Genomic DNA, 144,179 nt, shown 5'->3' with positions numbered 1-144,179 from the left:
TCTGGAGCTTTTATCTCCTGTGTTTGAAAAAGAGGAGGTAGGAGTTTTGTAAGATATGGTTTGTTTGTTGTGATTCTAATTATTTCCTTATTTTTTCTGCAAGCGAGTCAGAAATGTTATACTTTTGGTTCATCTCATAGATATGACATTATGATTGTAGAATGGATCATCAGCACTCAGTTGAGTTGATTTAGGGTTTCCATTAGATTCTTTGGAGTTGTACAACACTGAGGGGAGAAATGATAGGAAAGAAGTGTGTTAAGTGATGTGTCTGATATCCATGTGGGCATTATTCTTGATACCTTAAGTTTTTATCATACAGGGTTGTTTAACATGGTATCAAAGGTTTAGGCTAAGGGTTCAAATATTGGCATTCCCTCTTCTTGGTATTATGCCCAGTACTCTTCCTTGTCCTCTGGTTGTTGTTTGATGTGGTTATGTCCACATTTTACATTTCACGTGCGGTCCGGTTTACAAGTGAGGGGGAGTGTTAAGAGATACAGTTGGTATACATGAGAGTTCATTTCCTGATAGGTGAAACTTTTGTGGAAAATGGTCGTTCAACAGAGTTATTAGTTTGGAGGCATTGAGATGGTTTAACAAATTAGACACTGTCACATGCTTGTACCTTCTCTGTCCGAAGAGAATGCTATGTACAATTTAACTTGACTGTGCCATATAAATGGATGCGGATGAATTAGTCTGTTGCATATAGTTTGTTGACATAATAAGTTGAGTGTGTGTAACTCATGCATTACAAAAGAGGTGGAGGTTGTTGATGTCATAGGAAGTGAGCATCGGTCTGATGCTGTTGTGGTTTGTGATTCCTTCACTGCAGGTTCGCGCATATGCAGTTAGTGTGCTTGAAAGAGCCGATGATGAAGAGCTGCAGTGCTACTTGCTTCAGTTGGTGCAGGCTCTTCGCTTTGAACGATCCGATAAATCTCGCCTTTGCCAGTTTCTTGTGCAACGATGTATGCCTTCTTTTCCACTTTGGGAATCTGTAGATATTTCATTAAATCATTTTCTTGCTTATGATAGAAAACCTTTATGACAGCGTTGCGTAACATCGAGCTTGCCAGCTTTCTTCGGTGGTATGTTGCTGTGGAATTTTATGATCCTGCATTTGCCAAACGCTATTACTGTACTTATGAGATCTTGGAAGAGAATATGATGAAGGTTTGAGTTTTTCAAGGTTTCGTCTCTAGTATTTTGCTTTTCCTAGAGGGTTTTTGTGACATAAAATGTAAATAGTTGTGCTTGATATTGAGTGGAGGCTCCTTCTCTAGCTAAGTTCTATAAGATAATTGTGTGGCATTAGCCATTATAACAGCTATTGGCGTTTCCCTCCGATTGAGTTTCCCTCCGATATTTTCTCACTATTAACTAGGGAAATGAGTAATGCACTTCTCTTCATTTCGGATTGAGCATGTTTGCCTCCCCATTGTGTCTTCTTGTGAATGACTGACAAAAAGAGAAAGAAAAGAGAAAAGAAAGAAAATCTGTCCAAATTGTTTTATGCTTTTCTTCAGTGAGAAATTAGTGCAGTTTCATTGTACTTTTCTTGAGCTTCTTGTTAATGAAAGTTCTGGAAGGTTGGCTCTGTCTACTAGAGCTATTATCTGACGGTGTAGTGGCCACATGTATTTATTTACCTGATAACCTAAGCTGGAAAATGATCAAATCTGATTCTGAATATCAGTTGTTAAATTGTACAATGTGCAGTTGGCATCTGGCGTCAATGGAAATGACGATGGATTCAAACTTTGGCAAAGTTTGGTGCGTCAGACAGAGTTGACTGCTCAGTTGTGTTCCATAATGAGAGATGTTAGAAATGTACGTGGCAATACCCAGAAAAAAATTGAGAAGCTTAGACAGCTTCTTTCTGGTCTTTTAAGTGAACTTACATATTTTGAGGAGGTATCTCTTATTCTTCTTTCTATCTGCCTTTTAACTCCTTTTACCCTATGATGGAAACTTCAATGTGATTCAGATTCTTACTATTACATCTTCATACATTTGGTTTATGTTGTTTAGCCGATACGGTCACCACTCTCTCCTGGTATCCTCATCACCGGTATTGAGCCTTCAGAGTCATCAATATTCAAAAGTGCACTTCATCCTTTGCGTCTAACTTTTTGAACAGCTAGCGGTGGAAGTTGCAAGATCATATTCAAGAAGGGAGATGACATTCGACAAGATCAATTGGTAATCAAACCTCTCTTTGATGCATTGATAATTGTTTTCTAGAGCTTTCACTTTCGGACTTTGTGAAACTTTTTTCTTATAACGAAGCTTTACTTATTTATAAAGAATAAACCTTTGATTTTATGAGAAGCAAGAAGAAGCTCAAAATTATGACTTGCCTTAGGTATCAATAGACTCTTCATTTATCTCTCTTGCTTTGTGCATTGTAAGTCATCCTGGGGTTTGTATGAGCGTTCTTGGACTTCATTCTTCTAAGTCTAATTGATGTGCCAGTAAGAGAAGCGGTTGGACATGCACGACAAATATTTTTCTAATGCCACAATTTTCTGTTATCTGTAGGTTGTCCAAATGGTATCTCTCATGGATCGATTACTGAAGGCAGAAAATCTAGATCTGTGCTTGACTCCATATATGGTGCTTGCCACTGGACAAGATGAAGGCATGTTGGAATTTATACCATCTCGGTCTTTGGCACAGGTATCAAATTGTAATTACTACTCATCCCCCTTTACTCTAAAGTTGAGTTAGCTGGCTTCAGAAATGGGTAGGTTAGTTCTTATAAACAAGATGAAAGTGCCAATACATGTCCTCTAGCAAGTTCAGCCGCTATAATGGATTCATGATGAAATGGGTTGTTATGCACATAAAAAATCAAGGGCAAAGATCCAGACTTTTCAAATGATGTATCCCAGTTACTTGATTTTTTTAGAAGATGTATTTCAGTTGCCAGATTATCTTTCTTTAGCAAAATGCACTAGGGAAAATCAGAGTCAGTTAAAGTGTTGCTCCTCTTTTTACCCCAGTGATTTCATATTCAACATGGCAATGGCCATATTTTTGGTTTCTGGAGATAGTGTTAGTTGCTTTTTATATATGACAGTTAAAGAAAATTCTTTTATAAGCAATTCCAACATTTAATGCGCAAGCTGCTGTTAAATATTGCTCTTGGCATGTACTTTTTTATGAACTGTCGGACGTTTCTGTTGGCGTGCAGATTCTCTCGGAGCGTAGAAGCATCATAAGTTATCTTCAGAAGTTTCATCCTGATGAGCATGGACCATTTGGAATTACAGCTACATGTCTTGATACGTTTATTAAAAGCTGTGCTGGGTACTCTGTTATTACATATATACTTGGCATTGGAGACAGGTGATAGGAGAATGCAATTATTATGTGAAATCTTTATTTTTTGTTTTCCATTACTTGTGATATTGATGTGTTTTGTATTAAAATTTGTTGCTGTAGTGCTTTTCCTTTTCAAATGCCAAAGTAGCCATAGTGTTGGAGCTGGTGCTATTCTTTTAAATCATGCTATTTTTGACTGTATGATTTATGTGTATGTATTCTCTTCCCTGTTTCTTGTCAAGGACTTTACCTCATGAAAAATCTGATTTTGAGAAGAGTGAACTTGTGTGTTAGTCTTCTCCTGTGTAAATTCCTTTGTTTGGCGTGATATGTGATGCTAGATGATCCTGATAGGGTTTGTTCCAGTGGGAGAAGTTCCAATCCTTTTTCTTTTTGTGAATTATACTATCTACAATAAGATTATTGATTATGTCTAACAATAATTCCATTTATTAGAGCATGATGATTGAAGATTAGCAGACCTCCTTCCGAATACATACCACCATAAGTAGTTTGTCTAGCCACATCTCGTCCAACTCCACGTCTCATCCTTATTGCAGCCTTTGTCTCTGTGATAGCATTGTGCTTTCTGAGTTGATTTAGTTGTTTCCATTCTGAGTTGATTTAGTTGTTTTGTAACTATCAAACTCTTCTGATACTAATCTTTCTGGTCCTTAGACACCTGGACAACCTTCTTCTCAGGGAAGATGGACGTCTTTTCCACGTGGACTTTGGTTTTTTTCTTGGCCGAGATCCTAAGCCATTTCCACCCCCAATGAAACTCTGCAAAGAAATGGTAGAAGCTTTGGGTGGAACAGAAAGGTAGCTTACTATTTAATCTACTTTAATATCAGAGAATGTTGCCAATGTATGGATAGCATTTTCATTCTGTAAAAGTTACAAGAATACTTGGGGCAATATAGTTTATGTCCTGCATGAGGTAATAGGCAACATTTTTCTTCCACAGCCAGTACTATACGAGATTCAAGACATATTGTTGTGAAGCATACAACATTCTTTGGAAATCAAGTAACCTAATTTTGAACCTTTTCCATCTGATGGCGGGTTCCAACATCCCTGACATTGCTTCTGATCCTGAAAAAGGAATCCTTAAGGTGAGAATGATATTTTATGCATTAACTTTCTGTCTGGAGAGGAAGTTATGCTTTTGGTCATGACTGAGATTATCCGTCCTTGCTTACAGCTTCAGGAGAAGTTCAATTTGGACCTGGACGATGAAGCCTGCATACATTTCTTTCAGGGTCTTATCACAGATAGCGTTAATGCATTGTTCCCTCAAATGGTGGAAACTATTCATCGGTTGGCTCAGTATTGGCGATGATTCATAAATATATCTGGGGCTTCTGAAGATTCAGGTGACATGTGATTTCCCTTGTATTTCTGTTTAGATAAATATTCTGCAGGGGGGAAACACAGTATATCCTAGGTAAAAAATGGATCAATAAGCCCCTTCTAGCAGATGAATAATAGAGACAATAAAAAAAGATGAAAACATATTATTTGTGCTGGGATGTGATTGAGAATAGCCTTTTCCTTGTGGTCCCTCCTTGTATTGGAGTGCACAGTGAAGTTGCCTTTGACCAGAGCTGGTGCCTCGTTAGTGTCCAAGCCAAAAGTTGATGGGTATTTTAAGCATAAACATAATTTACACCAGTATCTGGGTTCCTGATCCCAAAAGATTCTTTAGACATATGCCAGTTTTTACCGGATCCGGGGTAAAAGTTTGATCTCTGTCAATCAAGCTCGATTGAGAGGAGTGGTCACATTCCACTGCTGTAGAAATCAAGTGTGCTCAAGGAAAGGGCCAGGGGAAAAATTCTTTTTGTCCCCTTTTGTAAGATATATGTATTTGTAACTAGGATCTTGTCTTCCCCTGGTTCTCTCTTCCGCTTCTTCCTGCTTGGATGCGCATGTCGTTTGCTTGGGAGCCCGTAAATGATTATTATCTGTACATATTTGTCATGCTTTGATGAAAGTAATCAAATCAAATTACTTTGCATTTATGTACCTGTATTGATGACAAATACCATCATAATACTTCTTGAGTTCCATTTGAATGTATATGTTGCACGTTCAAAAGAATCAGGTGCAGATCGTTTATTCTGCACCGGAGCATTCTATTGTTGTGGCATTTCCATTTTTTCCCATTTTGAGTTTGTCGCTAGCAAAAGATCGGAATACACACGCTGATTGAGTTGGCATATTTTCATTCTACCCTTGTTTACGTTTTCAAGCAGAGAGACATCATGGAAAGTTTGCAAAAGAAAGATATGTTCTCTACTTCTACCAATTAGCATAAGCAACCAAGACACTCGTACACAGCTGCTGTGGTTGGTTTGATTTGCAGATTGAAGATCACAGGTTCTCAATTCGTATCATGGTGGGGATGCTGGGGTATTGGTGACGGGCTTGCTAAGTGGCTGAGAATGTATTTTATATGATCACTACGCGATGTGATAGTGACATAATGTAACAAGTCAGAGAACATTACACGTGGCGTCAAGTAGGATGAGGTGCATCCCACTTATACAATGTGATTGCTCGGTTACATCTCGTGACGTAACCATCACATAAAATACATTTTCCCAGTTGGCATTACAAACAAAACTGCCAGTTTGTCGATGCTAAACACCTTTTTAGGGCTAGCAAAACAATGACACTCATATTCAATATAATGTATTTCCTTCATTTGTAAACATCTTTAAGCCTTCGAGAATGAGCTTTGTAATTACCATTGACAGTGAACGAGTGTTCCTCGAAAAATTAGATAAAGATTCAATCCCTCGATCCGGTTATGGGAAATTGTCAAGCGATAATTGCCTTAATCTACATTACCATAGCGAATGCTTTCTATATATATTGCCTTAATGGAAATTTACAGGACTTATGTAAATATTAAAAAAGAAAGATAAAATTTTACCTATTTATCAATGGACATCCACCAGCTTTTTTAATTATTTCAAAGTTGAATTTTACTACTAGTAAATGATAATGAGGAAAGTATAATGAGAAAATACACAATAATGATGTACTAAACTCTTCCGGCATTTAGCCCTAAAGTACGTAAGGCACAAGAATAAACAATAATTCAACTCTATATTTAGACCTGCTAATTAACGATTATTAATGCAATATGTTCTCCCTTTCAGAACTTACGGTGAAATTAAGTACCAGATGCCGTAACGGGCCCATTATTCAATTCTTGATAATGGCCCGAAGACTTCCCGTTTAAATTGCATTTCAACTTCTCAGTTGGGGAGCAGACTGCCAATCACTCACAAACATTAATCTAGGAAAGAAAATTTCAAAACAAGAAGTATGACAACTTTCACACAAGGGAGATCTTTAAATGATCTTATTAGAAATTTGACGGCGAATTTTACACATTACAATAAGATGAATTTATTGCAATTTCTTTTTTTCTTTGGGTCAAATTTATTGCAATTTCAATCTTATATGTTCGGGAATTTTATTTGGTATCAAGCTTATACAAGGAAAAAAAAAAAGAACAAAGATTTTGGAGGCTATTTTGGATGCTTGACACTATGTCTCATCTGTGATTTTAAAGATTGCTTACAATGACGTATCATGCATCCAGCACAGCCTGTTTGAATATCCTCCTCGCGGACCACTCTCAAGACCTATTTTTACCTCTACCGCAAAATTTCAAGGAACTAGAACATATGCCCCTACGCGCGCTATACGCATCTTATGAAGGAATCTGAATAGCTTTTGTTTTTGCAGTCAATGAGTTATTAGTGGCCCAAAGTCCAATGAAAAAAAGAAATAGTATAGAAAAGAAAAGAAAAGAATATAAAAATATCAAAAAGATACTAATATTATAAAAATTATCCACATTAGTGCCGGCTGTGCAACGTAGGACGGCTGGTGTTCACGTTAGCAATTTTTGATCAAAATTTAACGGATGGACTTAATTGGCAAAACGTAAAAAGGTCTATGACTCAATTGGTACAACTAAAATGTTTGGGATTTAATTGGCACACGCAATAGATTTATGAATTTTTTAATAATTCTCTTGATAGAAGTATTTTAGATTTTCTCACATATAATCCAAGGATGGAGTTGGGTAATTACACTGTAAGGATTTACGGGTGCAGTTCAGTTTTGAAATGTGGGTAATTGACTTCTTTCTCCTCACTATTCTTCTTTTTTCCTTTGGGCCAATTCTACTTCAAAGCTACACTCCATTAAGGGTGATCAGTTCTAGAGTGGACGGTTCTCACGCAGGAATCAAGAACCGCCTACTAAGGATCAGTTTCACAAAATGGGAACCGGGAATCACCCATCGATTCCATAGACCCACTTGGGAATCGGTCTACTTCATAACAAAGATGATGCGGTGATTTTTGAGAAGTGTCTTATGCCAAAAAGGTCGGCTAAATCAGCTCATCTTCTATACTTTGTAACATTAGCTTTAATACAATCCACCTCAACTTTGTCTTGTGTTTCCAGGATATGCTCAATATGATTGACAATATAAATCAAGGAGCAACAAAGCAACAATGAGGACTGACCCTAAACTGAAAGTCAAAGGAACTCCCAATCGACCAAACAAAGACAAGAAACAATGAGAAGTACTAGCAAGCATACATCAAGCAAAAAGAGGGAGGCGAGAGACTTGTGAGTGGCGTGAGACTTGTGAGTCTGAGTGGGACTGCGAGAGGGAGGTGAGGCCGATTGCGATGGAGGATTGGAGGCGAGGCTGTGATTGTGACGCCGCGATAGAGGGCTGGAGGTGAGACTGAGAGCTAAGTTGACTCGCTAAGAGGTGAGACGACCAATGGACCGAGAGGCGAGAGCGAGACGAGGCGAGAGAGTTGAGAGTGCTAGGCTTTCTTTCTTTTTTGAGAGAGATCGTGCATGAGATGGAGGATTGAGGTGAGGAGTTTGAGGACCGACGAGTAAAATAATTGAGTTGAGAGGATTAGGGTTTCTTTTTAATGAAAAGGCACGAAAGAGCTGAAATTAATATATATATATATATATATATATATGTGTGTGTGTGTGTGTGTGTGTGTGTGTGTGTGTGTGTGTGTGTGTGTGTGTGTGTGTGTGCTGGTTCGGTCCGGGTGGGTGGTTATACACCTGAAACCGTGAACTGGATTGATACTCATCAGTTCCGTTGGAATCGGGAACCGGACAGATCTCCATGAGAACCGCCCAAAATTGGCCGATTCGGTCCGATTCTAGGTAATCCAGGTGATATCCGATTCTTTTGCGTACCTCTACAATCCATTACACTATTAGAGTGCTATGTGCATGATGGTAAAATGACAATTTTTAAAAGTGAGACGAATTAGCATTGTGACTTACTACTAGTAGATATCATTAAAAAAAGGGGCAAGTGTGCCATAAGTCTTAAAGCTTGTCACAAAGTGTATTTGAGTCCTAAAACTTTCAAAAAGTGCAATCAAGTCCAAAAACTTGACAAATTGTTTCAATTGAGTCCTAAAGTTAACACCGTCAAATTTACTAACGGAAAACGGTGATGTGGTGCTTCTTAATCATTTCTCTCTCCTACATGGAAAATGGTTTAAGGAAAAATATCCACGTCTGCAAAACGACGTCATTTTGGACGTCTCTCTTTCCCCTTAGCGTCGTCTCCTCCTTCCTTCTCTAAATCGTATGCTCCGAATTCAACCTTTGCCGAAACATCTCCTCTTCTTCTTCTTCTTCTTTTTCTTCTTCATCCCAAATCGAAATCCTATGAACCCTAAGACCAAAGTCATCGTGGTCTTTCTCTCCCTCTAAACGAAATTAACATTCGATCTCCTTTTGAACCCTAAGCCCCAAATCAAGTTCAATGATCTCGAGTTCCCTCGCAATTTGGGTCTCCTCGCGAGTTGGAGTTCGACGCCCATCATTGTCCGGAGTTTAATTGCGATTTGGAGTTCGTAGAGTTTGAGTTCGAGTTCTCTTCTTTGTCGATCGAGTTTGTGCAAAGACCTGTCCCGTGGGAGTCTGGACGGCGGATCGAATGGCTTAGAAGACGGCGACGGTGACAGCGACTCCTCCTCGTGCATGTATTTCTTTTTGCATTATAGCATTTGGGTATCGAGCGGCGTGTGTTTCTATTCTAGTTCAGTTAGGGCCTGTTTCTATTCTAGTTCGGTTAGGGCCTGTGTGTTTGGAGCGATTCAATTTGCTTTGCGATTTGTGATGATGTGGACTCTATACAAGTAGAAATGAAGGGCTTAGCATCTCTGCCAACCATTTGAAAAAGGAAGTTTCAAAAATGAAAAGAGAAAGAGAGTGTTATCGAGTGTTGATTGTATTATTGTTGTCTTGTTTAGTTTATTTTATGCTCAAATGTAAAGTGAGTGATGGGAAGAAGTATCTCTGTCTACCATAGTTGTAAAGATCAGTAGAATATGTACTTGTATTGGGTAATTTTAAAGTATATTTGCATTGTAGGTTTACTGTAATTTTTGTTTGTATACAATCTATGGTGGAAATGGAATGTTGAAATTCATTGGTTGTGAGCACTTACAAGTTCTCTTAGTTAGTTGTGTATTCTCAATCTTGGTTTGCTTTGTCTTTTGTTAAGATATTTGGTTTGCTACAAAAATTTGCTGGTAAAATTTTGCTAGTCTGCTGCAATATCTGTTGTAAATGGTCAAATTAAGGAGTGGCAACAAGTTGTCAAGTGATCATTTCAGTGCCATAAGTTGTAAATAGCGATCGTATGAGTATCAAGCTTTTTTTTAAAGGAATCACTTAACTTCCAATCATGGTTTAAAAGTGATCACTTGTGCTGCACAAATTTTACAAAATGGGTAAGTTGGTTTCACTTTTTTTTTTTTTCACTTGTACTGCACCACAACATACTAAATGCATTATGCTCGGCCATCGATTCACTTGGCCATTCTCGTCCATGATCCTCAGGCATGTCCCCCATGGACGAGCACAATGCAAGCCATTAGACACACATATATGGAGGGGACAATGCAAGGACTTGCTGGTGCATCTTATGCACCATCAGTACTTGCTGGAGTGCACCAGCACACTTGACCACTAGAACAACTAGCACCACCAACACTACTCTTGGCCACCAAAACCACCAGCACCATTCTCGACCACTAACATCAACACCAGCACCAACATATTCAACTGGTGCAAGCGATGCACCGGCACATAGTTGGTGCACAAGATGCACCAATAAAGGTGCTGGTGTATCTTGTTGTTGCATAATAATAAGATGTACTAGCACCTAGAACTGCACCGGCATAGCGGGTGCATTTTGTGCTTGTAACAACACAGATGCACCAATGCACACAACTTTCCCTTGCAACAAAACATGAGCCTATCACTTCCAACAACAGCATCAGGCTCATCACAATCTTGCACTAAGCATACAACATAACAACCATTCACATCATTAGCCAAAACCAAGACAAAAAATGAGAACCGACAAAAATATCGTCGCCATCGACATTAAACTGATTCTTTATAAAAAACAAATCTCCCACTTTACTTCCTCAATCACTCAATATTTCCCTCCTACCTAACATGTTAAAACAAACCCAAATAAAAATAATGGCAGCAATTCCCATCAGTCATTATGCACAACATCTCCAGTTTCTATTCTTGTTGAACTTTTAACTTGATTCATAATCCTTACACTCTTTCTAGTTGGACGTGCAGGTTGTTAATCGGCCTTCCTGTCCCATATACCTTTTTTCTTTACAACAGCCATTTTCTTTCTAGCACGTGTCATGTGATGGGAGCTATCCGTAGGGTCATTGTTGGTACAAGGACCAGTTAATTCATATGGAACTGGTGCTTGGTTCTTTGTTGGTGGCTGTTTTGGAGCTATACCCTATGTCTTCTTCTTCGGAGCATTTTTTTTTTTGCACAACCCTTGACTTTTCAGTTGGGCCACCTTGAGAGATAAGCACCTCCGAACATCTCCCAGGCTACAACAACATAACCGTATTATCACCAATATGAAATACAAATACCATAACATAAATTAAATGCATGAGTACTACAAAACTTACATTTAAAATAGTTATTCTAATACGTTCGTTTGTGTAAAGGCCATAACCATATTGCCTTATTCTTTTCCTAAGAACCCTTCTTGTTCGTTGTGGTACATCACTTTCGATAACTTGTGAGGGAGCAACCTGTGCAGCCTCTGCAACCTATGCAGTTCGTCGTATTCTCACTTGAGAAAGACATAAAAAAAATTAAATTTAAGCCTATAAAATAACACAAAAAAAAAAGCACAAGCATGTACAACTTACTAGATATTTTCTTGTTTACTCAACAGTTAACTCAGTAGTTGTTGCTGTTATCCTACTTGCAGTAGTCCTTGCACCTGACCCCATAGCAGGGCCTTCAATTGGCCCTTCAACTGGCCCTGTACCTGATCCTACAGGAGGCCGTTCTGTTGCCCTTTCAACTGGCCCTATACCTAGCCCTATATGATGACCTTCTATTGGCCCTACATCAACCCTGTAACATCTTATTATTCTTGATGTTGCTTCTTTAAAGCACATCTTTTCTTATTGTGCCTTTCCTTATGGCAATAGGAGCACCTCGTCTTTACCCTAGTCCGATCATCCTCTAACTTGAGATCGCCCCCTCCTACATTCTTTGTCTCAATTTGCTACTTCTGATAGGCTGCGTCATGAATTGGTACGAAGCAAGGTATGTGCTTTTTTTGTACCAACCATCTAGGTAATCCTCTGGGTTTTGTCGCTTCATTTGGATGGCACAAATGACATAGGCATAAGGAATTTCAGTTAGATGCCAGGCTCGACATAAACACTTTCTCCTCTCTAGGTAGACGACATACTTATCACTATTGTTCATTATCTCATAGCCATCGTCTCCATTCCAAATTGAATGGCAGAAACTACTAGCAGCTAGGTTCTCATCCAATCTTTTCGCAATCCTAGGACGACATTCTCTAGTCCATTTTGCAGTCTCATTTCTTTGTCTATGCAGCTTAGTCATGACCATAACTCAAATGTCTTCAAGCATGTCAATGATTGGTTTGCACCTCGCTCTATTATTCTGCCATTCTGTGCTTCACTAAGGTTGTTGCCAATGATATCACATTTGAATTCTTCGCCAAAGAAGGCCTTAAACCAATGCTTAACTTCTGTTTGGAAGAGTGCTTTGAAACCTTCTTTTGTTAGCTGCAATAACCCATGTTTGACTAATCTAAAACCAACTATGTTGGTGTTCTATGCTAGCTGCCAAAATTGCTTCTACAGCTTATCTCCTTAGTAGTTCTTTGTCCAGTTTGCGTACATGTGTCTCGCACACATTCTATGCTCGGCATATGGCATCAACTCAGCCAATGCAAGAACAAGTCCCTGCAAAACTCAAACCAACAAATACAAGCAAGCAAAAATATGCGATTAATTAATATGAAAAGTTAATAATTGAGAATGTCATTATCTTTTGTTCATCGCTCATGAATGCCCAAACTCCCCGATTGTCAATCTCAAGGTTAGCCATTAAATTTTTTAGGAACCAGGACCAAGTGTCCTTATTCTTTATCTTGACAAAAACCCAAGCTATTGGAAACATTTGATTATTGGCATCTCTCCCAACAATAGCCAATAACTCTCCCTTACATTATCCATTCAAAAAACAACAATCCAATCCTACAACTCTTCTACAACCAGCCAAAAATTCCCGTTTGCATGCATCAAAGCATATATAAAATCTATCAAACTTAGGCCCACGGTCAGGTAATGGCTTATGAACAACCTCAACATATACTCGACTAGATGGGTTTTGAAGCATGCATTCGCAAACATAATCATAAATCTGGACATATTCTTCCTTGTATCGACCCATTAGTATTTTCATCACCATTTGGTTCGCTTTTTTGCACTAATTTCTCGACACATTAACCCCCACTTGCTCCTTCACTAACTGCTAAAACTAAGGACTCTTGATCTCAGGTATCGCCTTGATTGTATTAAAGAATTGTTTCGACAATCATGCACTTGTTACTATTTTATTGTCAAACATGAAGGAATAACTATGTTCCTCCTAGAAATACCTAATCTGGAATGACCCCTTCCTACTCAGCGCACCATAGATCTTCCACGGACAATTGGGTTATGAACACTTACCTCTCACAAATTCTTTTGTATTTTAAATAAATTCAATGTTCCTCTGTTCAACAATGAAGTTCTTCACAATAACTTCTTTAAATTATTTGGCATCATCAAATTTCATGCCTACAGATAAAATAGGTTTGGCAACAATAAGATCATAGCAAGAAAACTTACTTTTCCTTCTACGTACAAGTACATCATCATCCTCAAGCTCATTATTGGAACTAGCACTTTCATTACCTCCAGCACCTTTCTCTTTATTTACAGACTCGTATTCACGCGTTTCTTCAAATACTACAAATTTATTTCTCACAAATTTCCTCTGCTTTTGTCTTGACTGTACAAGTTCATCATTATCTTCATCACTTGGGAAATTCACATTTGCCAAAGCTTCATCATCTTCGTCACTCGATTAAGCAACTTCCCAATCTAGTCCAATCAATTCTTCATCAACTAATATAGACTCATCCCTCTTCTCCCTCACTTGCCTTTCCTGTTGCCGTTATCTAATGTAGATCTCCTCCCTCACTTGCCTTTCCTGTTACCGTTATCTAATGTAGACTCATCCCCAACTTGATTACTCGCTTGAATGTGATCTCCTACTTCTCCTATTTGAGTGCTCTAATCATTTTCATCATCTCCATCATCCTCATTATCACTATAATACTCAATGTACACCTTAAGTTCCCCTCTGTGAAGATAAGGGTAAATGATATCCTTATACCATTATCATCACTAAAGTATGTCAAACCATCTTTCAATTCCTTCTCAGGAACACAATAATGCAATTTTTGTACTTTGCATGGTAAAAAATGCACTCTATCCCTCACAAATTCAATATATGATGGCTTCCTAACATCGATGAAGATAGTACCTTCATTTCCACCAGCATATTCCCACTCCTCAGTGCCAATTACAAATTCTTTGCCATAGCAAACAATGATGGCTGTAAGATTCTCCCCCATGTTGACGCTGCACTCAAGGAAAAAAACATTAGCTTTTGGGACTACATAGTAGAAAGGACACCAACTTCACATGGAGGTCCCCACAATTGCACCAAATTGATTAAAGAATTGACTTCGTAGTTGTTGTTTTGCGAAACGAAACCGACAAAGTTGATTTAATTAATTCGGTCCCCACAATAGCACCGAATTGATTAAACAAATTGAGGTTCCCACAACAGAAGCGAATCTGTTCGCTAGTACCAAGAACTGAGTCATTTTCCTTCTCTAGTACCAAGAACCCTTTTCCCTCCGAGCAAAGCCCTAATTTTGTCCTCGTTGCCATAATTTTGCCGTCGAAGCCTCAAAAGAGAGAAGATGACAAACCTAAATGATTGACAGCAAGACGGTAAGACTGCGATAGCGAGCAAGCGATAGTGGGTGAGTGACCAAGCTTTGTTCATATACAATAACAGAAAACACCCACCTTTTGCAGCCTCGGCCGAACGAGTGAACAATCTAAGTCATGCACCTTCTACGATGTTGTTTTGGCCATAGGCTATATATGACGTTGTTTCGTTAAAACACAGTCCACGTCGGACGAAAAAATGACGTTGTTTTTCACGTCCACATGAACTGTGTTTTAAAATATATGCCATGTCACCTTTTTTTTTAATTATAAATGCCATATATTAATTTTGGCCGGAATTTCTCTCCATTGGTACTTTAGTGATCCGGCGAAAATTTTTGGCACTAAAGTTGTCACGCCCCGGACCCTAACGGGCTCACGACACCCCTCGAAGGTCGTATCGAACGCGACGTCCCAGGACGCATCGCCGACCCAAACGAAATACCCACATGAATACGCAAGTGGAAGCGAAATATAACAACCCAGACAATAGACAATGATAGAGGGATAATACTAGCATAAAATAATAATTTCATAGCAATGGAAAACAGTCACTTACAACATTCGGCAAGACAACCAGACATTAGGCTCCTAGGGTTAACATCCACCATTATCATAAAAAAATGGACAGGTGGTAAGGTAGACTAGCTGGTTACACAAAAGGGGCTCTACCAAAAGCTTCTAAGCCCAGTACCCAAACACTCATAAGGCGTCCAATCTGAATCAGACCCTGAAGACTCCGACTCCGTGTCAGAGTTGATCTCGATTGGCTCTTCCTCGTTACACGGCTCCTCCTCGGGCTCGAACTCCATGGGCTCTGGCACAGGCTCGGGCTCTTCTTCAGGTTCGGACTCCTCAAATTCCTCTTCGAGCTCGAGATCCGCAGGCGCTATAGGTTTTGGTACGGGCTCGGGTTCGGGACTAGGGTTCTCCGGGGAATCTTCGGGGTCCAGAATCTGACCATTAGGAGCATACACGTCCCCGGGCTCCCAATCCATGGCATCCTCTTTGCCGTGCTGCTGTCCCTCAAAACCCCGGATTGGGCCAACTAACTCCAACCCGTCACGATAAAACCAGGCCAAGTAAGTGTGACGCTGCAAGTCGTCTAGGCCTACGTCTACCCAGACCGTAGTGAGATGCCTAATATAAGTATGATGTGGACTTACTGGATACTCAGTCTCCTCATGCACCGTATGCATAGGGACCCCAAAACGCCGAGGTGGCGGCATGATCAAGGTCGAGATCAAGGATCTGAAATGGTTTACATTACAGCAATGAGAATAAATCTCAATAAGCAAACAACCTAAACCCCACCTAGGCCAATGCGTACCCAAACGAGTCTCAACATGCAATCTAGCAATCGACATAATAGAATTCTCATGCACACTTACCTCGCCTCAAATTACATGCCAACTCCGCGCATTAGTTAAATCACAATAATTCAATAATAACTCAAGAACATAAGATAAACACTCGAGCGCCATAACCACGTACATTCACCCAATTCAACCAAATACATTTCGCATGCGTGTTCAACCAACTAACCACGACCCACATCAACACGCCTCAGGTCTAGCCCTCCGATCAATCCGGGCTCAATCCCGCGTAACCACGCCTCAGGATATTTCTCTCGACCCGCGTAACCACGCCTCAGGTCATTTCTTGTCTTTCTAGCCACACCCGCATAACCACGCCTCAGGTTGGCAGCCCTCCGATCAATCCGGGCTTAGTCCCGCGTAACCACGCCTCAGGACATTTCTCTCGACCCGTGTAACCACGCCTCAAGTCATTTCTTCCCTTTCTAGCCACATCCGCATAACCACGCCTCAGGTTGGCAGCCCTCCGATCAATTCGGGCTTAATCCCGTGTAACCACGCCTCAGGACATTTCTCTCGACCCGCGTAACCACACCTCAGGTCATTTTTTGCCTTTCTAGCCACACCTGCGTAATCACGCCTCAGGTTGGCAGCCCTCCTATCAATCCGGGCTTAGTCCCGCGTAACCACCCCTCAGGACATTTCTCATGCACATACGCCACACACAATTCGCCAATACCAATTTAACACGTCATACTATTCAAATTCAAGTTATGCTCACCACATTAGCCCACCAACCCGACCTTCAAGTAGGCCACATTCAAGCACCTATTGTCACGCCCCGGACCCTAACGGGTTCGCGACACCCCTACGACGGTCGTATCGAACACGATGTCCCAGGATGCGTCGCCGACCCATACGAGATACCCACATGAGTACGCAAGCGAAAGCGAAATAAAACACCCCAGACAAAAAAATGACAAAGGGATAGTAATAGCACAAAACAATAATTTCATAACAATGGAAAACGGCAAAATGACACTATAAGTGCCATAACTTGTGTACGGCGCTCACTTTAGTGCCAAAAGTTTTCGCCGGCTCACTTAAGTGCCAAATTGGAGGAAAAACGATCACTTAAGTGCCAAAAGTTTTTTTTGGATCACTTCAGTGCTAAAATTTTTGAAAAACTATCACTTAAGTGCCATTCTTTGGCGAGCCATGTCAGCTTCAGAAATTAATAAAAAAAATGCCACGTCAGATTTCTGGCAAAAAATTATGTACGGCACTGGAGTTGGCACTAAAGTGATCATTTTTCAAAAATTTTAGCACTTAAGTGATCGCTTTTCAAAAATTTTAGCACTAAAGTGATAAAAAAAGATTTATGGTACCAAAGTGAGCGCCGTACACAAGTTATGGCACTTGTAGTGTTCTTTTGCCAACGGAAAACAGTCACTTACAACATTCGGCCAGACAATCAGACATTAGGCTCCTAGGGTTAACATCCACCATTATCATAAAAAAGGGACAGATGGAAGGGTAGGCTAGTTAGCTGCATAAAAAAGGGCTCTACCAAAAAGCTTCTAAGCCCAGCACCCAAACGCTCCTACGGTGCTCAATCTGAATCAGACCCTGAAGACTCCTACTCCGTGTCAGATTTGATCTCGATCAGCTCTTCCTCATTACTCGGCTCCTCCTCGAGCTCGGCCTCCATGGGCTCTGGCATAGGCTCAGGTTCTTCTTGAGGTTCGGACTCTTCAAATTCCTCTTCGAGCTCGGGATCCGCAGGTGCTACAGATTTTGGTACGGGCTTGGGTTCGGGACCAGGGTTCTTTGGGGGCTCTTCGGCGTCCAGAATCTCACCATCAGGAGCATACACGTCCCTTGGCTCCCAATCCACGGCATCCTCATTGCCGTACTGCTGTCTCTCAAAACCCCGGATTGGGCCAATTAACTCCAACCCGTCACGATAAAACCAGGCCAAGTAAGTGTGACGCTGTAAGTCCTCTAAGCCCACATCTACCCAGACTGTAGTGAAGTGCCTAATGTAAGTCTGATGTGGACCTACTGGATACTCGGTCTTCTCATGCACCATATGCATAGGGACCCCAAAACGCCGAGGTGGCGGCATGATCAAGGTTGGGGTCGGGGATCTAAAATGGTTTGTGCTACAGCAATGAGAATAAATTTCAATAAGCAGACAACCTAAACCCCACCTAGGCCAATGCATACCCAGACGAGTCCCAGCATGCAATCTAGCAATCGACATAATAGAATTCTCATGCACACTTACCTCGCCTCAAATCACCCGCCAACTTCGTGCATTAGTCAAATCACAATAATGCAATAATAGCTCAAGAACACAATATAAACACTCAAGCGTCATAACCACGTACGTTCACCCAATTTAACCCAAACACATTTCACATGCGTGTCCAACCAACTATCCACGACCCGCGTCAACAAGCCTCAGGTCCAGCCCTCCGATCAATCGGGGCTCAATCCCGCGTAACCACGCCTCAGGACATTTCTCTCGACCCACGTAACTACGCCTCAGGTCATTTCTTGCCTTTCTAGCCACACCCGCGTAACCACGCCTCAGGTTGGCAGCCCTCCGATCAATCCGGGCTCAGTTCCGTGTAACCATGCCTCGAGACATTTCTCTCGACCCGCGTAACCACGTCTCAGGTCATTTCTTGCCTTTCTAGCCACGCCCGCGTAATCATGCCTCAGGTTGGCAGCCCTCCAATCAATCCGGGCTCAGTCCCGCATAACCACGCCTTAGGACATTTCTCATGCACATACACCACAACACAATTTGCCAATTCAGAGACCATATTAAACAAATTAAAAGTTCAGGGAGCACATTGCATATTGATCAAAGATGATGGATTGTTTGTACCATTTTTCCAAAGGAATGATCATGATATGCATTCTTGTTCTTGGTTACTGAATCTAGTCTCTGGTCTTAGGACTGTTCATTTGTTGCAGCAACCAATTCACAGTTTAATCCTTACTTCAAGAAAAGATCCATATGATTGAAAAGATGCAGACATTTGCTAGAAAAGCAAGAGTGTTATATACATCTACTTGCTATTGTAATTTGATGCCAATTTATGTGTTCTCATTTTCTGATAGAGACATGCTTGTTCTGCGGATCGATGCGACGCCGAAGTCTACCACCTCTGGAAATTGAGCACCTTTATGGAAATGGCGAAAACGGACGCAAAGAGCACCGTGAATACTATCATCATGGCGGCGATCACGCCCAGGAAATCGTGTCGGAAACCGAAGTAATCTCTCACGTATTCTTCCACCGTGCCCCCAGTGTCGTCGAGCATGTTCTTTAAATCGCCGAACTGAGAGACCACCAATCCATATAAAGTCCAAGAAACCGGGCACGCCCAATAGTACCATCTCCACCAGATAGGTATCCTCTGGTAAATAGGAAGTCATGAGGATGTTCACAAATCAGGCATTCACTTGATGTTGAAAACAAAATCAGCAGAAACATTAAAATTGATGGGTTGCTGTAGAACTTACAGTCCTCGGCACAACGAACCCCGAAAAGAGGTTCCACATGGCGTAGAATGCAGAAGAGATGATGGAAGCGATGTGGTGGTTTGGGGTCATGCCCACGGCCATCATACCGTAGTATGTGATATACAACAATGTGAAGCACATAAAGAACAGATACCAGAAAAATTTTGCAATGGTCCATTCGAATCCAATCATTGCATAAACTATGACGCCATACGATATAGCTTGCACGAGAACATAAGGGACTTCAATCAGAACCTACGAAATACAAATTAATCACGTAAGCAGCTTTCCAATATTAATTTATGCATAACACTACTTAGAATAAGCCTACTTGTAATCATTTCGAAGCAATTTTACCTGTGCTAATGCATACGGCAGGGCCGAGTACATCCCTGCAGCTCGCTCTCTATAGAAAACCGTTCTCTCCACTGCTACAACTGGTTGCACAGAAGACGCATTTTGGATCCCAAGGAAGACAACAGCCGCATACATAGATCCCATCACATTCATCAAATCTTGACTCTGGGTCCTGCGAACCTAACTTTCAGGAACACAACTTCGAGAATGAATGAGGCAGATATTGACGTTCTAGGCAGAACTTACGTTTTAGAGCCGAGGTCCCAGAACATAGTCCCGAACATTAAGGCAATGAAGATGGTGAAGAGGAACCGAACAGCCGTATATGGCGGATTCCGCCAGTAAGACCAATGTTGCTTCCATAAGCAAGCCATCAATTGGGTGAAAGTTGACTGAGAATACTTAGTCGGGAAGTAGAGATCCTTAGAATTTGGAGGAGGTATGCTCAACTCTTCAATCAAACCCTTGTTTCTCCTGAAAATCACGAAAATGTGTTTTCCCACTGACATTGTACTGGTCAATAGCAAAACTAAAAGTTGGAACTCGATAGTAAACTCACCTGTACAAATCTGAGTTTTTGTATAAATCAGAAAAATCGATACCCAGAGCAAGTTCTTGTGCTGGGCTTGTAACTTCGAGCATCCAAGTTGCTGGATTATAGCCATCTTTGATTTTGCTAACTCCTTGGATTCCCTTCATTTTGAAGATACCTTGGTGATTCAAGTAGCAAAAAAAAAGTACGATCGAAGCCAGATTATGTAAGTGAATCAGTCTGTACCTCAAAATACTTTATCAGATGAGAAGAATGAAGACCCAGAGGACCGACATATATCTCCTGCCCCCCTCGTTTCATTAAGAAAAGCTGCAGAAGAAGTAAAAATGCAATAGCTTCTAAGTTTGAGTGCGCTGCAAACAGATTTTTCGTGTTTTGAATTAGCTCACATAACTCACCTCATCGAAAGCTTCAAATATATCAATGCTTGGTTGGTGAATTGTGCATACGACCGTTCTCCCCGTGTCCACTGTATTCCTAACTGTTCTCATGACAATAGCAGCAGCTCTTGCATCAAGCCCTGAGGTTGGTTCGTCCATGAAAATGATGGAGGGGTTTGCGACTAGTTCAACCGCAATGGTCAGCCTTTTGCGTTGCTCAATGGATAGACCATTCACACCAGGCAAACCGACCAAGGCCTGTCTCAGCGGATTTAGCTCCACAAGCTCCATGACTTCCTCGACAAACATCTACAACATTTTTTTCCATTAGAAATTATTTGAATTAGATTGATCCTCAACTAGACTGCATAAACAACTAAGCGGCAAGCACTTCCACAATTTGTTTTGAGTTGAGAAGGCAATCCTGGTAGAAATATATTGTGGTGGTAGATGCAAACCTTTCTGGTTTGGTCGTCCACGCCAGGAGGCAAACGCAGCCATGCCGAGTAAAGTAAGGATTCGTAGACAGTAACATGAGGTGAATGGATGTCGTTTTGTTCACAATATCCGGAAATTCGAGCAAATGTATCTTGATTCTTTGGATACCCAGAAATTGTTATGTTCCCCTTGATGTATCCTCCGGTTTTTCTTCCAGCCAACACATCCATCAGAGTAGTTTTACCAGCACCGCTGACGCCCATTAGAGCTGTAAGAACACCTGGCCTAAAAGCACCACTTGCACCTTTCAAGAGGACCAATTTATCCTCGAGAACACCTTGGTTCTTCATTTCCTGCCAAGATAAAACATTCAAGCTTTAACACTTATGATCTACTATGATAATATATCGAGACAGTACTATCTTCAGACATTTCATAGCTTAACACAGTTACCTGTGGCATATCAACTGAATAAGTTATTTCATCGAATGTAATTGAGTGCTGCTCAAATGGGAGCACCATTCCTCTTTTCCTATTGACGGCAACGGTTGTCTCAGGCCGTGTAGGTGAAGGCCCGGATGACCTCCCTACAAGACCCAATAGAATAGATAGGAAAAGAAGTAGCACGAGTCCTCGATGGACCAAAGCCTTTTGTTCACCCCCTTGAGGTCTTAACTACTGCTAAATGATAGAAAATGAAAAGAAACCAACTATCAAGACTTTATACCCGATTCATTTTTGAGACTAGAGCCTTGAGATTGCAACTGAATTGATCCTCCCCTTCTATTAACGTCCTCATTGCCCTCAGGATCATCTGATTTTACTGTCTGGGATTTGCCAAAGGCTGCATCATCACATGAAGCTCGAGTAGGTAAGCTCCTGTTGACAGAAACTTGAACAAGAAGAAAAGCAAAAGGCACTTACGGTTGAGAAGAGCAAGAGCCACTGAAAACCCAAAGTTGAAGAGGATGACAAACCCAAGCAATGCCCCAACTCCAATCCAATACCAGTATGCTTCAGTAAAGAACCCACGAGACTTCAAAACTTGAATTCCCAGTGGTTCGTTTGAACTTGAATTTGGGGGAATCTATTATAGGGAATAACACAAGAGGAATCAGTGAATCAGAGATTCATATCTATGAAAGGTCAAAATATTGTTATTAAGCAGTTACAAGACTTTACCTTATCCCAACTTGATCCCAAAAACTCGTTAACGACTATCGCATTTTGCCCATACATTAAAGGAGATATCCAGTAGCCCCAAATCCACCATTTCTTTACGTCCTCTACAATTCAAAGAAATCAGGATTAGGCCTACTTATGAAAAAGAGGCTACAAACAAAATAAAGAAAGAGGTGGAACTCTAGTATTCGTAATACCTCGGGAAAGAACAACTCCGCCCAATGCAAAGAGTGTGAGCAGCGCAAACGACCCGAATGTGTTGGCAACGATTAAGTTTCTCCCAAGTGCTGCGATCAATCGAAACAATCCAGAGGCCATCTGATTAACGGCCACAAGCAAAAGATACTGCTTGAGCAACCTGCAACACAATATAGACGATAGAATGTCTCAACTAGGACAACAAGATTAGAATTTCCATCTTACCACCAAAGAATAATCACAGTTCTTCTTACCTTCCAACATTTGGATCGTATCCAATGATGAAGTAGGTGATGAACACCCAAACTGCAACCTCCACAAATGTGATAGGGATCGTTAGAATCCAGGTTGGAAGAGCATATGCCCATGCTGGATAGAAGAGGAGGTCTCTTTGCTTGTAGAAAATCGGGAGCTTGGCTATGGTCATCGAAAGCTCCGCCATTCCATTGAACATGATCGTAGTCACGGTGAAGAACAAGGCACCAATGTAAATTCCTCCATCAGTTATGGTATCCCGATGCATCTTAGTCCGTAAGAATAGGGTCATCGAAATAAATGCCATAATTGTGAGCTAATAAAACAAGTCAATATCAGTTTAACTACCTCAGACAATTCATGGTTGAAGTGAACTGAAAGAGAATGAAGTTGGTATTTACCTGAGTGATCTTGAAGATGTAGACAAAGGAGTTCCTTTTCATAAGCAAGTACTCTCTTGAAATGCAAGCTTTCAGCAAATCCTTCATTCCAACACCAAATCTTTTGGTAGTCAAAGCGGCCGGGTGGTTCTTGCTCTTATCAAATGGAGTGGAAAGTTCATCCCCGAGTTTTCTTCCCACGTGAAATGACTGGAATGCCTCCACAAATTCCCGAACCGTTACAAAAGTGTAAGGCTCGTCTTTGCGTACCCAATACTGATGCTGATCTTTTCTTGACGTTACCTATTGAAAGGTAGAAAAGTACGTTATTGCAAGAGACTTCCTACAGAGAATATCTTTAAAATCCTAAAAGTTGCTGAGACAAAATTTTCATATTTTTACATACTTCCTGCAAGAAATCGGCAACACCCTTCCTTTCAGGGCATTTGAATCCCACAGATTCGAAGAAATCTAGGACGAGTTCACGTGGACCCTGGTAAACGATCTGACCATCAGATAGGAGAATGATGTCATCAAACAGATCGTAGGTCTCCGGAGCTGGCTGGAGGAGAGAGATAACAGCCGTTCCATCAAGAATGTGAATAAATTGTTTCAGGGAGTTGACGATTTGGTATGTCGTCGAGCTATCGAGCCCAGTAGATATCTCATCCATGAGCAATACCTCGGCTGGCCCAACCAGCATCTCACCTAGAAATTACAGGTCAGAGAATTGAAAATTTTCAGTTATTAAAAGTTTGATATGCTTCTAGTTCTAACCTGTGGTCACACGCTTCCGTTGTCCTCCAGAAATACCCCTCAACGTTTCATCTCCAACCATCGTATCAGCACATACTTCCAGCCCTAATATCTGTGGAGAAAACATGTGCATTAAAGTTCTGCTATTTGTCAAGTGCCTGCATGATTTTGGGGCCATTCTTGTCGAAGTTACCTCGAGGATATAATCAGTAACAACATTAGCCTCCTGACCTTCTGTTGCTGCTGCCTGTGGAATTAGACCCATTGCATTAGAAAAACCACACCCACGTTGGTCTAAGAATTCAAAAACATAGTAACTGCTTGCTGGAGTTCGACTTAAAATCATTACTTCCTCATCAGTTTCTTCTTATGGATTACTTATTTCATTTCCTTTCTTTTAATTGGAAAAACGAAAAACAACTCTAAGCTCTCCTTGTTTAATTACCTTCATGAAGATATCAATATCAGGATCTGGTTTTATATTTGCCGCTTTCTCTCTTCTCAACAACTCTGCCAACATATCTGCAGATGCCGCCAAAAGAATCAGCATTTCTTATTCGGAAAAAAAAAAATTGTCTAAGTCAAACTCAAATATGACATTATAAAGAAGTAAAAGTATCAATTCAAATTTGTTAACCGTATCGTGATCCAACACCCTGACATCTTGCAGAGAAGGCCAAAGTTTCTCTAACTGTCATTTCTCCTATGTGAAGATCGTGTTGACTTATGTAAGCCGCGGTTCTTTGGGGCACAAACTCATCCAAGCCATGTCCATTGTAAGTTACCCTTCCTGTTGTCTGAGGAACAATCTTCACTTTTTTAGTATTGTTGGATGATATTTTGATGTATCAAATAAAAGTTGAAAATCCAGAAAAGAAGGGATTAAATTAAATGAAAGGTGACTTGCATTAACCTTTAGTTCAGGATCAAGCTTGCCGGCCAAAGCTAACAAGAGTGTGGTCTTCCCTGAACTAGGCGGACCCAGAAGCAAAGTCATCCTGCAAAATGGTCCATCCAAATGAGAAAGAAACTTGCCAGAAAAGAAAAGTAAAGCTGATTTTTCACTGTTTCAATCGTGGACAAAGACGAATCCAGATTCAGTTCAGTTCGATTTGTTCTCATTGAAAGAAAGGAAATATATTAGTATCAAATTGAATTTGAATCGGTAATCCAATGGACACGCTAAAAACTTCTTTCCAACAAGAATGTGACAATTTCTAGTTGAGACCTTTGAATAACTACCCGACATGTAATGCTTTTATAGAACACAGCACCAAGCTCGGAGATGGAACCAAATCACACGTGGTGAAATAAAATTAAGTTCAGTTCAGTGCAATTTGGAGGCTTGAAGAACTGATTTTTGAGTTGGTTTTGATTTGCTCACCTGCCAGGTTTGATGATCCCACTGACACCTTGAAGGATAGTCAAGTGCTTCTTTCTACTAGGAAGTATGTGCAGAAAATTGAAGAAGCCCTTCAGGGGTAGAAAGAAACAAAAAGAAAAGTAAAGGTTAAACAAAGAAACAATCAGAACATCCAAGCAATTTACTGAATATCATTTCAGTCAGAAAATCAATATGATCCTAATTGCAAGCTACGGGACTCTTAGTATAGGGACTTGGATGTGTGGTTTATATTTTATTGGGTTCCCACGCCTCAATAGCCAGGTTTTGGATTGTGGTTCTCCTAAAGTCTATATCGATTGATACAAGAGCCATCCGCCACCTCTCCCAGTTGCAATTGAGCACCGCGAGTGGTGACCCTGGTATTGCAGTGTTTGCCCTGGACTAGCAAAAGGCTAGTACAAAAGCCAACCCCATGTGTGCGTCGAGATTGCAGAGCATGGTTGATTGTTATGATCCTAACTGCAAGGGATGGGACTTGGATCTCACATATATGGTATGGGGCTTTGATGTGTGGTTTATATGGTCTTGGGCTCTCTCCACACTTCAATAGCTATTGTGGTGAGAGAGCCAATGCCATATAAATCACATATCGAAGTCCATATCGATGAGGATCCAAGTCCTACACTTGAATTAGGAGCCCAACAAAAATGGAGCTGCCTTTTTGGCTTTTACATTCCACATATTTAGGTGGTTGCTGGCTTACCTCCAGAATATTAGTGCAGAAATTAATGACGGTGGGCAGAGCTCTGCTTCCTTCATGAGCCTCTGCCTCCACGTTCAAATGCTCAAATCTGACTTCAATTGTAGGAATATCAAGTCCAACTCTGCCACCAGATTCACGAAAAGCACAATTATTCAAACTCGAAAAAAAAAAAAAAACATCTTGTGGGAAAACTTTCTCGGGAAAAAAACAGAACATGTATGATCTTGAATGAACAATTCGCACCATTCTGGACGAGAAAATTTTCACTAACAAGAGATGGTCAGACATGATAAGGATTTTCCTTGGTAACATACCAAGAAACGTGGCAAATTTGGTAAACATTTTCTCTTTTCTCAGGAACCCCACAAACAGAGGTTCCAAAAAACAGAGCAAACAGAGACTGTACCTATCAATGCGGTTCCTGAGCTTCAGCAAGAAGCTCTTGTTGTCCTCCTCGGTGACCTTCACCAACCTCTCAAGCAATCTCTTCCTCTCGTGAAAACCCAGGTTCTTGATGTCGATCTCGTTAGCACCGTCGCCGTGCGAATCGGTCAGAATCCCTTTCCGGAGACGTTCGAAGGTGGGGAGTTTCTCGATAGCAGCCCATCTCAGAGCTTCTTCATCGTCCTCATTGCGCGAGGACCTCGAGAACGCGTCCACCGCCGCACGATTCCTCCACGTGGAGGAGCTGGTCACGCGAAGGCTGTTGCTCGCGCTGTATATATCTCCTCCATCCATGGATGAGGGTGTCTGCTAAACCGTTGCTCTTGCTCTGTTTTCCTAGCACAAAGAAGTGGAAGAATCCCTTTGTGTTCTGTTTATCGCTGATGTGTGCTTGTGTACTCACGTATGAAAAGTTGCTCTTTGAATCGAGCTCATAAGTAAGAAAGAGATGGAGGACAAGAGACGGGAACATGGAATTTATAGAGGATAGACTGTGCGTGTGTTAGGCCCCACAGGGCGGCATTTGAATTGTTGACTTTATAAATATTTTCCTAGGTTGGGAAAAAAGAAGTTACTTCAATATTTAGGCTTTTTTTTAAATTAAACTTCTATATTTTCGATTTGTCCGATTAAATACTTCAGCTTTCACAAATTTTCTGATCAAATCCTTCCACACCCAGTCCGTCCAAGTCCAATGGGTGTGGCCCTTGGACGAAGTTGTAGCATAGTATGCACGAAATTTTTCTGGCATGGACGTCCATGTGAGAGTCCATATTGGCTATATTTCGTCCGCATTGTACTCATGTTGCCTACATTTGCTACATTTTTCCACGTACGTCCACATGGGGATTCGCATTTTATCGGCATCATACTTTGCGTCGTCTGGTGGCCACGTCAATTGAAATTAGTCAGATTTGGTGTCAGAGGGACTTGATTAAGATACTCGTGAAATTGGAAAAATTTGATTAGACCGAGTAAAAGTACGAGAATTTAATTAGAGAAAATGCGTGGGTATAGAAAACAAAGAGCAAAATCTTAAAAAAAAAGACAAAATAAATTTATTGGTATCCTGGGGATAATTGTAAAGTTATTATCGTTAATTTATTCTCTAAAGTTGTGTTTGGTCGTCTAGATTTCAAGTCAAGATAGAACTAGATAAGATGGAACTGAATAAAGAGATTTTACTATTAGTGAATTGTAGTAATAGAGCGGATATATTCATATTCTACCCCGTTCAATGTTTGGTAGGAACTACCATATCAGTGTAAATGCACAAACAAAAATGGTAAGAATTTATCACAATTTATTGCTAAAGAAATAGAAATGCATAGAATCAATCCAAGATCATTATACGATCTAAACCTTAAATAGCAAAAAAGCTCATTGTAGCATATAGAATCGACTATAAGAAATGTAAACTAGTTACGACGCTATCGATGAGATAGATTAACCAAAGTAATGCCAAATCTAATAAGAGGATTTTTTACATTCGCAATCTTAAAAGGTATAGTGTTTTAACTCTTTCGCCACTTTTGTCAACTTCGATGTGAACTAAATAGTTACAAAAGAGGATGAGCTTTTCTGCTTTTGTGAAGTTTCGACATGAATAAGAGAATTACGGAAGAAAATGAGCTTGGATTCTCTTGCCAATTTCGCGAAGTTTTGACATGGACCAGAAAGTTACGTAAGAGTCGTGAAGTTTCGATGGGAATTAAAGCTACGGAAGAGAAGGAGAAGGAGAGGGTAGGGTCTTTGCGAAAATAATTTTTATACCATGGACATGAAAAGGTATAAAAGGAAATGGAAAAAAAAGCAAAATAAGAAAAAAAATCTTGACCATCCAATTGATGTAACGATGAGTTATTAAGGCAAAAAATTCAAAATGAAAAAAAAAATTCATTCTTAATTATCTTGAAAATGACATTGAAAGCGATTGACACATCAATTTTTTTTTTCTTGACAAGAGTGTTGACCAAAGTAAGTTTTTGGTCGTTTCTTCAGACTTTGAAAACGAAGGAAGGTTTTTTGGGACCATAGAAGCCGAACGTAATGCATGTCGTCATCTGCATAATATGTCGTGGCATCCGCATCCGATCCCGTCGCAAATACCATCTTTGCGTCCTCCAATGCGTTCAACGCTTTTGCAATTCGTGACCACCTTTAGACACCTACAACGGTGTATCGGTACATCGAAAAAGCTCAAGCTACACTTACAAGTTACAGCTAGAGGAACCATTTATGCCGTTGTAGAAAATAATTTGGACCAAAGGAAGGCAACAAGGATGATGTTATGTCCCGTTGGCAACAAGAAAATTAAAACCAATAAATACTAGGGTGAGCGTGGTCCGGACGGTTGGTTCCCAACATGGAACCGGGAACCGCCCACTAAGGACCGGTTCTAAAAAATTGGAACTAGTCCCACCAAGTTTCACGCAAATGGAGGTGAATGAGAGTGAGAGAGGGAGGCGATGAACGGTTAAAGGCGTGACCGTAAGTTGATGGGAATTGAGAATTGATCTTTAAATTAGGGATTTTATTGTTTTCATTTTTCTAAAAATGCTTTATTTTTTTTGTTGAAATTTTTCTAAAAAATTATATATATTACCGGTCCGGTCCGGGTGGGCGGATGGGCGGTTCTAACCTAGAACTGGAAACCGGACCAATACTCACAGGTCTTGTAAATTAGAACCAAGAACCGGATTGGTCCTCACGAGAACCGCCGGTTCCGGGCCGGTCCCGTCCCGTCCTAGGAGGTCCGGGTGGTTCCCAGTTCCTTTGCACACCCCTAATAAATACATAGGCTACGTTTGTTTTGCGAAAAATGAATGATTTGGAAAACATTTTTCGAAAAATGATCGCTTATATGATTTAGAAAATAAATGGTTAATACCACAAAAAAACCCTCAAACTGGTATACTTGCGACAAATTTACTGAAAACTAATTTTTTGACCGCTCAAAACCCCAAACTGGTACACCTGTGACAAATTTACCCTCTATTAGTTTCCGTTAAATTTTACTGTCAAATTGCTAAGTTGGATGACACGTGCCAGTTGACGGGTGTGCCAGTTTAGGGTTTTACCCCTCTGTTTGTCACAAATTTAGCAGTTTGTGGTTTTTCGTAATATTAATCCAATTTAACGAAGGGTAAATTTATCACAGGTGTACCAGTTTGGGGTTTTTCGTGGTATTAACCCAAAATTAAATTAATGGGAAATTTTTTTGTTGCCCACGAAAATAGTTAAGCATGGATTGTTATTTATGATGCAAAAAATTTTCATTGACTAATTTTTTAAAATGATATAAACAATCATTTTTCAAAAAATGTTTTTCAAATCACTCATTTTCCGAGAAACGAACACACGCTTTTTGCGGAAGATAAATGATTTGTTCTAAAAATGATAGCTCGTATCGCTTGAAATAGTCAGTCAATAAAAACATTTTATGCATACACATCTTGGTTGACGATGGAAATATTTTTTTGTTTATTCATTTTGTAAGCAATATAGACAATCATTTTTAGAAAAATATTTCTCAAATTCATTTATTTTTCGCGAAATAAATGAAGCCTTGAATGAATAAAATGGAATCGTCGATGTTAAATTAACGTCTCGAGTTTGAGCCCCTTATGGACCGGATCGAATGTTAATAAGGAGATTCCCGATTGCTACAGTAATAAGGAAGTCACCACTTTATCACACGAGGATTCCGTTTTCTTTTCTTTGTTTGACTGACTCTTAATCTCTTTGGGGGCCACTCTCTTAATTAGAGTTTTGTGGGGACTGTCGTTGATAGGTGGAAAAAGATAAGAGGACTCGGTTCTTGAAGTCGGAACAATGGACTTGGAAGTTGGAGAAGGATTAACAACGAGCCGCACGAGAATTTTAGGAAAAAAAAAAACGAGCCGCACGAGGAGTGGGAAAACTGTCCAAAAAGTCGTAAACTTCTTATTAGTTTTGCCAATTCGGTCTTGAACCTTTTGATTTTGCCATTTTAGTTTTAAACCTTTTGACAATTTGCCAATTGAGTCCATCCGACCAATTTACCCCTGAAAATACTTACGTGGATTCCCGGTCAACGTCGACCGGCCTACGTGGTCGGACCGGCCCTAACGTGGACGCCGAACATCAAACCGGCGTCGTTTGTATGCGTTTCAGTGCGGAGCCCTTCTTGTCCCAAATCAAAACGGCGACGTTCTTTTCTTCTTCGTTTCAATGCGTTTCAACAAAAGGAAAAAGTGTCCAAATCAGTTCGCTCAACTCCAAAAAAATCCTTTTGTTTTATCCCTAAATCGATTGATCACGTTGAGGACTCATCAATCTTGCGCGAGGATCTCTGGGGATATCCCGCGAGCAGCTCGCGAGCGATACAAACAATCATTTTTCTAAAAATGTTTTCCAAATCACTCATTTTCCGCGAAACGAACACACGCTTTTTGCGGAAGATAAATGATTTGTCCTAAAAACGATCGCTCGTATCGCTTGAAATAGTCAGTCAATAAAAAAAAATTTATGCATACACATCTTGGTTGATGATGGAAATATTTTTTTGTTCATTCATTTTGTAAGCGATATAGACGATCATTTTTAGAAAAACGTTTATCAAATTCATTCATTTTTCGCGAAACAAACGAAGTCTTGGTTGAATAAAATGGAATCATCAATGTTAAATTAACGTCTCGAGTTTGAGCCCCTTACGGACCCGATCGAATGTTAATAAGGAGATTCCCAATTGCTACAGTAATAAGGAAGTCACCACTTTGTCACACGAGGATTCCGTTTTCTTTTCTTTGTTTGATTGGATCTTAATCTCTTTGGGGGCCACTCTCTTAATTAGAGTTTTGTGGGGACTCTCGTTGATAGGTGGAAAAAGATAAGAGGACTCGGTTCTTGAAGTCGGAACAATGGACTTGGAAGTTGGAGAAGGATTAACAACGAGCCGCACGAGAATTTTAGGAAAAAAAAAAAAAAACGAGCCGCACGAGGAGTGGGAAAACTGTCCAAAAAGTCGTAAACTTCTTATTAGTTTTGCCAATTCGGTCTTGAACCTTTTGATTTTGCCATTTTAGTTTTAAACCTTTTGACAATTTGCCAATTGAGTCAATCCGATCAATTTATCCCTGAAAATACTTACGTGGATTCCCGGTCAACGTCGACCGGCCTACGTGGTTGGACTGGCCCTAACGTGGACGCCGAACATCAAACCGGCGGCATTTGTATGCGTTTCAGTGCGGAGCCCTTCTTGTCCCAAATCAAAACGGCGACGTTCTTTTCTTCTTCGTTTCAATGCGTTTCAACAAAAGGAAAAAGCGTCCAAATCAGTTCGCTCAACTCCAAAAAAATCCTTTTGTTTTATCCCTAAATCGATTGATCACGTTGCGGACTCATCAATCTTGCGCGAGGATCTCTTGGGATTTCCGCGAGCAGCTCGCGAGGGACCCTGACGACGATGATTTGGCGGATTGCAATTCTGATTCTTCGATTATAGTAAATTATTTACTGTTGGCTCTCTTCGGTGGATGCAGATACCGATACTCGGACAAAATCACGTAAACCTCTTGTGTCCTTCATCGTTCCTCGTTTTGTTTCTTCGGTGCTTTTGCATTAACTTAACTCGCAAAATCCCGGTTAGCTTCCACGTTTATATCACAAGAGTGGTCTACTCGAGCATATATGGTATGACTGAAACATAAAATGGCTATGTAATAAAACTAAAAGGGGAAATGACACAAATAGTCCCTGAACTTTGGCCCAATGTGCATTTTGGTCCATGAACTTTTAATTTGTTCAATAAAGTCCATAAACTTTAATCTAATGTGCAATGTGGTCCCTGAACTTTTGGTACATGTTCAATTCAGTTCCTGAACTTTTGGTACATGTTCAATTCAGTTCCTAAACTGTATGAAAATGTTCAATGCAGTCATTTCCATTAATTCAAGTCAGGGACTACATTAAATATTTTCACATAGTTCAAGGACTAAATTGAACATGTACCAAAAGTTCAAGAATGACATCGAACAAATTAAAAGTTCATGGACCATATTGAACATTAGCTTAAAGTTCAAGGACTACATTGAACAAATTAAAAGTTCAGGGATCAAATTGCATATTGGGCTAAAGTTCAGGGACTGTTTGTATCATTATCCCAAACTAAAATTAACAACTTAGCATAGGAGTTCTAAAACAACCCTCTTAATTTTCCATAAAGCAATAAACAGTGAGCCAATTTGGCCTCGCTGCACATGCAAATTGGCTAGAGACAGCACGCGTTTTCAGGAGGTTTCTATGGATAATTGTGCCAAACGTGTCGTCATCTGCAAACACAAGAAGTTTCTATGCACAATAGTGCCAAAACGTAATGCATGCCGTGAGCTCGCGAACAAGAATATGTATGTCTCTCTGCGTCTCCAGAAGGAAAGTCGTGATCTTTCCTGTTTCCAAGTCTTACCCCCCATCAACATGTCAAACGCATCTTTTGGGTCAAGAACAGGAAGACTTGTATGTCCAGGAGATTAAATAACTCAAGAAAAGCCAGTGGCGGTTGGCTTAGCTAGTAAGGATCGGACATTTTGTGTTTGATCGTGCTTAGGTTCGATTCTTGCTACTTACGGTCTCTCGTTAATAAGCGAAATGCAAGTCCGCTATAAGTCCTCAAAGTATTGCTGCGACATGCCCTTATCTTGAAATGGAGTAATCTCCCATCCGCCTAAACTTCTTGTTACCCAAAAAAAAAAAATTACTCACAAGATAATGGGTTAATACCAAGGAAAACCCTAAGCTAGTATATCTGTGATAAATTTATCTCAAACTAATTTTTGGATCATAAAAAACCTCAAACTGATACACCGATGACAAATTTACCCAAAACTAATTTTTGGGTCATTAAAACTCCCCAAATTGATACACTAGTAACATATTTTTCCTCCATTAGTTTCCGTCAAATTTTACCGTGAAATTGCTAAGCTGGATAATAATTCAATTGACATGGCAAGTTCACTTAGAAATCCATATTAGTTTAGAGTAATTTGTCACGAGTGTACCAGTTTGGGAATTTTGGTGATACAAAAATTAATTTGAGATAAATTTGTCACGGGTGTATCGTTTGGGATTTTTCGTGATATTAATCAAAGATAATTATGATTTATGAGTTCAAGGCATGCCAAGAGTTGATAAAAAAATTTTAGGTCATAATTCAATTAGGTTTTCAGTGGGCTTCTCAACTCAAGATGGGTTTGTGGATCATTCACAAAACCTATCAGACTGGCAAGCTTAGACTTTCAGATTTAGGGAGTCCCGGTCAAAAAAACAAAAAGACTTAGGAGGTCAATGTACATGCAAACGACCTATAAAATCTTGGGGGAGAAATCGAGAAAATTAACACGAAACTTCAAAAAATACAGTTCGTCATAAATGAAACTGGCACCAAATACCGTTGGCCCTCCCTCTACCCATTAGAGATGTGCAAAACGGATTGCCCAAACCAGGAACTGTCCGGAGCAAACCAAACCAATCGGTTTGGTTCGGTTTCCGAGAGTGTCAATCGGTTCCTAGTTCCTAAAAGTAGAATCGGTGTCCGAGCGGTCTAGTTCCTAGTTCCAAGGGAGAATTGGACCGGCCCGACTACATTTTTTTTTTATTGCCTCAAAAAAATTAGTAATATATGAACTAAACTCACGTACAATGCTTTCTCCTTATCAACGCACCACAATGACTCTTCACTCATCGTTGCTTCTATCAATATCTTATGATTTGTCACTCTCTCTTTTTGTGGTGGAAAAAAATAAAAAAGTGATCAGTTCCATTAGACCAAATCAGACTAAGAACCAATCACCCCTATTGTCCATGGAACCTAAGACGGATCTGGGGTTTAACCTAGACCCAATCCGATAAGTCGTTCACTAAAGTATGATCCCTATTTTAAAAACTTAAAATTACTTGAATAGTTTTGGAACCCTCGGAAAGAAAATTAATCATAATCAAACTTAGTTTGTCAAACCCTAATTTCATATTTTGGGACTATTACATCTTAAAGTTATAAGATGGCTTGACAATATCGTGATAGTGCAATTTGTGGCCAATTTTCTTGTTTGAAATCTGGAAACCACGTGCGATTCGAAGAAATGATCGTGGCAACAAATTCGAGGTGGTTGATTCTACAATTAGTGGTGACATACTACATGTTTCGAGAGTACTATGATGAGCGCCAATTAGATTACGATGCCCAACTGCATTATTTAGCCCGAATAGCGGTTTATTCCCAAAATCGCGATGCGTTATAATCAAAAGTCATTGAGACGGATTTTGAATAGGATGATTTGTCCCAAACGGCTCCTACATGCAACTGTGAGAATAAATCCAAGAGTGTATCACTCAAACGGTACGACCGGTTTAACCACTAGAGATATTTAGTTAGAATTTGATTCTCAGGGTCAACAAATTTCGAGAACAAATGGGGAGATCATTTAAAAGTTCCCGCATATAAGTCATACCTCCAAAACCTAAGATTAAAGCCACGACACTGTCCATATTCGCCATCTCATAATCAAGTCTCTGTCCTAAAAATGCAAAATAGCTCTTGACATTCTAACAAAGTGAGAATGGTTTTCCAATTTCCACCCACCAAGAAGAAAAATTAGCCTCAGCCTCAGCCAGGGCATGATGGTAATTTACTTTATACACCTTTCTACCGAGTTACCCGGATAGTGTTTACATTTTGTCATTCCATTTCTCTTCTCTTGCTCTTACGTTCGTCTTTGTATTCATGAGCATTATCTATATAGTCATAATGTATCTGTAGTTTGATTTGCCTTCTTTGTTTGTCTGCTGTTATAATGTCTTACGACTCTACTTCTTGTTCTGTATCACCGATTTCAGGAACTAAGGTCTCATATGTAGTCTCATCCTCTTTACTTCTGAGGTCTCCGAAGTCTCCATATGAAACTCCACCTCACTATTAACACTGTGATCCATGTGCTTTGTTTGTAGTGTCTCAAGGCTACTTTGTCAAAGCATAGCAATTTCATCAAAGATCACGTTTCTGCTAACTAGAAAACCGGTTGATTTAGGATCAGTGCACCGCAGCCACCATATACATAACCGAAAAATACACACTTCTTCCTCCTTGGCTCAAGCTTGCCATCACTTGCATGAGCATACACATGACATCCAAATACTCGTAATCCAGTGTAGTCAATAGGTTTGCTCGGCCTCAAGTCTTCTACTAGATAGTAGACAATGGAGATCGATTAACTAGGTAATAAGCCAGGTTCACTACTTTGACCCTATATTCCTTACTTAGTCCCGCATGTGAAAACATTCACCGAGCTCACTCGTATTAAATTTATGTTCTTCTGCGATGCCATATGGTTGTGGTGTCCTGGGCACGGTGTAGTGTCTCAAAATCCGCTATTCGCGGCAAAACTCAATAAAATTTACACTTGACCTATTTACTGGACCACTTCTTAATCAATGCCTTAAACTTCTTGAAATGATTGAATACCTCATATTTGTGCTCAGGAAGTATACCCATACCTTCCTCAAATGGTCATCAATAAATCCCAAAATATATTGAGCACCTCCCTTTGAAGGAACCAAAGTCGGGTCTCGGACGTTTGAATGAAGTAGAATGAATAGTTGTATTAAATTTAATCCGGTGTTGTTTCCCAAAGATGTAGTGCTCACACAAGTCCAACTTCTCTGTCTTATGACCTTTCAACAACCCCCTCTCACTCAACATCGTCAAACCCTCATTCGTGTGCCCCAACCGCATATGCCATAACCGAGTCAAGTGTGAGTTTGACTCACCTTATGAAACTACAACAACTCCTTCACGGTTTCTCCTAGTAGATAATAAAGAGGATTTCCTTCTCTTTCATCATTTTCATGGCACATGAGAGATCTTAACCAGTTCACCTTCAATGGTATACTTACACCCGATATCATCAAGTTGAATTGTTGACTTTATAAATATTTTCCTAGGTTGGGAAAAAAGAAGTTACTTCAATATTTAGGCTTTTTTTTTAATTAAACTTCTATATTTTCAATTTATCTTAAATCCTTCAACTTTCACCAATTTTCTGATCAAATCCTTCCGCCACCCAATTTGCCCGAGTCCAAAGGACGTGGCCCTTGGACGACGTCATAGCATAGAATGCATAAAAATTTCCGGCGTGGATGTCCATGTGAGAGTCCATATCGGCTAAATTTCATCCACGTTATACTCATGTTGCCCACATTTGCCAAAATTTTCCGCACACATCCACGTGGGGATTCGTACATTATCCGCATCACACTTTGCGTCATCTGATGGTCACGTCAACTAAAATTAGTCGGATTTGGTGTCAGAGGAACTTGATTAAAATACTCGTGAAAGTAGAGGGATTTGATTAGACAAATTACAAATATGAGAATTTAATTAGAGAAAATGTGAGAGTATAGAAAACAAAAAGCAAAATCTTAAAAAAAAAGACAAAATAAATTGATTGGGATCCTGGGGATAATTGTAAAGTTATCTTCGTTAAATTATTCTCTAAATATTAAAGGAGCTCATTGTAACATTCTGGAGTCATAGAATCGACTACAAGAAATGTAAACTAGTTACGACGCTATCAACAAGCTAGATTAACAAAAAAAAAATGCTAGATCTAATAAGAGAGAAAAAGCATGATTATTCACATTTGCAATCTCGAAAAGTATAGTGTTTTGACTCTTTCGTCACTTTCGTCAAATTTCAGTGTGAACTGGATAGTTACGAATGAGAAGGAGCTTCAATTTTCTTACTACTTTTGTGAAGTTTCAACCTGAATCAAAGAATTACAAAAGAAAATGAGCTTCGATTCTCTCGCCATTTTCAATGGGAATTAAAGATACGGAAAAGGAAGAGAAGGAGAGGGTAGGGTCTTCCAAAAAATAATTTGTATACTATGGACATAAAAAGGTATAAAAGGAAATGGAAAAGAAAGCAAAATAAGAAACAAATCTTGCCCATCCAATTGGTGTAATGACGAGTTATTAACGAAAGAGAAAAAAATATTGGCGGGTAATATGAAATTCTTGTTTCTCGAAAATTGAATTCCAAAATGAAAAAAATTCGTATTTAATTTTCTGGAAAATGAGATTGAAAATGGTTAATACCCCGAAAAATCCCAAACTGGTACACTTATAACAAATTTACCCAAAATTATTTTTTTGACCACCAAATAATGAATTTATCCCAAACTAATTTTATTACCACAAAAAACTCTAAACTGGTACACTTGAGATAAATTTACCATGAAAACCATAAATTGATAAATTTGTGACAAATAAAGGGATAAAACCCTAAACCGGTACACACGTTAATTGCCACGTATCATCCAATTTAGCAATTTGATAGTAAAATTTAACGGAAACTAACAGAGGGTAAATTTGTCATAAATGTACCAGTTTTGGATTTAGTTTGGGATAAATTTATCACAGATAGAGTAATTTTGGGTTTTTTGTGGTAATAACTCGATTGAAAATGATTGACATATCAAATTTGTTTTTCTTGACAAGAGTGCTGACAAAAGTGAGTTTTTTGCCAACGTTGGCATGGTGTTGTCGTTTTTTCAGACTTTGGAAACGAAGGAAATCAGCTTGAGATAGCACACGAGGTTAGGAAGGTTTTTTAAGACAATAGAAGCCAAATGTAATGCATGTCGTCATCTGCAAACACGTCTTCGCATCCGATCCCGTTGCCAATATCATCTTTGCGTCCTCCAATGTGTTCCACGCTTTTACAAGTCGTGACTTCATTTAATGAGCGTCCATTCACCAACTACCACAAAAGATTTTTAGACACACCTAAAATGGTACACGTGGAAAAGCTCGAGCTATTCTTACAGCTAACGGAACCATTTATGCCGTTATGAAAAGGGAATAATAACATAAATGATCCATAAACTTTGATCTAATGTGCAATATGATCCATGAACTATATGAAAATGTTCAATGTCGTTATTCTATTAATTCAATATTAGAGGCAGCATTGAACATTTTCCATGCAATCTAGGGACTAAATTGAACTTATACCAAAAGCTCAAAAAATCACGTTAAATAAATTAAAAGTTGAGGTACCATATTGCACATTGGGCGAAAGTTCAGAAATCACATTGTATATCGAACCAAAATTCAGGAACCATTTATGTCGTTTTCCCTATAGAAAATAGATTGGACCAAAGGAAGGACAACACTTGTCATATTTTATCCTGTTGGCGACAAGAAAATTAAAATCAACAGTTACATGGGTTAAGTTTGTTTTGCGGAAGATAAATGATTTGGAAAATATTTTCCTAAAAATAATCGCTCGAAATAGTCAGTCAATGAAAAATATTTTCATTATCGACAACAATTTATGCATAAAACATATTGGTTGACGATGAAATTATTTTTTTATTAATTCGTTTTGTAAGTGATATAGGCAAGCTATCATCTTTAGGAAAATATTTTTCAAATTCATTCAATTTCTGCAAAACGAACAGAGCCTTGGATGAATAAAATGGCATCATCGATGTTAAATTAATATGTCGAGTTCGATCTTGTTACGGAACCGATAGAATGTTAAAAAGGAGACACCCGATTGATACAGTGATAAGGAAGTCACCACTTGCTACATAGAGAGATCACATGAGGATTCCGTTTTCTGTTCTTTGTTTGAGTTTTGTGGCACTCGCCTTCATTGGTGGAAAAAGATGAGGAGAGAATCACTTGCGGAGATACGTGCCAATTTCAATTGGCACGAGGACTGGGTTCTTGAATCCGTAACAGTGGACTTCAACAAGTATTAAAAACGAGCCGCACGAGAAGAAGCCGAACAGAGGGACTCACGATGGACGCATGAAGAGATACGAGCACTCAAGCTGTGAGTTTTACATCCAAATTGAGCTGTTTTTATTTGTAATCACTTTGCGTTTTGGTATAATTTAGGTGCGGGAAACGTTCAAGTGCCGTGAGCGATCATAACTCTGATCCTCCGATTACGATGGATTATTTGCTGCCGGCTCTCCCCGTGTATGTAGGTACCGATACTCGGACCAAACCACGTATATTTTCGGCGTCCTTTATCGCTCCTCCTCTTAATTTTCCATAAAGCAATAAACAGTAAGCCAATTTGCGTTGCTACACATGTAAGTTAGCTAGAGATTGCGCTTCTGATTGGGGCCGCCCCGTTTGTTCAAATACAGGTTGACAAAACTGCGTTCCTTATTTTAACGTGTCGGTGCCTGCACGCCCAGCCCCCAATTAGCGAGAAAGTTTTTCTTCTCTCTCCCTGGGGAATATCCCCACGTTTTACGTCCCATAGTTCAAACGAACCATTTTTAGGACGTGCATAGGTCCATTGAAGCCATAATAGTGGACTCCAAGAAGGATTAAAAACAAGTGGTACAAGAAGAAGCCGAACAGGAGTCTCGATGGACACACGAAGAGATTCGAACACTCGATTTTGTTATGTGAGTTTTACATTCAAATTGAGCTATTTTTATTTGTAAACACTTTGGGTTCGGGTATAACTCGAGCGCAGTGAGCGATTGTAACTCTAATCCTCCGATTACAGTGGATTATTCGCTGCCGGCTCTTCCCGTAGATGTAGGTATTGATATTCGGACCGAACCACGTAAGTTTTCGATATCGTTCATCGTTCCTCCTCTTACTTTTCCACAAAGCAATAAACAGTAAGCCAATTTGCGTTGCTACACATGCAAATTAGTTAGAGACAGCACACGCTTTCGGGATGGTTCTGTGGACAATAGTGCCAAACGTAATGCATGTCATCATCTGCAAATACAAGAAGTTTCTATGGCCAATTGTGCCAAAATGTAATGCATGCCGTCATCTGCGAACAAGAATATGCATGTCACCCCGCATCTCCAGAAGTACGCACAATAAAAAAAACCAGAAGCAAAGTCGTGATCTGAATTTGCTGTTTCCAAGTCGTACCCCTCAACATGTCAAACGCATCTTTTGGGTCAAGAACAGGAAGACTTGTATGATCAGGAAATTAAATAACTCAAGAAAAGCCAGTGGCGGTTGGCTTAGCTAGTAAGGATCGGACATTTTGTATTTGATTATGCTTAGGTTCGATTCTCGCTGCTTAGGGTCTCTTGTTTATAAGCGAAATGCAAGTCCGCTGTAAGTTCTCAAAGTCGGCATGCAACATGCCCTTATCTTGAAATGGAGTAATCTCCCCTCCACCAAAACTTTTTGTTACAAAAAAAAAAAACAACTTAAAAGATAATGGGTCAATACCACAAAAAACCTTAAATCGGTACGTCTGCGACAAATTTATCTCAAACTAATTTTTGGGTCACTAAAAACTCTAAACTGATACACTTACGACAAATTTATCCCAAAGTAATTTTTGGGTCACCAAAAATCCCAAATTGGTACACTCATAACATATTTACCCTCCGTTAGCTTCCATTAAATTTTACGGTGAAACTGCTGAGTTGGATGACACATTGACATGATAAGTCCACATGAAAATCTATATCAGTTTAGGGTTTTTCGTAAAAATCAATCCAAAGATAATTATGATTTACCGGTTACAAGGCATGCAAAGAGATGATAAATTGATAAGGTTTAATCAGGCTGTCGACCCGTCCTAATTCAATTAGGTTTTCAGTGGGCTTTTCAACTCAAGATGGGTTTATGGTCGGTCCATTCACAAAGCCTATTAGACAGTGGTGGCGAACTTAGACTTTTTAGATTTAGGAAGTCCCGGGCAAGAAAACAAAAGGACTTCCTAGGTCAAGGTCAATGTACGTGAATGACTTGTAAAATCTTGGGGGCAGAAATTAAGAAAATCAACACGAAACTTCACCAAATACAGTTCGTAGTAAATGGAACTAGCACCAAATACCCTTGTGCCTGCCTCTTCCCATAGAGCTTGAGACGGATCTGGGGTTTAACCTGATATGTGACCCAAATCCAATAAGTCGTTCGCTAAAGTATGATTACTATTGTAAAAACTCAAAACTAATTGGGTAGTTTTGGAACCCTCAGAAAGAAAATTGATCACAACCAAACATAGTTTGGTCAAACCCTAATTTCATAGTTTGGGACTAATTGATCTTAAAGTTAAAAGATGGTTCGACGATGTTATGATAGTGCATTTTGCGACCGATTTTTTTGTTCATAATCTAAAAACCACATATGTCTCGAAGGAATGATTGTGGCAACGAATTCGAGGTGGTTGATTTTATAATCAATGGTGGCATACCGCACGTTTCGAGAGTATAGCGATGAGCACCGATTAGATTATGGATGCCCGGCTGCATTACCTAGCCCGAATTGCGATTTATTCCCAAAACTAGGATGTGGGGTAATTGAAAGTTATTGAGACGGATTTGGAATCGGATGATTCATCCCGAACGGCTCCTACAAGCAACCATGAGAATAAATCCAAGAAAGTATTAGTCAAATGGTACAGCCAGTTTAACCACTAGAGATTTTTAGTTAGAATTTGATTCTCATGGTCAACAAATTTAGAGAACAAATGGGGAGATTATTCAAAAGTTCCCGCATATAAGTCATAGATTCAAAACCTAAGTTAAAGCCACGACACCATCCACATTGACTGATTCATAATCAAGTCTCTATCCTAGACATGCAAAAAAAGCTCTTGAGATTCTGACAAATTTTAGAATGGCTTTCCAATTTCCATCTACCAAAAAGAAATATCAGGCTAATACCTCAGCCTCAGCTAGGGCATGATCGTAATTTATTTTATATTCCTTTTTTTACCGAATAACCTGGATAGTGTTCAAATTTTGTCGTTCGATTTCTCTTCTCTTGCTCTTGTGTACGTCTTTGTATTCATAAGTATCCTTTATATAATCATAACGTACCAGTGATTTTGATTTGCATTCTTTGTCTGTCTGCTACTATATTGTCTTGTGACTCTGCTGATTGTGACATGATTGACTTCAGGAACTGAGGCATCATTTGTAGTCTCAACTTCTTTACCTTTGAGGTCTCCGGAGTCTCCACCTCACTACTAAAATCTTGATCTATGTACTCTGCTGGTAGTGTCTCAAGACTTCTTTGTCAAAGCATAGCAATCTCGCCAAAGGTCACGTCTCCTGGTAATGTCTCAAGACTCTTTTATCAAAGCATAGCAATCTCGCCAAAGATCACATCTTTGCTGACTAGAAAACTGGCTGATCTATCTAGGATCAGTGCACCACAACTAGCAGCCTTTCAAACCACTTTTTCGCCTGGAGCTCAAGCTTGCCATCACTTGCATGGCATACGCAGGACATCCGAATGGTTGTAATACGGAGTAATCAATAAGTTTTCCCAACCAAACTCTCTCAAGAGTCTTCTACTAGATAGTAGACGATGGAGATTAATTATCTAGGAAACAAGCCAGATTCACTACTTTGGCCCCAAATTCCTTACCTAGTCTTGCATGTAAAAACATGCACTGAGCTCACTCATATTAAATTTACCTTCTTCTGCGATGCCATTTGGCTTTGGAGTCCTGGGCATTGTAGTGTCTCACAATCCTCTCTTTCTGTCAAAATTCGATAAAATTCCTACCATAGAGCTTCATGTTGTTATTGGTTCTATGGCACTTGATCTGTTTATCTGACTATCTCTTAATCAGTGCCTTAAACTTCGTGAACCAATTAAACACCTTGAATTTGTGCTCAAGAAGTATACCCATACCTTCCTCAAATAGTGATCGATATATCCCAGCATATATTGGGCAACTCCTTTTGAAAGGAACCATAAACAGGCCTAAGACGTCTAAATGATTGTGTTTAACTGGTTGTTTGATCGAATGAATAGTTGTATTAAATTTAATCCGATGTTGCTTCCCAAAGACGCAGTGCGCTCACACAAGTCCAGCTTCACTGTCTTATGACCATTCAACAACCCCTTCTCACTCAACATCGCAAAACCCTCACTTGTGTGCCTAACCCATATGCCATAATCGCGTCAAGTCTAAGTCTGACTCATCTGTTGAAACTGTAACAACTCCTTCATAGTTTCTCTTATTAGATAATAGAGAGGATTTACTTCCCTTTCATCACTGTCATGGTACACAAGAGATCTTCACTAGTCCACCTTCAATGGTATACTTACACTGTGTCCCTAGAAAAATAAGGTTATTCTTTAACTCAAGTATAGTGTGTGCACTACCCATTCATACATCAAAATCAAAATTGTTCATATTCCCACAATCTTGCAAGCTGCCTTTGTAACATTCTGGATTCTCGATCCTTTTCCCGGGATTTATGAAATGAATATTTTGGCCAATGCACTTATAGTGAGATCTTACCCGGAACCGCGCATTCACGGGATGCTAACCTTAGGGGTAAGGCCATTACGGGATTGAGTTCGCACGACCAAAGAACTCGACCTTGGTTCGACCTTCGACCAAAAGGATTGACGAGGGAATGTTTTGGGCCAACAGAGAGCGATCTAATTGATTGATCGTATCCGAAGGGAACTAGTGACAAACCCTCGCAATTATATGACAATCGAGGTCGCCTTGGTTCGAGCAAACTTAAACGTGATTTGACTTAGTATCGATCATGGGTCGAGAGCGCGTAATCCCAACGAGCCACCCGTTAGCAAGAGATAAGCTAAAGTCGCGATTGTTCGATCCTAGTCATTTCTTGGAATTCGAGCCCGGGAATCGAGAATTTTGAAAGTGACAATTTTGAGCGGCCGATGGCGTTTTTGGCTTGGCCAACCTTGGGGCCACCCATTTCTGCAAAAAAATTGATTTCGGTTCGGGACCGAAAAAAAATTACCATTTTGCCCCTCAAGACTTCAATGCCGATTTTCGAGGGCGTAAGTGACTATTTTGCGAGGCCGACACCATTTTTGAGTGGCCACATATATTTGAGGTTGTTATAGCCGAAAATTGGAATTTCGGTCCGAAATTGAAAAATTACCATTTTGCCCCTAGGCTATTTTGGGGTATTCCGAATTTTGGGCAATTTTGGGGATTAAATTAATTATTGTTTCAGCCCAATAATGCAAATTTAGTTGGACCAAATTACCCCTAGTTAAGTTGATGTGGATTAATGTGAGCCAAGTATTAAGGGGCAAAGTTGGAATTTTGGAAATGGGGTCAAACTTCCTTGGACCAAATTTATTAGCTTTGTTTCTTGCTCATCTACTTCACCGGCCATTTCCCCTGTTCTCTTTCTCTCCCTCACGATCAGTCCCTCTCTCTCATTTTCCTCTCCATTTCCCGCCGGTCATCCCCTCCTCCGTTCGGGCGTGATCGCCGATCGCCGAGCACGCGGCCGCCGCTCCGCCGTTCGCTGCCTGGCCGCCGGCGATGCTGCTGGGCCGGCTGTTCCAGCTTCTGTCCAGCCCGTTTGTTCCGTCTTTCTAAAGTAAGTGACTTTCCCAAACGTTACCTAGGACCTCGGGTATTGTTAGACACGTTTAGGACTCGATTTAGGTGAATTTAGTGGCTGTTTTGGGACTGTGATGAGGGCTGAGTATTTGGTGGTTGTGGACTGGTTTGGCGATGGAAAATGCGAGGTTTGGGAGGTTCGGATAGGGCCGTGATGATATGGAACGATTACGGTTTGAATCCGTGAGCTTTGGTGTGATTCTCGGATTCGTGACTACTGTACCCGTCCGGTTTACTATTTTTGTGGAGAATTTTGAGGGCCGAATTTGAGGAAGTTTTCTGCATGAAAGTTGCTCCCAACATCTTGAAGTATAACATGTTTTAAATTTGGAATTGTTGGAGGCCATTTGGGTCGTACGAAAACCCATTTTCAGACCATATTGAAACCGTCCGGAACACTATTCATCCCGACCTTCTTGTCTGGTCAAATTTTTATAAAATTTTCCAGATTTATTTTCAATAAACTTCCTTCACAAAAGTTGTTGGCGACTTTCTTTTCTATAACATATAAAAATTTCAAAGCTTTTCAAGGTGATTTGGGTGTTGAAAGAAATGTATTTTGAGGACAAAACAGTCTGTTAGAGCGAACTGATTTTGGTCTGATTTCGAGGAACAAAAAGGCATAGTTGCAGATTGAACCGGATTTTGTGTTCTTCATAAGAAATGTTTATCAAGATATTTTTTCTTTATGATACATCCAAAATTTAGAATTTTTGGAGTTCGTATATGCGATCGTATGGTTTGTGATTGTTGGTTGATTCTGGATTGTGTCTTGGGCTGAATGTGGCGTGATTGTGTGCCGAGAGTGTGTGGCCATGAGGCGTGATGGTGTGATTGCGCATTGAGTTCGCGTGCCAAGCACGGGTGATCTTGTGGTGTTCATGTGGCGAGAATGTGTATTTGTGAAGTGTATGTGAAGTGTGCGATTGTGTGTGGCCGTGTGTATATGTGGACGTGTGGTATGTGTGGTATGACTGGAACGATGATACGAGATGATTGGAATGGTTGGAAAAGTGATACCCTGAGGCGTGTTCGTTTACGCGGGGTAGGGTCCGTCCTGAAGCGTGTTTGTTTACGCGGGACGATGCCGTCCCGGACGAGGTGACGATGCCCGGCCCGACGGGGTGACGATGTCTGACGAGGTCAGAAGACCGTTGGCATGATGCGTTTTACGCGGGCGCGGTCGAAGGCAAGTTGAGGTGTAGGATTCCGTCCTGAGGCGTGTTCGTTTACGCGGGACGATGCCGTCCCTGACGAGTTGACGATGCCCGGCCCGACGGGGTGACGATGCCTGACGAGGTCAGAAGACCGTTGGCCTGATGCGTTTTACGCGGGCGCGGTAGTGGTGGAAAGGTTGGGAGTAAGCTGGACTTGGTCGGACTTGTGAGGACTGCGAAAGTTGACGCATGGTGTGAGTTAGTGTGCGAGTGTGTTTGTATCGCGTGTCATAGCACGCGATTATGGGGTAAAAACTGCTAGGCATGGTATGGGACGTGCCCAAGTGGGTTTTGCCTTATAATCGAGGCACGCGCGCGACTGTGATGTATTACTGTGGTATGTTGGCTGTGTTGTTATCTAACGTGCAGGAACGTGCGTGATGGATCCCAGGTAGGATCGTATGTGTTTGTTAGTTTGGTTGATTGTTATGTGTTGTGCGTGTTTCTTCTGGCGGTACGTGAGAGCCTATGTGGGGTTTGGGGTTGTACACTTATTGAGATTCGTCTCATAGTTGTATAATCCACAGTTTCAGACCCCCAGCCGTAAACCCAGGAGGCCCGCCTCCTCTTTTTGGAGTTTGAAGAGCCGCCCATGGTGCCCAGTAGAGCTGCAGGTGATCCTCAGGAGCAGATTGGAAGAGGGCGACCAGTAGTTTCCCCCTAGGGTATTTTAGGGGTTGCGCAAAATAGATCGATCAATAGTGAAGTTAAGTTAACCAAGCCATCTGATCCTTTTTGTTATGTTGGTGGTTGTGAATGCTTGTTCGCTAAGCTCGTGTATAATACGAGGTTTGTATGCTTGGTGTAGTGGTATTGTATATGAGTGAGTGTTGTTGATATTTGACTGTCTTGTGGAGCTACCCCATCGTCGTCTTTTTAGTCAGGGGTTTTTATATTCGCTTCCGCATGTGTTTCTGATGTTTGGGTTGGGTCGGCGATGTTCCTGGGACATCGCAACCATTCGACCGCAGAGGGAGATGTCGCGTGCTCGATGGGGCTCGGGGCGTGACATTCCCGTTTGAATTGGTATCAGAGCAAGGTTAGCTCGATATCAGTAAGGTCGAGACCTGGAGTGATAAGGAGCGACGACTTCGGGGTAGTCAGTTAGGGAGCCCTTCGTAAAATGCATGTTTATGTTGATTATGCATGTCCTGTGAGTACGCGCCTGTGGTTGCTGAGTGGTTTATTGTGGTTGTGATGTTGAATGAGACGAAGGTGCGGCAGGACTTGAGGTGAGTATGAGAACCTTGTTGGTTGTCTGGCGATGTTGACTTGATGTTGTGTGATTGGTTTAATGGTTGGGTGTTGAGTGTTGGTTGTCGAGTTTTGTGCCTAGAGCTTGGACTAGTATAGTTGGCCTAGGTCCCTAATACCCGTATGGAATTATAGCAAGTAGGAGAGTGGTAGGAAGCTGATACAATGAGCAGTGAAGGAAGAGGTGTAGGAAGAGTCCCAAGAAGGGAAGTAGGAAGAGGAACAAGAGGTGGAGGTCGTGCTCGAGCTAGAGCTGTAGAGGACCTAGATATGGGTGCTAGAGCGGTAGAAAACCCTGGAGTTAATGCTGGAGCTGCAGTGGACCCCAGAGTTGATGTTAGACCGGTGGAAGATCCACGTATGGAAGGAGTCCTCAGAGTATTAGAGAGGATTGGAAATATGTTGGACAGGCAAGCTCAAGAGCGAGAGAATGCGATCGCCCCAGCTGCTGAGGCTGCAGTTGCTGTAGTTAATGAGAATGCTGGTAATGGAATTGGGAACCGACAGATGCATCAGATAGTAGAACAATTTCTGAAACTGCAACCACCCAAGTTTGAAGGAGTAGGGGATCCGGAAGCTGCTTCTAAATGGGTTGAGGAGTTGGAAAAAGCTTTCGCTTTGTTGGGGTGTACGGAAGCCGAGAAAGTGACGCTGGCAGTGTATCAGCTTCAGGGTAATGCGAACGATTGGTGGAAAGCCACGCAAGGCCGAGTATTCCCCGCGGGTGTGGATCAGAATTGGACGGCCTTTGTTCAGGCTTTTAATGAGAAGTATTTTTCGGTGAGCGCACGAGAAAGAAAGATGACAGCTTTTCTTAGACTGCAGCAGAATCAAATGACCGTGGATCAATATGAGGCAGAATTTGCCAAATTGTCTAAGTTCGCGCAGAGAATGGTAGAACATCCTGAGGATAAGGCGCGAAGGTTTTGGGATGGATTGAGGGCTGATATTCGCAGCCAAATGCTACTGGTGAATTTGAGGACATATGAAGAATTGTATGAGAGGGCTCAGGCTATTGAGTAGGATATGACGGATAGAGTTGATCCGGGGGCGTCGCACTCGTTTGTGTCTGCTCGATATATTAAATTGGCTGGATTGAAACTGTTTTTAGAAGTGCAGGCGTGTGTGACTGCACCGTTGAGAAATGAGGTATGCGTGTTGTTAGGGTGCTTAGATTGTGAAATTGTGATTGGTGGTGTAGGAAGCTGGATAAATTTGGCTGATTCGACTACGTATGATTTGATTCGATTGTGGGCATGAATTGGTTAGTCAAACGGAATGTTGTAGTGGATTGTCTGTGGATCTGACGAATATTGAGACAGTTACTGAGTGTTCGAGGATGGAATTTGGAAGTTTTGGGGATGACGTGTGTGCCCGGTGATTTGGAGCTTAAGAAGGGATTTTATTGGGAACTTATAGGAGCAGTTATTGTATTCATCCGGGAGCACGAAAATATGCCAGAAATTTTGGTAGCATTGTTGGTGGAATGAAGCGGGAGAAAGGAAGAAAGAAACGTCATCACCCCCATTCGTTGGATGATTGCGTATTGTTGCAAATTTCGAGGACGAAATTTTTATTAGGGGGGAAGAATTGTAACATTCTGGATTCTCTATCCTTTTCCCGGGATTTATGAAATGAATATTTTGGCCAATGCACTTATAGTGAGATCTCACCCGGAACTGCGCATTCACGGGATGCTAACCTTAGGGGTAAGGCCATTACGGGATTGAGTTCGCACGACCAAAGAACTCGACCTTGGTTCGACCTTCGACCATAAGGATTGACGAGGGAATGTTTTGGGCCAACATAGAGCGATCTAATTGATTGATCGTATCCGAAGGGAACTAGTGACAAACCCTCGCAATTATATGACAATCAAGGTCGCCTTAGTTTGAGCAAACTTAAACGTGATTTGACTTAGTGTCGATCACGGGTCGAGAGCGCGTAATCCCAACGAGCCACCCGTTAGCAAGAGATAAGCTAAAGTCGCGATTGTTCGATCCTAGTCATTTCTTGGAATTCGAGCCCGGGAATCGAGAAATTTGAAAGTGATAATTTTGAGCGACCGATGGCGTTTTTGGCTTGGCCAACCTTGGGGCCACCCATTTCTGCAAAAAAATTGATTTCGGTTCGGGACCGAAAAAAAATTACCATTTTGCCCCTCAAGACTTCAATGCCGATTTTCGAGAACGTAAGTGACTATTTTGCGAGGCCGACACCATTTTTGAGTAGCCACATATATTTGAGGTTGTTATAGCCGAAAATTGGAATTTCGGTCCGAAATTGAAAAATTACCATTTTGCCCCTAGGCTATTTTGGGGTATTCCGAATTTTGGGCAATTTTGGGGATTAAATTAATTATTGTTTCAGCCCAATAATGCAAATTTAGTTGGACCAAATTACCCCTAGTTAAGTTGATGTGGATTAATGTGAGCCAAGTATTAACGGGCAAAGTTGGAATTTTGGAAATTGGGTCAAACTTCCTTGGACCAAATTTATTAGCTTTGTTTCTTGCTCATCTTCTTCACCGGCCATTTCCCCTGTTCTCTTTCTCTCCCTCACGATCAGTCCCTCTCTCTCATTTTCCTCTCCATTTCCCGCCGGTCATCCCCTCCTCCGTTCGGGCGTGATCGCCGATCGCCGAGCACGCCGCTACTTGCTCCGCTCGCTCAGCTTCCGGCTGGCACGGCCGCCGGCGATCTTGCTTCTTCTTCTTGGGCCGGCTGTTCCAGCTTCTGTCCAGCCCGTTTGTTCCGTCTTTCTAAAGTAAGTGACTTTCCCAAACGTTGCCTAGGACCTCGGGTATTGTTAGACACGTTTAGGACTCGATTTAGGTGAATTTAGTGGCTGTTTTGGGACTGTGATGAGGGCTGAGTATTTGGTGGTTGTGGACTGGTTTGGCGATGGAAAATGCGAGGTTTGGGAGGTTCGGATAGGGCCGTGATGATATGGAACGATTACGGTTTGATAACGATTACGGTTTGGTAACGATTACGTTACCTTCTTGTTTGGTCAAATTTTTATAAAATTTTTCACAAAAGTTGTTGGCGACTTTCTTTTCTATAACATATAAAAATTTCAAAGCTTTTCAAGGTGATTTGGGTGTTGAAAGAAATGTATTTTGAGGATAAAACAGTCTGTTAGAGCGAACTGATTTTGGTCTGATTTCGAGGAACAAAAAGGCATGGTTGCAGATTGAACCGAATTTTGTGTTCTTTATAAGAAATGTTTATCAAGATGTTTTTTTATGATATATCCAAAATTTAGAATTTTTGGAGTTCGTATATGCGATTGTATGGTTTGTGATTATTGGTTGATTCTGGATTGTGTCTTGGGCTGAATGTGGTGTGATTGTGTGCCGAGAGTGTGTGGCCATGAGGCGTGATGGTGTGATTGCGCATTGAGTTCGCGTGTCAAGCACGGGTGATCTTGTGGTGTTCATGTGGCGAGAATGTGTATTTGTGAAGTGTATGTGAAGTGTGTGATTGTGTGTGGCCGTGTGTATATGTGGCCGTGTGGTATGTGTGGTATGACTGGAACGATGATACGAGATGATTGGAATGGTTGGAAAAGTGGTACCCTGAGGCGTGTTCGTTTACGCAGGACGATGCCCTCCCGACGAGGTGACGATGCCCGGCCCGACGGTGACGATGCCCGACGAGTGCGAGAGGTCGAAGACCGTTGGCCTCGATGCGTTTTACGCGGGCGCGGTAGTGGTGGAAAGGTTGGGAGTGAGCTGGACTTGGTCGGACTTGTGAGGACTGCGAAAGTTGACGCATGGTATGAGTTAGTGTGCGAGTGTGTTTGTATCGCGTGTCGTAGCGCGCGATTATGGGGTAAAAACTGCTAGGCATGGTATGGGACGTGCCCAAGTGGGTTTTGCCTTATAATCAAGGCACGCGCGCGACTGTGATGTATTACTGTGGTATGTTGGCTGTGTTGTTATCTAACGTGCAGGAACGTGCGTGATGGATCCCAGGTAGGATCGTATGTGTTTGTTAGTTTGGTTGATTATTATGTGTTGTGCGTGTTTCGTCTGGCGGTACGTGAGAGCCTATGTGGGGTTTGGGGTTGTACACTTATTGAGATTCGTCTCATAGTTGTATAATCCACAATTTCAGACCCCCAGCCGTAAACCCAGGAGGCCCGCCTCCTCTTTTTGGAGTTTGAAGAGCCGCCCATGGTGCCCAGTGGAGCTGCAGGTGATCCTCAGGAGCAGATTGGAAGAGGGCGACCAGTAGTTTCCCCCTAGGGTATTTTAGGAGTTGCGCAGAATAGATCGATCAATAATGAAGTTAAGTTAACCAAGCCATCTGATCCTTTTTGTTATGTCGGTGGTTGTGAATGCTTGTTCGCTAAGCTCGTGTATAATACGAGGTTTGTATGCTTGGTGTAGTGGTATTGTATATGAGTGAGTGTTGTTGATATTTGACTATCTTGTGAAGCTACCCCATCGTCGTCTTTTTAGTCAGGGGTTTTTATATTCGCTTCTGCATGTGTTTCTGATGTTTAGGTTGGGTCGGCGATGTTCCTGGGACGTCGCAACCATTCGACCGCATAGGGGGATGTCGCGTGCTCGATGGGGCTCGGGGCGTGACAGCCTTATTCCCCATAAAAACTCTATCATTATTTCCATTTTGGTAAGTAGTAAACCACTTCCTATGAGGCATCATATTACACACCCCGACTCCAGCACCCATTCGTTACCTAACAAGTCGGTAGTCACACACAAGACGGCTTCGGCTTCACTGGTGCTCTCTTTGGCAATGTTAATCGCACAACTTGTGACATTTTCCCTAAGACACCTAATTTTTCACCAAGGTTTGATTTGAATTGGTTCGGAAGAAAACCTCGATCTAATTTTTCACCAAGGGCAACATTGAATCATGCTCTATAAGAGCTTTGCAACAACATCCAGTTGCCCAAATCAGTAGGTCGAATCACAAGACATCGTAACTTTTAAGCATAGTCGTTGAATCTCAAGAGCATCTAGAAAGTTGTAATTTTCTAAGATCAGGCAATCATATCGCAAAGACCTGCTCGTAAGCTTATTGATGAAAGTTTTATCGAGGGATAAATCATGACTTTTTTCAAGAGCTATTCGATCAGCTCAGATCCACGAAAATCACTTTTCGAAATTCGTAGCACAGTTTGGGAAAGTCAACATTGCTAGCTTTATGCGGAAGCAAAAAATTCAAGTTGGTATCAAGGTCAAACTTTTGACTTAATTTTTTTTTTGCCCTTAGTATTGACTGTACTATTACACAAAACACCTTAAAAATTTGAAATATTTGCATGTTTGTGTTTAAAGTAGTTTGAAGTCATGAGTTTCGAAATTTAAAATTGATTTTCGTGTGGATACGGAAGTCATAAGTCGTCTTTAGATGCCAAAAACAAGCAGATTACAAAAGGAGCTTTCCTCTGACAAGGTAATTTCCTAGTTGGCTTCAACTTTTTGTCAACTTATCTTCTGTTGAGTATGTTTAACTCGGAAGATGTACTACGCTACATTCGTCCATGCGTTATGATTGATCTTCAAATAATTATTTTGGCTTGCAATTCGAATCGTCATATTCATACTCCCAAAATATCTTTGGATTAGTAATAAATACTTTAATTCATCAAATAAAAGAAATTTCCGTCCATCTATATATTAGACTAATCATTATTTTTAACCCACTATGCTATATATCCATAAAAATAGGGGCGTAAAAAATACCTGAACCAGATCGAATTGAACCAAAACACTTTAATAGGGTAAAAACGTTTTGGGTCTTTTAGATTCGGATCCTTCCGGTTCAGGAAATATGTAAATAAAAAAAAGAAGGGTATAAAAGTAGTTTCGGTTTGGTTTGGGGAATCGAAAGCGAACACTATACATCGTCTCCCTCCCAGAGAATGTCCTTCAAGAGAGTATCCTTCCCTGATGCCTATCGCACCTCGATCAGAACCTCGGTCTCCCTCTGTCTCACCATTGCGCCACTGCCCATCGTACCATGTTATTACAGTGAAACTGGTCCTTGATCTTGTCGGCAAGGCCTCCCTTGGGCTCGACCTTGTGCTTGTCCTTCTTGTGCTCGTCTTGCTTGTGGCCTCCTCCTCCCATGTGGAAGGTCTCTTCGATCTTGTGGAAGAATCCTCGCATTTCTTTGTTATTTCTCTCTCTGTATGGTTCGATATGTTCAGAGCGGTTCGGGTATTATATAAATCCGAACTGACTGATCGAACGGAACCATTGGCACCCCCGAATCTAAGAGAAGTAAACACTACTCTTTAGGTTTGTCTTTAACTGTTGTTGTAACACACGACCACTGTTACAACTTCCCACTGTCCCTTCTCGCGTGGTCCCACTCGCAAAGTGACGTGACAAACACTTTATCAATTCATCCAAAACCCACAAAACAATAGGAGTGGTTCGCAACTTGCCAAATAGTAAAAAATTATGTTCTTTTACTTTCAGAATTAATTTGAAAACAAAAATTCGTTTGTTAAAATTTTTGTGTCCAGATACAAATTTGCAAAAAATTATTCTCAGAATCAGTTTTAGAACAGAATTAAGAAGAAAAAAAAAATAATTTATTGATTCTGGAACAATTTTTCCATTTCTGACTCTTCTTGGTTTTCTTCTTTCTTTTTTATTTGTTCTTCATCTTCTTCTCGGCCCGCCACCGGCGACCGGCGACCGGCCAGGGTTAGTGAGGGCGGCGAGGCGACGGCGAGGTCGAGCCTAGCCTGGCCAAGGTGAGGCCGACCTCACCGTCACAGGGGGGTGGCGACGACGAGGTTGGCCTAGCCAAATCTGGGCGAGGTTGACCTCGCCGTCATGGGGGGTGGCGACGGCCAGTTCGGCCTCGCCTTGGCCGGGCAAGGTTCGGCCTTGCCAGATCTGGCCGAGGTCGAGCCTCGCCCGGCCATGGCGAGGCCGATCTCGCTGGCCTTGCGCCGGCGCCGGCGACCGGCCATGGCCAAGGAAAAAAAGAAAAAAAAAGAAATATTAAAAAATTCAAAATATCATTAATAAAAAGATATTTTGTGTAGTTACCAAACGCATTCCGTTCTTTTTCTATTCTAAGAATAAAAATTTTGAGCAGTTATCAAACGTCTTTAAATGCTTAAAAATTATTCTCGGTACGAAATTAAAAAAAATTATTTTTAGGTAGAATCTATTTTCAGACATAGAACGGTTGCCATTCCCAGCCAAGGTCAACTGTGGCCTCCTTATCCATCCTTTTCACTAGGGGTGTGCAAAAAACCCGGTACCCGCCCAACCCGCCCAGGACCGCCCGAAACCGGACCAGGACCGGTGGGTTCTAAGGGTTTCGGTCCGGTTCCCGGTTCCAATTTTTGGAACCGGTGGGTACCGGTCCGGTTCCCGGTTCCGGGTGTGGAACCGCCCACCCGCCCACCCGGACCGGACCGGTATAATATATAATATAATATTTTTAATTTTTAATTTAAAAAATTCAAAACCCTAAATCAGGATACTCTCTCACAACACAAGCTCACTCAGTCACTCTTGGTCGACGCCTCTCAAGTCTCAATCTCCGATACTCTCTCCTCTCCGACTCTCACCGTCTCCGTCTCCATCGCCCGGTCTCCGTCTCCGTCGGGTCCGCCGGTCTCCGTCTCCGTCTCTTCCATTGCGATCGCCAGTCTGCTCTCTCGCTATCTCTCTCTAGCCGGTTGTCCTTTGCATTTGCTTGCTCTCTCGATTTTCGCGGGTGTGGCTTCGTTTCGCCTGAATGTGGGGGTGTACGTGTGCGAAGAAACCCACGCACTTTGCTGGGCTTTGGATGTTATGCTGCATGAATTCCTCGCGTGTTTCAGTCGCATCTCTATTTCGTGTGAATTCCTCTTTCGCATGTTTCGGTGCTTGATGGCGTCTGCATTTCGTGCGATTCTCGACATGGGTTGGTCAAATTCGCCGAGTTTTCCTCTCGCATTTGCTTGCTCTGGGTAGTGGGTTGTAAATGGGTAGTTTAGTTGGAGAAACTACCCATTAAAAGTCATTTACAAAATGATGCACTTAGATGGGTCTTCGAGCATCTCTGTTTTATGATGGTAAAACGGGTAGATATGTTGGCAAGCAAGCAAGAAAGTACCAATCATGGTCTATAGCGGGATATTTGGTAGCGAAGATGATGTTTGGAGGATCCTTCGCACTTGGGAATGATTTCCCGGAAGAGGACAAGCGATGAAGCCGGTGATTAAGAGATCTTCTTCTTGGACTTGCTGAATAAATCCCGACAAGAGAAAAAAACACCAGAGAATCGAACAGAGAACACAAGCGAGATTAGCTTGTTCTTACGCCGATATTCTTTTGGTGATTTGCATCTTGTAGGTTTGTTTTGAACCCTTCTGAAAGTTTGGTTTTGTGTACAATAGCAATTGCTAAATTGCATCAAGCTTGCTTGAATAAAAGAAAAACATTCGGTACTTGTGCAATTTTATAAATGCTTGCCTTGATTATGAGCCATGCTCTCGTATCTCACGAGTGATTCTCAGCTTTATACTTTTGTTAACATGATAGTAGAACTTTAGGGCAAAATTTTGGAACATCCATGCCCAAAAGATGCTTTCTTTTACCACACTAGTATGTTCAAGTCTTGGTGTTCTAGAATTGGTATTCTTGGTATTTTATGTTCGATTAAGTTTGCTATGTTGGTAAATTTCTTTTGTTTTTTGTGAAGTATTCAGTTGACAAGTGCTTGAGCTCTTATATGGTCTCAATGTTTTTTCACCTTCAAGCCTGGTTGGGAGGCTTAACAAGACCCATCAAGCCTACCCGTCATGATAAGTTTTATCACGGCTACGCCGTGATCGACGTCGTTTTTTGCGTTTCGGAGTCGTTTAGATGGGTTTTCTAGCTTTAGTTTTGAATCTTGATGACCTTAAATTTTATCCGTTAATGACATGTTGCTTGATTTGAGCAGGTGATCTATTAACATGTCAATGGAAGTAGAGAAATCCTATGATGAGATAACACCAATAATTGAATCGAATCACTAGAACATGGAGGAGGGGAAGATGACTTTGAAGAGGCATCGATAAGGTATCCGGTTCTTGTCCTCGATCTAGTAAGCGAAAATCGGTAGCTTGGCTTCATTTTCGTAAAGGCAAACCCGACCTGAACGGAAACTTGAAATGTTTTGCAATTATTGTGGGACCAAGTATTTGTACCATGTTGATAATGGCACTTCAATTATGTTGAAACATTTGAGAAAGTGCCCTAAGTATCCTCGCAATATAGATAAGAAGCAAAAATTGTTTGCATCACATACGATGTGGGAATCAAATGATAGGGGAAATACTAGTATTGGAAGTGCTAGTTTTTAACGACATGGAAGTTTGATCGGGAGAAATGTAGGGAAATGCTAGTTCGAATGATTATAATTGATGAACAACCATTTTCGATGGCTGAGCATGTTGGATTTCGTGATTATACCAATCAATTACAGCCTCTCTTCAAGCATGTGTCGCGATTTACGGTGGCTAGAGATTGTATGAAGTTGTATTTTTGTGAAAAAAAGAGTTTGAAGGCTTCCTTTCATAAGCTTAATTCTAGAATCGCACTCACGACCGATACATGGAGTTCCTTCGAATTTGAACTATTTATGTCTCACCGCACATTTTATTGATGAAAACTGGGAATTGAACAAAAGAATCATCAATTTTGTGGTGTTGCCTAGTCACAAGGGTAGGGATATTGGGAAAATGGTTGAGAAATGCATTTACGAGTGGGGAATAGAGAAAAAGTGTCAACAATCACCGTGGATAATGCTAGTTCGAATGATGTTGCCATTGGTTATTTGAAAGAAAAGTTTGCAAGAGATAAACTTTTGATCTTAGATGGTGAAGTTTTACACATGAGGTGCACGGCTCATATATTAAACTTGATTGTGAGGGATGGCTTAGCCGAGGTACGCGATTCTATTGCACGTATTCGTAACGTTGTTAGGTATGTGAGAAGTTCTCCCATGAGAGCTAAAGCATTTCAAGATTGCATTGAGAAAACAAGGATCACTTATAAGGGTTCGGTTGTCTTGATGTCTCCACTAGGTGGAACTCCACTTACCTAATGTTAGACACCGCCATAAAGCTAAGAAAAGCTTTTGAAAGGATGGATGAAGAAGATATTTCTTTCTCAACTGAGCTTAGCTCCGATACTCCAACTAGTGTTGATTGGGAAAATGCCATTATTCTTTGCAAATTTTTGAAGAAGTTTTATGATGCAACCAACAAGATGTCTCGGGACTTTGTATATCACTTCAAATGATTATTTTGAGGGAATAGCTTCTTTATTCAATTATCTGAAAGAAGCGGCGAAGGCTTTCGATCCTAGGGTGAGAGTTATGGGTGCGAAAATGAAAGATAAGTTTGACAAATACTATGGGAGTTTTGAGAAAGTGAATATGATGGTGTTGATTGCTGTAGCATTGGATCCTAGAAAAAAATGAATTATGTGAGGTATTGTTGTAGACTCATTTATGATGATATTGCAATAGTTGATGAGATGTTTGACAAGGTGAAGTTCGCCATGGAACGTTTGTTTAAATTTTATGAGAAATCTTCTCTTGGGTCTTGTGATAAGAATTTGGGTGGTCAACTTTTGAGTTCTACTAGTCTTGGTAGTAGTTGCGATCCTTATTGCGATGAGGGAAATGAAGGGGAAGATTGCGGTTTGGATTTCTACGTGCAAGAGCCATCATATGAAGCCTTTCTTAATGAGGAGAAAAAGAAGTCTCGAGGGCAACTTATCCGAACTCGATCGGTATCTTAAAGCCGAACTTGAAGAGGCTCGCGATCTTGACATTTTGATGTGGTGGAGCATGACCGGTCAAAAGTTTAAAATTCTATCTTTGATGGCTCGGGATATTTTGTCTGCATTCCGTAACTACGTTGCTTCGTAGTCTACCTTCGCACATCCGGTCGTGTGCTTGATGGCTTTAGAAGTTCTTTGACTCCTAGAGTCTTGGAAGCTTTGATTTGCACTCAAGATTGGTTGAGAGCGGTTATCGAGCCGATTAATATTGAAGAGTGCATCGAGAATGCGGAAAAGTTTGAGTTGGGTAAGGCCATATCTTTTCATCTTGTAATTATTTCATATATCTAATGAGTGAATGCTTTATTTAATATCTTCTTTTTATTAGATATGGATCATGTTAACGTGGAGATTAACAGTACATAGAGTTTACAAGTTGAAGCGAAAGGAATATATGTGGTGAGATTTTTCAATAATTGTTTGATTTCAATTTGTAGTTCTAATTTATAACTAATGTTGTGTGATCATCTCGCATCTATACGTATTGTTGTTTTGTTTTCGGGAGGTTGGAACTTGGAGTTTTAGAGCACTCAAAGCCTCGAGAAGTTGTTTGCTGCTTTTATTCATGCGTAAGTTCATATTCTTCAATACAAAGTGTCTGTAAATTGTAAACACTATTATTTCAGACTTGTTTCATCTATACTTATTTGTTTTCAGGATGTTGGAACTTGAAGTGAAAGAGCTCTCAAAGCTTAATAAGTTGCTTGCTCTTTTGATTCCTGAGAATAGGAAAGTTGTTGTTGTGTTTACTTGCTGACTATTGTGAATTTGTGGCAAACTCCCATGTGTGATATATAATATAAGCTACGGATGTATTTGATGTGGAGCTTGTGAAGTTGTTATGCATGCTTGTCGTAATCTTTGATTGTCAATCAATTTGATTGAGATCAAAGCTTTCCTTCCGTGAAATCCATACCGAGATCACTAGCTATTGTTTTTCGTTCTCGAGTTCGCATCCGAAGAATTTCTCGTCACAAGCTCGTTTCAAAAATTTCAGCCTTCAGATCGCTTCTTAAAATTTCTCCGTCGCCTCGAATAATTTCGGCTCGAGATCAAAGCTTTCCTTCGTAAATCCATACCGATCACTAGCTATTGTTTTTCGTTCGAGTTACTCAGATCCAAGAATTTCAAGCGTCAAGTGCGCTTCGAAAAATTTCAGCTTCCAGCATCTGCTTCTTAAAATTTCTCCGTCTAAGGTCTCAATAATTTCGGTGTGGAGTCTCGAACTTAGATTATATGGGTCTTCAATAATGTATTTACTACTTGTAAAGTCCGAAAACTTCCTTCCCGAGCTTTCATAATATATATACATTCCCGGAATAGAATAGTTCGAATAAGTATCGATTTACAATAACGTGGAAGGTTTTGTCAACTTCAAAATCAATAGGAGTTTTCCTCAACAACATATTCCCTTTGTTGACATTTGCTAGCGATTTGGTCGTGAAAATGCTAGTCTTTCTCGTGAATTTCCTTACATCTTGTGGGTTGCAGCCTTGTTATTGAAAGTGCTCGTCCCGCTCGCTAGCCTTTTGCCGCTCGCCACTCGCCGCGCTCCGATCCGAACCCATTGGGCCGGTTGGTCCCGGTTAAACCCGGTACAAAAATGAAATAAAAAAATTATCGGTTGGTCCCGGTTGACTCGGGACCGGACCGAACCCATTGGGTCGATCCGGTCCTCGGTCCTAGGCTCAATAGGGTCGGTCCTCGGTCCCAAAATTGAAAGACCAACACTCATGCGGGTTGGTCAGGGTTAGGGGTGGACCGGCCCAACCCGACCATGCTCACCCCTACTTTTCACAGAACCCCATCCAGAAGCGCCGTTATCACTCACCAGAGAGAGAGAGCTTCACTTGCTACTACCGACTGCTTCCACCTCCTCCTCCTCCTCCTTCAATGGCGATTACGACGTCGGACAAGGGCATGGCCGCCGTCGCCAGGAGGGTCGCTGCGGTCGCCAACCACCTCTCCCCTCCCGACCCTGCTCCGGAGGGGCCGTCCCCTGTCTCCGCTCGGCCCTGTGCCGGCGGCGGCTCCATGAACGACGCCTACCATCGCATTCATGGCGAAGTCCCCGACCATCCGGTCGTGTGGAGGACCGCGGACGATGGGTCGGGCCTGGAGTTCACCGACGTCATCTACGAGAAAGCTGTCGGCGAAGGAATCGCCAAGGTTTTTCCATGGAGCGACGAAGCTCGGTTATGATGTGTGATCAGCCTTCTGCAATGAATGATCATTAATACATAAGCAATGCCCTTTCTCCTTCGTTGGTGCTGTGCAGATTACGATTAATAGGCCGGAGAGAAGAAATGCGTTCAGGCCGAAGACAAACAAGGAGCTGAGCAGGGCACTTAGCGATGCGAGAGACGATGTTTCGATTGGGGTCATCATTCTCACTGGAAAGGTACTGTCCATTTCTGTAATATCTTGATTTTCTTCTTATAATTCGCACTTTCCAGGAAAGTAATAGCAGAGCAGGCTGATGCTTCGAAAATTTTGGGTTCGCGATTAAATTAGGCCAAGTAAACTAGTCTTCTTCATTCATGGCTTGAGAAAACTTGATTGGGGAGTCTTTAAAATAGAGTTCATTTTGAATTTTTGCAAATTCCAGATGCATTGTCTTTTGCTCATGAAATTAAAGTCTTGCGTGTAAAATCGAAGCCGCATCAAAATGTCGGTGGCTCATTCATCCAGTGAATTTCAGGGTCGTGCAATGCCTAATTTTGTTTCTTCAACACACTCAATGTTTAGGGAACTAAGGCATTCTGCAGCGGTGGTGAGCAGGCTTTGAGGACGAAGGACGGTTATGCTGATCCCGGAGATGTTGGCAGGCTAAATGTCCTGGATTTGCAGGTACAATGTTAACCTGGCCAAACTTTGTCTAGCGTGATATAGTCATTCTAAGTTGGTGCAATTGCCTATCCTGCATCACCTTTTTATCGGTCGATGAATCTTTCTGGTACCTATTTTTCAGTCCTGGTGTTACAAAACTATACATTTCTATTCCTTTCACATAAATAAAACGGCCGCTAATGGAGCTTTTCATGTTCGTGCAAAGCAAAACAAGGCGCTCCCATTTCTTGAGTGTCACATAAGGCAGGCTTTCATGTTTTGGTTGCTTCCATTTGCAGGTCCAGATTAGGCGTCTCCCTAAGCCAGTAATAGCAATGGTAAATGTTCTCCTTATTTCACTCTCACTGCACATATTAATTGCCGTGTTCTCTCTGGTGAATTTACTTCTGATGGGGTTTATGGATTATCCCCCTCTACCAATTCAGGTTGCTGGCTATGCCGTTGGAGGAGGGCATGTACTGCATATGGTCTGTGATCTGACAATTGCTGCTGATAATGCTATTTTTGGTCAAACCGGTCCTAAGGTACTTATGACTTGTCTAAGTGTTTCTTATTCTATCAAAAGAGTTTTCATTGAGGTTGAGGTAACAAGGAGATACTACCGTAATTGCTTTTGATAGAGGATACCTGGTCGGTTCTGCCTTCCTTATGGTGTATAGCACAGTATGGCCCATATAATTAATCTAAGCTGACAGCCTTTCAACTGTTCCCATTTGTTCAATTTGAAGTCATAAAGTTATGATGTAATCTGTTCTCGTTTTTGCTCTTTTAAGGTTGGAAGCTTTGATGCTGGTTACGGAAGTTCGATCATGTCTCGATTGGTGAGCATTATGGATGAACTTGCCTTTGCTATCATGTCGCTTAAATTACGACACGTCACATCGTTTTCTTTCTTCTTAATTTTGGATGGGTTACTGTTGACTGTGTTATACTTCTGCATAGTAAGAAACTTGTGGCATAAATATGAACAAACAGGTTGGGCCTAAAAAGGCACGTGAAATGTGGTTTTTGGCAAGGTTCTATACAGCTTCTGAAGCAGACAAGATGGGACTCGTTAATGTTGTTGTGCCGGTGAGTTCATTTCACTGACTTATCGTAACTTCACCTGTCCTTAATTTTCTTCCAGAGGAAAAACTGATGAGAATGGGAAAGAACTGCAGAACCATGCTTGAATCTTGTTTACTAGGACAAAAGTATATAGCTTGCAAAGTCCTAATAGCATTCTCATTGTGTTGCAGACTGCAATATGTACAAAGATGAACTAGGCACATTCTCTCGACCATCCAGTTTACCAACTTAAGCAATGCTAATGATTTGTTGATCTTGTTCAGCTAGAGAATTTGGAGCAGGAAACAATCAAGTGGTGCAGAGAGATATTGAGAAATAGCCCAACGGCAATCAGGGTGCTCAAATCAGCCCTTAATGCCGTCGACGATGGCCACGCAGGGCTTCAGGTACCTTCAGTACCGAACATCTCATTACACAGCAATAATAGTTGTCTTGTTACCATCCATGTTGTTAAGAGTCCAACAGCATTCCAATGTTGGGTTTGATGGGCGTTACAAACGCGTTTCATTCCCATCTAGCAGTTGAACCTTTTAGAGCTATCTGCCCTCATAAACATGTCATCATAGCTAGTCAAGTTTCGGATTCAGGTTCCTCATTTTCTCCGTTGTATTCCATTTATCACACAAAATGCATTTTGATTTTACCTATTCTGTGACCAATGTACATAACGCTGAGGTTCCATTCATCATCATGATGTAATAAAACCTTCAATCAATTTCTCGGGAGCCCCTTTGAATTATTCATTGGGCATGGTTGATAACACTTACTGTTGTTTCTTTTTCTTTCTTCCCTTCGTTTAGGGACTAGGTGGAGATGCAACACTTCTATTCTATGGAACCGAAGAAGGGAATGAGGGCAAAACAGCATACATGCAGCGGAGGCAGCCAGATTTCTCTAAATTCCCTCGACTGCCATGACACCCGTATTTCTGTACTTGTTATTTTTTGGACAGGTGTGTACGAATAGTTCTCATGTACGATGGTATTATCCTAAATTTGCTTACGATGATATTCTTCTCATGCAATGCACAGGTTCATTCACTAGCTGTAACTAGAGTGAAATTGAATCGAAGTGATATCAATATATTGATATCGATCGGCTCAGGTTCAAGTCATGCTATTGCATCGATGTGAATGTCAAAAAGCGCTAGTGGATCAAAGGAAAACTCTTGCAAGACTGGAATTCCATTTTCAGTGTTGTTTCCTTCTAGCCCAACCACTTTGATTGTATTTGCAATCTCTTCCTAATATTTTCTGGCCAAAAAAGACCTTGCTGATTGTGATTCCAATCTCTCCAAAAGAGAATAGTTTGCAGTTTGGATAAAAGGCCTTGCTGATTGTAATTGTTGCTCAATGCGGGAGAGTAGGCTACCGTGTCTACTGTCAACTTCGATGTCAACTTCTCTATCTATTTCTTTTTGTTGCTTTTTTGTACTTTTTTTAAATATAAAAGTGAGGGGGTAAAAGTTGCCATACAATGATGCCAATTATGTGTCAAATTTAGATGAGACAAAATCCATAAATGGTTGCTATCTAAGCTTGGTGGTGGTGCAGTTTGTTGGAAAACAGCCGAACAAAATATGATTGCGAGATCTACTTTTGACTCAGAAGTCATTGCTCTTTAGTTGTGATTGAAAGTAGGGGTAAGCTTGGTTCCAAGTAAAACTTGAAACCTAAGAATATGATCGATGAGAATCTGTAGGTTTCAGGTTTCAAAAATTAGGGAACCTGTTTCGATGGGTACCTGGAACCTTAAATAAATTTTTTGTGTTTTTTCTTGATCTATGTATTCGCGTGATCCAGCGGTATTTCATGACGTCAGATGATGAATGTATAATTTGGAACCACTAGTCTGAGTTTTCATTTTATGACTTGTTAATGTTTCATATTTTTCGTGTGTCTAAATATAAGTTATGGTCAGTTGATCATAGCAATAAGTGGTGTTCATTAAAGGTGATGATTTACTATAATTGTTCAATTAATAATTCAGGTGGAACCTAGTAGACCCTGAGATCGACCTTGGAACTTGTGACAGGGTAGTTCCAAGCTCCAAGGTATATAGGGTAAGTTCCAGGTTCCGAAAAAAATGAGAAACCTATTCCCATGGATAGATTCTAGGCTCCCGGTGAACTTGTATGGAACTTGAAACCGCTTACCCCTAATTGAAAGCCGCAATAATCGTTGGTAAGAAAGCTTATAATGGCAAGAGATGACGTACGATCGAAATATAATATCTTAAAACAGCTAGTGATACATGGAGTTCTATCGATTGTGTGAAATCGGGGGAGAATTTGGGCGATCCTATGACTAAATCTTTGAGAAGGAAACAAATAGCATCAAGGGGAAAGAGACTTATGCCAATTTGAAGTATCAACAAATAGCAGTAACCTAACCTATGTGATTGGAATTGACCAAGAAAAAATCTATGTGATTGGAGATCTCATAAAGTAGGTTTATATGGGCAATAACAAGATATTTATTGAAGTCCCTCTTTTGGTGTATGGAATTGGTATTAAATTGCAAATAGCTACAAATTAAAGAGAAAAACCCAAAAAATGTCGAAGCACAAAATAATGAACCATATAGAGAGAAGGAGGTGGCGGGTTTAGTCCACCCAAAAGGGGGTCTTCGGCCCTCGTAGCGGCCACGGCAAGGGATGGCGGCCATCTCCCACAAAGACGGGGCGGCGGTGGCGGCACCGTCCCAAACTGCCGGCCCCCCTCTAACGCCAAGTCATTAACCTTTTTATTTTTAGATTTTTTGCTCTATCTTTTTACAAAATTTTCGGTTTTTCGCTATTCTTCTTAAATTCTTTTACCTTTTTCTGGCGTGCCATGTCATTAGCACGTACGCTAAAAAATTATTAAAAAACGTCACACTAATTTTCTGGCTTGAAATTGCAACGTTTAAGATTCGATTACATGTTTTTTCTTTATTTTCTGGCTTGAAATTGTTCCTTCTCTTCCTTTGGCACATGATCGTGCACCACCATCATCCGACGAAATTTAAAACCATTTGATTTTAGCGTGCGTGGCACTTCACTTCCTTAACCGAAGCAAAACTCCGGAGGCAAGCTCGATTATTGCATCGGAAATCCGCAACGACGTATACGCGGTCGTCCGAATCACGCTGTCCGAATTGAGGGATCGGGGGGCGGTCGATGAAGAGGAGGATTCGCGTGCTCTGACTCGGCGACGACGGAGATGAGCGGCGGCAACGAGTTCCGGTTCTTCTTGTCGTGCGACATCAATCTCCCCGTCACCTTCCGAGTCGAGAACTTGGAGGGCGCTTTGCCTGCTAAGCACTCTCCGAACTCAGCAGGTATGATCTTCCTTTTTTTTTTTTATCATCTTTTTTGCGAGGGAAAAGAATGGCAAAAGAGAATCCTTTGATTTCGCTTCGGGATTGTGATGGGTGTCAGTGATGGAATGTGGGAATTTTGGAGCATGATGTGGTGAAAAATCTCCTGCGCTAAGCTCGGCGGTTGTCGGAGCTGAACTGGGTCTTCTTTCTATTTTCAATTTGATGAGGAAGTTGAGTGGGTCGGTGGTGAAGTTGTGTTTGTTTAATTGAATTGATTGCGGATTCGCAAAATGTCGTCAATTGTAGATGGACAAACTATTTGATGGTGTAAGGAGAGTTCTTTCTCTTAAGATGGTGTGAATTTTCGGGGAAAGGTGGAATCTTGGTAGCATTAAGGTTTAGTAATTCTAGTTTTCCCCTTCTATGTTGACATGTATGTATCCTATTATTGGGCGATGGTTTAGCAGGCCAAGATTCTATTTTGATTATGCTTTCGCTAGTTATATGTCGTTTCTGTTGAATCCTTCTGCAGAGATTGATCATACTGCTGAGGAGCGACAGTCGGAGCTGTACGTTGAGTGCTCTCTGTACGTTGATGGTGCCCCTTTTGGTCTTCCCACTAGAACAAGGTGCCTCCTTAATTTTTATCCTTGCTTGGTGTCCTAATATTTTTCCCCTGTATGTTCCTTTTGTTGTCTGTTGAGCCAAACGCTACCTCCCAATGACAGTTTCTTCCATTATGTCTTGTTTTACCATTTGCAGACATGTTAAAAAAGGTTATTGTTTTGAGGAAATGTCAAAGATGATTATGAGATAATCTGGGGTAAATTCCAACATATCTAGTTACTTATGAAAATGTTTATTATATATGATGATAAATCTGGGGAACGAGGTTTATGGTCCTGTGATGAGTAGCGGATTGGAACTAAGAATGAATAATAGATCTTTGTCGTGTTTCAGTGTGTAAATGTCTATATTTGTTTAAAGGAGACGAGAGAATGAGGGTGACTGAAACGGGTAAAATGAGTGTGCCCTGTGTTGATGGTAAGGAATGCGGCATATACTTACTCTGACCGCTCATCTTAGGGTATTAGTTGATGTTGCATTTTTTTCTGGCACAATCTGGTGCATGTAGCTTTGAGACTTTGGTCTTTCAGGTAGGACTTTCTTTTTGGGCGGATTTTCAGGTAGGATTTAGGAGGGGTATTCTAGAGTTCAAATGTAGCCCTGAAGAACTTTTTGATTATAAGCATGGCATCAATGGGCAGAATGGTAAATTTCTCAATTATTAATGTTAAAATCATCTGTCTTTTGGTCAGTGTTTCATTTTTTCTTCTGGTGCCAAACTCTGTGTTTGACTTAGTCTGCTGGAGTTATAATTTTGAATTCTGGTTTCCTGGTGATACTGAATATCTGGAGCTTAAAGTGTCATCTTAAGGTACCTTTTTGCTTACTTTCCATAGAAGGTGTTGGACTCTGGTGCTTTGGGGGTGCTTCTGGAAACTGTCCTGAGAGCTGACGAACGATATAGTACTTGGTTCCTTGGAAAGACGTGCACCTTTAGTTAGAATACTCCTGAGGATTTTTAGCTCATGATCCTTAGGCAAAAACCATCTGTAATAAGTACATCTTTATTAAAGATCGATGGAATATCAGAAGTATATGTTGGGGGTATATATTGAAGATGATGCTTGTAAGTGTCTTTTCTGCTGGTCATGGATATCAAAGATGAATCAAACATCATGGTCCAGTGTCCATGGTCAGGAAGATGTGAAATAGTGAAACAAAACTGTTCAAGATCTTTATTCAAAGCTAGCTTTCCTGAAAAGGTTCTGGATTTTTGTCCTTGTTATTAAGACTAAAACTTGCAACTGGTTCTTCTTTTTGTCACTACTTTTTACTGTTATTTGTCTACTTAGTGTTGTTTATGATTTTGCAACGAACATGCTGTGGAAATAAAATTTGAGAGACATTCAATTTATTTTTCAGTCAGGTTAGGGGTGATTGGTTCCAGGGTGGATAGGTTCCAGATCAAGAACCTTGGAACCTACTTGTCAAAGTTGATTCCCGGTTCTGTAAACCGGGAACCAAACAAGTTCCCTTAGGAACTGGCCTGGAATTGAACTTACCAGTTTTAAGGTCAATCAAGGAACTGGGCCAAACTTTTAGTAATATAGCTATTGTTATAGGAAAACAAACCATGGGAACAAACTGTGGCATAGTGGTTAAGGTAATGGTGGATTTCCTAGGCTTCCCAGGTTCAAAACCCATCTCCAATATATCTATCTTTCTCTTAAACAATGTGAAAAAGAAAGAGCTAAAAATCGGTTCAAAATCAGTTCAACTGGAGGTTCCGGTTCTACCCTAGAACCAGCCACGAGTAGAACCGAGGTTCATGGTATAAAACCGGGAACTGAACTGGTTCCAGTTCCCAAATTTTTTACCTAGGAACCTACTGGTCCCCATGAAGCAGCCAGGTTACTCAACCTTAATTTAGGTTACGCATGTAGCAATTTCCACAATTTGAAGGAGACTGTTGTGGCTAAGTACAGTTTTCCCTCTAATGGTTATTGACTAAATATAGCTTGTTCTTAAATCTTTCAAAAGGAGTATCAGAAATAGGGAATTAAGAGAGGTTCAGATCCCATTGAATCTTCTATATATCTAAAACCTACTCATGTTAATGTCAGGTTGGAATCTGCAGGGCCGCCATACTGTTGGAATGAACTTATCACGCTGAGTACGAAATATCGAGACTTAACTGCTCACTCGCAACTTGCTTTGACGGTGAGTGTGAAATGTTCCTTTGCTTGTATTGTAGGTATAAGTTAACTGGAGATTTAAATCAGTGACTAATTACATCATATGCATAGTTTAACTTATATTATTCACACAATTGTATATCCTCATTCATCTTTACTTGTTATGTTTACTCCAATGTTCATTGTTACATATATTCCCTATCACTCTCTGATAAAGGTCATTCCTAGGCAAAACTCTGTTTGCTCAGAGCTAATATTAGGGCATATGTCCTTCTTTATGTTCATTAGCGTCCTGCATCCACTTCTATGAATTTTTTTAGCATATCTTGTCAAGGTTTCTTAGCTTCTATGGAGAAACATGACCTGTGATTGGAAGCTGACCCTTAGAATGGTTGCTTCAGAGAATATCATCACACCCCTCAAAATTTTCGGTTGGGCTTTGAAGTGATGAACCTATGGTTTCATCTTTCACCAACTTTATCCTCTCAAATGTAGTTCAGAAATAATTTGATGTTTGCACTTTTGGTGGTGATATTTATTACGGCTGTGTTGAACTGTTATTCTAACATCTCCACGAAAAGCGGAAAATCATGTTCTGACATAAAATTTTAGGTGACGTAGGATAATGAGTCCCAAGTACCAAGTGCGATTTAGAAGAGAATTTGAATGAGAAATTGCTACGAAAGACAACACTAAGAGTAAATTTCTTTAGGCATCTCATGTAAAGCATCCTAGGCATCACATCTATAGCTTCCTAAGCATCACATTATGTTTTCTTAAGCATAACACTTAAAGAGGAGAGCTGTCACACCATATAAAAGCAAATACTCGCTTAAATTTCAATAATCATCATAAAAATTATTGGATAGAAATAATTGTGACCATATAAAAATCCTAATTATAGTTGTATCAGTAAATTTGTAAACAAGAAACACAATTGAAGGGAAACCTTATATGTCAAATAGAAAAGTAGAGACTTATTAAATTCTAACAGAATTGAAATCCTATTAGATAAGGCTATAATTCAATTACGAGAAGAATCTTAATTCTTCATGTCTCTTTTTGAATTGTGGACCCATAGCTGATCTTGATCAAAACTCAAAATTTCATTGGTACTTTGGCCACAAGAAAGCTTATTTGATCTCGTGGGATGCATCACTAGGTCTGGGATGTTTCTTGTGGGAAAGAGGAGGGATTGATTGGTGGGGCTACAATTCTTCTATTTAGCAGCAAAAAGCAGCTCAAAACGGGGAAGCAGAAGCTTAGGCTCTGGCAAGGAAAGGAAGCTGATGGCTCATTTCCAACAACTACGCCTGGCAAGGTTTCTGCTTGTTAGTACTGCGCTGGTGAACACGAGACATTTGGCCATGAATGACAATTTTTTCTACATAATATAATTACAGGTCCCTAAGCATGAGCGTGGTGAGTTGGAGCGGTTGGAAAAGCTTATGAATAAGTATGAAAGAGGACAGATTCAACGCATTGATTGGCTGGACCGTCTTGCATTCAAAGCTATGGACAAGGTCAAGGATCGGGAGAGTAATAAAGCTGGAAATTCTCACCTATACCTGGTTGTTGACTTCTGTAGCTTTGAACATCGAGTTGTTTTCCAGGTAAACAACTAGGAAGAATGAGAGGAGGAATTTTTATTCCGTCGAATGGTTTAGTTGTTCTCCATTTAAATATTGGTTGAGTACTTGTACACATTTTGACAATATTTTATTTTCTGATGAACACACTCTTCATTATATTTGTGTTTTCTTTTCGTTTTCAATTGGCTAGGTTGTCGCAATTGGACAAACTTATAGGCATCTTATTTTGTGAGATGGGGCTTCTAGTTATAATTTTTGGAAACCAGCAACCAGTTTAGTAATCAAACGTTTTGCTTGGATGCCAAGAACTGTGATCATCAGCTTTCGCGAGCACTCGTTAAAGTCAAGTTTTTGTTGATGCATAGTTTATTTCTCTATAAGTGGTTGAACACATGCTTTGTTGACCAAAGATTATTTGAAATGGAATCTAGTCTTGTTTTGCAATTTCTATAGTTTAGAACTTTTTATCATGTCTGTCACAGAGTAAATTAATGCTTACTTGTAGTGTTAGCTGGTGCCACCCTTTCTCATCTTCGCTAAGTTCATACTCTAGGTCAGCGGTAGGATTCCAAGAGGCGATGACATTTCAATTTTTTTTGGTATTTGGTAATCTCATCAATATAGCTAGTACTGCCAACACTTGCTTGGATTGAGGGAAGGGGGATAAATATTATCATGGCAGGGAGTATTTCCTGTATTTGGCTAATTAAAAGGATGAAGGAAAAGGGTGGAAATGAGAGGAGACAATACCTTTGGACCACACTCTTGAAATGTAGAACTTGATTATTGCTTCTATGTCTTTGTTTGTTGGATTGAATGCACTCATTCTGCTATACTTTTTTGGCAAGGTTTTATTTGCTTATGCATACACTAGCAGGTTGACCTTCGAAATATTTTATCCTCTTTGTGTAAATAAAAAGTGTATTGTGCTGGAATTATAGGAATCTGGGGCAAATTTCTTACCTCCACCAATAGTTTCAACTAATGAACTTGTCATTGTGTGGGACCCTGAAGTGGGAAAAATAAATCCATCTGAGCACAAGCAACTAAAGCTAGCGAGGAGTTTAACCCGTGGCATTATTGACAAGGATCTCAAACCAAGCTCTACCGAGAGGAAGTAAGCCTGAATTTGTTAGTCTACTCAGTTACAATTTTTGCAGTATTAGGGAAAATATCTCTTAAGTTCTTTTCGTCTTCCAACTACAGTTTTGATTTGATAACATTAGTCTTTTAATTTGTCCCTGTAATGATGTTTTCATTGGTTAAATTAGTTGGCCTTATATCAGTCAATCTTATAGTTGCTCTTCAGTTTTGGTATCATGTGTGGGACAGCATTATTTTGCATTTTCAATGGGTCTGTGATTTACTTGAGGATCCTCATTTCTTTTTTGCACTCTTTCTTCTTATATTGCAAAAGATGAATTAGACCAAAGTAGGTAGAGAGTTGTTAGCGAATTGAATGTGAACATAGAAATTTGTTAGATCCTTTTGCAGTATTTGCTTTATGAAGATTATACTTTGTTCAATTCTGCCCGACAGACTATCAAATAATTCTAACTGCTAGAATAGTCTGCTATTTCTATCTATGTGCATTTTGTTTATTTGCACTCTCTTATGCTATTAAATTTAGTTCTCAAGTTGTTCTTAATTGAATTAACCAATTGCATTCTTTAGTAACAGCATTGATAGTATGATTTCTTGGTATTAGCATCATCCGTCATGATATTACAACTTACTTGAAGAAACCTTTAGCATAAATCAGTACTTTAACCTGCTGCCAAATATGCATAAACTTGAAGTAGTTATATTGAGTGTTTGAAGTATTTGCCTAATCAAAATTGCAGCTAGATTGAACTATATCTACATACTTACAGGACCGGAAAGAGCTATCTTTAGTGTTGTAAAAAATGTTAGTTCAGTGATGTTGCACCCTTGATGGCCAACTTCACCTGGACTGAGTGTCCTTGTATAACTCCTTGCAGTTCAGCTAGATTATATTCTAAAGTCTATATGGAGTAGTTAAATTCTTACTGCTAGCAATGTACTTTTGCTCTTCCTTTTTGGCCTTTCATGGTATTTATACTTACCCTATTTTTTTGACAAATGTAAGGTCAATACAAAGAATACTTAAATATCCCCCTACAAGGACTTTAAGTGGAGATGAGAGGCAGCTCCTTTGGAAATTCCGTTTTTCTTTGATGTCTGAGAAGAGAGCTCTTACAAAGTTCCTTCGATGTGTCGAATGGAGTGATGTTCAGGTCAGCACTGTCTCCGCATGTCTTTTAAATAGTCTTTGTATATCTGCTAATGCCAACTAACCCAATTACGTCATTTTCCTCCTATCAGTGTAAACTCGTTTATAAAGAAATCTTACATATGCCCACTTTTGATTGCATGGTCAAATCATGCATGTGGTTAAGAGGGCATTTGACACCCTTTAGGCTAGCTAACAAAGTAATTCAGCATATTGCAGTATGGGATCTTTTATTATGTGTTTCTTGATCCTAGAAAGGCTGTTTTTCCTAGGAAAATGCTTAAAAAAAGTAGAGAATCCAATTGACTACTCATAAATATCACCAAATCCTAATCCTTGTTCTTATTTCTTATACCGTTGCAGGAAGCTAAGCAGGCATTAGAATTAATGGGAAGATGGGAAACAATTGATGTATGCGATGCTCTGGAGCTTTTATCTCCTGTGTTTGAAAAAGAGGAGGTAGGAGTTTTGTAAGATATGGTTTGTTTGTTGTGATTCTAATTATTTCCTTATTTTTTCTGCAAGCGAGTCAGAAATGTTATACTTTTGGTTCATCTCATAGATATGACATTATGATTGTAGAATGGATCATCAGTGCTCTGTTGAGTTGATTTAGTGTTTCCATTAGATTCTTTGGAGTTGTACAGCACTGAGAGGAGAAATGATAGGAAAGAAGTGTGATAAGTGATGTGTCTGATATCCATGTGGGCATTATTCTTGATACCTTAAGTTTTTATCATACAGGGTTGTTTAACATGGTATCAAAGGTTTAGGCTAAGGGTTAACATATTGGCATTCCCTCTTCTTGGTATTATGCCCAGTACTCTTCCTTGTCCTCTGGTTGTTGTTTGATGTGGTTATGTCCACATTTTACATTTCACGTGAGGTCCGGTTTACAAGTGAGGGGGAGTGTTAAGAGATACAGTTGGTATGCATGAGAGTTCATTTCCTGATAGGTGAAACTTTTTGTGGAAAATGGTCGTTCAACAGAGTTATTAGTTTGGAGGCATTGAGATGGTTTAACAAATTAGACACTGTCACATGCTTATACCTTCTCTGTCCGAAGAGAATGCTATGTACAATTTAACTTGACTGTGCCATATAAATGGATGCGGATGAATTAGTCTGTTGCATATAGTTTGTTGACATAATAAGTTGAGTGTGTGTAACTCATGCATTACAAAAGAGGTGGAGGTTGTTGATGTCATAGGAAGTGAGCATCGGTCTGATGCTGTTGTGGTTTGTGATTCCTTCACTGCAGGTTCGTGCATATGCAGTTAGTGTGCTTGAAAGAGCCGATGATGAAGAGCTGCAGTGCTACTTGCTTCAGTTGGTGCAGGCTCTTCGCTTTGAACGATCTGATAAATCTCGCCTTTGCCAGTTTCTTGTGCAACGATGTATGCCTTCTTTTACACTTTGGGAATCTGTAGATATTTCATTAAATCATTTTCTTGCTTATGATAGAAAACCTTTATGACAGCGTTGCGTAACATCGAGCTTGCCAGCTTTCTTCGGTGGTATGTTGCTGTGGAACTTTATGATCCTGCATTTGCCAAACGCTACTACTGTACTTATGAGATCTTGGAAGAGAATATGATGAAGGTTTGAGTTTTTCAAGGTTTCGTCTCTGGTATTTTGCTTTTCCTAGAGGGGTTTTGTGACATAAAATGTAACTAGTTGTGCTTGATATTGAGTGGAGGCTCCTTCTCTAGCTAAGTTCTATAAGAGTTAATTGTGTGGCATTAGCCGTTATAACGGCTATTGGCGTTTCCCTCCGAGTGAGTTTCCCTCCAATTTTTTCTCACTATTAACTAGGGAAATGAGTAATGCACTTCTCTTCATTTCGGATTGAGCATGTTTGCCTCCCCATTGTGTCTTCTTGTGAATGACTGACAAAAAGAGAAAGAAAAGAGAAAAGAAAGAAAATCTGTCCAAATTGTTTTATGCTTTTCTTCAGTGAGAAATTAGTGCAGTTTCATTGTACTTTTCTTGAGCTTCTTGTTAATGAAAGTTCTGGAAGGTTGGCTCTGTCTACTAGAGCTATTATCTGACGGTGTAGTGGCCACATGTATTCATTTACCTGATAACCTAAGCTGGAAAATGATCAAATCTGATTCTGCATATCAGTTGTTAAATTGTACAATGTGCAGTTGGCATCTGGCGTCAATGGAAATGACGATGGATTCAAACTTTGGCAAAGTTTGGTGCGTCAGACAGAGTTGACTGCTCAGTTGTGTTCCATAATGAGAGATGTTAGAAATGTACGTGGCAATACCCAGAAAAAGATTGAGAAGCTTAGACAGCTTCTTTCTGGTCTTTTAAGTGAACTTACATATTTTGAGGAGGTATCTCTTATTCTTCTTTCTATCCGCCTTTTAACTCCTTTTACCCTATGATGGGAACTTCAATGCGATTTAGATTCTTACTATTACATCTTCATACATTTGGTTTATGTTGTTTAGCCGATACGGTCACCACTCTCTCCTGGTATCCTCATCACCGGTATTGAGCCTTCAGAGTCATCAATATTCAAAAGTGCACTTCATCCTTTGCGTCTAACTTTTCGAACAGCTAGCGGTGGAAGTTGCAAGATCATATTCAAGAAGGGAGATGACATTCGACAAGATCAATTGGTAATCAAACCTCTCTTTGATGCATTGATAATTGTTTTCTAGAGCTTTCACTTTCGGACTTTGTGAAACTTTTTTCTTATAACGAAGCATTACTTATTTATAAAGAATAAACCTTTGATTTTATGAGAAGTAAGAAGAAGCTCAAAATTATGACTTGCCTTAGGTATCAATAGACTCTTCATTTATCTCTCTTGCTTTGTGCATTGTAAGTCATCCTGGGGTTTGTATGAGCGTTCTTGGACTTCATTCTTCTAAGTCTAATTGATGTGCCAGTAAGAGAAGCGGTTGGACATGCACGACAAATATTTTTCTAATGCCACAATTTTCTGTTATCTGTAGGTTGTCCAAATGGTATCTCTCATGGATCGATTACTGAAGGCGGAAAATCTAGATCTGTGCTTGACTCCATATAAGGTGCTTGCCACTGGACAAGATGAAGGCATGTTGGAATTTATACCATCTCGGTCTTTGGCACAGGTATCAAATTGTAATTACTACTCATCCCCCTTTACTCTAAAGTTGAGTTAGCTGGCTTCAGAAATGGGTAGCTTAGTTCTTATAAACGAGATGAAAGTGCCAATACATGTCCTCTAGCAAGTTCAGCCGCTATAATGGATTCATGATGAAATGGGTTGTTATGCACATAAAAAATCAAGGGCAAATATCCAGACTTTTCAAATGATGTATCCCAGTTACTTGATTTTTTTAGAAGATGTATTTCAGTTGCCTGATTATCTTTCTTTAGCAAAATGCACTAGGGAAAATCAGAGTCAGTTAAAGTGTTGCTCCTCTTTTTACCCCAGTGATTTCATATTCAACATGGCAATGGCCATACTTTTGGTTTCTGGAGATAGTGTTAGTTGCTTTTTATATATGACAGTTAAAGAAAATTCTTTTATAAGCAATTCCAACATTTAATGCGCAAGCTGCTGTTAAATATTGCTCTTGGCATGTACTTTTTTATGAACTGTCGGACGTTTCTGTTGGCGTGCAGATTCTCTCGGAGCATAGAAGCATCATAAGTTATCTTCAGAAGTTTCATCCTGATGAGCATGGACCATTTGGAATTACAGCTACATGTCTTGATACGTTTATTAAAAGCTGTGCTGGGTACTCTGTTATTACATATATACTTGGCATTGGAGACAGGTGATAGGAGAATGCAATTATTATGTGAAATCTTTATGTTTTGTTTTCCATTACTTGTGATATTGATGTGTTTTGTATTAAAATTTGTTGCTGTAGTGCTTTTCCTTTTCAAATGCCAAAGTAGCCATAGTGTTGGAGCTGGTGCTATTCTTTTAAATCATGCTATTTTTGACTGTATGATTGTTGTGTATGTATTCTCTTCCCTATTTCTTGTCAAGGACTTTACCTCATGAAAAATCTGATTTTGAGAAGAGTGAACTTGTGTGTTAGTCTTCTCCTGTGTAAATTCCTTTGTTTGGCGTGATATGTGGTGCTAGATGATCCTGATAGGGTTTGTTCCAGTGGGAGAAGTTCCAATCCTTTTTCTTTTTGTGAATTATACTATCTACAATAAGATTATTGATTATGTCTAACAATAATTCCATTTATTAGAGCATGATGATTGAAGATTAGCAGACCTCCTTCCGAATACATATCACCATAAGTAGTTTGTCTAGCCACATCTCGTCCAACTCCACGTCTCATCCTTATTGCAGCCTTTGTCTCTGTGATAGCATTGTGCTTTCTGAGTTGATTTAGTTGTTTTGTAACTATCAAACTCTTCTGATACTAATCTTTCTGGTCCTTAGACACCTGGACAACCTTCTTCTCAGGGAAGATGGACGTCTTTTCCACGTGGACTTTGGTTTTATTCTTGGCCGAGATCCTAAGCCATTTCCACCCCCAATGAAACTCTGCAAAGAAATGGTAGAAGCTATGGGTGGAACAGAAAGGTAGCTTACTATTTAATCTACTTTAATATCAGAGAATGTTGCCAATGTATGGATAGCATTTTCATTCTGTAAAAGTTACAAGAATACTTGGGGCAATATAGTTTATGTCCTGCATGAGGTAATAGGCAACATTTTTCTTCCACAGCCAGTACTATACGAGATTCAAGACATATTGTTGTGAAGCATACAACATTCTTCGGAAATCAAGTAACCTAATTTTGAACCTTTTCCATCTGATGGCGGGTTCCAACATCCCTGACATTGCTTCTGATCCTGAAAAAGGAATCCTTAAGGTGAGAATGATATTTTATGCATTAACTTTCTGTCTGGAGACGAAGTTATGCTTTTGGTCATGACTGAGATTATCCGTCCTTGCTTACAGCTTCAGGAGAAGTTCAATTTGGACCTGGACGATGAAGCCTGCATACATTTCTTTCAGGGTCTTATCACAGATAGCGTTAATGCATTGTTCCCTCAAATGGTGGAAACTATTCATCGGTGGGCTCAGTATTGGCGATGATTCATAAATATATCTGGGGCATCTGAAGATTCAGGTGACGTGATTTCCCTTGTATTTCTGTTTAGATAAATATTCTGCAGGGGGGAAACACAGTATATCCTAGGTAAAAAATGGATCAATAAGCCCCTTCTAGCAGATGAATAAGAAAGACAACAAGATGAAAACATATTATTTGTGCTGGGATGTGATTGAGAATAACCTTTTTCCTTTTGGTCCCTCTTTGTATTGGAGTGCACAGTGAAGTTGCCTTTGACCAGAGCTGGTGCCTCGTTAGTGTCCAAGCCAAAAGTTGATGGGTATTTTTAGCATAAATATAATTTGCACCAGTATCTGGGTTCCTGATCCCAAAAGATTCTTTAGACATATGCCAGTTTTTACCGGATCCGGGGGTAAAAGTTTGATCGCTGGCAACCAAGCTCGATTGAGAGGAGTGGTCACATTCCATTGCTGTAGAAATCGAGTGTGCTCAAGGAAAGGGGCAGAGGAAAAATTCTTTTTGTCCCCTTCTTGTAAGATATATGTATATGTAACTAGGATCTTGTCTTCCCCTGGTTCTCTCTTCCGCTTCTTCCTGCTTGGATGCACATGTCGTTTGCTTGGGACCTCGTAAATGATTATTATCTGTACATATTTGTCATCCTTTGATGAAAGTAATCCAATCAAATTACTTTGCATTTATGTACCTGTATTGATGACAAATACCATCATAATACTTCTTGAGTTCCATTTGAATGTATATGTTGCGCGTTCAAAAGAATCAGGTGCAGATCGTTTATTCTGCACCGGAGCATTCCATTGTTGTGGCATTTCCATTTTTTCCCATTTTGAGTTTGTCGCTAGCAAAAGAGCTGAATACACGTGCTGATTGAGTTGGCATATTTTCATTCTACCCTTGTTTACGTTTTCAAGCAGAGAGGCATCATGGAAGTTTGCAGAAGAAAGATATGTTCTCTACTTCTACCAATTAGCATAAGCAACAAAGACACTTGTACACAGCTGCTGTGGTTGGTTTGATTTGCAGATTGAAGATCACAGGTTCTCAATTCGTATCATGGTGGGGATGCTGGCATATTGGTGATGGGCTTGCTAAGTGGCTGAGAATGTATTTCATATGATCGCTACACGATGTGATAGTGACATAATGTAACAAGTCAGAGAACATTACACGTGGCGTCAAGTAGGATGAGGTGCATCCCACTTATACAATGTGGTTGCTCGGTTACATCTCGTGATGTAACCATCACATAAAATACATTTTCCCAGTTGGCATTACAAACAAAACTGCTAGTTTGTCGTTGCTAAACACCTTTTTAGGGCTGGCAAAACAATGACACTCATATTCAATATAATGTATTTCCTTCATTTGTAAACATCTTTAAGCCTTCGAGAATGAGCTTTGTAATTACCATTGACAGTGAACGAGTGTTCCTCGAAAAATTAGATAAAGATTCAATCCCTCGATCCAGTTATGGGAAATTGTCAAGCGATAATTGCCTTAATCTACATTACCATAGCGAATGCTTTCTATATATATTGCCTTAATGGAAATTTATAGGACTTATGTAAATATTAAAAAAGAAAGATAAAATTTTACCTGTTTATCAATGGACATCCACCAGCTTTTTTAATTATTTCAAAGTTGAATTTTACTACTAGTAAACGATAATGAGGAAAGTATAATGAGAAAATACACAAATAATGATGTACTAAAATCTTCCGGCATTTAGCCCTAAAGTACGTAAGGCACAAGAATAAACAATAATTCAACTCTATATTTAGACCTGCTAATTAACGATTATTAATGCAATATGTTCTCCCTTTCAGAACTTACGGTGAAATTAAGTACCAGATGCCGTAACGGGCCCATTATTCAATTCTTGATAATGGCCCGAAGACTTCCCGTTTAAATCACAAACATTAATCTAGGAAAGAAAATTTTCAAAACAAGAAGTATGACAACTTTCACACAAGGGAGATCTTTAAATTATCTTATTAGAAATTTGACGGCGAATTTTACACATTACAATAAGATGAATTTATTGCAATTTCATTTTTTCTTTTGGATCAAATTTATTGCAATATCAATCTTATATGTTCAGGCATTTTATTTGGTATCAAGCTTATACAAGGAAAAAAAAAAAAGAACAAAGATTTTGGAGGCTATTTTGGATGCTCGACACTATGTCTCATCTGTGATTTTAAAGATTGCTTCCAATGACGTATCATGCATCCAGCACAGCCCGTTTGAATATCCTCCTCGCGGACCACTCTCAAGACCTATTTTTACCTCTACCGCAAAATTTCAAGGAACTAGAACATATGCCCCTACGCGCGCTGTACGCATCTTATGAAGGAATCTGAATAGCTTTTGTTTTTGCAGTTAATGAGTTATTAGTGGCCCAAAGTCCAATGAAAAAAAGAAATAGTATAGAAAAGAATATAAAAACATCAAAAAGATACTAATATTATAAAAATTATCCACGTTAGTGCCGGCTGTGCAACGTAGGACGGCTGGTGTTCATGTTAGCGATTTCTTGTCAAAATTGGCCGTATGGACTTAATTGGCAAAACGCGAAAAGGTTTATGACTCAATTGGTACAACTAAAATGTTTGGGATTTAATTGGCACACGCAATAGATTTATGAATTTTTTAATAATTCTCTTGATAGAAGTATTTTAGATTTTCTCACATATAATCCAAGGATGGAGTTGGGTAATTACACTGCAAGGATTTACGGGTGCAGTTCAGTTTTGAAATGTGGGTAATTGACTTCTTTCTCTTCACTATTCTTCCGTTTTTCATTTGGGCCAGCTCTACTTCAAAGCTACACTCCATTAAGGGTGATCGGTTCTAGAGTGGACGGTTCTCACCCTGGAACCAAGAACCGCCTACTAAGGGTTAGTTTCACAAAATGGGAGCCGGGAATCACCCACCGATTCCATAGACCCACTTGGGAACCGGTCTACTTCATAACAAAGATGATTCGGTGATTTTTGAGAAGTGTCTTATGCCAAAAAGGTCGGCTAAATCAGCCCATCTTCTATACTTTGTAACATTAGCTTTAATACAATCCACCTCAACTTTGTCTTGTGTTTCCAGAATATGCTCAATATGATTGACAATATAAATCAAGGAGCAACAAAGCAACAATGAGGACTGACCCTAAACTAAAAGTCAAAGGAACTCCCAATCGACCAAACAAAGACAAGAAACAATGAGAAGTACTAGCATGCATACATCAAGCAAAAAGAGGGAGGCGAGAGACTTGTGAGTGGCGTGAGACTTGTGAGTCTGAGTGAGACTGCGAGAGGGAGGTGAGGCCGATTGCAACGGAGGATCGGAGGCGAGGCTGTGATTGTGATCCCGTGATAGAGGGCTCGAGGTGAGACTGAGAGCTAAGTTGACTCGCTAAGAGGTGAGACGACCAATGGACCGAGAGGCGAGAGCGAGATGAGGCGAGAGAGTTGAGAGTGCTAGGCTTTCTTTCTTTTTTGAGAGAGATCGTGCATGAGGTGGAGGACTGAGGTGAGGAGTCTGAGGACCGACGTGTAAAATAATTGAGTTGAGAGGATTAGGGTTTTTTTTATTTATGAAAAGGCGCGAAAGAGCTGAAATTAATATATGTGTGTGTGTGTGTGTGTGTGTGTGTGTGTGTGTGTGTGTGTGTGTGTGTGTGTGTGTTGGTCCGGTTCGGGTGGGTGGTTCCACACCTGGAACCGTGAACTGGACTAGTACTCATCAATTCTGTTGGAATCTGGAACCGGACGGATGCCCATGAGAACCGCCCAAAATTGGCCGATTCGGTCCGATTCTAGGTAGTCCGGGCGATTTCCGATTCTTTTGCGTACCTCCACAATCCATCACACTATTAGAGTGCTATGTACGTGAGGGTAAAATGACAATTTTTAAAAGTGAGACGAATTAGCATCGTGACTTACTACCAGTAGATATCATTAAAAAAAGGGGCAAGAGCGCCATAAATCTTAAAGCTTGTCACAAAGTGCATTTGAGTCCTAAAATTTTCAAAAAGTGCAATCAAGTCCTAAAGCTTGACAAATTGGTTCAATCGAGTCTTAAAGTTAACACCGTCAAATTTACTAACGGAAAACGCTGACGTGGTGTTTCTTAATCATTTCTCTCTCCTACATGGAAAATGGTTTAAGGAAAAATATCCACGTCTGCAAAACGACGTCATTTTGGACGTCCCTCTTTCCCCTTAGCGTCGTCTCCTACTTCTTCCTTCTCTGAATCGTATGCTCCGAATTCAATCTCTGCCAAAACATCTCCTCTTCTTCCTCTTCTTCTTCTTCTTCTTCCCAAATTGAAGTCCTCTGAACCCTAAGACCAAAGTCATCGTCGTCTTTCTCTCCCTCTAAACGAAATTAACATTCGGTCTCCCTTTGAACCCTAAGCCCCAAATCAAGTTCAACGATCTCGAGTTCCCTCGCAATTTGGGTCTCCTCGCGAGTTAGAATTCGACGCCCATCATCCTCTGGAGTTTAATTGCAATCTGGAGTTCGTAGAGTTTGAGTTTGAGTTCTCTTCTTTGTCAATTGAGTTTGTGCAAAGACCTGTCCCGTGGGAGTCTGGATGGTGAATCGAATGGCTTCGAAGACGACGACGGTGACAACGACTCCTCCTCGTGCAAGTATTTCTTTTTTCATTATAGCATTTGGGTATCGAGCGGCGTGTGTTTCTATTCTAGTTCGGTTAGGGCCTGTGTGTTTGGAGCGATTCAATTTGCTTTGCGATTTGCGATGATGTGGACTCTATGCAAGTAGAAATGAAGGGTTTAGCATCTCTGACCAACTATTCGAAGAAGGAAGTTTCAAAAATGAAAAGAGAAAGAAAGTGTTATCGAGTGTTGATTATATTATTGTTGTCTTGTTTAGTCTATTTTATGTTCAAATGTAAAGTGAGTGATGGGAAGAAATATCTCTGTCTACCATAGTTGTGAAGATCAGTAGAATATGTACTTGTATTGGATAATTTTAAAGTATATTTGCATTGTAGGTTTGCTGTAATTTTTGTTTGTATACAATCTATGGTGGAAATGGAAGGTTGGAATTCATTGGTTGTGAGCACTTACAAGTTCTCTTGATTAGTTGTGTATTCTCAATCTTGGTTTACTCTGTCTTTTGTTAAGATATTTGGTTTGCTGCAAAAATTTGCTGGTAAAATTTTGCTAGTCTGCTGCAATATCTGTTGTAAACAGTCAAATTAAGGAGTAGCAATAAGTTGTCGAGTGATCATTTCAGTGCCATAAGTTATAAATAGCGATCATATGAGTATCAAGTTTTTTTTGAAAGGAATCACTTAAGTTCCAATCATGGTTTAAAAGTGATCACACGTACTGCACAAGTTTTACAAAATGGATAAGTTGGTTTCACTTTTTTTTTTACTTGTACTGCACCACAACATACTAAATGCATTATGCTTGGCCATCGATGCATCGATGCACTTGGCCATTCTCATCCATGATCCTCAGGCATGTCCCCCATGGACGAGCACAATGCAAGCCATTAGACACACATATATGGAGGGGATGATGCAAGGACTTGCTGGTGCATCTTATGCACCATCAGTACTTGCGGAGTGCACTAGCACACTTGACCACCAGAACAACTAGCACCACCAACACTACTCTCGGCCACCAAAACCACCAGCACCATTCTCGACCGCCAACACCACCAGCACCAACACCACCACCAACATATTCAACTGGTGCAAGCGTTGCACCAGCACATAGCTGGTGCACAAGATGCACCAATAAAGGTGCTGGTGCATCTTGTTGTTGCATATTGCACCTGGTGCAACAACAAGACACACCAGCAGCTTGAACTGCACCAGCACAGCTAGTGCATTTTGTACTTGCAACAACATAAATGCACCAACACACACAACTTTCACTTGTAACAAAACATGAGCCTATCACTTCCAACAATAGCATCAGGCTCATCATAATCTTGCACTAGCATACAACATAACAATCATTCACATCATTAGCCAAAACCAAGACAAAAAATGAGAACTGACAAAAATATCGTTGCCATCGACATTAAACTGATTCTTTATAAAAAAACAAATCTCCCACTTTACTTCCTCAATCACTTAAGGTTTCCCTCCCACCTAACATGTTAAAACAAACCCAAACAAAAATAATGACAGCAACCGCCAAACAAAAACAATGACAGCAATTCCCATAAGTCATTATGCACAACATCTCCGGTTTCTTTTACTTTTGAACTTTTAACTTGATTCATAATCCTTGCACTCTTTCTAGTTGGACGTGCAGGTTGTTAATTGGCCTTCCTGTCCCATATACCTTTTTCTTAACAGCAGCCATTTTGTTTCTAGCACGTGTCATGTGATGGGAGCTATCTGTAGGGTCATTGTTGGTACCGGGATCAGTTAATTCAGATGGAACTGGTGCTTGGTTCTTTGTTGGTGGCTGTTTTGGAGCTATACCCTATGTCTTCTTCTTTAGAGCATTTTTCTTTGGCACAGCCCTTGACTCTTCAGTTGGGCCACCTTGAGAGATAAGCACCTCCGAATTTCTCCCAGGCTACAACAACATAACCATATTATCACCAATATGAAATACAAATACGATAACATAAATTAAATGCACGAGTACTACAAAACTTACATTCAAAATAGTTATTCCAGTACGTTCGTTTGTGTAAAAGCCATAACCATATTGCCTTAATTTTTTTTTCAAGAGCCCTTCTTGTTCGCTGTGGTGCTTCACTTTCATTAACTTGTAAGGGAGCAACCTATGCAGCCTCTGCAACCTATGCAGTTCGTCGTCTTCTCACTTGAGAAAGACAAAAAAATTAAATTTAAGCCTATAAAATAACACAAAAAAAAACACAAGCATGTACAACTTACTGGATATTTTCTCATTTGCTCAACAGTTGACTTGGTAGTTGTTGCTGCTATCCTGCCTGCAGTAGTCCTTGCACCTAACCCCATAGCAGGGCCTTCAATTGGCCCTTCAACTGGCCGTGTACCTGATCCTACAGGAGGCCCTTCTATTGCCCCTTCAGCTGGCCCTATACCTGGCCCTACATAATGCTCTTCTATTGGCCCTACATCAACCCCTGTAACATCTTTTTATTCTTGATGTTGCTTCTTTAAAGCACATCTTTTCTTATTGTGCCCTTCCTTATGGCAATAAGAGCACCTCATCTTTACCCTAGTCCGATCTTCCTCTAACTTGAGATCTTCCCCTCCTGCATTCTTTGTCTCAATTTGCTACTTCTGATAAGCTGCATCATGAATTGGTACGAAGCAATGTATGTGTTTTTTTTGTACCAACCATCTAGGTAATCTTCTGGGTTTTGTCGCTTCATTTGGATGGCACAAATAACATAGGCACAAGGAATTTCAGTTAGTTGCCTGGCTCGACATAAACACTTTCTCCTCTCTAGGTAGACGACATACTTATCATTATTGTTCATTATCTCATAGCCATCGGCTCCATTCCAAATTGAATGGCAGAAACTACTAGCAGCTAGGTTCTCATCCAATCTTTTTGCAATCCTAGGACCACATTCTCTAGTCCATTTTGCAGTCTCATCTCTTTGTCTATGCAGCCTAGTCATGACCATAACTCGAATGTCTTCAAGCATGTCAATGATTGATTTGCACCTCGCCTCTATTATTCTGCCATTATGTGCTTCACTAAGGTTGTTGCCAATGATATCACATTTGAATTCTTCGCTAAATAAGGCCTTAAACTAATGCTTAGCTTCTATTTGGAAGAGTGCTTCGAAACCTTCTTTTGTTAGCTGCAATAACCCATGTTTGACTAATCTAAAATCAGCTTGTTGCGACCGACCTCCGAGCTTTTTTTGATCGAACATGCAAAAGAAGGGGGGCTCGCCTGGTACGTGCTAAGTCTAGGTTCAGGACTTAACTCGGGCTCTCCCAAGCCCATACCATATCGCGACTTAGGGTTTAAGTTTTTAATATGCAAGTGGTTTATATCGAGGAGTCGCCACTAATCGATTTGGGGTGGGTCGATTAGAAACCTAAATAAGGTGATGGGAGAATCACCCTATTCCTACAAACCAGAAATTAACTGAATTCGGGGACTTGGTTACACTAGTCGGATAACTAATGCCCTTTCCGTACCTTTTTACCCCGTTCATTTCTGAAAACATTTGTCAGGCAATTTGGATTGATTTTAGGACCTTTCTCCTAACAAGTGAGGTGATCAAACGAGTGCATAATCATAAACTATTGGCAGTCAGGATAGATATGCAGCCTAAGGTTCTAGCCCTTAACTAAGTCAGATGACATTCAAAAACGCAACAATTTATGCAATTGTATGTTAATTAAAAACATGCATAATAATAACGCGACGGTAATAAAAAAAACATGCAAAACACTACCGCGCAACCTCATAGGTTTGTCTAATTTAAACATAGAAATTTGTGCAATTATTTTAACAACATGCATAATAATAAATTAAACATTTAGAATATATCACATAATTAAAAAATAAAATAAAAAAATAATTTTTTTTTGAATTTTTTTTAAAAAATAAAATAAAATAAATAAATTCCGAAGAAAAAGAAAAGAGAAGAAAAAAAATAATTTTTTAAATTTTTTTTTAAAAATAAAATAAAATAAAAATAATATAATAACCGGGTCGGGTCGATCGGGTCCGACCCGAGTCAACGGACCCGACCCAGGGCGTTGACCCGAGTCGGGTCAGTTGATCTAGATCGGGTCGGAACCGACCCGGGTCAACAGATCCAACCCAGGGCGTTGACCCGGGTCGGGTCGGTTGATCCGGGTCGGGTCAACCCCGCGTGCACAAACAGGCGGGGACGCCGGCGGAGCCAAAATTGGCCTTCCGCCGGCCGACCCAGACCGGTGCCGGCCCCAAATCCGGCCTCTGAGACAGTCCCCGAGCTTCCTCTGCCGTCCGCTTACCGTCCGGCGGCCAAAAAACAAATCAGCCTCTTTGAGACATTTCATCAAACAGGTGGGAGGTGCAACAAAAATCAGAGGATCTTGACCTGTTCCGGCAACCTCGTCATCTCCGGCGGCCTTGGTTCACCTCCAACGGTGACTGGGGGACTGGACCAGAGACGGTATTGGCTGGGATTCGCGCGAAACGGCCGGCGCGAGTCCCGGCCAAATCGTACAAAAAAAAAAACAGTGAAAAATAGAGGCGTGTCTCGGCCCGAGGAGGCTCACCGGTCGACGGCGCGTTTGGGTGGCTTTCTGGCTGCTCCGTGGGCGACGGCGGCGCTGCTGGCTCTTCTTTTTGCTCCGGCGGACTCTCGGCTCACTCTCTCTCTCTATATTTTTTTTTCCGTTCTCTCTCTCCCTGGTTTTCTCTCAAAATCGCCAACCGGGCCTCTCTCTCTCTCTCCGGCTTTTATAGGCGACAACGACGGTGCCCCCCTGCTCCGTTACGTCTGCGTGACGACGGCCTGCATCGGCCTACTCTGTCCCGCAACTTTCGCTGCCATTAGGCCGGTGCAGAGGGGGGGCCGTTCTGACGTCGAAGAAGAGAGGAAGAAGGGGGAGAGGAGGCCGGGTTTTCGGGGACGACGGGACTGGCCATTAATGCCAGTCCCGTCGGCGTGCTTCGTCGGCCATCGTGCGGCATGATGGGGGCATGACGGCGCAGAGCTGCACTCACTTCCGCTCGTCGCCACTGCATCGGCGAGAGGAGAACGAGGAGAGAAAAGGACCGCTCGGCGCGGGGGAAGAAGGAAGGAAGAGGTCAATTTGGGCGGGCCGGGCCCAGCTCACGCGGGGGGGGAGGGGGGAAAGAAAAAAGAAAAGGAGAGCGGGCCGGGCCCGCGCGGGGGAAAGGAAAAAGAAGAAAATAAGGAAACGGGCCGGGCCCATGCGGGGGGAAAAGGAAAAAGAAAAAAAGGGCCGGGTCGACCCGGCCCCGACCCGGCCCAACTCGAATTTTGTTTTTAAAACACTCTAATAGACCCTATTAATGCAAAATACCTAATTTCTATATGCAATGCATTTAAATAGAAATATTTTTTTTTGTTTTAGGAATTAATGAAAATTAACTCCTAAATTTTGTGCAATTAATTTTGGGCAAATTAAAATAGGTGTCAACACAGCTATGTTGGTGTTCTATGCTAGCTGCCAAAATTGCTTCTACAGCTTATCTCCTTAGTAGTTCTTTGTCCAGTTTGCGTATATGTGCCTCGCACACATTCTATGCTCGGCATATGGCATCAACTCAGCCAATGCAGGAACAGGTCCCTACAAAATTCAAACAAACAAATACAAGCATGCAAAAATATGCGATTAATTAATATGAAAAAGTTAATAATTGAGAATGGCATTATCTTTTGTTGATCGCTCATGAATGCCCAATCTCCCCTATTGTCAATCTCAAGGTCAGCCATTAAATTTTTTAGGAACCAGGACCAAGTGTCCTTATTCTCTATCTTGACAACAGCCCAAGCTATTGGAAACATTTAATTATTGGCATCTCTCCCAACAATAGCTAATAACTCTCCCTTACATAATCTATTCAAAAAACAACAATCCAATCCTACAACTCTTCTACAACCAGCCAAAAATCTCCGTTTGCATACATCAAAGCATATATAAAATCTATCAAACTTAGGCCCACGGTCAGACAATGGCCTATGAACAACCTCAACATATACTCGATTAGATGGGTTTGAAGCATGCATTCGCAAGCATAATCATAAATCTAGGCATATTCTTCCATGTATCGACCCATTAGTATTTTCATCACCATTTGCTTCGTTCTTTTGCACTAATTTCTCGACACATTAACCCCCACTTGCTCCTTCACTAACTGCTAAAACTGAGGATTCTTGATCTCGGATATCGCCTTGATAGTATTAAAGAATTGCCTCAACAATCATGCACTTGTTACTTTTTTATTGTCAAACATGAAGGAACAACAATGTTCCTCCTAGAAATACCCAATCTGGAATGACCCCTTCCTACTCAGTGCACCATAGATCTTCCACGGACAATTGGGTTATGAACACGTACCTCTCACAAATTCTTTTGTATTTTAAATAAATTCAATGTTCCTCTGTTCAACAATGAAGTTATTCACAATAACTTCTTTAAATTATTTGGCATCATCAAATTTCATGCCTACAGATAAAATAGGTTTGGCAACAATAAGATCAGAGCAAGAAAACTTACTTTTCCTTCTACGTACAAGTGCATCATCATCCTCAAGCTTATTCTTGGAACTAGCTCTCTCATTACCGCCTCTTTCAGCTTCATCACTTTCATTACCTCCAGCTCATTTCTCTCGATTTACAGACTCAGATTCACGCGTTTCTTCAAATACTACAAATTTATTTCTCACAAATTCCCTCTGCTTTTGTCTTGACTGTACAAGTTCATCATTATCTTCATTACTTGGGAAATTCACATTGGCCAAAGCTTCATCATCTTCATCACTTGATTAAGCAACTTCCCAATCTAGTCCAATCAATTCTTCATCAACTAATGTAGACTCATCCCTCTCCTCCCTCACTTGCCTTTCCTGTTGCCGTTATCTAATGTAGACTCATCCCCAACCTGATTACTCGCTTGAATGTGATATCCTACTTCTCCTATTTGAGTGCTCTAATAATTTTCATCATCTCCATCATCCTCATTATCACTATAATACTCAATATACACCTTAACTTCCTCGCTGTGAAGATAAAGGTAAATGATATCCTTGATACCATTATCATCACTAAAGTATCTCAAACCATCTTTCAACTCCTTCTCAGGAACACAATAATGCAATTTTTGTACTTTGCAAGGTAAAAAATGCACTATATCCCTCACAAATTCAATATATGATGGCTTCCTAACATCGACGAAGATAGTACCTTCATTTCCACTAGCATATTCCCACTCCTTAGTGTCACGCCCCGAACCCCATCGAACCCGTGACTTTCCTCTAGCTCGGTCGAATCAGTGCGACGTCCCAGGAACACGTCGCCGACCTAATGTTCCCATCAGAGTTGATTTGCGGCGGAAACAATTATAAAATCCCAGACAATAAAATTGGAGACTACCAGGAATAACTAGATCGCAGAACCGCCAACATATGTATATATATACATTACACTTCCAAAGATTTACAATATTCATTATAATTTACAATCACACCGAATCAGTAACTATTAACTTCCAAAATACAAAAAGGATTAGCATCCTAGATCAGCATTATCCAAAAATGGGGCACTCTCAAACTATTGCCTCGCTCCCAGAACTAGTCCCTACGCCCTCTCAGAGGCGTCCCCTCTGATTCACTGTTCTCGGCATCACCACCTGAATCCTCCTCAGCTGTCTGTTCACCCGACGGCTCCGAGTCGGCCTCAATATGTTCATGGCTCAAGCGGGGGCTCTGAAATGGTTTGGTTGAAACAACCATGAGACACTTCTCAATAAGTCACAACCTAAACCCTACCTAGGCTACCACGTATTCCAGACATATCCAGACACAACCAAGCAATAAACACAAACATCGTCATCCACACGATCACACTAACCTGGACTCTTGGCATAAACAGCCTGCACATTAGTCCGCAATCATAACAAACAATTCTCACACGCATCTCAACCACACGCACTACAAATCACTCACATTCTCATGCTCACGTACACATCGAACACACCACATTTCCAATTCCACATTCCACGCTCGGTCACGCACCAATCACATCATTTTCGTTAATTGCCATCGCGACCCGCTTAAACACGCCTCAGGCCCGATCTCACTTTCCTCGGCCCGCGTAAACACACTTCAGGCCCACACGATCGCGCCCCGAGCATCACACGCCTCGGTCCGATCCCATTTCCTCGGCCCGCGTAAACACGCCTCAGGCCCAAACGATCGCGCCCCAAGCATCACACGCCTCGGTCCGATCCTGCTTTCCTCAGCCCGCGCCAAATGCGACAGGCCTACGTGACCGAAACCCGAGCTTACAATGCCTCGGTCCGATCCCGGTCTCACCCGAGCTGATCATGCCTCGGACCGATTTCCACTTTCTTTAGCCCGCGCCAAATGCGACAGGCCTACGTGATCGCGACCCGAGCTTATAATACTCGGCCCGATCCCATAGTCGTATCACGACCCGCGTAAACACGCCTCAGGCCGGTTCAATTCCCCGCGTAAACACGCCTCAGGGATTTAGTGATCGCACGTACACACCAACATACCAAATTTTATCTGAACCCCACGTAAACACGCCTAAGGTCCGCTAATCCAATTAATTCCTAATTTCCACCAAATCGCATCTAAACGGGCCCGAAATAACCCGATATACTAGGCGAGGTTTATATCGCGACTTACCAAGCTCTAAACTAACACGGTTAGAGCGAAAGGGGCGGCAAAACCAAGCTCTAACGGCGGTTTGCGGCGGCGGTGACGATCGGCGGTGATCGGGAGGAATGGCGGGCGACGGTGGCTTGGATGGCGGCCGGTGGGACTCACGGCCAAGAGAGGGAGACCGAGAGGGAGAGAGAGAGAGAGAGTCACGGTGGGGTGAGGGTGGCGTGAGGCTTGGCGGACGGGCGGTGTGGCGGCGCGGCATGGCGGCGGTCCGGACGGCGGCGTGGCGGCGACACGGCGGGAGGGGGAGCTCACGGTGGAAGGGGGAGAGAAAAGAGAGAGAGGGAGCAGTGGGGGAGGGAAAATGAGTGAGGAAAGAGAGAGAAATTTGACTTAAATAGTCAAATTTTGACCAACTTGGCAAATTACCAAAATGCCCCTCTCTAATCTTTTCATCCGACGGTCCAGATTCGATCTTATCTTGAAATCGACGGCCCAGATCGAATCTGTTGACACCTATTTTTAATTTGCCCAAAATTAATTGCACAAAATTTAGGAATTAATTTTCTTTAATTCCTAAAACAAAAAAATTTCAATTTAAATGCATTGCATATAGAAATTATGCACATTTTGCATTAATAGGGTCTATTAGAGAAGATTTAAAAAAAAAAAAATCGAGTCGGGCCGGGTCGGAGCTGGGCCGACGAGGCCCATTTCTTTTTCTTTTTCCTCCTGCGCGGGCCCAGCCCGTTTTCTTTTCTTTTTTCTTTTTTCCTCCCTTGCGGACTGGGCCTGGCCCGGCCCAACCACTTCTTCTTTTCCTTCTCCCTCGCCGGTCGCTCTCTCGCCCCTGTTCTCCCCCGTCGCTCTCGCTGCCCTGTTCGCCTCTGCTCACCGACGGCAGCGTGACGCACGGCGGCGCCGCTTCTCACCGTCGCTGTCTGGCCAGAGGAGGGCCGGATGAGCACGCCGACGGGACTGGCATTAATTGCCAGTCCCGTCCTCCCCATGTCCCCTCTCCCTTATCCCCTCCTCTCTCTCGGTTCCCTGTTCCTCTCTGCCCCCCCACGGCTCTGCTCTGCACTGCACCGGCCTGCTATGGCCGCGAAAGTCGCGGGGCAGGTAGGCCGGTGCAGGCCATCGTCACGCCGACGCGGGGAGGCACAGGTTCGTCGTCGCCGGCTATAAATAACCAGAGAGAGAGAGAGAGAGGCCGGTCGGCCATTTTTTGGAGAAAAACAGAGAGAGAGTCCGAGAAAGGCCGGAGAGAATCAGAGAGAAACCGAGAAGAGAGAGGAGCCTCGGAGGGTCTTGCAGGTCCCAGCCGGCCTCGTCGTCACCAGCAAGCCGACCGGCAACCCCCGGAAGCAGCCCCGGTCGGACATTTTGAGAGAAAACAGAGCAGGGAGAGAGAGAGAGAGAGAGAGAGAGAGAGAGAGAGAGAGAGAGAGAGAGAGAGAGGGAGCAAACCGAGGCCACGCCGGAGCAGAAAGGACAACCAGCAGCATCGCCGTCGCTCACGGAATAGCCAGAAAGCCGCCCCGACGAGCCGTCACCGGTGAGCTCCCCCCCGGCCGAGACCCCCTGTCCTGCTCTGTTTTTTTTTTGACACGGTCGGGCCGGGATTCACGCCGGCCATGTCGCGTGATTTCCGGTCCATGCCGTCGCCGGTCGCAGTCCCTAGTCTCAGTTGAGAACCAGCCGTAGCCGCCGGAGCCGACCGGTTCGTCGGAGGAGGGCAAAACACCTCAGTTTTTGGCACACGCGCCAACTGTTTGACGAAATGCCTCAGTGAGGCTGGTTTCGTTTTGGTCGCCGGCCGGCGAACAGGTGGCCGGACGGTGAGTCCAGGTAAGTGGTGAAGCTCGGCGTTCAACCAGGGGGCCGATTTGGGGGCGGCGCTGGTCTGGGTCCGCCGGCGAGAGGCCGATTTTCGGCTCGCCGCGGTCATTTCCCACGGTTCGGTCGGACCGAGTTCGGTAGGCACGACCCGTTCAACGCCCGGATCGGATCCGTTGACCCGGGTCGGTCTAACCGACCCGATTCAGCTAATCCGACCCGGGTCAACGACCGGGTCGGATCTGTTGACTCGGGTCGGTTCCGACCGACCCGGATTAACAGATCCGACCCGGGTCAACGCCCGGGTCGGATCCGTTGACCCGGGTCGGACCTGACCGACCCGACCCGACCCGGTTATTATTATTTTTTTTTTTCCTAAAAAAAAAATTTAAATTTTTTTTTCTTTTCTTTTTTTTCCTCCGTATTTATATATTTATATATATATATTTTTTTTTTTAAATTTTTTTTTTAAAAAATTTTTAAATTTTTTTTTCTTTTAACTTGTGTGATATATTCTAAATGTTTAATTTATTGTAGTATTATTATGCATATTTTTGTCTTGCTTAAATTAGACAAGCCTGAGGTTGCGCGGTAGTATTTTGCATGTTAGTTTTTATTACCGTTGTATTGTTATGCATGTTTTTAATACAATTGCATGAGTGTTGTGTTTTTGAATGTCATCTGACTTAGTTAAGGTTAGAACCTTAGGCTGCATGAATTGTTGTGTTCCTGACTGCTGATCGTTTCTGATTATGCACTCGCTTGATCACCTCACATGTTAGGAGAAAGGTCCTAAAATCAATCCAAATTGCTCGACAAATGTTTTGAAAATGAACGAGGGTAAAATGGTACCGAAAGGGCATTAGTTATCCAACTAGTGTAACCAAGTCCCCGAACTCATTTAATCTCTGGTTCGTAGGAATAGGGTGATTCTCCCATCACCCTATTTGGGTTTCTAATCGACCCACCCCAAATCGATTAGTGGCGACTCCTTGATATAAACCACTTGCATGTTAAAAACTTAAACCCTAAGTCGCGATATGGTATGGGCTTGGGAGAGCCCGAGTTAAGTCCCGAACCTAGACTTAGCACGTACCAGGCGAGCCCCCCTTTTTTTGCATGTTGTTTAAAAAGGGCTCGGGAGTTCGGTCGCGACAGACTGGCGACTCCGCTGGGGACTTGTTTTTTTTAATAAAAACAAAAAAAGTGGACTTAGGCCAAAAATTTTATCCTGTTCAAAATGATTTTTGTTTGGCAGCAAGGACTCCAGGTATGAACCTGACATTAAGGTGTTATTTGTTCTTGCAGGTTCAAATTGATTGTTTGTAAATTGTTGTGCATGCCTTAATGATTTAGCACTACACCGTTGCACACACAACCACACTGCCGGACCTGGGCCGCGATAGGGCATGTTAGGATGGTGTTAAGAAAGATATGACCTCGAACGCGAGCCCGCGATGTAGAGGTTGCCTTTCTTTTCCCCGAAATTTATTTCTAAAAATTGTAAAGAAGTATCTTTAGCCGCTATTCGCGTGACTATAAGATATTCTTTTCGATTTGGCCGAGGTTAAAAGGACTTGACACCAACGCGAGACTGCGACGGTCAGGCACCCTTTTAACTTCATGTTGCTGAGCCAGTCCAGATAGAAATCGAACCTCACTCCTCATGTGCATGTTGTTGCGATTGCCATGGTTCAAGGAAAGGTATATATTCTACCCCTTCTCATTTTTTATATATACGGCCTACTTATTCAATTGATTTGTTACTGTTAGGCCACCCGTTGATTGGAGTCTATATACCAGGGATACGCTTATTGCGAGCTTGTCCGTAAAAATAAGCGCCTCCGAGAGACCGTGATTTCCCCATCGTTTATAAAATGAGTATTCGGGAAGGGCACCCTTTTGTTAAAAGCCTCTGTCTTTTATATTTCCTACTAATTATGTTCGGGGATTTTGGTTATCTCCTGTAAAAATATTTTTAGGTTGTACAAATGTTAATATAACTCGGGCCATTTTTTTTATGCTTTAAATGAAATTTTTGCCCCTTAATGACACCACCGCGGCCTTCGGCCCGGTGGTATCCGAGGATGAGCAAGACGGTCCGAGGCGACCGGGTTCGAACCCCGGGGCGCCACCCGTAATGTTAATATTAATAAAAACCCTTTTTTTCTTTTTTTTCTTTGCAAATAAAGAAAATATGCAATAATAATATGACTAAGTCATAGAATGATTCTTTATTGGACATTATACTCATTCATATCAGCGTTTTCGCAGGTAGTTACAAAAAATGGCCGAAGAAAATGTCCGCCTCAATAACATGGAAGATGAGATGAAAATGGTCATCAATGCGATCCAAAATCTCACAAAGCAGGTGGAATCCATTCATGGCAAGCTCACACCTACGCTGCGGCGGTTGAGGTGGTGTTATCACCACCGTCTACCAGAAAAGACGAAGCCTCCGCCAGCGACAATAAAATGCCCCCGCTAGAGGACGATCCGCTTCCCTTTGCCGTCAGAAGCCTGAACTTGAAGTTTGTACCAATGACGGAACAGGACAAACGCCTTGCAAAAGTCGAGGGAGATGTTGAAACAAACTACAAGGCCCGCAGAATCTTTGTCCCCCACTTGACTTTGTCTATATACAAACGGGTCAAAGTACCAGAAAAGTTCAAGATGCCGGAATTCGAGAAGTATGATGGCACCTCATGCCCCAGACATCATCTGCACATGTATCATGTGCGGATGACTCAGTACGTCGATAATGAACCCCTCATGATTCAGACCTTTCAAGCGAGTTTGACGGCGACCGAAGAAAGGTTCGGGTCCTAGACAGACCAAATGAAATCCAGTCAAGGCGACCGAAGAAAGGTTCGGGTCCTAGGCAAGCGATTTCCCCAGTCGAGGCAACCGAAGGTAGATTCGGATCCGAGACAAATGAAATCCAGTCAAGGCGACCGAAGATAGGTTCGGGTCCTAGGCAAGCGATTTCCCCAGTCAAGGCGACCGAAGAAAGGTTCGGGTCCTAGACATACAAAATCCAGTCAGTCAGGGCGACCGAAGAAAGGTTCGGATCCTAGACAGCACCAAATGAAATCCAGTCAAGGCGACCGAAGATAGGTTCGGGTCCTAGGCAAGCGATTTCCCAGTCAAAGGCGACCAGAAGAAAGGTTCGGGTCCTAGACAAATGAAATCCGATCAAGGCGACCGAAGATAGGTTCGGGTCCTAGGCAAGCGATTTCCCAACCAAGGCGACCGGAGAAAGGTTCGAGTCCTAGACAAACAAAATCCCGTTAAGGCGACCGAAGAAAGGTTCGGGTCCTAGACAAACCATTTTTTCCGTCAAGGCGACCGAAGACAGGGTTCGGGTCCTCGACACACAATATCAACTATCTGGAATTACTCTACCCTTCGGCAAGGTAAGTAGCCCCAGGTATGTTTTTATTTGCTTTAGCATGCATCATCTTATATCGCATCATAAAAATGGGACTCTGGTCTCGCCAAAAATAACATTCATTGAACATGCATGGGCCAAATTTAGGTGCCATTTTATCTTTGAACGTAACCTCTGCTTGAGCTCAATCTCTGCGAGCTCACCTTCAAAGAGTGGGCATTGTTGACACCTATTTTTAATTTGCCCAAAATTAATTACACAAAATTTAGGAATTAATTTTCTTTAATTCCTAAAACAAAAAAATATTTCTATTTAAATGCATTGCATATAGACATTAGGCATATGTGCATTAATAGGGCCTATTAGAGCATATTTTCTTAAATTTTAAACAAAAATTTTAAAAAAAAAAAATTCCGACTCGGGCCGGGTCGGAGTCTAGGCCGACCCGGCCCATTTCTTTTTTCCTTTTTCCCCTGGCCCGGCCCTTTTCTTTTCTTTTTTTTCCCTTCGCGCGGGCCCGGCTGCTCTTCCTTTCCCTTCTTTTCCCCATTCAGTGCCGAGCCTGGCCCGGCCCAGTAGCTTTCTCCTTCCTTCTCCCCGTCGCTCCCGTTGCCCTGTTCTCCTCTTGCTCACCGACGGCAGCGTGACGCACGGCGGCGCCGCTTCTCACCGTCGGCCGTGTCGCCGGAAGGGAAAGTAGGCCTTCAGGAATACAGCCGGGACCGGCATTAATTGCCGGTCCCCGTCCTCCTGTTTTCCCGGCCTCTCTCTCCCACTTGTTCGCCTCTCTGTACGCCTCGGCTGAACCGGACCCCCTTGCTCCGCTTGCTCTGCACCGGCCTGCCATGGCCACGAAAGTCGTGGGGTGGCGTAGGCCGGTGCAGGCCGTCGTCATTGCCGATGCAACGGAGCCGGGGGACGCCGCCTTAAGGCCAGAGAGAGAGAGAGGCCCCCGGTCGGTCGGCCATTTTTGAGAAAAATACAGAGGGAGCGTGAGAGCGTGAGCGGGAGAGACGGGAAGCCTCCGGCGTGACAGCCGCCTCGGCCATCCATCCCAGTCGCCGGAGCCGACGGCGGCGACAGAGAGAGAGAGAGAGTGGGTCGGCGATTTTCAGAGAAAAACAGAGTGAGAGAGAGAAACCGAGAGAGACCGAGAGAGATTAGAGAGTGAAACAGAGAAGAGAGAGGGAGCCGAGAGTCCGCCGGAGCTAAAGAAGAACCAGCAGCGTCGCCGTCGCCCACGGAGCAGCCCGGAAGGCCACCCGGGCCGCGCCGACCCGGTGAGCCCCATACCGAGAAGCCCCCTCTGTTTTCCCCTGTTTTTTAGCGTGGTTGGGCCGGGACTCGCGCCGGCCGTTTCGCGCGAATCTCGGCCCATACCGTCGTCGGTGCCGATCCCTAGTCGCCGTCGGAGGTGAACCCAAGCCGCCGGAGTCGACCGGATCGCCGGAGGAGGTCGGACTCCCTCGTTTTTCCACGCACCCGCCAGGTGTTCGACGAAATGCCTCAATCAGGCCGGTTTTTGTTTCATCGCCGGCCGGCGAACGGTGGTCCGACGGCGGCTCAGGTGAGTGGCACAGCCCACAGGCGGTCCTAGTCGGGCGATTTGGGGGCGGCGCTGGCCTGGGTCAGCCGGCGGACGGCCAATTTTGGCCTCTCCGCCGCCCTCCCCGCGGGTCGTGTGTTCGGGTCGAATCGACCGAATCAACAGAATCCGACCCGATCAACGCCCGGGTCGGATCCGTTGACTCGGGTCGGTTCCGGCCAGACCGGATATCAGAATCCGACCCCGTCAACGCCCGGTCGGATCCGTTGACGGGCGGTTCCGACCCGATCCGGATTGGACCGATCCGACCCAGGTCAACGCCCGGGTCGGATCCGTTGACCCGGTCGGTTCCGACCCGGCCCGGATCCGCAACCCGACCCGGTTTAATATTATATTAATATTTTTATTTTATTTTATTTTATTTTAAAAAAATTTAAAAAAAAATTAATTAAATTTTTTTTTCTTTTTCTCTTCTGTACTATTATTTATATATGTGTATATATATATATATATATATATATATATTTTTTTTTTTTCTTTTTCGAAAAAAAAAAATACCAAAAAAAATTTTTTTTTTTTTTTTAAAAAAAAAAAGTTTTTTTTTTTAAATTAAGTTATATCTAAGTGTTTTAATTTATTGTTGTATTATTATGCATGTTATTGTCTTGTTTAAATTAGATAATTCTGAGGTTGGGCGGTAGTATTTTGCATGTTAATTTTATTACTGTTATGCATGTTTTTAATACAATTCCATGAGCTGTTGTGTTTTTGAATGTCATCTGACTTAGTTAAGGTTAGAACCTTAGGCTGCATGCATTGTTGTGTTCCTGACTGCTAATCGTTTCTGATTATGCACTCGCTTGATCACCTCACATGTTAGGAGAAAGGTCCTAAAATCAATCCAAATTGCCTGACAAATGTTTTCAGAAATGAACAGGGTAAAATGGTACCGAAAGGGCATTAGTTATCCAACTAGTGTAACCAAGTCCCCGAACTCATTTAATCTCTAGTTCGTAGGAATAGGGTGATTCTCCCATCACCCTATTTGGGTTTCTAATCGACCCACCCCAAATCGATTAGTGGCGACTCCTTGATATAAACCACTTGCATGTTAAAAACTTAAACCCTAAGTCGCGATATGGTATGGGCTTGGGAGAGCCCGAGTTAAGTCCCGAACCTAGACTTAGCACGTACCAGGCGAGCCCCCCTTTTTTCGCATGTTGTTTAAAAAAGGGCTCGGGAGTTCGGTCGCGACACCCACGGTTCGGTCGGACCCGGTTCAGCCGACCCGACCCGGGTCAACGCCCGGATCGGATCCGTTGACCCGGGTCGGTCTAACCGATCCGATTCAGCTAATCCGACCCGGGTCAACGACCGGGTCGGATCCGTTGACCCGGGTCGGTTCCGACCGACCCGGATTGACCGATCCGACCCGGGTCAACGCCCGGGTCGGATCCGTTGACCCGGGTCGGACCTGACCGACCCGGTTATTATTATATTTTTTTTTCCTAAAAAAAAATTAAAATTTTTTTTTCTTTTCTTTGTTTTTCCTCCGTATATATATATTTATATATATATTTTAAAAAAAAAAAATTTAAAATTTTTTTTTCTTTTAACTTGTGTGATATATTCTAAATGTTTAATTTATTGTAGTATTATTATGCATATTTTTGTCTTGTTTAAATTAGACAAGCCTGAGGTTGCGCGGTAGTATTTTGCATGTTAGTTTTTATTACCGTTGTATTGTTATGCATGTTTTTAATACAATTGCATGAGTGTTGTGTTTTTGAATGTCATCTGACTTAGTTAAGGTTAGAACCTTAGGCTGCATGAATTGTTGTGTTCCTGACTGCTGATCGTTTCTGATTATGCACTCGTTTGATCACCTCACATGTTAGGAGAAAGGTCCTAAAATCAATCCAAATTGCACGACAAATGTTTTGAAAATGAACAGGGGTAAAATGGTACCGAAAGGGCATTAGTTATCCAACTAGTGTAACCAAGTCCCCGAACTTATTTAATCTCTGGTTCGTAGGAATAGGGTGATTCTCCCATCACCCTATTTGGATTTCTAATCGACCCACCCCAAATCGATTAGTGGCGACTCCTTGATATAAACCACTTGCATGTTAAAAACTTAAACCCTAAGTCGTGATATGGTATGGGCTTGGGAGAGCCCGAGTTAAGTCCCGAACCTAGACTTAGCACGTACCAGGCGAGCCCCCCTTTTTTTGCATGTTGTTTAAAAAGGGCTCGGGAGTTCGGTCGCGACAGAATCTTATCCAAAATATCCAAGGGCAATCTTGTAATTTCTCAAAAAGTCCAAGGGCAAAATTGTCTTTTCCAAATTTGAGGGCAAAATGACCAAAATGCCCTTTGCCCATAAAACTAACCCTTTATTAATTTCCAAGGGTAAAATGGTCACTTTCTCCATTTCTCGCCAAAATCGAACTTTTCTGAAAATCCCGAAGAAATCTCGAGTTGCACGTTCCAACTACAACATCGTCCAAAGGCCCTGCCGTGACTTTCCTAATTTTCTGATGCCCGATTTGGTCTCTAATCAATAATCGAATTATATATATAACGTAACTTGAGCGTTTCTCAAACTAACGGGTGGCTTTTGGAGAATTTCGTCTATACGACCCGTGACTGATACTAAATCGAGTCACGTGCAATTTATTCAGACCGTAACGATTTCGGTTGTCAATAAAATCACGAGGATCAATCACTAGTTCCGATGAGTATGATCGTTCGGAATAAGTTCGGGATCGTTCGTCAATTCATTTCGGGGTCAAACGGAATCACCCGTGATCCACGTGTATGATAATGACGAATCGGCCCATCACTATCCTAAGATCGGCCTACACTGGCTCAAAATGTCACCTCAATGATTTTATGGTCAAAATTCAGTTCACGGTCGAATTCCTCTAGTCGTACGAATTTAAATCCCTAATTAGCCTTTCCCTATAGGTTAGTATCCTAGGAATGATCAGTTCCGGACGAGAACTAGCTACAAGTACATTAATAAAATAATTCATTTCATAAATCCCAAATGAGCGAAATTTCGGAATGTCACACTTAGTACCAACTACAAATTCTCCACCATATCAAACAATGATGGTTGCAAGATTCTCCCCCATGTTGACGCTACACTCAAGGAAAAAAACATTAACTTTTGGGACTACATAGTAGAAAGGACAACAATTTCACATGGAGGTCCCCACAAATGCACCAAATTGATTAAAGAATTGACTACGTAGTTGTTGTTTTGCGAAACGAAACTGACAAAGTTGATTTAATTAATTCAGTCCCCACAATAGCACCGAATTGATTAAACAAATTAAGGTTCCCACAACAGAAGCGAATATGTTCGCTAGTACCAAGAACTGAGCCGTTTTCCTTCTCTAGTACCAGGAACCCTTTTCCCTCGCGATAAGTACAGCGCAAGTGCCATAACTTTTGTACGGAGGACACTTAAGTGCCATAACTTTTTTTTGGCTCACTTGAGTGCCATAACTTTCAAAAAAATGATCACTTAAGTGCCACTTACTGAGTCTGAGGTCGTGAGGGCCCGAACTGCGGCTTTCCGAAGTCGAACGGTGACCTTCCCGGTGAGGCGAGCACTACCAGCTTGAAGAGGGGGTGTCGGTGAATCATTACATGGCCTCCGTTCGTCTCGAAATTTCCGTTTTAGCCTCCGTTGACGAAGGTAGAAATGCTTCGTAGTCACACAATTTATCGAACCGATTTGTGTGACTACGAAGCATTTCTACCTTCGTCAACGGAGGCTAAAACGGAAATTTCGAGACGAACGGAGGCCATATAATGATTCAGCGACACCCCCTCTTCAAGCTGGTAGTGCTCGCCTCGCCGGGAAGGTCACCGTTCGACCGAAAAAGCCGCGATTTTAGGCCCTCACGACCAACCCCTCTGACAAGCTGGTCGTGAGGGCCCGAAACCGCGACTTTTCCGGTCAAACGGTGACCTTTCCGGCGAGGCGAGCACCACCAGCTTGAAGAGTGGGTGTCGGTGAATCATTACATGGCCTCCGTTTGTCTCGAAATTTCCGTTTTAGCCTCCGTTGACGAAGGTACAAATGCTTCGTAGTCACACAAATCGGTTCGATAAATTGTGTGACTACGAAGCATTTTTACCTTCGTCAACGGAGGCTAAAGCGGAAATTTCGAGACGAACGGAGGCGATGGAATGATTCATCGACACCCCCTCTTCAAGCTGGTGGTGCTCGCCTCACCGGGAAGGTCATTGTTCGGCCGAAAAAGCCGCAGTTTCGCCCTCACTACCAGCTCGTAAGTGGCACTTAAGTGATCATTTTTTTTAAAGTTATGGCACTCAAGTGAGCCAAAAAAAAGTTATGGCACTTAAGTGTCCTCCGTACAAAAGTTATGGCACTTGCGCTGTACTTACCCTCTTTTCCCTCTGAGCAGAGCCCTAATTTTGCCTTCGTTGCCCTAATTTTGCTGTCAGAGCCTCAAAAGAGAGAAGATGACAAACTTAAATGATTGACGGCAAGATGGTGAGACTGCAATAGCGAGCAAGTGACATCGGCTGAGCGACCAAGCTTTATTCATATGCAATAACAGAAAACACCCACCTTCTGCGACCTCGGCTGAATGAGTGAACAATCTAAGTCATGCACCTTCTACGACATCGTTTTGGCCATAGGCTATATATGACGTCGTTTCGTTAAAACACAGTCCACGTCGGACGAAAAAATGACGTCGTTTTTCACGTCCACGTGGACTGCGTTTTAAAATATATGCCATGTCACCTTTTTTTAAATTATAAATGCCACATATTAATTTTGACCTGAATTTCTCACCGTTGGCACTTAAGTGATGCGGCGAAAATTTTTGGCACTAAAGTGAGCGCCGTATACAACTTTTAGAATTTCTAGTGTCCTTGTTCCCAGGTTAGGCCATCCAAATGGGCTATATTGAAAAAGGACGTTATAATTGTTTAATTGATATGGTTCCCTCGCCCTTTCTGAATTGTAGGTACATAAATGAATATCACAGCGCGCAGTGTCTTATCCGTTTTTGCTTTTCAATTGTTTGGTCTCGGAGGATGAAAGGGATGTAAACCTTGAATTTTAGGTTGATAAAAAATCGCCAAAATGATTGATTTATAGCCATCCATTCTCATGATAGAGAATACATATCAGTGACTCAATCGATGTGCGTCAAAGAAATATATTTCATAAGTCGATTTCATTAGGTCGAATCGACTTGTCGACTTACCCCAGAAATTAATTTGTTAAGAAACTGCTCACAAATTGAATATTCTAACATCTTCTTGCAATGTCTATCCGACGACAATTCACTTAATAATATTTTGTCACATGTAAATTTTGCTCATGGTAAAATTCTCTGCACCGTTCGGTGGAAGTACTTTCTAATTACTTATCTACTCTATCATGGCAAGTGGTTCATTTTGGCAGCACTTTAGGGATCGGACACTAATTCTCATGTAAATGACGTGGTAACATCGGAAATAACGTTAAAATCAATATCCTTTTTACTTTATAACGTTGAAAAGGTCTTGGTGGATAAAAAATATAGCAAATCTGGCGTTTACTTTTGGAACATTGTTACGGCATTAACGATGAACTTCAACATAAAGCTACAAGAGTTCTTACGCATAAGAATATTCGTCTTCGTAACCCTCCAAAGTAATCAGGAGAGATCGCGACAAGTATTTTAAATCCAAACCGTTCCTCGTATCATAATTTCTTAAACATGATGTTACGCCAAATTTTTATTTGTCTGGTCTTACATCCGCAAGGGGGGACCTAATAAATCAACACTAATAAACCCAGAGAAAAAGAAAACTTTTTGCATAATTAATTAATTCCAATTGGTTCTTAATCTGGGTTATTGCCTGAGCTTCCTGTTATAGAATTTTCCCTTGAAAATCTCAGTCCCGGAACGGATCTGTTGATCTCCGCGTCCAAACGCGTCGTCTCTGCCCTAGAAGAGTATGGCTGTTTCGTTGCAGGGTACTCTAATTTCACTTCACAAGCTCACAACGAAATTTTTCGTGATCTTGAGGATGGCGATTGGATTGCCTTTGAACCCTCACGGTCGTCATTCTTGGTTATGGCGGGCGATGCATTCCTCGTAGGTGATCGATATGCTTATCTATGGTTCCAACCTTAGAATTGCTATCAAGGTTTAATTAATTATTATGCCAAAAAATTTTCAATTTACAGATGCAGAATAGTTGAATTAGTTAATCTTAATCTGTTGACTGAAACTAATCTCGACTCAAGTCGATTCGAATTCATGTCAAGGTCAACTTTATACTACCTTTGCCTCGTTTTCTTGTTTTCTGTGTGGGTCTACATAGCTTTGCTCGCAACTATTTCTAAAAGTAACGGAAAATGACTCAACCGCTTTTGAACAGGCATGGAGCAATGGAAGGATTCATTCTCCGTTGGATCAAGTGGTGCTGAAGGAGAAGCAATCGCCCAAGTGGTGATGATATATGAGGATCATTTATTAACCGAATTGGGGCACCATCCTGATGCATCCGTTTTCAAATTGGTCAAACTTAATGGAATTTAAGAAATTTTGATTTGCAGTCGTCCATTCCATATCCTCCCATATGCTCAATACCGTGAGTCTGTCATCAAGTAATGGAACAAACTCTCAACAGTAAGCAATAACCTCTATCCTTCTAACAGCAAAATCAACTGCAATAAGATCTCGACCTCGCAAAACTTTGTTTCCAAGACTTCCAACGGCGGTGGATACATCCATTCCAAGCCAACTCTGACTGCAGCTTCCATAAGTAAGAACCTCTGAGCTCTTCATCGGCCCCGCAAAGTTTCGGAGGCAAACAACAAAGGGCTTTACCGATGAATCAAAGCTGAAAAACCTTTCAGCATCGCATATAGGAGTGAGAATTCACATTAGACCACTTGCTCATATGATCAAAAGTAGGAAGTCTACGAAGGATCACTAACCAAGTCTGTGCCAATCCATTTCAAAGCTCCTGCTTCTAACATTCTTCCAAGCATCGGCAGTAGATAGAGCCCTTTGAAGGAAGCTGTGCTACACAATAATATCGTCAATGGCAGCATTAACTTGAAAAATTCCACTCAAATGACAGAAGGCCACCCCCATTCAAATTCACAGATTACAGCTTCCGCTGTAGCATGAAGATCCAACCCTGAATCGCAAACAACTTTCTTTGAATAATGACTCAAAAGACCTCCATGCAAGTGCTGACTACAATCTTCCAAATTATTGGGCACTATATTAAACTAATTCGCTAGACTTTCGGTATTTCAGAAACCTCTTAAGTTAATGGACAGTTTTAGCTCTGCAAAGCTTCTGTTGAACGTAATCAGGGCAATGGGAGACAACAATATGGGAACATCCTTTACCATTCCAAGGATGCATTGTCAGCCTTTGGAGAAGTCCAAGAAATGTCGAGCTCTGGTCCATTGATGATTTTGTTTCTCTAGAAGTGCCTTTTAGCAACTCTTTAAAGTATTTCAGCATTTACATCACCACCACTGGAAAAATAACCATATCCTGCCAGTGAATGAAATGAAATCAATCTAGCACATAACATCAGCGAACTACGTACTAATAATACCGCAAAGTTTACGGATCTTTTTTCCTTTGGAACTCTTTCAATCCAACAAATCGACATCTAACATTATCACAACCACAAAAGCTTCGATCTAGTTAGTATAGTGAATTCAACTTAGGTTGCTTGCTTTTGAGGGATATAGTATGATTCTTTTCCCTATCATTACGTGCTATTCATATATCAGAATATAAGACAAAAAATCAAATTTGGCATATAGGATAAAGGAAAGTTATGGAAACGCTTCCAGTGTTTTTATTTTCAGCAAGTAAAAGCACTAATAAGAGCTTGTGCATAATATAAGGGATTATATCGCCGTGCAGTCGATTATGTCAGAGACATTCTCGTTCACATTTGCCATCTTCATTATTTGCTTGACTCAAGTTCAGACAAATGACGGATGGCATTATTAACTCTACAACCACACCACTAGGAGAAGAGTCTTTCTCGCATTTAGCGTTTCTCGACTGATACAATTATCTTAATCAGCTAATGCAGACATTTCCCTGTGATAAAAACAGTGGAACACAATGGTTGGACAAATTTTGTCCCAAGTCAATAATAGCGTATGCATACTAAGAGATGCCCCTCTCAACATGTTCCTTTTGCATCGTAAATCCATTATTAAGCGTACCTTAGAAATATGCAGTCATCAATTGCACAGTGAGCGCAGAGCAAACTAAAACCTCACATCTTCATTTAGCATTTCTCGACCTATACGATTACCTTTCTCATGCTATCAAGTGCCTGTGTACATCAGTTTTTATTCAGTAGATCCAGCATTCCAGAATCAATCAAACCCGGAGAATCTATATTTTTCTGCATAGGATGAATAATCTTACCGGAAAACTAATGACAAATTATGCGCTTAGAAGGCCTTTTGATCTATTTCCATTACTGGCATGATCAGCAGAAATATTCCCCAAAGCATCACATTAACTTCCATGAACATCTCCCCTGGATTCCTTGAATTCAAGTAAGAAAATAAAAACACCATAAACCCGGAAATACAAATGAAAATGGAGCAATAGATCTCAAAAGAGAAGATAGCTTACCTACTTTATGAACCTTTGTTAGGAAATGTGGATCATCTCGACTATTCTGACTCAGCCTAGTCGTCTTCTGTCCATTTTTTCCGAAACCTCGTTGACGCTTCCATGAGATGTCCCCATGCTTTTTTAGGGGCATGCATATTTTCAGCATTTAATATCTTTAGACCCTCAGATTTTGGAAGGTCACGCATTTCAATTGAAGGGCAACCAGAGATACCTAGTTCTTTCAAGAGCTCCAACTTGTCAAGGCCTTGAATTTCCACTAATCTTTCACAGTTTTCAACATATAATTTCTTCATACTTGTGGATTTTGAAAGGTTTAGCCTTTCAATTGAAATGCACCCGCGGATTTTCAGCCTTTCCAAGAACTCCAGCCTATCAAGGCCTTGAATTTCGACTAATTTTCTGCAATTTTCAACAGATAACACCTTTACACTGCCGAATTTTGGAAGGTCTAGCCTTTCAATCGAATTACAACTTTTGATTATCAATGTTTCCAAATATATCAATTTGTCAAGACCTCGAATTTCAAGTAAATTATAGCAACTATCGGCAAATAAATACGTCAGATGGCTTAATTGGGAAACATCCAGCACTTGCATAACCTCGCATTTCGAGATCCATAGTTCTTTCAAATTGAAGGGAGTGTTTACGGATTTTGGTAACTCTGATTCTTCAACATCTGTCACGTGGGAGCATTCTGAAAGCTCTAATATTGTCGATGGAAGCTCCGAGATGCACTCAAGAATTTTGCAGTCCCAAAGTTGGAGTTTCTTAAGATGGGTCAGGTAGGAAAGTGAAGGCAATCTAGGACTTTGACAGGTGACGCTCAAACTCGTTAAGTTGGAAGGAAGCTCTGGTAGCGATTGCAGCTTCTTACAACGATGAAACTCCAGCCTTTGCAGGGAAGAAAGATTACTGATGCTTTTTGGTACTTCAAAAATATTGGAGCATGCAACATCTAGCTCTCGGAGCTTTGTCAGCTTTCCAATACCATTGGGTAATTTTTTTAACCTAGTCCAACCAATATATAGAATTTCTAGATTCTGCAAGCCCCCTATATTTTCCGGTAATTCACTTATCTGAGTGTCACTAATCTTCAGAATTTCTAGATTCCGCAAGGCCCCTATACTTTCTGGTAATTCTTTTATCTTAGTTTCACTAATCTCCAAAATTTTTAGATTTTGCAAAGCCCGTATACTCTCTGGCAATTTTTTTATCCCACTGCTCCTCATATCTAGAATTTCTAGATTCCGCAGAGTTTCTATACTGTCTGGCACTATAGAAATTTTGGGACAATATTGTGGAAGGAGTTGCTTTAATGCTTCTAATTTACCCACTTCTGCTGGCAGCTCCTTGAGCATCCTACAAAACCCTAAGTCCAAGCGTACCAGACTCTTCATTTCTCCGATCGAAGAGTCAATTTGTTCCACTTCCTCACAATTTTGGAGGATCAAAACCTCTAAATTTGTAAAAGCTGAGAGGTAGAAAGGTAGAAAGTTCCTTTCAAAGACCGACATTCTGTAAGGTCGAGAAATTTTAGCTTCTTTGCCATCTGACCAAAAAAAGAAAATTGTCAAGAAGTTAGCATAGTTTAGCTATGATTAATAAAAGAAAGCAGAAAAAAAAAGACTTGTTCTTCCATCTTACCATGATGGAACTCCATCCTCGCCATTCATCTGAAATCTTGCTTCTCGACAAATCGAGTACAACTAATTCCTTTACATGAAAATTGTCTGCTTCAAAAGTCGAGGGACAATTCCACCATCGAAGCCATCTTAACTCCTCGGTAGAGTTCTTAAAATCTCCACTAAAATGTGCCCCACTCACGTGAAGGAACCTTAAACTCGTTAAATTCTTAAATTGTTCGCCCGTGTGGATATCGCCATCTTGGTCAGCTATTTTGCCGGAGCATTCTGAACTACCTTTACTAAGATAAATGGCCTGAATCTTTTCTGTTCCCTATAAATAAAAAACAAATGTTCATCAATACTATATATATACATATATATATATCATATTAAGTAATCTAATAACGTTTGTTCATACTGCTATGAACATGCACAGATGTTTTAAAGAGACTAGCAAAGTGAAGATACGACTTTCTTTTTTGGCCAATAAACAGAATTTATAAAGGGCAACAAACTGAAGGATGTCAACTTCGATTTTGAAAGTTGGCCATAAGTACTTTGATCTTTAAAAGAATTATGATGTTCTCTGTTATAATAATTTATAGTTTCTAATATAGACGTTCTTTTACCCTTTGATCTAATCGCTTATATATGGTAAAACTTTACAACTTGTAAATCCTCTTCTTTCCTGTAATGTGACTTTATTACTATACTAGTTTGGGTGTACGTGCTGTGCACAGGATTTAATCAAGTTACAATGTGCAAAATCAAAAGTTGATTTGATCAATTTGTGACTTTCATGTTATATATCCAAATGAACTCCAATCACATGGATACATAGTTATTCTAAAAATTGTAACAATTGGGAAAAAAAACTTCTCTCAACATAAAGAAATTTTAACATTATGAAGCCCTCTTTTCTTTTTCTTTCTTTATGTTTAGTTCTTTGTAAATTAATCGACTTTGCTATTGATGCAATTAATAAAAAGAATAACAAATACTTGTTTTTTATTTTCCAATTGGAGTAATAACTGAATATAATTAACTAAACATGTTAATGTAGTTATATTAATATCCTATTTTGATTTATTATTTTATTGATAGTAATTTGAAATATTATTAATAATTTTGTTCTAATTATAAGTAACTAAGATAATAATATTAATGAATTTACACTCTCTATAACATATTGTTTTAGTATAAATTATAATTTAATTTTAGATTACAATTTAATGTATAATAAATCAATCATAGTTATATATACTTGAATTATTTAACTATAATAAATATAATAAACAAAGTCCTTATATTATAATTTTGATTTAATGTAAACATAATTCATTTTTTTAAATGCAAAGTCATTTCTGAATCATGAAAATTAAAGCTATTCTTGGCTACATGGTATAGTTATTAATTCCATGGCCCCCTAGGAATAGCAACCCGATTTTCAGAGAATAGCTATTCCTAATCTAATTTTGGGTCAAACGAACAAATAGTTGCTTCATCAGAATGGATTAGAAATAAAATAACAAAACAAAAAAAAAAATTGGGGTCACCATAATAAATTGCAATTTAATGATTGGGCAATTTTGTCTTTTTGGCGAAAAGTGAATGGATTTAGTAGAAATAGCGCCGTCCTAATGAAAAATTTATGTTTCAAAGTGTGTAATTTTTTCACCTTCAATAGTCGATCAATACTCAATAGAGCTTGAATATACTCACGGCCAAATACAAAAACAAGCCCAATCTTTTGTACTTGAAACAAAACTAACACAATTTTTCAAACATAAAAAAGCCTAACCTTTTACATATAGGACAAAAATAACACCAAAAAACCCAACCTTTGACCCATGGAAAAATTGACACCCGTTACACATTCCGTCCATTATCATTGTTAAATAGCCATGGACACTCAGTATGGCTCAGTGAACCACGTCAACCAACACAAAAAGCGACGTCGTTTTTTAGTTATAATCTTCATCGAGAAACTTAGAATATAATCTATGTTACCAAATTTCCAGCATTTAAAAAAAAAAATTTGTTTGTCGTCATGATCAGCATGATCCATCGTGCATGTCAACACAATGGGCCGTGTAGGATGACTTGTGGCAAGTGAAGGTGAGAATAAGCAGAATTGTAACTGGCGTCAATAGTATACCATGTGTGAAAAATTGAGCTTTTCTCTGGCAAATTTGAAAGGTTGTATTATTTTTATCCCACATGCAAAAGATTGGGCTTCTCTTTAGGCTTTTTAAAGGTTGTCATTTTTGTCTTGGGAGCAAAAGGTTGTGCTTTTTTATTTTATTTGGCTGCATAATATCCACGGAGTGAGTTATGAATGTGTTTCAATTATGCCTTAAATGTCTTTCATTTTTTGTTTATTATGTGGTCATCCTAGTGCTCCTGTCCATGCTTCGCACTTTGGATGGGTTTTTTTAATTGTACATTTAGATAATATAAGTGAAAATAAATTTAGATAATTTGATTACATGTAGGAATAAACTAAAAAGAACTTATATTAGTTCTATCGAAATCACTTTGATTTCGATTTATGATAGGATCATGAGCAGGACAGTGAACCCGGCAAATATACGGAAACAAATGCATCAAATAATTTAACCTTTTTAATTGTAAAAGTTAGTTAACCAATTTATTTGATATAAAATATACAGCATATTCGTTTTTCTTTCGGTTAGTTTAGTTTATTTTATGATATAATATGAAAGACATAATAACTAGACATTGGCTCTGAATTTGTTAATATGTGAATTGTCTCTTGACATTATAAATAGGTTGCACATTGAAAATACAAATAAGTGCTAGTCTTTTGAGCAACAACTTGAGTCAAGCAAAATGATGGATTAAAAGTAATAGAGTCAAAACTATACAACAAAATCACATGATTAATCTCATGAGAAATGTGGTCATGGTTAGTCTTATCATATTAAGGCCAAAACCAAGAGATTAGAATTCTATCATTTATATATACTAAGTTGTCATGGTTTTACAGTAGCATAGTGAGCTTATTTATTGCATGTGTCAGGCACGTAACTGAATCAATTATTCAAATTCACGATCTTGTCAATATTGAATACCTCTATCAAGCATCTAATAAATTTGAAAGTACTTCATTCTTGGAGAAAACTTCGTAATGTAGACTTTGTTTAAGAAAAATCTCAAATAAGCTGCAATACTTACTAAGAGAGAGCAATCTCCTACTTTCTAATCACGTCAATTAAATGTCTAAATGGCGATAATATTAGCAGATTCTTTGTTCACTAAAGCAAGCACTAAGTAGAGGACCAACATCACCTTGACAATACCACAAGGACTCAGGGAGCAAAAGAAGAGAAACAGTTACCTTATTTCCCTTTAGCACTTTCAGGACTTCTTGGGAATCCCATAGCCTACTACGGTACTGAGGTTCTTGCTGGTTTTCCTCACGAACAATTTCCCTACCAAGATCTCTCAATTGGTCATGCATTCTAAGCTTATGATCATCTCCAACTTTTATCAATGACATAAATATCAATACTTCAATTCCCTCCTCTGGGAAAAAGCCACAAGTGTCCCACATGTAGGATGCAATTCTTCCATCGGTGCCAATGAAAAAGCAAGCTATATCCAAAAATATTTGTTTTTGTCCATGCTCTAATGCTTCGTAACTTATCTTTAACTTTTCTCGCACTTTCTTATGAGGGACTTTTTGTAACTTGTTTATTGTATCACGCCACAGTGTTGGCTTTTTTCCGCAAAGGAATGAACCTAAAACCTCTAGAGATAAGGGAAGTCCTCCGGTGGTGGATACAACTTTATGAGTGTCTTCCTCAAATTCACTTGGAGGAGAATCCCTTCTAAATGCATGTCTACAAAACAAAATCAAAGAGTGATTCATATCCATTTCCTTATGTTCATAGCTGTGGTCCACCCCAGCATTCTCAAGAATACTCTTGTTTCTGGTCGTAATGATGATCCTACTCCCCGAAGAAAACCAATTATGATTTCCAGCCAAAGCCTTCAACTGATCATCATCATCCACATCATCAAGAAGGATGAGAACTTTCTTACCTTCAAACTTGGACGAGATGAACTTAATCCCTTCATCTTTATTATTAACTTGATTTTTTTGCTTCAATATATCAGAGATTAACTGATTTTGCAAATACTCAAGACCATTACGCTTACCTGATTCCCTAATAGCTGCAATGAAGCTGTGATACTCAAATTGATGGAAGAGCTTGTTGTAGATAGTTTTAGCAAGAGTTGTCTTGCCAATGCCTCCCATTCCATGGATTCCAACAAATTGGGTAGCGCTAAACTTCTTATCTACAAATTCCATAATCTTCTCCACATGACTATCAATTCCGACCAAATTTTCAGGAATAACCAACTCAAACTCTTTCTTTAATTCGCTTAACACTTTTTGGACAACCTTTTTCACTAATTCTCCTTCATACCTGTCAAATATGACAAGAGTTCAAAGATGTGGCAACAATAATTTTATATTGTTTGTCTAAAGAGACAATAGTAAATAAATTTGGGGAAAAAATAACAAAACTTTAAGAATTGTTTTGTCACACATCCATGTATTATCTTATATGCAATGACTAGAGTAGGAAATGCTGGTGGTTTCTTTAGACGTCGTACCCCATTCCATTACTCTAACATAATTTGCTAAGCCAAAAGAAACTTGAGGTATTGCTAATGAATCTTGAATATTGTATTTATTATATACGTGAATCAAATTTAAAACTTGTTGGTTGTTAAAGATATTGGGTATAAAGGGGACACGACTTTGGGAACTTTCTAGAGCAAAATTTAATAAGCTAGCCTGGTATGAGAGTTCAGTGATCAATCAATAAACAAGTAAAAACTTTTGATGCAAGAGGAATACAAGTCATGTAATACCAATCCGGAAAGTCGTTCTAAGTGATATATTATGAACTACCTAAATACAATTGAAGAGATTTCTCCTTATTTGCGGAATTCTACACGCTGGCAAGTTTCTACTCATGTTGTGAATTTAGTACCATTCTAGTTTCGTTTTATTTTTCAGTTTTCATTGTGTCTAGGGATGATAACAGGTTTAACTTTATTTTCCCTTTGAGTATCTATGTTCTATGATTTTCATTCATCTAATATTGATTGGGGAGTGGAAGAATAATTTTCCTTAAAATAAGAACATCCCTTCAATTATGCAGGTATATGAGATAAAAAGATGTGTTGAAGATAAGAAAATGCATTAAAAATTACCTAAACAAGCATATTATAAAGATAACCTTTTTTCTTATTTTATGTTTACCATCATCACATATATAACCAATGAAATATTTCTTTTCTAAAAATGATTTTATAGGAACTAATTAACGACATTGATGATTTATTACATGTAACTTGGGAAGATAAAGAATTATGGCTTTGCCAATCAAAATGCAGGGTATATATGATGTTGTGAGATATAAATAGAAACCACCAATAAATTGTACTAACCTAAAATAAATATGTAATTAGAAAGTTTGAGATGAAAATTAATGTAGCTTAGGCTATAAACCTGAAAAAAAAAATGGCACTATGTTACAAAATCTTTGGATATAAGAGTAAAAAATCATTTGAAAAATCTTATATTATTTAAGCGAATTGGATCATAACAATAAAATATATAGTTAGATTGGTCAAAATCTTCGGATATAAGAGTAAAAAAAATCATTTGAAAAATCTTATATTATTTAAGCGAATTGGATCATAACAATAAAATCTATAGTTATATTGGTCAATATAAAAACTACAAAAATAATAACTTCTTGGCATGGCTGAGGCTCGTGCATGTTTAACTACTTATTTCTGTGTATTCAACTGTTGACACTGAGGCTCGTGGATGTTTAATTACCAACTGTCCATATTTGCTGAGCAATGAATCTGGTATACTCAGAATTTCAGACTGTAGAAGGGGAAAAGCAAAGCATATATTTAACCTCTCGGATTACTGTCGGTTTCCTCACATCATATGAAATGGCTGATGTTGCTAGAGATCAAGAAAAACACAATTATTGGTTGCAAATGCCTGCAGTCTAGTATCAATTAACAACCTAGACTCAAGGAGACACTGGAGCAGTTGCTGAGTTTCACATTAATAACAAAAGATTGAAACCAATAAGAAGTGAATCAGAGGCTACAAGCACGGAGAGAATCCACAACAGTACCTACACTTCGGATTATTTAGCAGCGTACTCGGTCTCTACCTATACAAACAAGTGGATGTTAAGACCAACGAAGACCAGTCTAAGAAGCAGGCCACACAGAACAGCGTGCACAAATATGGATTTTTTTTAAAGGTACTCATTGATAGAGTCTTGATGGGGTAAATGTGTCACACGGTACAAATTTGGAGTTTTCGGTATCACAAAACAAAAGTTTGGGATACATGTGTTACACGAGTACAAATATGAAGTTTTGGGTGTAAAAAAAAATTGGATAAATGTGTCTCTGTTGGCATAATTTGAGGTTTTTGGTGGCTTTCCCCCTAGAAAAAACAAAAGAAAAGAAAATGAAGCAGGTAGGAATCAGAACAACCTGAAAGCACCCACACAAATTAAAAGAAATTAGAGATTGTTTCGGTGAAAAAATGAAGTACCCTTTGGCTTCCCATCCTTTCAAGTCACTGACTTCTTTGAGTGCTTGCTTCCATTTCTCCAAAATTGTTGAATCAAAACGTCTCTCGCGTGTACGAAATGCGTCTCCAAAACTCCCGTTTTGATGTCGCACGTGAGCTGGTTCCACTTTGTAGAATATAGGCAACACTAAATGCCCCGTGCAATTGTTCTTGCACTCCATTATACGGACCAGTTCATCAAGGCACCATTTGCTCGAACCATAATTCACGGAGAGAACGGGGATAAGGATCTTACTGTTCTCGATGGCTGCCAATAGATCTGGGCCGATCTTCTCGCCTTGGCGGAGCTCAAAACGTCTCTCGCGTGTACGAAATGCGTCTCCAAAACTCCCGTTTTGATGTCGCACGTGAGCTGGTTCCACTTTGTAGAATATAGGCAACACTAAATGCCCCGTGCAATTGTTCTTGCACTCCATTATACGGACCAGTTCATCAAGGCACCATTTGCTCGAACCATAATTCACGGAGAGAATGGGGATCAGGATCTTACTGTTCTCGATGGCTGCCAATAGATCTGGGCCGATCTTCTCGCCTTGGCGGAGCTCATTATCGTCTCTGAAAGCCCGAATTCCGGCATCGACAAGCCTATTGTAGAGGTGATCGGTGAAGCCTTCTCGAGTATCTGGGCCTCTAAAGCTCAAGAACACGTCGTACCGGTTTCCGGTCGTCACGATCGATGAAGTAGACGTATAGTTATCAGTTTTTGTCGGTGCGGTCGATGAACTAGATGCATCAGAATTAGTTTCTGTGAGTGAAGTCGACAAACCGGATGCGCCTTCTACACTTCTACGCACGCTATTTTTCTTCTTATTGAGAAAATATAACGCAAGCCCGGAGAGAAGGATCGGCGCCATGAGCACGGCGAAAGAATGCCCAAAAATTGCACGATGCATATCTTCTTTGCTCAGACTATGCACTCAAATTTTCCTTTCAAGTCTGATGGAGAAGTAAACCAAAATGCCTGTAAGGAAAAGTGAAATGCCTTCTCGTTGCCCATTGTCTCTTTATAGGTATGATTTATTGAACCAGCTGGCAACCTTCGACCAAAAATAAAAAAGAAAAGAAAAACCAGTTGGCAACCAATATCGTCAGTAATTCAAAAACTTGTCAAGCTAGAAGAAAATATCTAAGGAAATTTCGATGCAGAAGCAATGAAAAGAAATAAAACCAAGAATAAAAGACAAGTGCTGTTATAGCATCTACTTTGGAAAAAAACTTACTTATTCATTTGCCAAATGATAAATCATGATTTGGTCATATCACTTAACACATCGATATTAGTATATCTATTAACATTACTTGTAACTAACTTGCACTTATTTTTCAAACTTCAATTGATGGAGAGCGCGTGCTTTTCGAGTAAAAGTGCATATCTTTTTTAATAAAATTGAAAGAAAATTCCAGATATTGATAGCACTTATAATAAAAATTGCCATTATGTAAGACTTGATACGCGAAAGAGTGAAAACACGTTACTTTACAAATCTCATTGAATATCGACAAAAAAAATATGAAGATTTTGGTCTTATATGATTTTATCAATTGCTGCTGGCTTACAAAAATTCATTTATCAAATGCTGGCCCGAGAGAATCCGAGGAAAATTATGTGAAGAAGCAAAGTGATAATTAAAAGAAATAAAGCGAAAAGACAAAGAAAAAGAAGAGGGTTCATCCTTTAACGTGGAAAAGAGGACCCAACAATGCTTAGCGTGCCTTTAATGATTCCCTCAAGGAAAACAACATGAGGATGCATTTCGTTGGCAAGAAGTTATTCTTTTTCCGTGCTACAAGGAATTTCTTTCCATGATTAAATAAATGAAAATTGTCATCTAGATCCTATACTATTGTTATATCTTCACTTTTTTTATGACTACAATTCATCACCCTTAATAATAATAATAATAATAATAATAATAATAATAATAATAATAAAAGGTTTGAGCCTTGTCAGTGCCTAGGCATCGACACAGCCCCTTTTTCTAACGAGCCCATCATGGTAGGATCCCTTGCTGTGAGGGGCCGTGCCAAGCTCGGGCCCAAGACAAACAGTCTGTGTTGTGTCTACGCTGTCATAATCGAGTTACCATACTTAGGGTAGGGGTTTGCTGTACATATTATGAAAAGCAAAATGCTAAAGTTCAAGCTTTTCACAAATTTGGCCATTCAAAGGCAAAGGTATTTAAAGGAAATGCATAATTATGATTAATCAACTTCAGCTTTTGAGGAAGAATGAGAATTTCGGTGTGCTATTTCCGATCTAAGTGGATTTAAACAAAGAATACGTGATGTGACGTACTATAGTAAAACTAAACGAAAATAAAAAAAGATGTCGTAGAATTTAGCGTAGAATTAGGAATGTTAGTTTTTTTTTTTTTCAAGAGGAGAATGTTTGTTCACTATTATCTAGAATGCAGTATTTTCGAGTACCAAAAACTTATGTTTTTAGTTTAAGTACATATTATTAAAAATAGAGAAAAATAACAGAACTTATATTATCAAATTGAGTGAATAAAAATATTATTCCTCAAAGCTTTCTTGGTGAATAAGACTATGATATCTCTTTTCGTAAAAAAAGTAGATCCTTTTGTTCCTCTCCTTTTTTCTTTCTAGTCAATTCTATTGAATGAACTGATACATAATCTTTACAATCCATAATAAGATCTGACGCACCTAGGGGGACCGGTGGACCCGTTATACGATTAGACGAACCGACGGGCTCGAAGTCAATGATCTCGGATTGAGCTCAAATTTGATCGGCTGAAGCGAAACGGCGTGCTGATCAATAGTCACCGCTGTTGGCTGTGACTAACGATGGATTTCGCGATTCGGGGTTGTTTAGATGGGTTTTTCTATTATTTTAGTATTTTTTATGGGTTAATTTAGTAAAGGGCAGTTTCGTAATTTTACGTTTTGATGTTTATTAATCCTAGTAGGGTTAGGTTTGGGGATATATAAGCTTGTTTTAGGGTTTCGTTTGAGCAGACTTTGGATATTTTGATTGTTAATCGATTGAGAGAACAGTTTGTTCCTCGTTATCTTTCGATTCTTCTGTTTAGCCTAATTTCTTTTGCGCTTCGGCATCAATTGGTATCGGAGCATAGGTTATCTGAATCAATGGCTGAACAGAATCGAGGTGGTCGAAGACAGCGTGCTCGTGGAGGCCGGGGGCGTGGAGTCGTTCCTTATGCAGATGAACAGCCGCGTCTAAGAGACCTGCGAGATATAGAAATTCAGGAACAGAGAAGGCGAATCCAGGATTTGGAGCGATGTCTTGCGGAGGCAGGGCTTGATGCTCAATCGGAAGAAGAAGCAGAATCTGAGGATCCATCCGATGATGAAAAGGAGGACGTAAACCCTTTCGGGGTTTTGAACCAAGGGCGGAATCAAGGAGTACGACCTGGAAATCAGCGCTCTTCTCAAAATTTCGGGATGAAGATCGAGATTCCCAAGTTTAATGGTGAGGCTCATCCTGATGAGTTTATTGATTGGTTACATACGGTAGAACGGATTTTTGATCTTAAAGACCTAACCGATGGGCAAAAAGTGAAGTTAGTGGCTATTAGGCTGCGAAAACATGCTTCGATTTGGTGGGAACACGTGAACAAGCAACGCGCTAGAGAGGGGAAGTCGAAGGTGGATTGCTGGGAGAGGATGAAAAAGTTGTTGCAAAATTTTGTTTTGCCTACCCATTATAGGCAAGAGGCGTTTATCGAGTATCATAACGTCAAGCAAGGTGATAAAACAGTTGAGGAATTTACAAAGGAATTTGATCGCTTGCGGATGCGTTGTGATGTGGCGGAGGAAGACGAGCAGACGATTGCTCGATATCTGGCAGGGCTGCGATATGAGATCTATGATATTGTCCAATTACAGTAGTATTGGACATATGAAGATGTGTGCAGACTAGCCCTAAAGGTGGAGAGGCAGTTTAAAAGAAAGAGAAGTAAGTTCAAGTGGTCTAGCAACGGTTCTAAGTGGTCAGGCAGCAGTTTCAAGTGGTCAGATAAAGAGTCCCGAGGGAAAGTAGGGAGTTCTTCAGCCCCGGCAGCAGTTAAGGGCGCTGGTTCAAAATCTGCAACAAAAAAAAAAGCAGGGTAGTGCTGGATCTAGCAGGGGAGGAGCTGCAGGGCAAGCAATGTTTCAAGTGTCAAGGACTCGGGCATTTTGCTGCTGATTGTCCGAACCGATAGTTTGTGACACTTGTAGATAATCCAACTTTTGATGAATCTGATGGAGAGCAAGAAGATGCGGATCTAGATCCGGAGGACATTGTCTATGCCGATTCTGGTGAGTCTTTAGTTGTGCGTCAGGTTTTAAATATTGCTGAGGTAGATGATGAATCGTGGCTCAGGCATAATATCTTTCATACTAAGTGCACTAGTGGGGGAAAGGTGTGTAGTATGATAATTGACGGGGGAAGTTGCGAGAATGTGATATCTACCACTATGGTAGAAAAGTTGGGGTTGAAAACTGTCAAACATCCTCAATCATATAAGCTGTCATGGCTTAGGAAGGGGAATGAGGTAAAAGTGAGCAAGAGGTGTTTAGTGCAGTTCTCGATTGGGAAGAAATATACTGATGAAGTGTGGGGTGACGTAGTTCCAATGGATGCTTGTCATATTCTGTTAGGAAGACCTTGGCAGTTTGACAGGAAAACACAGCATGACGGATTCAAAAATACGTACACCTTCAAGAAGGATGGTCGGACCATTACTCTGGGTCCTTCAGATTTGAGAAAAGAAGGGAAAAGTAATCTGCTTTCCAAATCAGAGTTCCAGGAGGAGGCGGTGAATGCCCTAGAGCTTTTTGCTGTTGTAGTCATGGAGCAGAATCTTGATAGTCCAGAAATTTCAACTCAAGTTCTGCCTATACTTGAGGAGTTTGCTGATGTCGTACCGGAGGAATTGTCACCTGGATTGCCACCCATGAAGGACATTCAGCATTGTATAGATCTCGTTCCAGGAGCTGCTATTCCTAATAAGGCAGCTTACAGAATGAATCCTAAGGAGCATGAGGAGATACAGAGGCAAGTGCAGGAACTATTAGAAATGGGTGGAACTCGAGAGAGCATGAGCCCTTGTGCAGTGCCAGCTTTGTTGGTTCCTAAGAAAGACGGGTCATGGAGAATGTGCGTAGATAGTAGAGCTGTCAACAAGATCACGATCAGGTATCACTTTCCTATCCCGAGATTTGATGATTTAATTGATCAACTATATGGAGCGACTATCTTTTCGAAGATAGACTTGAGGAGTGGATATCATCAGATTAAGGTGCGTCCTGGAGATGAGTGGAAGACCGCTTTTAAAACTCGAGATGGTCTGTATGAGTGGATGGTGATGCCTTTCGGGTTATCTAACGTGCCGAGCACCTTTATGAGACTGATGAATCAGGTGTTTCGTCCTTTTATTGGCCAGTTTGTCGTCGTATATTTCGATGATATTTTGGTTTATAGTGCATCGACTGATCAACACTTGCAGCATTTGAGAAGGGTGTTTGAGACATTGAGGGAGCAGAAATTATCTGCTAATACCAAGAAGTGTCACTTCCTGACTGATCGTGTGACCTTTTTGGGATATATAGTAACTAAGGAGGGCATTCAGATGGACTCAACTAAGATTGAGGCTATTACAAATTGGGAGATTCCGAAAAATATTCATGAGGTACGTAGCTTTCATGGGCTTGCATCTTTTTATCAGAGATTTGTTCGGGATTTCAGTACTATTATTGCACCTCTGACGGATTGTCTGAAAGGAAGTAAATTTGTGTGGATTAAGGAGGTAGAAGCTGCCTTTCAATTATTAAAGAAGAGGTGACTGAAGCACATGTTCTCGTGCTTCCTAACTTTAATGAGATTTTTGAGGTACATTGTGATGCTTCAGGTGTTGGTATTGGAGGTGTCCTGAGTCAAAAATGTAAACCTGTAGCATTCTTTAGTGAGAAGTTGAATGAGGCGAAAAGGAAGTATTCAACTTATGATAAAGAATTTTATGCTATTGTAAGGAGTTTGGAGCATTGGAGGCACTATCTTATTTTGAAAGAGTTTATCTTATTTTCTGATCATGAAGCCTTGAAATACATCAATGGGCAGCACAAATTGAACGTAAGGCATGCGAAGTGGGTGGAGTTCCTTCAAGTTTTCAGTTTTTCCATCAAGCATAGAGCAGGAGTGCTAAATAGTGTGGCAGATGCATTGAGCAGAAAAAACTCTTTGCTGTCTACGATGCAGGTAAAAGTTCTAGGCTTTGATACTTTTAAAGATTTATATGTTGATGATCCTCATTTTGGGGATATTTGCAGGAAGACCAAAATGGAGCCTTTTCAGCAATTTCAGATCGTGGAGGGTTACCTATTTAAAGGTAACAGATTGTGCATTTCTCAATGTTCTTTGAGGGAATCTATTATTATTTAGGGACATGCAGGAGGTTTAGCTGGGCACTTTGGCGTGGATAAGACGAAGGCCTTGCTGAGTGAACATTTTTATTGGCCTCGGATGGAGCGTGACGTGACACGTTTTATAGAGAGGTGCAGGGTATGTCATGTGGCAAAGACCAAGAGTACTAATGCAAGATTGTATATGCTTCTACCTATTCCAGTTGCACCGTGGGAGGATGTCAGTCTTGACTTTGTCTTGGATTTGCCAAGAACGCAGCGGAGTAAGGATTCAGTAATGATGGTTGTCGATAGGTTCTCGAAGATGGCCCACTTTGTCCCGTGTAGCAAGTCCTATGATGCTTCACAGGTTGCTCGATTGTTTCTGCAGGAGATTGTTAAGTTGCATGGAATTCCTAAGTCCATAACCTCATATCGTGATGTGAAGTTTGTGAATCACTTATGGCGCACTCTTTGGAGGTACATGGGCACAAGTTTGAAGTTTAGTTCATCTCATCATCCTCAGACTGATGGCCAGACAGAAGTTGTCAAATCGAAGCTTAGGAAATTTGCTGCGGAGTTTGATTGGAGATAATCCGCGACAGTGGGACTTGGCACTGCCTCAGGCAGAATTTGCATATAACAGATTTGAGAACCGAACTATAGGCAAGACTCCTTTTGAGGTGGTTTATGGGCGTAATCCAATTACTTCATTGGATCTCACACCGATACCAATTCTCAAGCAATTTAGTTCGGAAGCTAAAGAACATGCAAAGCATATCAAAGAGCTGCATTCCCAGGTCCATAATCAGATCAACTGGCAGAACATTAAGTATAAGTAGCGCGTGGATATATGCAAGAAAAGAGTCGTCTTCAAGGAAGGTGATCTAATTTTGATACACCTTAGGAAAGAACGATTTCCAGCTGGTAGGTTTAGCAAGCTTCAACCTAGAGCTGATGGACCCTTCAGAGTTTTGGAGCGAATTAGTGACAATGCTTACAAGATCGATTTGCCGGGTAAGTATAATGTATCCGGAACTTTTAATGTAGCAGATTTGTCACCTTACTACGCTGAAGAGGAAGAAGATCCTAAAGAGATTGATGACAATGAAGGCGAAGCAGATTCGAGGACGAATCTTTCTCTAGCAGGGGAAGATGCACCTAGGGGGACCAGTGGACCCGTTATACGATTAGACGAACCGACGGGCTCGAAGTCAATGATCTCGGATTGAGCTCAAATTTGATCGGCTGAAGCGAAACGGCGTGCTGATCAATACTCACCGCTGTTGGCTGTGACTAACGATGGATTTTCGCGATTCGGGGTCGTTTAGATGGGTTTTTCTATTATTTTAGTATTTTTTATGGGTTAATTTAGTAAAGGGCAGTTTCGTAATTTTACGTTTTGATGTTTATTAATCCTAGTAGGGTTAGGTTTGGGGATATATAAGCTTGTTTTAGGGTTTTGTTTGAGCAGACTTTGGATATTTTGATTGTTAATCGATTGAGAGAACAGTTTGTTCCTCGTTATCTTTCGATTCTTTTGTTTAGCCTAATTTCTTTCGCACTTCGGCATCAAGATCCCTTTTTAATATGCTAGTAAGAGTGTATCCGCGTTGTGGGTGCAAAACTTAACATTGAAAAGATTTCAGGGATGATGTTGCTCATGAGATTCCGACTGGCTTACTGCTCATGCAAGATAGTTATCCCAACAAAGTTGCTTTGGATATGCGTCTTGGCTTTCATATTGGCTTTACTTTGCTAATAAAATCATGAGCCGCTTCTCCTACTTCTGCTCTCCATTGCGAATTTGATGAGATGATTTGCCCCAATTTGAAGAATTGAGGTTCACGTTCGGTTAGGGTTCTTGAAGATGAAAATTGAATTTTGCCTCAAATTTTTTTAAGTAAGGCTAGGGTTCTTCAATCAAATGAGTAAGCGACGTTGTTTACTTTCTCAATTGCTGACTTCAACTTGCCGGTACGCTATATCGAACGATATATTATAAATTAATGCCACGTCAGATTCTCCAGTGAGACAAATCGCCGATGGTACTTAAGTGATCGATTTTTAAAATTTATGACATTCAAGTTAGCAAAAAAAAGTTATGGTCCTCAAGTGAGTGCTGTGCGAAATTTTAGTGTTCTTATTCCCCTCATATGAGATTGGGCTCCCTTCCTTATGGGTCAATTGTCAAATTGAGCTAGAAATCAAATTGTCGAAAATTTGATTAAACTAGTTACAAACTGTTTGTAACTAATTTTGGAGGACTTAATAGTTTACTAATTCATTTAAAGTTGGAAAATTCTTGATAGCGCTTGTAAATTACTAGCAAATCACCTGACAATCAAGTTGTGGGTTATGCCTTTTCGACTATCAATATTACAGATTTACCAATAATTTCAGAAATTTAACCTTGACTGGACGCAGACTCGTCTTAAGTTTATTGAGGATGACTAACCAAGTGATCAAACATTGGGTTTAAATCACACAGTTTGTGCAATTTCGCTTCAATTCTCTTGCTTCTAACGATCTCCGAGGCATGAGTAGTAGATAAAGAGCCAATTAAGGAATGCAGACAAAATTTCAACTTTAGGTTGTATAATTCAAATACTGAAGGCCACATCCATTCACAGCATGAAGACACAAACCTGCATCATAGATAAAAACTCGGTGAACGAAAATCCAAAAGATTCCATATGGGTGCCAATCAACATACCAAAGTGAAATACCATGTTCCATCATTACTGCGCATTAAATCGAGCCAATGCACCAGACCTCATCATATAGAGACCGCTCAATTTGTGAACAGTTTGAGCTCCGTGAGGCTTCTGTTGAACGTAATGGGTGGAGTTGGAGTGTGTATATCCTCCACAGCTTCTAGTCCATCAATTATTTCGTTTCCTTTTTAGAAGTGAGTACAAGCTCTTTTGGAAATTTCGGCTGAACGGTGTTAACACTCGTATGTTCTTTCTAATAGATACTTTTGAAACGATACAGTGTTTATTATTAAAAATATGTATCATTTATTAACTCATAAATTTAACAAAGTCATCCTTCACGTATATTCTTAAATAAAGAAAATTACGAAAATGATTTGCAAAAGATCTAGTGCAGTTTTAGTTTTTTTTGGTAAGGAGTGCAGTTTTAGTTGTTTCCTTCACATTTTAAAAAGTTACCGCAATTAATACTTCAATTCCCGTGCATAGTAGCTAGTGAAGTACCATAGTGGAGACACAAAAATCCAAAAGATTTCCTAAAGTTCGGAGACTAATGTTTATACCTTGCACATAGTGGGAGAAATAATATGACGATAAAGGCATCAAAAGAATACAGAAAACACTTAAAAAATTTTTGATTGGTAGTCGTACATTCAATACCCTCCCACATGCTCGATACCGTGAGTCTTTCATCAAGTAATGGAACAAACTCTCAACAGTAAGCAATAACCTCTATCATTCTAACAGCAAAATCAACTGCATTAAGATCTCAACCTCGCAAAAACTTTGATTTCGAGACTTCCAACCGCAGTGGATAGACCATTCCAAGCCAACTCTGACTGCAGCTTCCATAAGTAAGAACCTCTAAACTCTTCATCGACCCAGCAAAGTTTAGCAAGCAAACACCGAAGGGATTTACCGATTACTCAAAGCTGTAAAACCTTTCAGCACAGCATATAGGAGTGAGAATTCACATTATACCACTTGCTCATATGATCGTAAGTAGGAAGTCTGTGAAGGATCACTAACCAAGTCTTTGCCAATCCGTTTCAAATCTCCAGCTTCTAACATTCTTCCGAGCATCAGCAGCAGATAGAGAGCCCTTTTAAGGAAGTTGTGCCACACAATACCATCATCATCAATGACTGAAGGTCACCCCCATTCATATTCACAGATCACAGCTTCCGCTGTAGCATGAAGATCCAAACCTGAATTGCAAACAACTTTCTTTGAATAAAGACTCAAAAGATCTCCATGCAAGTGCTGACTATGATACCAATTTGAAATACAACCGTCCAAATTAGTGGGCACTATATTTAACTAATTCGCTAGACTTTCAGTATTTTCAGAAACCTCTTAAGTTAATGGACAGTTTCAGCTCTGCGAAGCTTCTGTTGAACGTAATCAGGGCAATGTGGGACAACAATATGCGAACAGCTTCCAAGGGTGCATTGTCAGCCTTTGGAGAAGTCCAAGAAACCACTGATGATTTTGTTTCTCTAGAAGTGCCTTTAGAAACTCTTTAAAATATTTAAGCATTTACATCACCACCACTGGAAAAATAACCATATCCTGCTAGTGAATGAAATGAAATGAATGTAGCAACTAACATCAGCAAACTACGTACTAATAATACCCCAAGGTTTACGGATCTTTCTTCCTTTGAACTCTTTCAATCCAACAAATAGAGCATCTAACAGTATCAACCACAAAAGCTTCAATCTAGTTAGTATAGTGAATTCAACTTAGGTTGCTTACTTTTGAGGGATATAGTATGATTCTTTTCCCTATCATTATGTACTATTCATATATCAGAATATAAGACAAAAAATCAAAGTTGGCAGATAGGATAAAGGAAAGTTTCCTTGGGAAAGTTATGGAAACGCTTCCGGTGTTTTTCTTTTCAGCAAGTAAAAGCACTAATAAGAGCTTATGCATAATACCCGGGATTATATCGCAGTGCAGTCGATTATGTCAGAAGACATTCTTGTTCATATCTGCCATCTTGATTATTTGCTTGACTTAAGTTCAGGCCAATGACAATTGGCATTACTAACTCTACAAACATTACCACACCACTAGGAGAAGAGTCTTTCTTGCATTTAGCGTTTCTCGACTGATACAATTATCTTAATCAACTAATGCAGACATTTCCGTGAGATAAAAATTGTGGAACACAATGGTTGGACAAATTTTGTACCAAGTCAATAGCGTATGCATACTAAGAGATGCCCCTCTTAACATGTTCCTTTTGCATCGTAAATCCATTATTAAGAGTACCTTAGAAATATGCAGTCATGAATTGCACAGTGAGCGCGGGGCAAACTAAAACCTCACATCTTCATTTAGCATTTCTTGACCCATACGATTACCTTTCTCATGCTATCAAGTGCCTGTGTACATCGGTTTTTATTCAGTAGATCCAGCATTCCAGGATCAATCAAACACGAAGAATCTATATTTTTCTGCATAGGATGAATAATCTTACCCAAAAACTAATGACAAATGAGGCACTTAGAAGGCCTTTTGATCTATTTCCATTACTGGCATGATCAGCAGAAATATTCGCCAAAGCATCACATTAACTTCCATCAACATCTCCCCCGGATTCCTTGAATTCAAGTAAGAGAAAAAACACCGTCAACCCAGAAGTACAAATGAAAATGAAATAAATCTTAAAAGAAGTTACGAACAGAAAATACAAATGAAAATGGGCGATAGATCTCAAAAGAGAAGATAGCTCACCTACTTTGTGAATTCTTAGGAAATGTGGATCATCTCGACTATTTTGACTCATCCTAGTTGTCTTCACTCCATTTTTTCCGAATCTTTGATGACCCTTTTATGAGACGTCCCCATGAATTTCTAGCGGCATGCATATCATTAGCATTTAATATCTTTAGACCATCAGATTTTGGAAGGTTAGGCCTTTGAATTGAAAGGCAACCAGAGATACCTAGCTCTTTCAAGAGCTCCAACTTATTGAGACCTTGAATTTCGAGTAAGCTTTGGCAGTTTTCAACATATAATTTCTTCATATCTGCGGATTTTGAGAGGTCCAACCTTTCAATTGAAATGCACCCACGGATTGTCAGCCTTTCCAAGAACTCCAATCTATCAAGGCCTTGAATTTCGACTAATTTTTTGCAATTTTCAACAGATATTACCTTTACACTCCCGAATTTTGGAAGGTCTAGCCTTTCAATTGAAGCACAATTTTTTATTACTAAGGTTTCCAAATATTTCAATTTGTCAAGACCTCGAATTTCAAGTAAGTTAAAGCAAATATTGGCAAATAAATACCTCAAATGGCTTAATTGTGAAACATCCAGTATTTGCATAAACTCACATTTCGAGATCAATAATTCTTCCAAATTGAAGGGGGCGTTTACGGATTTTGGTAATTCTGATTCTTCAACATCTGTTAAGTGGGAGCATTCTGAAAGCTCTAATAGTGTCGATGGAAGCTCTGAGATGCACTCAAGAATTTTGCAATCCCAAAGTTGTAGTTTCTTGAGATGGGTCAGGTAGGAAAGTGAAGGCAATCTAGGACTTTGACAGGTGACGCTCAAACTCGTTAAGCTGGAAGGAAGTTCTGGTAGCAATTGGAGCTTCTTACAACGATGAAACTCCAGCCTTTGTAGGGAAGAAAGATTACCGATGCATTTTGGAACTTCAAAAATATCTGAGCATGCAACATCTAGCTCTCGGAGCTTTGTCAGCCTTCCAATACCATTAGGTAATTCTTTTAACCTTGTCCAACCAACATACAGAATTTCCAGATTCTGCAAGGCCCCTATACTTTCCGGTAATTCTTTTAGCTGAGTGTCATTAATCTTCAGAATTTCTAGATTCCGCAAGGCACCTATACTTTCTGGTAATTCTTTTATCGTAGTTTCTCCAATCTCCAGAATTTTTAGATTCTGCAATGCCCCTATACTATCTGGCAATTCTTTTATCCCACTTCTTCTCATATCTAGAATTTCTAGATTCTGCAGAGCCCCTATACTGTCTGGTACTATAGAAATTTTAGGACAATATTCTAGAAAGAGTTGCTGTAATGCTTCTAATTTACCCATTTCTGCAGGCAGCTCCTTGAGCATCCTACAAAACCCCAAGTCCAAGCGTACCAGACTCTTCATGTCTCCGATTGAAGAGTCAATTTGCTCCAGTTCCTCACAACCATGGAGGATTAGAACCTCTAAATTTGTAAAAGCTGAGAGGAAGAAAGTTCCTTTTAAAGATAGACATTCTGTAAGGTCAAGAAATTTTAGCTTGTTTGCCATCTAACAAAAAAAGAAAATTGTCACGGAGTTAGCGTAGATTAATTATGATTAATAAAAGAAAGCGGAAAAAAAAAAGACTTGTTCTTCCATCTTACCATGATGGAACTCCATCCTCGCCATTCATCTGAAATCTTGCTTCTCAACAAATCGAGTACAACTAATTCCCTTACATGAAAATTGTTTGCTTCAAAAGTCGAGGGACAATTCCACCATCGAAGCCATCTTAACTCCTCGGTAGAGTTCTTAAAATCTCCACTAAAATGTGCCCCACTCACTTGAAGGAACCTTAGACTTGTTAAATTCTTAAATTGTTCGCCTGTGTGGATATCATCTTGGTCAGCTATTTTGCCAGAGCATTCTGAAGTGCCTTTACTCAGATAAATGGCTTGAATCTTTTCTGTTCCCTATAAGTAAGAATTAATGTTCATCAATACTATCTATATAAAAATAAGTAATCTAATACCATTCGTTCATATTGCTATGAACATGCACGGATGTTTTAACAAGACGCGCAAAGTGAAGATACGACTTTCTTTTTTGGCCAATGAACAGAATTTATGAAGACCAACACACTGAAGGATGTCAAGTTCGATTTTAAAATTGGCCATAAGTACTTTGATCTTGAAAAGAATAGTGAAGTTCTCTGTTATAATAATTCATAGTTTCTTATATGGACGTTCTTTTACCGATCTAATGGCTCATACATGGTAGAACTTTCAACTTGTAAATCCTCTTCTTTCCTGTAATGTAGCTTTATTACTATACTAGTTTGGGTGTACGTGCTATGTACAGGATCTAATCAAGTAACAATGAGCAAAATCAAAAGTTGATCTGATCAATTTGTGACTTTCATATTATATATTTAAATGAACTACAATCACATGGATACATAGTTATTCTAAAAATTGTAACAATTGGGAAAAACAAACTTCTCTTAATATAAAGAAATTTCAACGTTATGAAGCCCCCTTTTCTTTTTCGTTTTTTATGTATAATTCTGTGTATATTAATCGACTCTGCTTATTGATGCAATTAATAAAAAGAATAACAAATACTTGTTTTTGTTTTTCCAATTGTAGTAATAACTAATTATCAGTAAATAAACATGTTCATATAGTTATATTAATATCCTATTTTGATTTATTATTTTATTAATAGTAACTTGAAATATTATTAATAATTATGTTCTAATTATAAGTTACTAAGATAATAATATTAATGAATTTATGCTCTGTATAACATATTGCTTTAGTATAAATTATAATTTAATTGTAGATTACATTTTAATGTATAATAAATCGATCACAGTAATATATAATTGAATTATTCAACTATAATAAATACAATAAACAAAGTCCTTATTTAGAAAATTTGATTTACTGTAAACATAATTACTTTTTTTAAAGGCAAAGTCATTTCTGAATCATGAAAATTGAAGCTATTCTTGGCTACATGGAATAGCTATTAATTCCTTGGCCCCCTAGGAAAAGCAAATCCTGATTTTGAGAGAATAGCTATTCCTAATCCAATTTTGGATCAAACGAACATATAGTTGCATGTGTCAAGCACGTAACTGAATCAATTATACAAATTCACAATCTTGTCAATGTAGAATACCTCTATCAAGCATCTAATAAATTTGAAAGTACCTCATTCTTGGAGAAAACTTCGTAATGTAGAGTTTGTTTAAGAAAAATCTCAAATAAGCTGCAATACTTGCTAAGAGAGAGCCATCTCCTATTTTCTAATCGCGTCAATGAAACGTCAAAAGGGCGATAATATTAGAAGGTTCTTTGTTCACTAGAGCAAGCACTAAGTAGAGGACCAACATCACCTTGACAGTACCAGATGGACTCAGGGAGCAAAAGAACAGAAACGGTTACCTTATTTCTCTTTAGCACTTTGAGGACTTCTTGGGAGTCCCATAACCTACTACGGTACTGAGGTTCCTGCTGGTTTTCCTCACGAACGATTTCCCTACCAAGATCTCTCAATTGGTCATGCATTCTGAGCTCATGATCATCTCCAACTTTTATTAATGACATAAATCTCAATACTTCAATTCCCTCATATGGGAAAAAGCCACAAGTGTCCCACATGTAGGATGCAATTCTTCCATCGGTGCCAATGAAAAAGCAAGCTATATCCAAAAATATTTGTTTTTGTCCATGCTCTAATGCTTCGTAACTTATCCTCAACTTTTCTCGCACTTTCTTATGAGGGACTTTTTGTAACTTGTTTATCGTATCGCGCCACAGTATTGGTTTTTTCCCACATAGGAATGAACCTAAAACCTCAAGAGATAAGGGAAGCCCTCCGGTGGAGGATACAATCTTATGAGTGTCTTCCTCAAATTCACTAGGAGGAGTGTCCCTTCTAAAAGCATGTCTACAAAATAGAATCAAAGATTGATTCATATCCAATTCCTTATGTTCATAGTTGTGATCCACCCGAGCATTGTCAAGAATAGTCTTGTTTCTGGTTGTAATGATGATCCTACTCCCAGAAGAAAACCAATTATGATTTCCAGCTAAAGCCTTCAACTGATCATCATCATCCACATCATCAAGAAGGATGAGGACTTTCTTACCTTCAAACTTGGACGAGATGAACTTAATCCCTTCATCTTTATTATGAACTTGATCTTTTTGCTTCAATATATCGGTGATTAACTGATTTTGCAAGTACTCAAGACCATTACGCTTACATGATTCCCTAATATCCGCAATGAAGCTGTGATACTCAAATTGATGGAAGAGCTTGTTATAGATAGTTTTAGCAAGAGTTGTCTTACCAATCCCTCCCATTCCATGGATTCCAACAGATAGGGTAGCACTAAACTTCTTATCTACAAATTCCATAACCTTATCCACATGACTATCAATTCCAACCAAATTTTCAGGAATAACCAACTCAAACTCTTTCTTTAACTCGCTTAACACTTTTTGGACAACCTTTTTCACTAATTCTCCTTCGTACCTGTCAAATGTGACAAGAGTTCAAATATGTGGCAACAATAATTTCATATTGTTTATCTAAAGAGACAATAGTAAATAAATTTGGGAAAAAATCGAAAAAATTGAAGAATTGTTTTGTCACGCCTCCGTATATTATCTTATATGCAAAGACTAGAGTTGGAAATGCCGGTGGTTTCTTTAGACGGTGTACCCCATTCCACTACTCTAACATAATTTGCTGAGCCAAAAGAAACTTGAGAGTATCGCTACTGAATCTTGAATAATGTATTTATTATGGATGTGAATCAAATTTTAAACTTGTTGTTTGTTAAAGATATTAGAGATGACCTTTGTTAAAGATATTAGGGATGACCTGGACATGACTTTGAGAACTTTTTAGAGCATTCAAATAAGCAAAAATCCAATCAGCCAGCCCGATATGAGAGTTCTGCCATCAATCAATAAACAAGTGATAACTTTTGATGCTAGAGGAATTCAAGTCATGTAATACCAATCCAGAAAGTGGTTCAGAGTGCTGTATTGTGTACTACCTAAATACAATTGAGGGAATTTCTCCGTATTTGTACAATTTTACACAATTGCAAGTTTCCACCTATGTTGTGAATTTATATCCTTCTAGTTTCGCGTTCTTATTTGTTTTCATCGTGTCAAGGGATGATAACAGGTTGTACTTTATATCCCTCTGAGTACCCATGTTCTATGATTTTCATTTATCTAATATTGACTGGGAAGTGGAAGAATACTTTTTCCCTAAAATAAAACATTACTTCAATTTATGCAGGTGTATGAGATAGACATGATGGGTTGAAGATAGGAAAATGCATTGAGAAATACTTAAACAAACATATAATAAAGACAAATTTTTTGCTTGTTTATGTTTACCATCATCACATATAACCAATGAAATATTTCTTTTCTAAATATAATTTTATTGGAACTAATTAATGACATTAATGATTTAATAATGTAACTTAAGAAGATATAGAATTATGGCTTTGACAATCAGCATGCACCGTATACGATGTTATGAAAGTTAAATAGGAACCACCAATAAGTTGTACAATTAATCTAAAATAAATATGTCATTAGAAAAGTTTGAGATGGAGACTTAAAGAGCTTAAACTATAAACCTGAAAAGAATGGCTCTGTTACAAAATCTTTGGATAAAAGAGTAAAAATTTATTTAAAAAATCTTATCTAATTCAAGCGAATTGGATCGTAACAATAAAATCTATAATTAGATTGATCAACATCAGTAAAGTTAAAAACTACAAAAAGAATAACTGATAGAATTCATGCATCACAGGAGCTTATTACTGTTAAGATCTTATTGCCTTTTTTAATTAAGGAAAAAGAAGAAGAAGTGAAGCAGATAGGAATTAGAACAAGCGTTAAACGCCCAGACAAATTAAAAGAAAGTAGAGAATGTTTTGGTGAAAAAATGAAGTACCCTTTGGCTTCCCATCCTTTTAAGTCACTAACTTCTTTGAGTGCTTGCTTCCATTTCTCCATAGTCTTTGAGTTGAAACGCTTCTCACGCGTACGAAATGCGTCTCCAAAACTCCCGATTTGATGTCGCACGTGAGTTGGTGCCACTTTGTAGAATATAGGCAAGACTAAATGCCTTGTGTTATTATTCTTGCACTCCATTATTTGAACCAGTTCATCAAGGCACCATTTGCTAGAACCATAATTCACGGAGATAATGAGGATTGAGATCTTACTGTTCATGATGGCTGCCAAAAGATCCGGACCGATCTGCTCGCCTTGGCGGAGTTCGTTATCATCTCTAAAAGCACGAATTCCAGCATCGACGAGTCCGTGGTAGAGGTGATCAGTGAAGCCTTCTCGAGTATCTGGGCCTCTAAAGCTCAAGAACACGTCATAGTGGTTTCCAGTCGGCGCAGTCGACGAACTAGATGCACTGGAATTAGTTTCTGTCAGCACAGTTGGCGAACCAGATACGCCAGTATCACTATCTTCTCCATCTCTACGGACACTTTTCTTCTTTATGAGGAGATTGAACACGAGAAACAAGAGAAGGATCGGTGTCACGAGTACGGCGAAAGAGTGCTCAAAAATGGGAAGATGCATTTCTTCTTTGCTCTGATTCTGGCCTCAATTTCTCCTGTCTGACCGGGAAGAAGACCAAAATGCCTTCTTGTTGCCTACTGTGTAGGTATGGCAATTCATTGAATTACCCGTGGGGGCTGATAATTCATCGAATGGGAACAGTAACCACGCGCCTGTAGTCGTTGCTTTCGTGTGGTGGAAATTTCAATGCCCAAGAGAAAATGTCTGAGGAAATTTCAATTCAGAAGCAAGAAACAAAACCAAAAATAAAAGATAAAGTGCTGTCATGGTGTTTGTCAGACAAGTGGGCCAAAACGATAAATACATGCTAGTGACGACGACATATAGCGTGGAAAAGAGAACCCACCAGTGCTTTAGCGAGCCTTTGTGTTGTCGGCAAGGTTTTTGTCGATAAAGACACTTTCAAGGAAAAACACATGAGGATGCCTTTCGGTGGCAATAAATTATTCACTCCTGCTGCTACCTACTTTGCCCCCTTCTTTTCCCGTACTACAAGGAATCTTATTCCATAAGTTGAATTTATGAAAAATCATCCTGTAGATCAGAACCAAAGTGAAGATAGTAATGGCACCATAGGATCTAGATGTTAGGAAAAGCAAAATGCTGAAGTTGAAGTCTTTTCCAAACTATGGACTTTCAAAGCCAAAGACTTTTGGTAATGCATAGAGTATAATAAGTCAAATTGCTGGAGTAGTATGGAAACTGATAAGTCATGGCCTTGCTACTACAGTAGAAAATAAAGCAAAGAAAAGAAAACTATGTCCTAGAATTTGGAGTAGAATTAAGAATGTTAATTTCTTATCTTTTTTTTGGCAAGTGAAGAATGTTACTTCGCTATTATTATCTTGAATGCAATATCTCCGAGTACCAAATACTTTTTTTTAGTTTAATATATATTTTCAAAAATAGAGAAAAGTAACCGAGCTTATATTATCAAATCGAGTGAATGAAATTACTATTCCTTGAAACTTTCTCTGTCAATAAAAGTACTATTCTCTTTCAATAAAGAATGGAGTTTTTTGTTCCTTTCGTTTTTTGTTTTCTTTCTAGTCAATTCTTTTGAGTGTTCTATTTATAATCCATAATCAATAATAAGGTTCATTTCTAGTACTTCTAGCAAAAGTGCATCAGCTTTGTGAATAAAACTACTATTCTCTTTCAATAAAGAATGGAGTTTTTTGTTCCTCTCCTTTTTTTTTCTTTTCTAGTCAATTCTTTTGAGTGTTCTAATTTATAATCCATATAATCAATAATAAGGTTCATTTCTAGTACTTCTAGCAAAAGTGCATCGGCTTAGTGAATATAAAAAAAAGTTAATATTTCAATGAGATTAGAGATGATGTTCATGATGAGATTCCAGAAGGCTTACCGCCCGATATTTAACACTACATAGACTTTGGCTTACCGCTCATGAGTCCTAAGGAGCACGAAGAACTCCAACGCCAAGTGAAGCAACAAATGGTATTAGGCTTGGTAAAAGAAAGTATTAGCCCTTGCGCTATGCCAACCTTACTTATTCCTAAGAACTAAGAAGCATATATCGTGGTGTATGTGTATTGATAGTTGGGCGGTAAATAAAATTATAAGCAAGTATCGTTTTCCCATTCCACGCTCTGGATGATTCATTTTCAACTACATGGAGCATCTGTCTTTTCGAAGATAGACTTGAGAAGTGGATATCATCAAATTCCAATACGCTCTGGAGATGAGTGGAAGACTGCTTTCAAGACTCATGATGGATTGCATGAGTTGATTGTCATGCCGTTTGGCTTTTCAAATGCTTCAAGTACCTTTTATGTGCCTAATGAATAGCATATTTAGGTATTTCATTGGGAGATTTGTTGTCATAGATTTCTAGTCGATTCTTGTAAAAGTACTAATACATAATCTTAATAAAAGTAGTAAGGTCCTTTCTAGTACTACCAGCAAATGTGCATCCGCATTGGCTGCATGCTCTATATGCTTATATATATGTATGTATATTTCACTTTGTACCGGAGCATAACGGGAAGAATTTCTTCTCTGCTCTGCTCTGCCCTTGATTTCTCCTTCAACTCTCTGAAGGAAATCAAATGCCTTTTCTCTTTTGTTTGTACTTTATTTTTGAAAATATCAAAGAGCAATCAATAGTATCATGTAACGACATCTTGCAAACATGGTAAGACCATAAATGCCACAAAAAAAGTATCTACTTGTGAGTCTTGGTCTAAATCGGAAAAAGGTCTTTATAAGTCTTAGTTTGGTCTAACATTTAGCAAATGAATAAATAGATTTATGAAAATAGATACTCTACAAGGGTGAAAATCTGGACAATAAAAAAAATCATATATTGCTAGCAACCATAATAAAAAGCGCCATTGGGTAAAATCTGTGATGTGAAATGATGAAAGGATGTTATTTTACAAACTCTCATTGACGATCCACAGATAATATTAAAATTGTGGTCTTGAATCATCTATCAAATGCTGCTGGCAAGAAGAAAATCATTTATCAAATGCTGGCCAGAAGAATACTTATCAAACAATTATCAAAATGATTAACCTACCGGTTTGATGAATAGTAGCATAAAATCATTTCTTGTAGACCTCGACTGATCTCGTTCACAGTGAAAATGGCCCGAGAGTATCCGAGGAAAATTTTGTGAAAAAGCAAAGTGATAGTGAACAGACATAAAGCAAGAAAACAAAGACAAAGAAGACAGGTCATCCAAATGTGGAAAAGAAGATCCACCAATGCTTTAGCATGCCTTTGTGTCGTCGGCAAGATTTCAGTCAAACGATTACCTCAAGCAAAAAATACCATGACGATGCATTTTGGTGGCACGAAATTATCCATTATGGCTCCTTCCTGTTTTGCCCCCTTCTTTTCCTTGTACTCATAGTTAAATTTATGAAACATTGTTATGTAGATCATATACCACTGTTACTATCTTCACTTTTGTTCCGACTACAATTCATCACTCTAAAATGAATTTCGAACCTAACCAGTACCTGGGCATTAGCACAACACCTTATTGCTAATGGGCACGCCTTGGTGCGATCCCTCACCATGAGGTGCCATCTCGGGCTCGGGCCCAGGAGGGCTTGTCCATGCTATATCTGCGCTGGCATGACCCAGTGACCATTCTTAGGGTAGAGGTTTGTTAATACACATGTTAGGGAAAAAAATGCTGAAGTTCAAGGTTTTTGCGAACTTTGGCCATTCAAAGGCGAAGACTTTAAAAGGTAATGCACAAGTATGATGAGCCAAATTCAGATCTTGAGGGAGAAAGACAATTTCGATTTACAATTGCCGGTGTAATATATAGATTGATAAGTCATGTTATTGGTAATGACCAAAGAATATATGATGTGAAGTAGTACAAATAGAAAATAGAAGAAGAAAGAAAAAGATGTTCCTAAAATTTGTAGTAGAATTAAGAATGTTAGTTTTTTTTTCTTTTGGTAAGAGAAGAATGTTAGTTTACTATTGTCTTGAATGCATATTTCCTTGGATACACGGTGACTAATGAAGGAACGGAGATGGATCCGAGCAAGATTGAAGCTACATTTCATGGCCAACACCGCAAACACTTCATGAAGTTCGAAGCTTTCATGCCCTCGCTTCTTTCTATGGGGTTCATAAAGAATTTCAGCTCTATTTCTGCACCGATTACTGAATGGATAAAGGGAGAGAGATTTTAGTGGAATGAAACGGCACAAGAGTTCTGAACTCTTAAAGAAGAAAACCATTGAATCCCTAGTTTTAGCACTACTAAACCTCGATTTGGTTTTTGAGGTTCATTGAGATGCTTTTAATGTTGGTGATGCTGCTGTTCTCAATCAAGAAGGCTGAGCCGTTGCCTTTTTAAAAGTGATAAACTAAACAATGCCAAGCTGAAGCATTCAACTTATGATATGGAGTTTTACGCTATAGTGCGTGCTCTCAACATTGGAGCCACTACGTGCTAAGGATAGAGTCTGTTTCGTACTCTGACCATGAGGCACTTATGGCTTCGAGCGGATTTCTAGAGTCCTTTTCGCTTGTCCTCAAACGTAACTCTGATGCTCAAAATCGAGCAGCAGATGTTTCAAGCCGCCGACATACGCTTCTCTCTACTACGCAAATCAAGACTGTTGGATTTGAAGAGATGTATGCAGAGCGGATCTGGATTTTTGGGAAATCTGGAAATTGACTCTTGAAATTTCACTAGGGCAGTTTCACCGTCAAAGATGGTTTTCTGTTCCAAGGCAATCAGTTTTGTCTTCCGCAATGTTCATTGCGTCAAGTGATTAGCTTTGAAGCCCGTGATTGTGGAGTAGCTGGTCAATTTGGGTCGTGACAAAGCATCGGCGCTTGTTAGAGAGAATCTTCATTGGCTAAAAATGAAGAAAAAAAAAACTAGCATGCGCCATATTAAGCGATGCAAAATTTGCCACATTGCAAAAACTGGTGGCCAAAACACTTGCTTATACTTGTCGTTACCTATATTCCTCAAGCGCCTTCGGGAGATATTAGCATGGACTTTGTCTTTGGGTTTTTCAAAGACTCGATGCAACAAGGATTTGGGCATGGTTACGGTGGATCGATTTTCTAAAATGGCCCATTTCGTGCCATGTAATAAAAACTATTGATGAATTACTTGTTGCCGAGCTTTTATCGTGATGTGTTTTTGAGTCATTTCTTGCATACATTTGTTGAGATGCTTGTGCGAATTATGTCAGAGAAGTCCCACATCGGAGATTTGGTGTGGTGTAAAATAATTAATATATTTAAGTTGACCCATAACTCATTAGTTTTAGTTTTTGAGTGAAGGTGAGTCCAAGTAGATATGTTGACATGCTCGAACTTGGGCTCTCCCTTGGCGATCTCCCCGGGTAAAGGTATCGGACTTCTACTGCGCGCTCACACCAACATTGTGGTGGGAAATCCTAGACCGGCGGACAAACTGAGGCTGTCAAAGAAAATTCTGGGCAATTTATTGAGCCAGCTTTATTGAAAAACATGTCAGAAAATGAGATTTGTTATCAACTCAAGTAGAGTTTGGCCATCACAATTTGATGAGTCAAACTACTGGATAACACCCACTTGAAGTTGTGTATGGAATGCATCTTTTAGGCCTTTTGGATCTTATACCATTACCAACTAAACATCAGTTTAGTGGAGATGCTGAAGAAAGGGCTAAGGCAGTCAAGCATTTTCATGAGGAAGTAAGGAAGAGATTTGAAGCGAACTTGCATGTATCGCCGTCAAGCAAACAAGTATAGAAAGCTTGCAAATTTAAAGGGAGGTGGTCTTGTAATGGATTCTTTTGAGGAAAAACTTATTTCCACTTGGTCGTCATGCCAAGTTATCTCATTGAGTAGATGGTTCTTTTCAAGTTTCGGAGCGCATTAATGACAATGCCTACAAGATTGAACTTCTAAGAGAATATGGTGTTTCTATTACTGTCAATGTTGTGGATCTATTACTATATCATGAAGATCAAGAGCTTGATGAAGTTGGCCTTGAGGACGAGTCTTCTCTAACCAAGGAAGAATGAGACCGGTAACATATCGAATATTTATTTGAGGATTTTAATACTTTCTCTTCAAATAAATACTTTCTCTTACCATTAGAAAACAGGGATAAGAAGCTGCTCTCTTGATTTGCAAGTTTTATTTTACATTTCTTAGGAGTATTCTTGATTTGAATAGGAATATGATGGTATTGTCGCAAATTTCAACGCAGTCACCATGGATTCGTAATGCCACCATCATCATGTAAGATTCACATGATGGATCGGGAACCATATGGACCGGTCCAGACAGGTATTTGCCCGGACATATAAGGCCAGCCGGTTGTCCTTTACACCTTGATTGGCAAGACCATGTAGCCCAACTAGAAGGAGTATCTTGGGGAGAGAGCTGGACCAAGTGGGGCTAGAATCCATCTAATCTTAGACATTCATGGGCTTTCTTGCTTGAATCCTAGCTAGGGTTTCAAAGTCGGACAATGACGAGTTTCGCATTTTCTCACTTGCTTCTTCTTCTTCTTCTTTTGATACACTGGTGTTGCAAATAATCAATTCAATTATGGTCAGCAATTCATTTCGTTAATAGATGAAAGTATTCATTTTCGTGATATTATATGTAAAACAATAAAACAAAAAGTATTTTACATTGACGGTGTGCCTTATGTAAGTCCCTTTTTTTCCTCCAATGAATTAGTGATACACGAAAAACAAGTTGCTAAATTGCTGATGTGAGGTCGATTAGTCTCCTAGCTAAAGAAAGGAAGCAAAATGGAATATTCTAAACCCGGCATTACCGAACTAGCGAACCGCCTAATCACGACAAACATAGTCGTGTAGAAAACCTCATAAAATGTTTGATTCACCTTGTTTTGGATTATGTGCTTAGAACACTGAGGATGGCCTTACACTCACCCCTTGAAGTGGCTAAAAACGGAGAAATCCTACCTTTGTTTTTATTAAAATCGACTTATATAATCCATGCACTAAATCATATCGCAAGAAATTATTATTAGCAGTTGAATATGACCCACTTATTGGAATGATCATTTTCAATCTACCACGTCATTTAATTACTTAAATACACAGCGTTTGTAAACTAATATTAGCATACCTAGTGTTGCTTTTAAAAGTATTCAGGGAAATCTTCCGACCTCTCAATCGACGAGAGGCCGAGCGCCGGTCTCTCGTTTCCGACACTCGTCTCCATTTTTGTTGCGACGCTGCTGACTCTTGCCAAACCACACTTCAAGTTCACTGTACACAACTTGGTATGTGAAGAAGGGTTGTCGAAAGCTTGAAGGGCCCATCTGAATGTGGAGAGCAGGCTACAGAACTTTCAACGAACATCGTTTTCTTTTGCTGGTCCCAAAAAATAGGAAGTTTCGTACCATTAGAAAAATATCGGTGAGTAAAAATCCAAAACTGGCTTCTTGGCTCTTCCTTCGTTCTTTCTGTTTCCCATTTAAGTGAGGGTGGCATTGCACTTTGATCTTGATAGGAAGAAATCGGATTTTCGATTTGTGGATTACAAACATAGATAAACTGCTCCCTTTATTTCAATCGAGTTAAAATTTGGTTGACGTCCGCTTCCGTTATCCTCTTATGGCGGTTTGGGAACTCCCAGGAGGCTGGTTGAGTGGTTAAGCATTTGGCTTAGTTTAATAGATCTTGTGCTCAAATCATAATATCTTTCATTCATAGTAAATTTGAGGCCACGCCCATCACTCTGTTTGTGGAGCCTTACCCGATGCGCATTGACAAGACTGTTGGAAACAGACACGAAAAAAAAAATACAGAACACAGGGATTTACGTGGTTCGATCATAAGGTGATCTACGTCCACGGGCGAGGCAAGACAAGATTCCACTATAATCAAAGAGAGTACAGTTTTCAGAAGTCCAAACAACGACAAAAGCTCACGGCTCACAAAACTCTCCGAAAACAAGATTCTCTCACACCAATGAAAAACCCTAGCCGCAGTATAAATAGTGCTCCCCAAAAAATTTTCACCGAGTACATAAATTTCAAGACATATTTAACAAATCTCCACCTTGGCTTGAATTTCCCAAAATAAAACAATCGAGAAGCCGAACACATTGTCTCAGCATCCCTAAGCCTACATGAGCTAACTCGGTGTAGGAAACAAGGGCTGCAACGAAAGACCATATCCGCTTCAGAAACAAATGTAGAACTGTTATTTACCTCGCCACCAAAGCCCCACAAGGGGCAAACTCAACCAAGCATGCCAATCAAGTTCAAGCAATGCTTAAACTTGTTGGCGGGGACTGGCTTGGTCAACATATCAGCAGGATTGTCAGCTGTACCAATTTTCTTTACCGTCATATTTCTCTCAGCAACTGCCTCTCGAATAAAGTGATACCTGACATCGATGTGCTTAGTCCTCTCATGATATGCTTTATTTCTAATCAAGTATATAGCACTTTGATTGTCACAAAAAACAACTGAATTGTCTTCCTGCTGGAGCCCAAGTTCCTGAACAAGATTCCTTAACCAAATACCTTCTTTCACTGCTTCTGCTGCTGCCATATACTCTGCCTCTGTAGTAGACAAAGCAACTGTCGACTGTAAGGTTGACCTCCAACTAATAGCCGAACTAGATAGTGTGAAAAGATAGCCAGTCAAAGATCTCCTCTTATCGAGATCACCTGCATAATCGGAATCCACAAATCCCACGATTGAGGTACCGTTGGAACTGTTTCTATCAAACACTAGGCCCAACTCTGCGGAGCCTCTAAGATACCTAAGTATCCATTTCACTGCCTGCCAATGGACCTTTCCAGGATGCGCCATATATCTACTAACCACACTAACTGCCTGCGCAATGTCTGGACGAGTGCATACCATAGCATACATAATGCTACCGACTGCACTGGAGTATGGGACACGAGACATCGCAGCCTCCTCGACCTCTGATTGAGGTGAATGTAGAGCTGAGAGTCTAAAATGGAATGCCAACGGTGTACTCATGGGCTTAGCATTTTGCATGCCAAACCTCTCAAGTACCTTCTCAATATAACTCATCTGCGAGAGATATAACTTCCCTCCTTTCCTGTCCCTCTGAATCTCCATTCCTAAGATCTTCTTGGCAGGACCCAGATCTTTCATCTCGAACTCCTCACTGAGCCGTTTCTTCAAGATCAACACTTCTGACATGTTCTTTGCAGCAATGAGCATGTCATCCACGTATAAGAGAAGATAGACAAAGGATCCATCTGAACCCTTCCTGAAGTAGACACAACTATCATAGTTGCTCCTATGATAACCGCTCCCTATCATAAAGCTGTCGAATCTCTTATACCACTGTCTTGGTGACTGCTTCAGACCATACAAGGATTTCTTCAATTTACAAACATGATCTTCCTTGCCTTCTACATAATAGCCCTCAGGCTGGGCCATATAAATAGTTTCCTCAAGCTCGCCATGCAGAAAAGCAGTCTTCACGTCAAGTTGCTCAAGCTCTAAGTCAAATTGAGCAACTATAGCCAGCAACACACGAATGGAAGTGTGTTTTACCACAGGGGAGAAAAATTTATCATAATCAATTCCCTCCTTCTGGTTGTAGCCTTTAGCTACGAGCCGAGCCTTGCATCTAGCATTTTCAACACTTGGAATTCCTTCCTTTTTCTTGAAGACCCATTTACACCCGATGGCTCTTTTTCCCTTAGGCAACTGCACCAAGTCCCAAGTCTGGTTCTTGTGAAGTGATTCAAGTTCCTCAACCATAGCAACAGCCAATTTCTCTGATTCTGTGCAAGTAACAGCTTCCGTATAGGTAGAAGGTTCCTGAATACCCATATCTTCTGCTGTCGTAAGAGAATAAGCCACAAGATCAGAGAACCCATATTTCTGAGGAGGCCGGGTCTGCCTCCTTTCTCTGCCAGTAGCAATAGAGTATGGCGGCTCTACCTCATCTACAGCTTCCTCATCTGAACTTGAATCAACAGGAGCATTTTGCTCGTTCAAAACATTCTGAGAGGTCTTTTCTGGAAGCTCCACCTGAACCTCCACCTCATTCATATCACTCTCATGTTTTCCTGCAGACCCATCAGCAACTTTCCTTTGATCAAGCATGTCACGCCCCGAACCCCAACGGGCACGCGACACCCCTTACCTGGTCGATAAGTGCGACGTCCCAGGAATGTCGCCGACCTCAAATAACCATCAGAGATTTACAATCACAACGGATACTAACAAATAATCCCGAACAATTAAAACTGGGGAATCAATCAGAGAGAATGAACATATTCGTTCTCATTGCCAAACTTACACCATGATATTTACAATATCCATTATTATTACAAGCACACCGAACCAGTAATTATTAACTTCCAAAATACAAAAAGGATCAGCATCCTAGATCAGCATTATCCAAAAATGGGGCCCTCTCAATTTATTGCCTCACTCCCAGAACTAGTCCCTACGCCCTCTCGGAGGCGTCCACACTGACTCACTGTCCTCGGCATCACTACATGAATCCTCCTCAGCTGTTTGTTCACCCAACGGCTCTGAGTCGGCCTCAATATGATCATGGCTCAGGCGGGGGCTCTGAAATGTTTGGTTGAAAACAACCGTGAGACACTTCTCAGTAAGTTCACCCCTAAACCCAACCTAGGCTATCACGTACCTCCAAATAATTTCACAACCACTATCACAATCACACACGTACAATCATCACATACAGGCAAGTCAATCAAGACATACCTGGACCTTTCCAGCATGCAACCTGCACGTCAATCACAACCAATATACATATTCAATCACATACGTGATTCCATTTTATTTCATGTGCTCAATTCCGGCTTATCATGTTACTTCCTCAATCCTCGCCAGTGACCCGCGTAAACATACACGCCTCAGGTACACTGCGACCACTTATCACTTCCCACACCACTTGCCAGTGTCCCGCGTAAACGTACACGCCTCAGGTACACTGCGATCATTCACCACATCTGGCCCGCGTATCCGTTCACGCCTCAGGCCCCAATCGCGACCTGAGCATCACACGCCCCAGGCCCGATCCCAACTCAGCCCGCGCCAAATGCGACAGGCCTACATGATTGAAACCCAACTCAGCCTACGCCAAATGCGACAGGCCTACGTGATTGGAACCCAACTCAGCCCACGCCAAATGCGACAGGCCTACATGATTGGAACTAGAGCTTATGATGCATCGGTCCAATCCCGGTCTCACCTGAGCTGATTGTGCCTCGGACCGATTCTCATACATGTTTTTCAAGCCTCAGCCTGTGCTAAATGCAACAGACCTACGTGATCGCTGCCCGAGTTTATGATACTCGGCCCGATCACATTCTCATTCTATCACACCTTCACATACTTTCCCACAATCACTTGTCACACCACACTTCTCCTTACTCATGCACATGCTCGATATGCATTTACCACACGCGACTAACCCATCACACGCGATCCGTGCACACATCGAATCACATGCAGTCAGAGCTCACTCAACAATTCATGTGGGAAATATCAACAATTAATTTAATCAACTCACGTGTGCACTCGACAAGTATAATCAGTCACTCAATTGCACAACAACACTCTCAATTAAATCACCACAATTTATAAATAAATCAAACACGCCTCAAATATGGTAATTGCCATTTTTCTCCAACCAAATGGCGTCAGATTAATTCCGATCCTTCACGGGACTTCCTCGCCATTAAATACCAGTTCTAAAAATCCAACTTGCATCCCGAACCGAGCATCACAGCCTCGTGAACAGTGAATCACAGCTCGTGAACAGTGAATCACATCTCGTGAACAGTGATTCTTAGCTTGAAATTCCCTCAAATCGTCCTCCAAAAATTCCAAATTAATTCCTTAAGGCC

At 40.4% G+C, this 144,179-nt stretch overlaps 7 protein-coding genes, 2 long non-coding RNA genes and 1 pseudogene across 13 annotated transcripts; 5 read left to right on the top strand and 5 right to left on the bottom strand.

Moving 5' to 3' along the window:
• Positions 1–5,357, top strand: part of LOC130137396 (phosphatidylinositol 3-kinase, root isoform-like) — a 7,171-nt pseudogene extending 1,814 nt beyond the window's left edge.
• A 13,889-nt stretch (positions 5,358–19,246) lies between these two features.
• Positions 19,247–27,138, bottom strand: LOC115662142 (pleiotropic drug resistance protein 1-like). 2 transcript variants are annotated; one of them, XM_056310174.1, is made up of 24 exons: positions 26,677–27,138; positions 26,271–26,391; positions 25,547–25,635; positions 25,076–25,160; positions 24,800–24,959; positions 24,608–24,684; positions 24,356–24,409; positions 24,184–24,274; positions 23,813–24,114; positions 23,428–23,709; positions 23,026–23,342; positions 22,771–22,931; positions 22,574–22,677; positions 22,316–22,478; positions 22,112–22,235; positions 21,845–21,974; positions 21,412–21,744; positions 20,972–21,262; positions 20,799–20,882; positions 20,580–20,713; positions 20,267–20,494; positions 20,021–20,192; positions 19,664–19,918; positions 19,247–19,557 (listed from the first exon to the last, which is right to left on the bottom strand). In XM_056310174.1, exons 1-24 carry the CDS (start codon positions 27,006–27,008, stop codon positions 19,297–19,299), a joined length of 4,350 nt encoding a protein of 1,449 aa, XP_056166149.1. In that variant the 5' UTR covers positions 27,009–27,138; the 3' UTR covers positions 19,247–19,296. The 2 variants fall into 2 exon arrangements, with proteins under 2 accessions (XP_056166149.1, XP_030440182.2); XM_030584322.2 differs by having other exon boundaries at positions 21,845–21,978; positions 22,119–22,235.
• Positions 27,139–47,942: 20,804 nt separating this feature from the next.
• LOC115669129 (uncharacterized) lies at positions 47,943–48,605 on the top strand. The gene has a single exon (XM_030590435.2). The coding sequence runs from the start codon at positions 47,943–47,945 to the stop codon at positions 48,603–48,605; it is 663 nt and encodes a 220-aa protein (XP_030446295.2).
• A 9,908-nt stretch (positions 48,606–58,513) lies between these two features.
• LOC130137829 (uncharacterized) lies at positions 58,514–58,791 on the top strand. Its single transcript, XR_008816285.1, has 2 exons — positions 58,514–58,651; positions 58,733–58,791. It is a non-coding gene; the product is annotated as an uncharacterized LOC130137829 (long non-coding RNA).
• A 1,421-nt stretch (positions 58,792–60,212) lies between these two features.
• On the top strand, positions 60,213–63,532 carry LOC115662144 (1,4-dihydroxy-2-naphthoyl-CoA synthase, peroxisomal). 2 transcript variants are annotated; one of them, XM_056310215.1, is made up of 10 exons: positions 60,213–60,573; positions 60,683–60,805; positions 61,153–61,254; positions 61,533–61,571; positions 61,680–61,778; positions 62,028–62,075; positions 62,230–62,325; positions 62,586–62,708; positions 63,123–63,274; positions 63,354–63,532. In XM_056310215.1, exons 1-9 carry the CDS (start codon positions 60,298–60,300, stop codon positions 63,237–63,239), a joined length of 1,023 nt encoding a protein of 340 aa, XP_056166190.1. In that variant the 5' UTR covers positions 60,213–60,297; the 3' UTR covers positions 63,240–63,274; positions 63,354–63,532. The 2 variants fall into 2 exon arrangements, with proteins under 2 accessions (XP_056166190.1, XP_030440186.2); XM_030584326.2 differs by lacking the exon at positions 63,354–63,532 and having other exon boundaries at positions 63,123–63,346.
• Positions 63,533–65,313: 1,781 nt separating this feature from the next.
• On the top strand, positions 65,314–77,985 carry LOC115668717 (phosphatidylinositol 3-kinase, root isoform). 3 transcript variants are annotated; one of them, XM_056310195.1, is made up of 18 exons: positions 65,314–65,642; positions 66,157–66,253; positions 68,315–68,411; positions 69,549–69,707; positions 69,790–69,999; positions 70,920–71,095; positions 72,089–72,236; positions 72,596–72,691; positions 73,494–73,629; positions 73,713–73,834; positions 74,383–74,577; positions 74,695–74,865; positions 75,205–75,342; positions 75,860–76,014; positions 76,644–76,787; positions 76,933–77,080; positions 77,170–77,341; positions 77,565–77,985. In XM_056310195.1, the coding sequence occupies exons 1-17, from the start codon at positions 65,525–65,527 to the stop codon at positions 77,305–77,307; spliced, it is 2,448 nt and encodes an 815-aa protein (XP_056166170.1). In that variant the 5' UTR covers positions 65,314–65,524; the 3' UTR covers positions 77,308–77,341; positions 77,565–77,985. The 3 variants fall into 3 exon arrangements, with proteins under 3 accessions (XP_056166170.1, XP_056166162.1, XP_056166176.1); XM_056310187.1 differs by having other exon boundaries at positions 77,546–77,985; XM_056310201.1 differs by having other exon boundaries at positions 65,315–65,642; positions 68,329–68,411; positions 77,546–77,985.
• Positions 77,986–106,130: 28,145 nt separating this feature from the next.
• LOC115686301 (disease resistance protein TAO1-like) lies at positions 106,131–107,474 on the bottom strand. The gene has a single exon (XM_056308443.1). The coding sequence runs from the start codon at positions 107,472–107,474 to the stop codon at positions 106,131–106,133; it is 1,344 nt and encodes a 447-aa protein (XP_056164418.1).
• Positions 107,394–115,340, bottom strand: LOC130134592 (disease resistance protein L6-like). The gene is made up of 5 exons (XM_056317333.1): positions 114,905–115,340; positions 114,334–114,649; positions 111,064–112,159; positions 107,722–108,033; positions 107,394–107,626 (listed from the first exon to the last, which is right to left on the bottom strand). The coding sequence occupies exons 1-5, from the start codon at positions 115,263–115,265 to the stop codon at positions 107,534–107,536; spliced, it is 2,178 nt and encodes a 725-aa protein (XP_056173308.1). The 5' UTR covers positions 115,266–115,340; the 3' UTR covers positions 107,394–107,533.
• An 8,720-nt stretch (positions 115,341–124,060) lies between these two features.
• On the bottom strand, positions 124,061–125,732 carry LOC130139729 (uncharacterized). Its single transcript, XR_008817831.1, has 2 exons — positions 124,812–125,732; positions 124,061–124,666 (listed from the first exon to the last, which is right to left on the bottom strand). It is a non-coding gene; the product is annotated as an uncharacterized LOC130139729 (long non-coding RNA).
• A 361-nt stretch (positions 125,733–126,093) lies between these two features.
• On the bottom strand, positions 126,094–133,049 carry LOC115686287 (disease resistance protein RUN1-like). Its single transcript, XM_056317330.1, has 4 exons — positions 132,173–133,049; positions 129,628–130,723; positions 127,840–128,148; positions 126,094–127,744 (listed from the first exon to the last, which is right to left on the bottom strand). The coding sequence occupies exons 1-4, from the start codon at positions 132,814–132,816 to the stop codon at positions 126,257–126,259; spliced, it is 3,537 nt and encodes a 1,178-aa protein (XP_056173305.1). The 5' UTR covers positions 132,817–133,049; the 3' UTR covers positions 126,094–126,256.
• Positions 133,050–144,179: the final 11,130 nt, after the last annotated feature.

Source organism: Syzygium oleosum, unplaced genomic scaffold (genome assembly GCF_021117445.2).
Source record: "Syzygium oleosum isolate NSW1041296 unplaced genomic scaffold, Sole_v2.1 Sole_v2.01, whole genome shotgun sequence".
In the NCBI taxonomy this organism is placed as follows: domain Eukaryota; kingdom Viridiplantae; phylum Streptophyta; class Magnoliopsida; order Myrtales; family Myrtaceae; genus Syzygium; species Syzygium oleosum.
This window is presented reverse-complemented; position numbering and strand designations above follow the sequence as displayed.

Coding starts and splice junctions, on each gene's coding strand:
- LOC115662142 (XM_056310174.1), bottom strand. CDS start 27,008: ATGGATGGAGGAGATATATACAGCGCGAGCAACAGCCTTCGCGTGACC. Junction 22,479..22,573: donor TGGGATCAAGTTGGGATAAG/GTAAAGTCTTGT, acceptor TCCCTATAATAG/ATTCCCCCAAATTCAAGTTC. Junction 20,883..20,971: donor TATTTGAAGCTTTCGATGAG/GTGAGTTATGTG, acceptor CTTCTTCTGCAG/CTTTTCTTAATGAAACGAGG.
- LOC115668717 (XM_056310195.1), top strand. CDS start 65,525: ATGAGCGGCGGCAACGAGTTCCGGTTCTTCTTGTCGTGCGACATCAAT. Junction 66,254..68,314: donor GGTCTTCCCACTAGAACAAG/GTGCCTCCTTAA, acceptor TGTTAATGTCAG/GTTGGAATCTGCAGGGCCGC. Junction 73,630..73,712: donor CCAGTTTCTTGTGCAACGAT/GTATGCCTTCTT, acceptor CCTTTATGACAG/CGTTGCGTAACATCGAGCTT.
- LOC115686287 (XM_056317330.1), bottom strand. CDS start 132,816: ATGCATCTTCCCATTTTTGAGCACTCTTTCGCCGTACTCGTGACACCG. Junction 128,149..129,627: donor AAGTGCTAAAGAGAAATAAG/GTAACCGTTTCT, acceptor TCTTACTTATAG/GGAACAGAAAAGATTCAAGC. Junction 127,745..127,839: donor GAGGATGGAGTTCCATCATG/GTAAGATGGAAG, acceptor TTTTTTTGTTAG/ATGGCAAACAAGCTAAAATT.
- LOC115662144 (XM_056310215.1), top strand. CDS start 60,298: ATGGCGATTACGACGTCGGACAAGGGCATGGCCGCCGTCGCCAGGAGG. Junction 60,574..60,682: donor TCGGCGAAGGAATCGCCAAG/GTTTTTCCATGG, acceptor GGTGCTGTGCAG/ATTACGATTAATAGGCCGGA. Junction 61,255..61,532: donor TAAATGTCCTGGATTTGCAG/GTACAATGTTAA, acceptor TTCCATTTGCAG/GTCCAGATTAGGCGTCTCCC.
- LOC130134592 (XM_056317333.1), bottom strand. CDS start 115,265: ATGCATCGTGCAATTTTTGGGCATTCTTTCGCCGTGCTCATGGCGCCG. Junction 114,650..114,904: donor CGATAATGAGCTCCGCCAAG/GCGAGAAGATCG, acceptor AGCTCCGCCAAG/GCGAGAAGATCGGCCCAGAT. Junction 107,627..107,721: donor GAGGATGGAGTTCCATCATG/GTAAGATGGAAG, acceptor TTTTTTGGTCAG/ATGGCAAAGAAGCTAAAATT.
- LOC115686301 (XM_056308443.1), bottom strand. CDS start 107,474: ATGAAGAGTCTGGTACGCTTGGACTTAGGGTTTTGTAGGATGCTCAAG.
- LOC115669129 (XM_030590435.2), top strand. CDS start 47,943: ATGGAAGGAGTCCTCAGAGTATTAGAGAGGATTGGAAATATGTTGGAC.